Here is a 139,999-nt window from a genome sequence, read left to right on the forward strand (position 1 = left end):
AAGTGCAATGTGCTTGAATTTAGTAGAACTTCAGGCTTGGCAACTTGGTCTTTCTTATTGCTTGCATGAACCTCAGTGCTTCATTGAGTATGACAACATTTTACTGTTGATAATGAGTTATGTTTTGTTATAGCATCCTGGCATAGCTCATCAAACTTCATTTTTTGTTTTTGTTTTCATTTTACAGATGAATGTATGTGCCTAGTGGCTCTGTAAAGCTGGATGTTTAAAGGGAATATAATTTATGCACTTTGAGTGCAGTATCTGTGTCTGGTTTCCAATTTGGAGCCATTTAGAATGGAAAGTATTTGACTTGCTGTAGTTGAAGCAATTTTGAGCAACTACACCAGCAATGTCTAATTACCTAAGGTGCTAACAAATGCTTGTTGAAAAATGACTGCATGGTTTTGCAGATTGGTGCAGCCTTTTCAGAGTACAGTACTTGCACAAATGTATTGAAAGTGTTTCTTTTGTTTTCCTTTCCAAAAATGCACCTTGTCATACATCTGGAATCATGCTAAATTTCACGTTGTGCACAGAGTCACAGCATTTGAGCATCTTTTCTTATGCCTAAACTAAGGATGAAATCCTACCTTAGACTTTACGTGATACAGTCAACGTCTGATTTTGTGGACTTCCTAAAGACTGCAAGAACGTCTGAAAAATCGAGCAGTCTGCAAAAATAAATAAATAAATAAAAAAAGAAAAGCTCTGCACGCTTTTAACTGCCCTCAAGGGCTCAAATTTCCACAGCCATGTCTCAAATAACTTTAAAGACCTGCCAGTACAATTACTAGGCATCTCGGTGCTTGTACTATGATAGGAGATGGCAGGTAAGTGCATGTATAATTAAGGAACACATTTTTGTCCTGTGGCAGTGCTGCAAGTCAGCGCCAGTGCCGACAGAGGTCGTGGCTTCAGTGAATGCCTTTTCGGACCTGCGGTCATAGCAAAAAAATTGGACGGCGAAGGGTTTCAACGTCTGAAATTTAAGATGACCTTATGTATTGGTTCTATGGGATATGTGCGTTGCCGCAAAGGCGTATGAATTATCAGGCATGTCTGAAAAATCGGTCGTTCACTGTATTACATAAGGTATCTTTCTGCATGCTAAACATTGATGGCTGCAGGGCAAATAACACTGCTAGGCTGTGCTGCTTACAGATGGAGCTATGCAGAGGCAGTATATATAAACGAAAAGATCACAGGCGTTCATTTTATAAGGATGTGTGTATGTCGTTGCTGGCTGTGGTTGCTGTACCAGATTTCAAGTCACATTATTGCTGCAACGATGCGTCTCTTAATTTTGTAACTTGTGAGAGCTGGTCTTTATGTTTGTGCAAGTATTTAAAGCTATCAGATGAAGTTTAACACCGTTCCTAGCTTAGATCTATGCTTGGAAAGTTTGCTAAGGGAGGGCAATTAAACAAACTTATAAGGCCCAGTCTTAGGAATCAAACAAGGCATTCGTGAGAACCACACACAACTATTCGTGGAGTATGTATCTCACCCTGAAATAGACCTGCTGATTGGGCCCATTGGACCATGCTCAAATAGAGACATGGATTAAACGTCCTCCAATCAATTGCTTATGCAGAAATATCCATTCGCTGGAACTTCATTCGAAAACCACAAAACCTGGGTGGCTCAGTTTGTGTAGTACTATGTTTCACACCAGTCACACCACCTGGTTTATCTTTGACAACCACGTTGTCTTCAGTGACAACATGATCAAAGCTCTTTGGATACCTGCCTGTGACATTATATATACTCACTGAGAGCTAGATGCAGCTAGACTGTTTCTGGTTGCAGTTTGTTCGAAAGACATTCAATGCAGGCATGAATCTGACCACTAAAAAGTACCGAGTAGATGAGCTTAGTAAAATTCTATGTGCATGCAAGTTGATTTTATTACACTGCTGTAAACAATGCCTTGTCCATGAGCTTGACAGTTCAGTTCACATTTTAGGCCCAATTTGAAGTTTACAGAATAATTTGCAGCCAATATATTTACGAGGTAGAGAGAACAGGTACATGTACGTATTGTGCAGTTGCTTGCGGACGGACATTTTGTGGGCAGTGGGAAATTTGGGGATATTATAAAATTAATATCCTCGTAAAAATTTATTAGTTTACAGAAGTAGTTTTCACAGAACCAGAGAAACCTCGCCATGCGAGTTTAGAAATTTTCACGCTGTGCATAACCTGTGGCACATATTGCTAGCAGAGCGTTTACATGTTGCAGTTTCTAAATATGATGAATAACATTTGAAACTGCTAGCTGCTTTGATCTCATGTAGCTCCTTGGATTTCACGCATGCCTAATATTTAACGGCAATATTGAGCTAAGGCCTGTAACCAACACTAATGGTTTCTCAGACCTGCACATGGGCATTAAGCTACGTTTTTATTATAACACATATAAAAAAAGATGTTGCACTTAATGCTGCTTTATATGTGCTCAGACTTCACAAGAAGATCGATTTTTTTGGGGGGGGCCTCATCATTTAACAAAGTACATGGCATTGTTGCCTACCTGGTTCATGTGGAAAATTGAAAAACCAGCGTGGTATGATAATTCTGTTTCTTCTGGTTTTGAGATCACAATACAATTCTGCGTTATTGAAACATGATTGAAACAATGAAGCTCAGCGCATGAAGTCATTCTACTACATCTACTATTAACTCTGTTTTCTTCACTTGCCAACAGGCAGCATCTGTGTCGATACAGCAGTTTGCCTCTGTTAATACAACGCTGGTTTTTCAATCTTTTTTTCCGCATGAATCAGGCAAGCTACAATTATATGTGCTTTGTTGAACAATGTGGAAAAAAAATGCGATGTTATTGCCCAATTTGGATGCAAACAAAGCAGCAATAAAGACGTCTTTATTTGAAGTTAGAATAACAACATAGTTCACTGTACTATGGTTTTGGTTTAACACAAGTGGGGATGCACAGTCAGCGCAATGTTGTAAAACTTCCACCAAAATGTCACTGTGAAAACTACTTCGAGTGGATTTCTTAGGTCATAGTTTTTGATGCTGTCTGGTTTAATTGAGTGAAGGATTTAAGTTTGTGCGTCTTTTTGGCAGAATGCTGTAGTGCATGGTCAGCTACTCCAGCTTTTGCTGGAGTAGCTACTCCAGCTACTCCAGCTAAGGTTTTGAAAGTCTTCATTGTAATGTGCATACTATAATCAACAGAAAAAAAAAGCTACTCATATGACGGAGGTTAGTGGCAGTCTCAAAGCTGCTGACTCTAAAGCGCCTGCATACTTCTGAACCACTGTGTTAAACAAATATATATATATATCTTAGTAAAACACTCTTGATGCTCAGCACAATGGATGCTTTAAAGAAAGGAGCTTCGGCAGACAGCTGGCATGCTGGTAAAGAGGTGATGTGGTGAGGCATGAAGTATTAACAAATCAAATTGCCCCAACCTCTGCCACTTATGTACAGCAGTCAGTATTGACACGCAGCAACTTCTGTTATAAGTGCAGATCTAGTCACAGAAGTGCAACTCCATAATCGGTGATGTTGATTACTAGTTGGGCGTTTTAGGAGCTGCGATCATTAATGCAGCCAGCGTCTTGCACTTGAGCTGAAATTCTGTCTGAGCAGGAGGGGCTGCTATTGCTCTTTGATAACGTAAAAGTGTTATGTAATGAGTGCAATGTGCCGTGTTGTGGGACAGACGCAAACATGGCTTCATACTATAGTACCTCTTGCATAACTAAGCAGCAGTGGTAGCAATGTAACGGCAGTCACTTAGACATGTTATATATGTATCCAACAAATCTTCTGACGATGCTGATAGTTTCTTTCATCAGTTTTAGCTGCTTCTGAGCCCATTAACCATCTCTCCTCGAGCACCAACAAATAGTTGAACAATCAGTACAGACACTCTCTAAGTGTAGATATCAAGGCAATCACCTTCCTTCCTGGTAGTACAATGCTGGAAATGTTGCTGCATAGCTCTTAAAGCTATAGACAGTTGAAGTGCAATATAGGTATTTGCTGAAGAAAAAAATATATCCATCATAATTTAACGTGCTGAACACAGTTGGTAGACACTATATCCACTTTGAATGACTTTCACGTATCTGCTAGTGTAAATGAGATATTTTTGTGGTTGTTGGCCAACGGGATATCTTGATACTATAAACTCTTTGTTATGATACAGCTACCATAAAATTATTCATTTTTCTGAGGTGTGCAAGAGACAGTAAGGTCTTGTAGAGGGAAAAGCATGAATTCAGACAGTTGGAAGTGAGAGTTTAAGAGCAACGCTCAAAGACATTTGTGGAATTCCCACAAGTCAAAAGAGAGTTGAAAAGAAAGTCTATTTTTCTTCAAGTTGTGTTGGCACCACATCAATATTAATGAGTTAAAAAGTACCCATTAGCAAGAACTGGAAAAGTGGCATTGTATTTCTAATGCATGTAAAACGCTGTTCTGTACACAGTCGTTCTAATGGCCACAGCTTCGAGGTTCGCATGATATGGAAGATGTGCAAAATTACATATTCTTTTTAATGCACTTTTTTTTAATACCCAATATAGACTGAAGCCTTACAGCATAAATTAAAAATGATATTGAGATGATTCTTTTGTCCCTATGGTAAACATGTTGACAAGTGAGCAATAATTATGGAGCAAGATTGCCAGAGATAACCACATATTTTGGAAATAGGAAGCTGTTGACTGTTGGGAGAATAGTGTGTAAATTAATTGCATTGATTAGAGGCTGACCTAGGAGCCACTCTTTCACAAAGCCAACTGCAGTCTTCTTTTCCTTTTTTCAATTCTGTGGACTTGGCTTGTTGTTGAATCAGAAATTGTACTACATACCTTAAGAGTCTAAAATTTTGCAGTTCTGGCTAGTTCTACTGGCTGGCTGCCGATTTGAGCAAAAAGCCAGATCTAGAAATCTGTGTGAAATGGATACGATGGAGCGTCAGCGACAACTGAAAGGGAAAGTGCTTTATGAATGCTGCTTGTCAGGTTGCACTCTCGACGGAACCTCTTCCCCAGGCAAACTACGCCCTCTGCTCACCGTCTTTCCTCGACCTGTTTTGTGGTCGTTCCCAAAGTCTTTCTTGTTCAAAGTTTTTTGATGCATCTTTTCAGCCTCACGACACATGCAAGGACCTACTCCTAAGTCCTAAGCTGTATCTGGTGACACTTGTCAATGTACCAGGGTGGAACGACAGAGTAGTGTCTTTTGTCACTGGATTGGACAGCGTGTTCTGTGGCAGATGTGTTGAAACACGTTTCTCCTTGCACAGAGAATTAGAGCTGGCCTAGTTGGTTTACGTTCATCGTGGCGAAACAGTGCAGACGACGGGATGGGTGAAACAGGCAAGACAAGCGTATTGTCTCGTCTGTTTTACCTGTTTTGCCATGATGGCTCTCCTTGCCTCTATGGAGTTCACGTGCACGCATGGTCTGCTGGTGTTCTGGTATTCTTATAGCATATCCCCTTCTTATAGCATATCCCCTTCAGGCATGGTGTGCACGTTTGTGTGCAATTTGTTTTTGCCAATTCTCTCGAGTGGTGCCTAAGAAAAAAAAGCCACAGGCAATGAGCTTCGGGTGAATAGAACCCCCTGTCTCCATATCACTTTAGTGTGCTGCATATCGCTTCAGATGACCACCTTGCTGAAGACATTACCATGTTTGATTGGACGTTTGATGTGCCGCGTTCCTACAGCAATGGCAAAAGAACTGGTGCATGTACTTTGGTGATTGAATTACTTTTATGCCAAAATGCAACACGACTGACCGAACAGTAAATAAGTGTTTAATTAGAGTGAAATTATGAGGATTTACAAGAAAACGCACAAAGGCAATATCCTATCAACTTGTCTTTCTTGCAATGGAGTGTGTCCAGCGCCTTGAAATAAAATTGTGTAAGTTTGACAGATCTATCGTCATAGTTTGCACGTGAAAGGAATATTCACAGTTTGCCAGTGCATGCCTGCTAGACTGGATTACCATAGAGTGGGAAGAAGCACTATTTCGGGCACCTATGATAGATTTGTGCACTGTCTCGCAGGAGAAAGGCGGGTATGGGAAATGATCTTCCTCAGTAGCCATGAAACATTTGGGTGAAGGTGAGTGGTTTTTTTGCACAACACCTTTACCCAAATGTCGCACGAACCCGTCCAGCAGTTTACTATTCTGGAGACATAAGACACTTACAATTGCGTACATCTTCCCTTGTTTCGCAATGTGGACATGGCTGGGCCCTGTTAGTATTCATCTCGGCTGTAATGATGTGACCAACATTCCAGCAGAAAGCTGCTGTAATTCTGTACTCGTGATAATGTAACTGTGGCAAATCGAAAAATCGTCAAGTAGTGCTCATCGGAAACCTCATTGTGAATGGTATCAAGTCTGCCGTTGACTGCAGGCAGTATACTTGTGAATGGCAAAGACTCTTGGTGCTTAATTACACATTTTGATTCATTAAGCAATCACATCACATCAGCAATCACATCAGCTATCACATCAGCTTTGTTCACATCATTTGTTCACTTGCCGCATTGTTCTGCTTGCTTTAAGGCCACTCCACATCTTTTTAGTGCTTATCATTATTATTATCAAGTTAACTCATTGTACAGAAACTTATAACAAAGGTTTACTGTGTGCCGATTTCTCTTGCGTATAACCTACCCAAAGAATTAAATGTGCGAGAATAAGGGGAACCCAGGGGTTAGATATTTTGTTAATTGCAACCAAATGAGGCAAACAAACAGTAAAGCCAGGGAAAATATAGGAGAAATTAAGTTATCTTTAATTGGAAATGTAGAAATAATGAGGAAAAGAGAAATGAAAGTGGACGACAAGACAACATGCCATGGGTGGGAGCCAAACCCACATCTTGCACATGATGTGTGCGGTGCTTTACCATAAGCTATTATGGGGGCCATCCTCCCATCAACTTTCTGTGTAAAGACTAACCCACCTTGGAGTGTTAGCTGGCACTACTTGTAGCCATGGCAATGGACGTAGGAACTCCTTAAAAAAAAAAAAAATTAAGAGTTCAAGAGTCTCAAAGGTAAAGAATGCATTTCTCTTACATTGCAACCTCCCAACTGCCAGAGGGCTGCTATGTTGACCTAGCAGCAATGATCAGAAATCTAATCAAACTCAACAGCTAAGCAAGGCTCCAAGAATGTTGTACAAAAGAGGAGGACGTCATTCACATGTCCCTAGAGGTTGGCTTCTCCATAATTTTCCACTGATTGAGCTGCAGTACTCAAATATGCATCACCAACTGGCCCAAAATTCCATTCTTCTGGAGCTGCAGTAGGAAGTGCAGGCAAACAGTGCCTGTACTGCCCACTGTGGCCAGCTGCCCTGGGCCCTCGGTTAGTGCAACAGCTTCCTGCAACAACTTGTTGACAAAATCACGTGGAGTTTCATGTATTTCATTGCTGCTTTTGGGAACATGCATCTTAAAAATTAAATTATGGGGTTTTACGTGCCAAAACCAGTTCTGATTATGAGGCACGCCGTAGTGGGGGACTCCGGAAATTTGGACCACTTGGGGTTCTTTAACGTGCACCTAAATCTAAGTACACGGGTGTTTTTGCATTTCGCCCCCATCGAAATGCGGCCGCCGTGGCCGGGATTCGATCCCGCGACCTCGTGCTCAGGGGAACATGCATCTTGAAAGTGGTATTAGGTAGATATGCCTAGAGCAGTGACCAGCTTCAACTTCACACTTACAACATGTGTTCTATGTATATTTATTAATAAGAGGCCAGTGAGTAAAATTTACTTGTCTAATGAGCATCTGGCAAGCAGTTTCTGATACTTTGCTTTGTGACAGGGCTGTCCCTCATGTCATTGTTCTCAAAGTTGTGCTTCCTTGTTTTTGCGAGTACGAACCAGCTAAACATGCAACACATATTGTGGACTCTGTGTATCTCCATTGTGTCAGTGAGCATTTCAAGGATAATCATGAAGTTTCACCACAGACTGAAGGACAAGGCTCCATGAAGCTTCAATAGACCAACTACATGTGCTTAACTAAAGTTCAGAATGTAGCACACTTAAGTCCTGTTATGAGTGCAGTTTTATGGCCTGGATCCTGAACTCAACTGGCAGGTGCCAATTTTGAGTGAACAGGGTTTTAGCATGCTTCCCTTGAGTTACAATGACATTACAAGAAAGCAAAACATCTTTTGATGCTACCTCAGGCTATACATAGCATTCTGCAAAAGGGGGCTTATCTTTAGTCATATCTTTATGCATGAATCCAGCCTAACATGGGAATCAGGTCTATGATGGCTCTGTTCTCCATTTTAGATATTGTTTTTGGTCATGCTAGATGTGTACCTCTGCCACAGAACACAGCTGCCACCAGCGTCAACATATCATGTCTTCCTGTTTGCACGCATGTAAATATTGCTGTATTCTGAGTGTCACGCGTGTACCTCTTGTCAGTAATATGAATACTTGCGTGAAAATTCTAACTTTCTTCTTGAACCGTCTTTTGTCGCGTTAGAGCCAGTATTACTGCGTCTCTTGCGATATCTGAACTGTGCACTGTAGGACATTGCCAGCTTGTGCGGTTTACTCGCTGCATTGTATTTCAAGGCCATTTCAGATCATGTTTGTTGCTATTTCTATATACAGGTTATGTAGGTGACAGTGCTGCTTCAGATCTGCTGAATGGCTTGCAAAGAATTCATTCACGAGAGTGGGCACTTGTCACAGCAGCTTAATTGTCAAGCAGCTTAAAGGAGCACTGCAACACTTTTTGAACATGGTAAATAGTCCTCCTTAGTCACCAGACAATGTTTTCATTAACAGTTCTGTCTAATACTTTTTCTGTAAGTGGGTTACGGAGATGCTACACTTTAGTTCAAAAGACTCCCCGTGCACTTCAAGTGAAATGAAGTTTACTTCAGCATAAAATACAAAGTACAAATGATAGAGACACGCGCAAAAAGTTATGAAGGCTTTATGACATCTGTACCCTGTTATGCACAACTCTTGCAGATTCTTTTTTTTTCCCACCAAAACTTTGCTTTTTCTTTCAATTAATTCCTTGAAATGCCCGCTACCTCTTTATTGTTATGCACCTTAAACAGAATGGCCATTGGCCAGATATCTTTGGATATCAGAACTAATAACCGCTTCCTGCAGAATCAAAAACAGAGGAGTCTGATCACTGATAGGCGAGGACGCCTTATCATAGTGGAGAATGATACCACTATGACGATACATATACGATGATATTGGAGATTGAGCACTGCAACAGAAGATTTTGACATACAATTGTGAGGTCATGCCAATACAAAAGTTTAACATGACGACGAGCAGAGCATCACAGCGCAGCGTCAGGCGAAGTTAAAATGTGAATAGGAGAGGCAAGCTGCAAGGGCATAGGAGAATATGATTTCTGATAACTCTGTTCATGCGAGATGCATTCAAGAACACTTTATTTGAAGAGGTTTGTGAATTATAGCACCAGGCACATTCCACGCCTTTTATAAAAAGCAGTTCTAGGGCTCCTTATCAGTGAATGTGATCTCACGGCATCTCGTACAGTTCCTGTGTTAATTTGGAATATGAAACTTCATCATTCATTCAGTCAGACAATGACTATGACATCTCAAATGAAGATCATGTGAGATATCACTTTTGCATGATGCTTAGTATGGTGTTAACATGTGAATGCGTATGAAACACATTCATCTAATCAGCTAGAAAAATTCAAAAGATTGGTCTTCTCCAATTTACTAGTGATTGCTCCTTGTTTTTTCTCATATATACTTTAAAACTGGTAGTAGCCACTCAGTAGCCACTAAATTTTACTTCTGTGCTGCCTTTTTTTATGTGACAGTCATGAGAATCACATGACGAAACAGATACAGCAGAAACATATGACACTTATAGCTGCAATCGATATGGATAAAGCAGCTCTTCACACTTACTTTTTCTAGCCCCTGCTTGAAATAAGTTGTGCAACGGGTAATGTATGTTTTTGTGTGTTCAGCTTAATGTTTAGAATCTGGCTAGCGTTTTACGAATACAAGGACTAACCCGAAGTTCTGCGTTGACTGCAACCTATGGTTTTGCTGTGCCACTGATTCTGTGGCACGTGTAATTGTAAACTGCGTGTAATTAGCTTCGCTAATTACACACAGTTTCACATGACAGTGCACTGCTGCACTATGTGCATAGTGATGTCATGAGAGTTGCGACGCATGGTTGGTTCTCAGCTGATGCAGTGCTTAAGCGTTGCCATGTTAGGTGGAGCAAACCATTGTTTGAGTATATTGTGCTGTGCCAAGTCCATCTCACTGCTAAATATATCACACGGGCCTACCTGCCTACAGTTCCCTCAAATTTCTGCGAAAGGTTACTGCAATTAGGTTGAGTGTGCTCTTTTTCTTTCACATCGGCACAGCTGAGCAGGCGCTCTGAACGGCTTCTACAAATTAATAGGAAGAAATGACAGTTACTCTAGGTCGCATTAATGCTTGGTGCTTGCAGTCTATTGCGCAGGTTTATTGTCCAAGTGAGTCATAATCATCTTTTTTGTCTCTTGTTAGAAGTTGCAGCCAAATTCTTGTGTGTGTGTGTATGCTTGTGTTTCTGTGCCTGTATGTGCGTGCATGCACGAATGATTTTGCAAGAATGTTGAGTTTTCATGGAGATCATTGCCATCATTTGCGTGTCGCAGGGAGCCCATCATCTTCACACGTGAAACGCTGCGCCATAGGAGTGCAGTCTGGTTCTCTGTATTCCACTTAGGTCGCACACTACTCCAAGCACGAATCAAAGTTCTCCCGCGTTTTCACTCGACCAAGTGCGTGCATTGCACGGTACTATGTCATCATTTCTACAATTTCCTTTTCTAGATGCACTAACAATATAACTGCTTGCATGTGCACCGTGTTAATTGTAGGTGCGTTTGCGATACTTTTCCCACATCCACATGCACCAGTCCTTCGATGTAATGTACAGAGATCCCCGCTGTGCGTCAAGTGTAGTGTTTGGGAGTTTACCTTTTGTCCGCCATTGCAGTGTGGAACACGAAATGAGCTAGGCAGCAAGGGCAAGAGCATTGCATAAGGTTTATGGTGTGATCATGATGACCCCTTGTTACAGGCGGGCCTGAGTGACCGACCGCACAGAAGGCCCCACGGTATCGTCAAATGTATATATTGGAACTTGGCCAACTTCTGAAGGAATGAAAACATGCAGGGCATCAAACAATGCCAGTTCAATACTAGAGACAATTTCCCTTTCCTGAGAATGAACTGTGCAAGTGCTATTCGCAGTTCACTGCATGATAAGTTGTGTCGTGAGCACGTTTAGGGCTAACCATAGAGTGAAACCATACAGTGTTAAAGCAAATGAACCATTAGTAATTTCATGTCATCATAAACAGCTGAGCTGAGCAACCGATAAGGGAGATTAGCAGTTGGATAGTTGCTATGGCCGGTGGAAGATGCTTTGAAGGCAAAACCTGTGTATCGGCTCATCTCCCAACAGATACTGGTGTTACTCAGACGAAACTACAAAAAAAAATGTAACCTAAGATGTACAAGGGCACATGCCAGCATGTGTTCTGAGTACATCTTTTGTGTTGCTACTTTTCACTAGTTTCAACACATTTTTTCCGTCTCTTTACCGTGAGCAAAATTTCCCGGCAATGAAAGATGTCACTGACCCATCTATGGGCACAGCTAGGGCAGCCTGGCAGTAGAGCTGACGAGGATGGTCCTACGGAATAGAGTTCTGCTCACTGGTTTGCCATCCACTTTCAGAATTCAGCACCTGGTTGGAATCAGGTCCCTCAGCGTCACTGACAAGTGATCGATTATGAGGTCAGCCAGTAACATGTGTACCTTCAGCATCTGTCGGAGGTCGATGTGTTTTGCTGCTGGTTTCCCACAGTGGGCTGCACTCGAATTTTGAGAGTTGCTCGGGCTGCACCGTATGCACACTATTCCTTGTCGACGTCTGGTGCTGCTGGAATTGCCGCCAGTCAGTTCACAAGCCCATTGTCCGTGGAGGATGTACAGCTATCTGCCCGGTGACACCTTTTCTAACTGCATGTTGTGTACTTCCCATACAACAGGCATTTCTTGTGGTTTACTGGCAAAAGCCACAACGATGCGCTGTGAAGGCAGGCATAGAGGAGCCAGTGCCACTTGCTGCTTTTGTTTGCTGGGGAGATAGCCATTCAGACCCAGGGAAATTCGCTTGGATGCTGTACCCAGTGTCATCTGTATTGCAGTGTTTCGACACAATTTTAAGCATTCACCTATGATGTGATCGTAAAGACACTTGGGTTCAATACATTGTTGGACATGCGAGTGGAATTTATACACTGATCTGCATTTTTATTTTATGGCATCAAAATTTTTTTCCACGTACTGCTTTGCTCTTGCTGAAATTTCACTACAAAATCAAATTTTTTTGGTCTGCATCATTCAATATAGTACTTCACATCATTGCTTGCCTGGCTTGTTTGCAAAAGCAAAAAAACATTCTCACTTGCGTACGTGAACTACTGCATGGAGGTGCATTAGCGCAAGCTCTTGGGCCAGTTGGTGCATAATGAACTTGAAAACGGGGGTACCAGCGAATACACAAGGATGCGTACACAAGGAAAAGGCGTTAGACACGGACGGACGCTGGGCTTTCAACTGTGCTTTATTGAAAATTACATTGCCGCACAACACTTCCAACGCATGCGCATGTTACTGGCTGACCTCATAATCGATCACTTGTCAGTGACGCTGAGGGACGTGATTCCAACCAGTCTCTCAGGACATGTACATTGCTATCAGCTTAAAAGGAACACTGCTGCACACAGCATCCGACGCATGCGCATCTTCTACTTCTCCCAAGATACGTGAAACAATGACAGTTAGAACTCCTTTTATCTACCCGCTAGGTAGGCATGTTTCTTGTTTGTTAAGCACAAGGATGTATCGCTGACCTAATTATCTTTCTCATTTCCAATGTGAAAAGCTTCTAAGATTTCCCGCTCATATCTAGTCTTTCCCCTCCCTAAAATGGTTAGATGATCAAACATTGGCAAAGCTTTTGCAATCTAATTTTCAATAAAGCACAGTTGAAAGTCCAGCGTCCGTCCGTGTCTAACGCCTTTTCCTTGTGTACGCGTCCTTGTGTATTCTCTGGTACACCCGTTTTCAAGTTCTACTGCATGGACGTGAACTGGCGTTCAGTAACATATTGATCTGGGCTAGCTGAACGTGAAGCGTGGATAACAGCAATGAATTGTAAGGTTTCATGTTCGAGGCTGCACAATGGGCTATGAGGAATGCCATTGTCTCTGGATTAATTTTGACCACCTGGTTTTTTTTAACATATGAACTCAAAGCCTAAGTAAAGAGCGTTTTTTTTTTTTTTGCATTCTGCCTCATTTGAATACAGCCACTACAGCTGGGAATTGGACCTATGACCCTGTACTCAGCAGCAGAATGCATAGAATCACAGATGCATCAGGCTGACTTCACGGAATGGCAGTTCATGTGAAAATTTTGTTTCGTTGCCTCGTTTTGAATTCACAAAAAAGGGGGCACCTTTTGCAATTAAAACACAGAGCAACACAACTCACGAATATGCCTTGCTTTTCGTTAATTCACACGGTGTGTCTTTGAAATGTCATTCCACTGGAGGTGCTGCTCACAACCAGTGAGTGTTGGCATATGAAACCTCTCGGGCAGTCCTGGGCAGACCGGTACAGCATTTCGAAGAGACCGGCTGATTTTTTTGGTGGCGAAAACAGCAAGTCCACAACCATACAACAGCTCATTTACATTCGCACGTGCGACACCTTTCCCTCTCTTTTTCCGGACAAACAAGCCAAGCAACAGTGCAGACCAAAAATGCATTCCTGTAGCGAAAGTTAAACGCAAACAAGGTAGTGGCAAGTGCAAGGTATTTATTCTTTTTTTGAAGTTAAAAAAAAAAATGCAGGTAACTGCACTTGCTGTTCGATAACAGCACATGGGGTCATGCAGTCCCCCGGCATGGAAGGTTACTGGTTGACGAAATTGTGAAAGTTTATCCGGAATTTAAGTCTGGGACACTACGTACAAAGCGCTTGTAACAAGTTGGCGAGATGGTAGAAAAAAATCCAAGAGGATAATGCAGACAGATCATGTACCCTGCCCACACACTCTAGTCTGTATCGTGCTGTACTTTTATCAGGGTATGTCTAACAAGTTATCTAGATATGCATGTTGTTGGACACATTCTGCTCATCAAGGATTGTTCTGATTCCCCGGTGTGGTGAAGCGCGTGCTCCTCTGTGCTGTATTCTCAACTGATTGCTGAACGTGACGTCTACTGTGACACCTTATTAGACGGGCAAGTACCGCTTGCTCAGCCAATCGGTGTGCAATGAAAGTGGATCATGTGCTTGTGGCTGCCACGGCTTGTGCAGGGTGCGCTGAAATCAGTGTGAGGGAGGGTGCAGCGTCAATGCGAAATTTATCACAATGTGAACTTCAAGATTTTATTCTTGCTACGTCAGAAACATGTCTAGATTTGTGCTGCAGCACACTGTTTTTTGCAGGAAATTTGCAGACGCAAGTTGTAATCAGCTAGCGCAAGACAGGGGTAATTGAAGATCACAGGGAGAGGCCTTCGGCCTGCAGTGGACATAAGTATAGGCTGATGATGATGATGACACTGTTTTTTGTTCTCATGTTACAAGCTGAACTTGTGTCTGTAGACAAACTGTTTCCGCCACACTTTAGCAATGTACAAGGGGTGTTTCTACTGCTTACTACTACGTTAAGCATAGTTTGGTAGTAATACTATATACCTGAGATCGATTTATGAAAGTATTGTGTTTGCACCCTGCAGAAAGTACTTGATCTTTTGCTAGACTACTGCTGCGAACCATGTATGCGAGATTATTTAATTCATACTGTTGAAAAGAGCATTTTCTATGTTTCTTTTGTACGTAAGTGTGCGTGCGCATATCACAAGGTGCGTCAAAGGGAGGTACATGTCACTGAACACGGTAGATCTTTACGGACATGTACCGTTACAAATCGACTGTTTGTAAGTAAAGGGTTTTTTTGATTGTGCTCATACATAGTCTTTTTGCACGGTCCTGTTGGTTTCCATTGTAAATTTACCAATTGCTTATAGCCTGCCGTGGTTTTGCGTTAGCTTGTAGCATCAGCGTCTTGTGTTGTTTTGCAATTCCTCCTCACATATAGGCTGACGAAAATGATAAACGTGGGGGGTGATTGCTCCTAATGTCATGCATGCTCTCAGCCTCGATTGCAGACTCCTTCAGGAAAAGGAGACTGAAAAACGTGAACAGTGTTCAAAGCGCGCATGTAATAGGGTGAAAAAAAAAAGATAAACCTTCTTGTTCAAAGTCTTCAGAGAGTTGAAATAAAATAGTCTACAGTTTCGTGTTGGTCACTTCTTTGTCGCTTTGACAGTGCTCTGACGGGGCACTGCACATGGGCTTCAGTTTGAGGTACGACACAAAATTGTACGTCATAACCATGCACATCAAGAATAAAATATGTGAAGCCCATTTCAATGCAGTGTCAGGTGGCTAAGCATGACAATAATGGTGCGGAAACAAATATGAATACTATACTGAAAATTCAAATGAGTAAGAAGCTACACTTAAATCGCGTTATAACGAAGTCGAACGGGCGCCGAATGTTTTTCGTTATAGCCATTACTTCGTTATAGCCACTGACTAATTATTATACGGTTAATTATTGTATGCGAGGGTGTACTCACTACAGGTAAGTGAACAGCACCAGTGATGACTTCCTTGCTGCTGAGCATTGTGAAAGTGTGGTCGGCGCGATGCCGAAGTCCTTGGCCACTTGCATTTTCTTCGTACCTGATGGAACAGCTCTAATTATGGCTACCCTTTGATCCAGAGCGATAACATTTCGTTTTGAGCAGCTGCTACCGTCAGTCATTTTCCTGCAGTGTAACAGGCAACACGGCGTAACAAGCAAACGGGCTGACCGACCTACGCCCGCTTCCGAAAGAAAGCAAACGAGTGCGCATAGCGAGTTAACAGAAGTTAGGCTTGGCCAGCTTGGCTTGGCTAGCTTGGTCAGCTTGGCTTGGCTTGAGGCGTTGTCGGTGCGGCGCCGTTGCGGGAGATTTAAACTGGTACATTAAGAGACCCGCAAAGCGCCGTGCATCTTAATAAATCAGTATTTTGTGTGCAAAGCGGGCAATTAATTGTCATATTGAAACGATAATTTTTCGTTATATCTCTTCATCTGTATAAAAAATTTTCGTTAAAACGAAATTTTAAGCACATGGGTTTCTATGAGGATTTTCAAGGGGAATTAAGATTCTTTCGTTATATCCATTATTTCGTTATAAACCATTTCGCTATAACGAGATTTAAGTGTATTTATTTATTTATTTATTTACGATGCTGTAAACCTGATGCGTCTTCAAAAAAGACGATGACAACTGGCCGCCGGGTCAGACATTATGCTGGATTTTCATATTTTTCTTTAATTCAGTGTTTCCATATTTTCCTGCACCATGTTTTTCTGACTCTCAATTCTCCTCGGATTTCTCTCCTCCCCGGGCTGGCGCGGTGCGCACGGCACGCTGAACCCTCCAGTGGCTCGCTGCAGCCGCATTAGCGTAAATGCGCATGCTTGTTTATTCGGCCTTTTGCAGCGTTGTATGGGAATTTATCCCTTATAAAACTGTCATGATGAAAGTACGCTCTTGATATAGAACGTCGCGACATTTAAGATTTTTTTTAGGACGCTTAGATAAATACAAGCGGATGCACTCCAAAAAAATATCAAGCAGCGGCTGAGCAGTTTGCCTCTGTCGCCACTTGGGCTGTCTGTAACGCGGAGGTGTATTGAGTGCATATAATGTAATCAGCGTAGAATATGCACGAGAATTTGTTTTATAATCGTGGCTCTTAAAAAGCTCAAAGAACGTAACCAAGAAGAAATGGTAGTTTACTTAAAGTGAGTTCGCCGAAAGTAGTGGGCCAAAAGCCTTCCCATGAAACACACAAGCAGCTATTTGATGTCTAAAAGATGTCTTGAACGGATAATTCAAAAGTGTAATAGCTGTCCTGGTCAAGACATTTTCTAGCCATGGACGTCTACAGGTACTTCAGTAAGCCCTGCTAACGTTACGCTAAAAGTTGGCTAATAAACATCTCGACAAGTGCAACTTCAAGATTTGTTTTAAACGTTCCCAGAATTTTGTAATAATGGCTTCGGAAACGTTATGCAGGCTTTTGTAAAACATCTTGACAAGAACAAGTTAAGCATTTTATTAGACATTCCCAGAGTTCTGTTCTAATTAAATTATGATAATTAAATTATAACAGAATTCTGGGGACGTCTTACAAAATTCTTAATTAAGCTATAAAAGCCTGCATATTGTTTCCGAAGCCATAACATATAATGGCTTCAGAAACAATATGCAGGCTTTTATAGCTGTCCTTAAAGCATCATTTATAGATTGTCATCCTACAGTGATGTGGTAAGCAAAATTAATGGCCACTTATTCAGCACATGCATCCGTATGCTAGCTTCATAGTAAATATGTTACTATACAGAACTGAAAAATAAATTGAAGCATTACATTATATTATTTATAACTTGCATAAAATTGTTTAACATATATCAATTGTGCAATACACATCCAAAGTAAATGTGCATAACAACATGCAGAAAAAAATTACCTGACTTTGTGAAAAAGCGGCTTTATTGACAAATAAATTAAAGGACATGCAGAATGATTTTACAAAATTTTTTAATACAGTGGAAAAGGTGGCCACATAAAATAAGACGTAGCTACAGTAACCACAGCAATCCAGATACCTTCCCTATTGGATACCATTGGCTGCCCACAGAAGTTTGCTCTGTAATACAACAGTGAAGAAGAAAAGTGAGTAAGCCACACTTGATTTACAATAAAGATGTGCAATTCGGTATTTCAAATAGCAACATATGTGCCGTTGTTTTACCTCGGTCACATTCACTTTATAAATTTAAGCAATACTTTCAAAATCTTATGCTGTACGATGACGTTCAGAAATATGTTGCAGATATGATATGAAAAGGCTACTGTAGAGTGAAATTAAACTAGCAAATGGTTTGATCCACACGTACACGACTTGCAGTAGGTCATTAGCAGTTTAGATGGTTTGCAAACAAATCTCTTACAAGAGTATGCGACTTTTATTTAAGTAGTGGTGTTGGTGGGTTGTAGCAACAGGTGGGCAACAGGTAGCAACAGGCCGGCAACTGCTCCTTCCGAGTGTCTTACAATATCACTGCGGTATTGTACCACATGTCAATAAAACCATTATCTTCCTGAAGGGGCCCTAAACACTTTTAACTAATCATAGAATGGCCTCACTATTAAAGGACGTCGTCTCACGAATCTCATGCCGCATAAAGTTTTCCAATCCTCCAACTATAAGTGAAGTTACCACACCAATGCAAGACGTTTCCTGCCTGCTAGCGTGCTGGAAGCTACGCAGAGGAAAAGCCAAGAGAGCAAAGCCCCGGTATACTACGCAATGCAGCACGCTGCTGCCATCGCCACACGCAGCTAGAATTTCTGTAATCATTCAACCAATCATTTGAAACTCCAGCTTTACCTCCCAGATCCCAAAAGAACGTTCTGCTACATACCGTGCATGCAAATATATTCGAGTCTAAACTTCGCGCCAGCACTGGCCCGCCAAAACAAAACTGGCGTGCAAGTTGTAGCGGGTAAACGTATACGTACCGTAACTGCACTGTATCTGCAGGCGCTGGACAAGGCTTGAACGTGAGCAAAAGACTTTGGAAGAGAACCATGAGGGCACTGGCGAGCGAACGCTTGCGAGCATGAGCATGTATGTAAGTACACGGCCCTTTGAATCGCTCGCGGAAACTTCAGCGTGCTCCCGTGGTGCGGTCCACGCACGTTTGCGACCGCGCGCGGCCAGATCTGTCGGTGACGATAGCTGGGCCGGTATTTTGTAGCGATGACTTTAAAGTAATAATGTCTTTTCGCGCTTATCGCGCTTTGTCAGTAGTCAGAGCGACGGTCCGCTCGCGTTATCAACGCGGATCAGCCGGCCGTGAGCGGTGGATGATAAGACTATTCCAAAATAAGTCATAAGACATCGCTACAAAATCGCGGCCCTGGTATCGCAATTCCGGCTTCTTCACCGCTTGTTCACGCAAAGGGAAAAGAAGGCACGGTTCTAATAAGGACGCTGAACGGGCGCGCACGTGTGCGCCCGGCCGCTTTCTTTTTCCTTTTTCTAAACTTTGACTGTCGTGACCGACTCATCTAGTGAAAAAATCAGAAAGGAATCAAATAACCCCGCCGGGCTTTTTCTGCTTGTTCACCCAAAGGGGGAAAGCAGCGAAAGGCTATATGATGCGACGTTAACGAATTGCATAAGCTTGTTAAGTCGCACGGAATGTAACGCTGTGCGTCGGGCACGCGCATTTTAAATCTTTTTCACTTTCACGCGCACGCCCAAGCATGTCGCACATTTTCCGACAAAAACATCTAAAAAAGTTCCCGAGTTATACGCTCTCAAGATGTTCACCAAAGTATACTCCAGTGACGCCAGAGGTGGGCTGTTACCACAGCTGAAACACAATAGCATGTTTGATTAACCGTGCTTCCTGCTACATAATGTTTCCAAGAACATCCGTTTAACGTCTTCGCGTAGACCAAGACGTCTATAGCCGTTTGTAGCCGTTCCGAGAAGTTTTCAAGACGTTTTGTGTTTCGTGGGAAATTTGTACCAATGCCACTGTGCAAAATACATGCTGTGTTTGCGAAAGAGCCAATACAGATCTTAACGCACGCTACTGTATTCTGTCACGACGAAACGACGAGAAATTAAAAAAAAAAAAAAAACGTGTGCTCACACGGAAACTTCTAAGACTATGGCACTTGAATATTAACTTGCAGAATTCAAGATGTTACGTTTATAAGAATTCAGGGAGATTATGAAAATCGCGTGGCTTGTACTTTATATGAGCATCCGCGGATAAATACACGCCCGATACGTAACTTCGCTTCCGTGCGTATGGCTATTTACTTCAGGGCTGCTGCCAAGATATCATTAAGCGGTTGCTAATTGACTTTTTACTTTCGCTTAACCAAGTCACGCTCATAAGCCTGTATGCAGGAAAGAGGAAAATTGTTTGGTATATTTCAACAAAATAATTCTTATTCGTACTTTTTCCACGATGAAAATCGCTACCAGTGTTTTATAACTGATGGCACTGAACTACAGAATGATCTAGGCCAGTAGGAGGTCTGAAAAAAAGTGCCACGTTAACTACGGCGTATATGGCAGATAATTAAACTAATATTCTCCGTATTTCAGCGCTGTATGTGTTCTTCGTTAATCTCTGTTCCACATGATGGTCTCATTTCTAACAACCGTGTTATCATTTCTTGCGAACTTTGCACCTCTTTGCCCGGAGGTTTCTTTCCTTTGGCGCCGGCTGATCCGAGAACAAATAAGGATCTGCGTTGGGTTTCGATTTTTTCTTTCCATAGGCTTGCAATAATTTCGGCTAAAAGTGATCGTTCGTAAAATGGAGCTGAAACATGACAGTGATCTCTGAGTATACGCATGGTAAGAAGCAAATTTCTTCCATTTGAACTTGTTTGTACTCTTGAAAAGGAAGACTGCGCAAGCATGCACATTTTTATTATACTTAATTGTAACTAAAAGGAAACGCCACTTATCTATTTATATATTGGGGTTCATGCCTTCGCAAGGGTACGTAAAAAAAAAAAAAAAGGTCGCCGTATTGAAACTCTCTAACGATACATGCAGCACGCAATAAAAGCAAAAGAGTTCCTTGGCTTCACAAGTATCAGGCGCAAGGATCACACACACACACACACACACACACAAACATACACAGACACGTATATACGCGCGCGCGCACACACAATTACAAAATGGGAGTTACACCTAGGCAATAACTTATAAATTACATACATTTGAAAACTAAAGCGCACGCGAAAGCACAAAGAGTCAAGAAAAAAGTTCAGCGACTCACTATATGCACAGTTATAGCTGTGCTCTGTATTGAACTGAACGAAGAGTTCGGCTATGCAAAGAGCAATAAAATCTCCATGCAGCTTCACCCACAAATATAGGGACAGCTGTAAGATTCACTTCACAAAGAACGACGTGCTTAGAAGAGGCGAAATACTTATTCCCGATGTTATGGAGCCACTGCTCTGGCGCACGACATTCAGTTCTCCTCGGGAGAAAGAAACTAATGCTAGCCCTTTCTCTGACCTTCTACTGCATTGAAACGCGCAGCAGTAAGGCATTTCCACGGAGAACGAAGCTGAGATTAAGGCATTTCCACGGAGAACGAAGCTGAGATTCCAACGGAAAGACGGAATACCTTAGGAAACACACGTTCGGCGCGGCAGGGCGACCACCGCTTGGAAGGCGCATGGCGGGCGGGCGGATCTAAATGCGGGCGAAAGAAAGTTTCGAGCCGTTTTCGTGACGTCAGAGTCATCTGACAGCCATTCAGCGTGGCGGATGCGCTGACACCGCGAAAGAGGGGGATAAAAAGTTGTCGCAGTTTCACCCGAAAGGTTATCGAAGCATCAATTGCGATAGCAAATTAGTACAGAGCTATACGGAGTAAGGATAGTAGTTTTATCCGCTGTATAAACTTGGACATGCAGCAGCACCGGCAACACGCAGAACTGTTGTCGACGGCGTCGGCGTTTTGCCCGCGTTCGCATCAAACGCGCGCGGCGTTGGTGACTGTCGCCGGTGCCCCTGGCGCCGTTTTCGACGAGATCAGAACGGGACACTCGTCGAGCAGCGTCGGAAGTCTTTACCACCTTCTCGCCTCACAGCGTTTTCATATAAATAGGCATTTGGTGCCGCAGCTAAACGTCCCCCCCCCCCCCCCCCCCCCGGCCTTTGGCGCGTCGCAAGATGTCGCGTTTGCTCTACATATATGGTGATTGTAAAGGAGGAAAGAGGCGCTTAATTCTTTAGCCCTTCAGGGAGCACGAACGCGCGTTTGTTCTCCGCCGTGCGTTCACTCCCCGTGAAAGCGCTCGTCCCTCGCGCCATTTCACTCGCACATACAGCGTCTGGCGCGCGGCGACGATTTCATCGCCATTGACGTCATACGGAACCTCACGGCGACGACGACGGCAGAAATCAGCTTTGGAGTGTCCATATAATTGCTATCGCAATAAAAAGAGGAGATTGACGGCTCCGGCGAGGGTGTTGCGGCGTAGATCAAAATTGCCGCTACTTTCCAACATCAAGGGGTTTTAAATCCAGGTCGCTCGCTTCGCCCTCGCGCAATGTTTTTTTCACACGCGGCGCCTCAGCGGGAGAGCGCCGTACGTTCGGCCCACTCGACCATTGTCTAGTACATTCTAGTTATACAGTGAAACTAGCCGCCATTACCGCCGAGGAACGAGAAGAAACGTTTTGCCAACAAATTTCTGAGATAATTCAGTGGATCAGCTGCGCAGCGCGATGTAGCACCGCGATAACGGCGCGATTTCCCGCTCCCCACTCTCATGACGTCACGATTGAGATATGACGTCATGACGTCACAGACAACTCCTGGGAGACGAACCCGAAACTGGTTCGCAAAAGCTTTACGACGCTCCGAGGCGTGCCAGTATTTTTTGAATGCCGAAAATCATTCTAAGGCTACGTCGCTCATTTTGCTATTTGTATCGTGTTTCTAGCCTCTTTTCTCCGGCGGTCTGTCCAATAGAAATACAAACTTGTGAAATTTCAGTACTGTTCGGTATCGAACCTTGGGTGCCCGAGCACAGCAAACCGATGCTGTGTACGCTCGGCGACTATCACGGGCTGGGCAACGAGGGACTGATTCTCAGCGTTAGCACGCACCGGCGCGCCCAGTTTAATCTCGGTAGCCACGCAACACGAGGGGGACTTCTCGGGCGCATCGCTAGATGGCGCAGGGTATCCAGAGGCAAGGTTCCAGAGGACACATCTAGCAGGGAAACAATCGTGATGTGGTAAGCTGCCTGTCACCAGCACCGATGGTCCAGCTTGCACGTGGACGTTGCCTGCATGTGCCACACATACACAAACAGGTTCCTGCTGGTGGGTACCGACATCCGTCTCTTCCATCTAAGCGCGAGAGAGAAGCCCGGCTGAAGTACGCGGCTCATGCATAATGCGCGCGTTTCGGCGGTGCCTCTTTTCACGCAATAAAAAACAATGGCGATACGTTATCAAGAAGTGGTATTTATGAACACGCGCCCGCGCGTTCTCTCATCCATCATCCACCCACCTGTGCTTTCCATTACTTCTTTGACGTCACAAACAGCTATACAAGAACGCGTGCTCCGGGTTCCGCTTGACTATCACCTAGCAGCACCTAGCAAGCTGCCCGTCTGTGACCTTCAAGAGACGCCTATCCTCTGAATAAATAATCTCCCACCACCAAACTTGCATGTGCACCACCACTTATACCTTTAAAGAAATTCAGGCAGAACCCATCCTTAGAGGATGTTTATCGTCGTTAGTAGACAGTTTTAGATTAGGGGGACGCAAGCGTTGGGGGCCCCTAATCTAAAACTCTCTAATGAGAGACTAAGTATCCTGCATTTCATTTAACAAGCAGTATTCCTTTATACGCAGGTCATTAGTATTTAAGATTTAGAGCTCTAGGCTAGCGTCTTCCATTTAATGCAAGAAATGGAAAGTCGAAAATGCCATGTCATTATATTCTAACGACGTGGTCATTAACCACTGAAGCTCCCCTGAATGTACCGGAGTATCATGCACGTTTCACTCCTGGTACTCGCTTCTGGTACCTGCATGTAACATCCCCTGTATGTCATATAAGAAGCCAGCAAACATGTTGACACCAAGAACATAGGGGAAATCACAAGTTGCCTTTACCCAAAAAGATCACGTACTCGTGAGGCCTGCGGCAGAAAGGATGTTCCACATCCGCCGCCTAGGTTTGTGAGTGGTGGCGCTGGCTAACACTCCCAGGGTTAATTCTAGTTGTAAAACATAAATACCCCAGAAAGTGGATGGGAAAACGGCGCCGCGGTAGCTCAATGGTAAGAGCATCGCACGCGTAATGCGAAGACGTGGGTTCAGTTCCCCACCTGCGGCCAGTTGTTCTTTCATCCATTTTCACTTTCATTAATTTATCATTTCATTAATTCAATTAGTACAAGTAATTTCCCCTGTGTTGTTCTTGGTGTCACTGTTTGTTGGCTTCTTATGATATGAATAATAAAAATCGGGCCCCACGGTTCCCTTTCTTCTCGTTCATCCCCTGTATGTAACGTACAAGAGATATCGGTGGTTCACTGGGAGGTTTCTGCAACAGGAACGTATGCAATGCCCTATATGTTTTTTTCAGGGATACAAAACGACTGCTATATATATAATTAAAGCTTCTTCTTCGGCAAGTTGGTGCGATTTGAAATATATATATATATATATATATATATATATATATATATATATATATATATATATATATATATATATATATTAGGGCTCTAAAAAGACGCGCAAGGGAGAAAGACACAGACAAACAAAGCACTCTGTCTTTCTCAAACTTGGGCTGTCCAGAGAGCCCACGATGCGGCGGTTAGGCTCGGCCTACCCGTCCCCATGTGGGAGCGGCCCGCAGCTCTGCCCTAGGGCAGGGCTTCTCAGGACCTATTTAATAAAGTTCTTTGTTTGTCTGTCTGTCTTTTCTCTCTTGCGTGCGTCTTTTTAGCGCCTTTAAATGACGTTTTCCGAGCTACCATATATGTTAACTTTATTATTAATTTTTCGCATCATTATTAAGCAACTGCATTATTATCATGCTTTCTTTATTATGTTTATTAAAATTCACTTTGGCATAGTTCAGAGCATCAATATTATACGTTATGAGTTTTCATTAAAATGTACCAATAATATCTCTTCTATATCTTATTTTCCCCCTCTGTTGTTTAAATATTGTTTCTGCTATACCGTGCTATTTCATTGCCGATCACCCCAGACTGAATTGCGCCCTTTCACTGGGACCGACTGCCTGCCTGTCTCGAGAACATATATGGAACTGTACACTGTGAGAGACTGCTGCTGATGCAGTAGAAAGAGAGAGAGAGGAAGAAAAAAAAAGCAATGAGAAGAAAGGAAACAAGCTTTCAATTTTCTACCCTATACTAAAGGCTAGGGAAATGAAAAATAGAGCGGGGGCCCTTCACTAAAGGGGGTGATGGGGTGGTGACCGAGTTCAGCGCCAGAGGGATCGCTGAAGTGTGCAGATTTTTTTTTTCGTGCAGTTTTGTCGCTAGCCGCCCGAGAGTTAAGAAGAAGAAGAAGAAGAGCTCGTGCGTCTGCCTAACGTTGTGCCGTTGAGCTCAGACGGATTTGCTCCGTTCTACTCTACTTTCCCAGAAGGTGAGCGAAAGAAAGCGCAGGGTTTACGCGCCATAGCTGTAGCTTTCAGCAGGGAGTATACTTCCTCTATAAGAAAAGGCCTCCTTTTTGGAGCTGTGAACATGTACCTTGGGTACGTGTCGGCGAGTTACGAGGTAGGCCTAACGGCCTGGACTGTGAGGAAGTTTGTTGCTCTCCATTTTACCTGTAGTGCCCCTTCCTAGTGGTCCGCGCACTGTAAAAGTTCGCTGGCCCACGGAATTGTCTCTAATGCAGCGGTTGGCTAATTGGGACCATTTTTAAGAGTAAGCTTTGCGTAGCTTTGGTAGGCCTAGCGGAGGTAGGCCTAAAGGCCTGAAGCTTTGGGGAATTTCTTTAACCTGCTTTTAATTTGTCATGCTCTTTCTAAATAGTGGTTCATGCACTGGGAAATACTGGTGAAGTGGGACCTTTTTTAAGAGGAAGCTTTACCTAGCCTTGGTAGGCCTAACGCGGGTAGACCTAATGGCCTGAAGGCTTTAGGCAGTTCTCTAACCTGCCTTTAAACTTTAAACTGTCATACTCCTTCCTATAGTGGTTCACGCACTAAGAAATACTGTCAAGTGGGACCCTTTTTAAAGAGCAAGCGTTAACTGCAAGCGTTAATATGATTTCAACGTAGATGTATGTGTGGTTGTCACAAGGTTCGCAAGGTTATATACAGGGTGTTCATTTTTGAGTCTTACGGAATTTTTAGAAATCGCATGTGGCAGGTAGCATAATTCTTATCATTGAGCTGGATTATTCGATGAGGCGGACATTAGTGGCACGAGGAATCGAAACAAATATTCAACTAATTAACAAAAATTCACTAATTAATTTCTTAGGTAATTACTTTACGACATATATATTGCAATTTACGAATGGTAGCCGGTGAGCTTCTCAGGCGTATCCACTTGGAATGAATTTCCAAAATGACACCGACATTGACACCCATATGAGCTAGTTAACGCTTGCTCTTTAAAAAGGGTCCCACTTGACAGTATTTCTTAGTGCGTGAACCACAATAGGAAGGGGCATGGCAGTTTAAAGTGTAAAGGCAGGTTAGAGAACTTCCTAAAGGCTTCAGGCCATTAGGTCTGAAGCCTATATATATATATATATATATATATATATATATATATATATATATATATTTGTATTTGTATTTCTAAACATCTACTTCGTCATTCTGTTACTGCTGCTGCTAATAATTATGTTAACTACTTTAACGTTTACTGCATACAGAAGGTCCCAATTCATTATGTAACTCTGGGACCTCCTTAATTCTGTATTTAACAATCTGTAACAAAAAGTTTTAGTAGCAACAACTTAATTTGGGATTCATCTTGAGTATAACTTCGCGCCTCCTCCTTCGCGCTGCTTCAAGTTATTACTAAATAAAATTTTATTCTGAGCAGATGGACCCTTTAAACGCTAACAATAACTCGAGCTCCGGAATTCTCACAGCATGTGAGGAGGAGCAGCTGTGTATGCGTCGCATGTAGAGCTACTGTATATGCTCCCCAAGGGGAGCATGTATATAGAGGAGGGGGGCATATATATATATATATATATATATATATATATATATATATAATAAAATTCACTAATTCAGCGTTAACTAATTACCTGATGGCCCATATTGCAATTCACAAATTGAAGCCGTGGAGTTCGCAAAGCGGATCCACTTGGAACGAATTCTCAGGATGGCACCAGTTTTGAAATATTAATTCCCGAACTTTGCGGAGAAATGCATGGGCGTTCCAGTTAGTTTCTTAACAAAACGTCGCTTTATGCATTGAAGCACACAATTTTCTCCGCAAAGTTCGGGAATTAATATCTCGAAACTGGCGTCATCACGAGAATTTGTTCCAAGTGGATCCGCTTTGCGAACTCCACGGCTTCAATTTGTAAATTGCAATATGGGCCATCAGGTAATTAGTTAACGCTTAATTAGTGAATTTTTGTTAATTATTCAATTATAGATTTCAATTTCTTATGCAAGTAATGTCCGCCTATTCGAGTAGACCAGCTCATGAACTAGAATGGTGCTATCTGCCCCCAGGCAACCTTTAAGAATTTTTACAAGTGTTCGCTGAAACACCCTGCATATATAGTATATACTCTCTAGGGGAGCATATAATCCCAAGGGCACATACTCCAAAGGGGAGCATACATATATGCAGATTTACTGTATATGCTCCCGTAAACAGCATATACAGTCAATATACTGTTAAATACTTATATACAGTTATATGCTGAATCGAGGACGGCAGAAAACTAGGTGGTGTGATGAAGCTAGGAAATTTGCAGGCGCAAGTTCGCAAGACAATGGTAATTGGAGATCGCAGGGAGAGGCCTTCGTCCTGCAGTGGACATAAATATAGACTGATGATGACGATGATGATGATGATACTTAATTGTGACCTCCTGTACATTAAAGTTAAACGTTAAAGTAGTTAGCATAATTATTAGCAGCAGCAGTTATCAGAACGAAGAAGTAGATGTTTAATATATATATATATATATATATATATATATATGCACACCGCACCTTTAATCCGCAGGAAAGATGTCCGAGCACAGCCGCAAGAGACCCAAGAGTGCGCAAGGCCAGAAAGCGGGGGCGCAAAACGCCGATCCCGCAGCGGCCGAGCCCGTGTCGACCAAGCCCGGAGCGTCGGCTTCGCACGTAAGTGCCCTGCGCAGTGCTTGCAACGACACAATTCTGTACAGCTGGCAACACGTTTCTTTGAGCTATATTAGTCGGCGCGACATTCCAAGTACAGTAAACCCTCGCTATAACGAATTTTCTTTATACAAAATATCACTTTATTCGACTTTTTTTTTTAATGCGTAAGCATTTCTGTGCTTACCCAACGAGGAAACTGTCCGTCAGTTCATCCGTCCTTCCCGTAAGCCGATCGCTTTCAAGATCTGGGACCGCGCGTCTCTCTTCAACGCGGAGCGGCGAAAACAGAGCGCGCGGAGCTATCAGCAGTCGGCACACTCTGTCCGCTTCGCAGATCGCTTTGAAGATACGGTCCGCGCGGCCGAGCACGTTTGACGGGTCTTTGCCACCACCGGAGTCCTTTGATCACGGTTCATAAAGGTTCGACACGGATGGACAAGGCGCGAAAGAACGATAACGGCTCACGATGATCGGAACGTCGTCAGCGCACATGGCGCCGCCACCTGCAGTACTTTGCTTGCGTTATCAGTGCACCTTGCGCCGCCGTCCGCGCCAGTTCGTGTCGCCGCAGCGCTCTCGTTTGTACTGGCCGGATCAAGTGTGCGTCGTCGCCGTCGCCGTGAGGTTCCGTATAGATAAAATCTTCGCCGCGCGCCGTATGCCCCAGCGGAATCGTGCGGGGACGCGCGCTATCACGGAGAGCGAACGCACTCAATCTCCCACGCGCAAGCAAGGAAGCGGAAAGCCAGCAACAACCGCGCTCGTCGCTCGTCCGCACAGTCTCTTATCTCTCCCACGCGCAAGCAAGTAAGCGGTAAGCCAGCGCCGGAGGGAGCGGGGGGGGGGGGGGGGGGGCACTTCTACTCTGCCAACAACCGCGCTCGTCGCTCGACCGCACCGTCTCTTATCTCCACACGGCTCTGACCTTTATGCACTGTGCATTCGCCGCTCAGTTTCTGTTGAAGCGATAGACCGCACGTACCTTCGCCCGCTGCAGCGTATGGGCTTGCTGCCAGCGTTTTGACAGTCGTTGTCTGCAGTCATTCAGTGTGATCTATTCATGTTTGTTTGTGCGCGCTCACACCACGCTTGTTCATTCAGTTAGTAATAGTCGGGCCACATTTTCCAACGCACGCTACACATGTAATGCTGCCCGGATCGGCAGTGCAGCGCTACAGGTGTGTCCCTTCGCACGCGCTGCCCACGGGAAGCGCTTCTCATCAACACCACCGTTTCACACGCGCCTTCTCGTGGTCATCGAGCCTCTCTTCATGTCGGTCTACTTACGCCGCAGCACACCTGCTTACTTAATCAAGCTCATGTTTACTACAATTTATATTGCTACCAAAGCCGCTCACCTTACATCGTATGACATTGCTGTGTTGCTATCGCATTCATTGCTTCGCCCTTAGGGCGAAACTGTGACATTTTTTTTTACATTACCCACAGCGCATTTGTTGGCATTATTGCGGGGGGGGGGGGGGGGCACAAAACTTTATAAAATAAAACCGCAGTCTTGCGGCCAACCTAATCTGGTGGTAACAAGTTCCATTTGGAAATCGTTTTGGGGGAAAAAGGAATTTTTGTAACAGATCGGTCCTGGGGGATATATGGCCGAACTATAAATTTGTGATCCAAAGGGGAGGATTGATAATGCGCCAGTTGTAGATAATCTGAAGCATTCATTCCTGTTTGCTTGTTATAAATTGAATAAAAGAATTTAAGTCTAAGATTACGTCTTCGCTCTTTTAAAGATTGCCACTTAAGGTCTCTTTACATGTCTCTAGAACTTTCATATCGATCATACTTAATTCCCCAGAAAAAAATCTGGCTGCAATAGACTGAATACGCTCAAGTGCATCAATATGTACCCTGTGAAACGGGTCCCACACAGGACAGGCATATTCCAGTATAGGCCTGATATAGGCATGGCATGCGGTCTGTTTAACTTCTTTAGTCACATGTTTAAGGTTTCGTTGTAGAAAGCCAAGGGCTTTTCCTGCCCTGCTAACAACACTGTTGATTTGTTCAGACCAAGTCCCTTCCTCAGAAAACGTAAGGCCCAAATACTTGTATTTGTTCTCCTTCCTAATTACTTGATTGTTTAAGACGTGCTGATTCGTTAACCTATTTGACATCTTTAGTAAAGCTGACGTGAACACTTATTGCTGTTTATTACCATGTCATTATTTTTACACCATGCATCTACGTGATTAAGATCTTCCTGAAGCTGTGTAGAATCCGTTCGGTCAATCAAATTAGTATACAAGATACAATCATCGGCAAACATTCTAATGTTACTCTTGATTACATCCGAAATATCATTTATGAACACAAGGAAGAGAAGTGGGCCTAATACAGAACCCTGCGGTACCCCTGAAGTGACAGAAACTAAACATGAACATGATCTACCTAAAACCACACTCTGTTTTCTTGATGTTAAGTAATTCGTAATCCATCTGCAAACGGCTTTGTCAATGTTTAAATTCTGTAACTTTTGTACTAAAACTGAATGTGATACCGTATCAAACGCATTTTGGAAATCTAAAAATAAACAATCAATCTGTCATCTGTTGTCCAGAGCCGACGCTATATCGTGATAGAATTCAATTAATTGGGTTGCACATGAAAATCCTTTTCGAAAGCCGTGTTGTCTAGAATTAAAAAAATACAACAGAAGTCGGGTGATTCATTAAGGCGGAACACAGAACATGCTCAAGTAGTTTGCAACAAATCGGTGTCAGGGAAATAGGCCTGTAATTGGACACTTCTAATTTAGAGCCACTTTTAAAAACAGGGACAACGTTAGCAACCTTTCAGTGATTAGGAAAGAACTCCCAGAGGAGTTTCTGCGTGATTTATTTAATAATAAATAATGACTTATTTAGATCAATATACAAGACTGTTATACGCGACAACGTCTGGATCCTTAGCCACAGGCTAGTTATGGATCCATGCAGTTATATAAAGAAACATTAACGATTCAGACACGGGCACAGTCATTTTTTGTTTTGGATTAAGAGTCACGAACTTTGTGGGGGAAAAGAAAGAAAAGAAAGAAATGCAACCAAACAAAACTGCCGCAGGAGCGAAAAAGGCCACGCGTTTTAATCCCGCGTTAGCCAACGGCGGCCATTGTTTATACCTTTCTGATCCAGGTATACTCGCAGGAATCGCGCTTTACATGAAGCATTCTGCACGGAGGGGTAAAATATCAGACTTATCGATTCCATCTGGGGCTGAACACGTTTACGTCGAGGTGGTAATGATAACGATTCATTCACCACGCGCCTTGCTGAAGCCCCTTGTGTTTCTCGCAGCGCGGCGCCACCATCTAGAATTGTACTCGGGGGAACGTTCGACGACTGTCGTCTCCGAGATATCGGTGCACACTGCTCAGTATTTTCCCGCCTCCTTGCTTTTACGTAATTAGACATATGACAAACAAGGAGCTTCCGACGCGATCTTACGAACCAGAAAACAGCAAGTAGTAACTTGCCACAGCAAGAAAAAATTCAGTGGCGATTTAGCGGTAAATGCAAGAGTAAATGCGACGTAAAGCTTTAGCATTATACGTCGCACCTCTTCGGGGTCCCGGATTCATGATTTAAACCACGTTGACCACACTGCAAGGTGTTGTTCGGGAGATCACTCGACAGACGTCCTGCCTCTTCGACGAGTGAAGCGCTGATCACAGCAGATCACCGTGAATTGCACTATACAGGGTGTTTCACTTAACTTGGATCTATAACTTCAAAAATGTGCCAATGCTACGTAGCTGGACAAAACCAAAGGTAAATGTGCTTGCTGTCGCTTGGAGATACTCAGATTATTTTTTGCATTCCGCCTAATCACACAATTAGTCTTACTTAATTAATCAACTTCTCAAATATTATAATTAGATGACAAGTATCAATGAGAAAACTGCAGAGGAACATGAACTTCCGATACAGCTTTCTATTGCTCAATACGGGCTACATAAATGTGTTTTTCTGAGCGTGAAAAATGCCCGCGAATGCACGCAAAGTGCCTCGAGCGGCCAGTCGGGCGGCAATTTTGTGCGTGTTCGCAGGCTTTTCATTATTGCGCTAATATGTATCGTGTTGACCGCAAGCAATTGACTAGTCCAGCAACAATCTTTAATGAGCACGACAATACGGCTATTTTGTGGACTACACCTTATCATATACTACCTGTTGCAATGTCGACGACCTAAAATTAAAAAAAAAATTGTATTGTGTAAGTTTTGTATAATTCAATTTACTGACTACATTCGTTGTGCACATTGTGCGCCGTTCTTCGTCCTTGTACTTAGTGTTGTATTTCGTGAGGAAACATATAAGGGAAAGTGTCCACCTAGTGTATACACGTCCATTTCGTCTGCTGCTGAAGCGCTGATTGTCTGTGGCGCCTGGCTCCTCCTGACGCGCGCACCCCAGCCCAGCCAATCAGAACTTCAACAGCAGATGAAATGGACATGTCCACTAGGTGGACACTTACAGAATACCTCCCCTGAACAAAGCAAAGTGAATGTTTTACCAACTATATAGCCCCAACTGGAAGTCTCATTAAACTGTTCACTTACTTTGGACACTTACGACTTCAATTGAATGCTGACGATCATATAGTCGTGCGACCAGTGGGCTCTGGTGTTTTCAATCGTACGCAGCCACAGGCTGGTTCCCTCCCGGGTGCGGAGCGCAGCCCCTTTCGCACTATGAAAAGTCCTGTCTTAAAAGGTCCTGGCTCCAAAGGTCCTGGCTCCAAAGGTCCTGGCTCCAAAGGTCCTGGCTCCAAAGGTCCTAGCGCCAAAGGTCTTGGCGTCGATGTTCCTGGCGTCAATGTTCCTGGCAGCAAGAGCCCCATGTTTTCCGTCACAAGCCACGGCGCCACTAGCGACAAAGGTACGGATACCTGCAGCATTGAACTTACATGCAATTATGATCTTTATGTTTTCTGCAGCAAAAGCCGGGTGTTGCAGGCAATTAGCCACCTCGCCACTGCCTTTTGGAACCGCACCAGCCGAAACAAACGACCCTGCTTTATCTGTACGGGGTGTGATCATATGAAGAAAAAAATTTTCCGGAATTATTAAAAATCGCCTGTCGCAGATAGCATAGTTATAGTCCTCTTGAGATGGATTATTCAGTGAGGCGGACATTACTTGCACGATAAATCTAACCACATAATCAGCTAATTAAAAGTGATAACTAATTCACTTTACGGCACATATTGCAATTTACAAATTGTAGCCGGTGAGTTTGCAAGGTGTATATCCACTTAAACCGAATTTCCAGAGTGACACCATCTGGAGATATGCGCCATCACACTAGCCGTAAAAACGCATTGTAGTGGTAGTTACACTTTTTTACCAGAACGCTCTTTCATTGCATTGAAGCACAAAAGTAACTGGAACGCCCATGTGTTTCGTCCCGCACTTCGGGCAATGGTGTCATCCTGGAGATTCATTTCACGTGGACACGTTTTGCAAGCTCACTGGCTACAATTCGTAAATTACAATATCCCGTATGTGCCGTAAAATAATTAAATAAGAAGTTGATTAGTGAACTTTTGTAAATTAGTCGAGTATGTGTTTCGATTTCTCGTGCTAATAATGTCCGCCTCTTCGAATAATCTAGCTCAAGGACAAGCGAATTATGCTATCTGCCACAGGCGATCTTTTTAATTTTTTAATTCAGGAAAACTTAAAAAAAAGCCGGCAGATACCACGCCCTGTGGGAATGGATGTTACGTGAAGCAATGTGCGGGGAGCCTACCAATTTAACGAAACGACCATGAGAGCACCAAGATGTAGGCGGCTGTTTCATGACCTACATGACACGCATGCCATGACATTCATGTCATGAGTTCCTCAGGAGTCCCTTTAGCTAGGCCTAAGAGACATCAAGGCGAAAGACTTAATTAGTCGTGCTCATGACTATGACTTCTGCCATCATCATTTAGTGTTTCGTTCCCTTAGTACCCACGTCCGAACCCCTTTCAGTTGTTTTTGAGTGTTAATGTTTTTTTCGCTGGGTCATTGTCATTTTTGCTGAGTCATGCTCATGACTATGGCTTCTACCACCATCCTTTAGTGTTTCCTTCACTTGGTACCCACATCCGAACCCATTTCAGTGGTTTTTGAGTGTTAATGTTTTTTTTTCTGAGCCAGTCATTTTTGCTGAGTCATGGTCATGACTATGGCTTATACCATCACCCTTTAGTGTTTCCTTCACTTAGTACCCACGTACAAACCCATTTCGGTTGTTTTTGAGTGTTAATGTTTTTTCGCTGGGTCATTGTCATTTTAGGCGGCTGTTTCATTACCTATATGACACGCATGTCATGGCATTCCTGTCATGACCTATCATTTACGTTCGTCATGCACTGTTGTCATACTATGCCAATTTTGATACCTACCAAGTTAACGAAACGACCATGAGATCACCAGGACGTCGGCGGCTAGATAGATAGATAGATAGATAGATAGATAGATAGATAGATAGATAGATAGATAGATAGATAGATAGATAGATAGATAGATAGATAGTGTCAAAGCGGCAAATGTTCGCCAAGAAATGGTTCGCATTTAAAATGATCACCTCGTATAGGGGCTCCGTTTTGTGCCTTCATATCGCCGCGATTGCAGTTGTATACTAGGGCTGCTTTTCTCCACCGGCAGCCGCCTGGAGTACCGTTGCGGCCTGCGGTACTCTCGCAATCTTGAGTCCATCATTGATGAGCCCGGGGTCCGCGGAAAGTCCAAAAGCACTTATCCAAGAGCCAGCTGTCGACATCCCCGAGATGTAAGTTGCACGCGGAACGAGTTTTCCAGGGGCGCGATCGGAGATCTTTGTTCGTTTCGCGTTCTGTTCAGTTGCTGCGACGTCACAAAGTTGCAGTATGCAACATTTTTTGAGAACGAGAGGGACAAAGCAACCAATCGACAAGCGGTAAACCATTCCGTAGCCGCAGCCGCCGTTTGGATTCAATTCAATCCACCAGACGTGCCGTGAGAAACCGGTCTCGTAGCGAGCGGATGACCGCTCGAACTTCAGATCTCTCGTCGCGTTCTGCTCCTAGCAGACGACGTGCTCGTAATCAAAATGATTGACAGGTGCATGTCGTCATTTTGACGTCACCAAAAACGACGAACTCCCCATCGCTTGCCGATTGGCTGCTCTTTCCCTCCCGTTGTCACAAATTTTGCATACTACCACTTTGTGACGTTGCAGCAACTGAACATAACGCGAAACGAACAAAGATCTCCGATCGCGCCCCAGATCCCCTGACGAGAGGCTCAGTGCTCGACTAGACGAGGTACCGAATGGACAAGACTGTCCGTTCGTCGCAAGCTTCGTTTATATGAATTCGACACGAGAGGGTCGAGTCTAAAGTCGAGATTACTCGACCCAACTCGACTGCGTTTTCATGCGTCTTGCATATAGTTCACTTGTTGCAACTGCAAAATTTAAACCAAGAACTATTTGAGGTTATATCTGCTTAGCAGAAATCCCGAGATTATAGCATCATATTACAGGTGTCCCGTCTCTAAAATGTGCTCAAACATACATTGATGTTGCAGTGTTATTCCGGACTATTATAGAGCGAGGCTTTTAAGGAACTGTTAACTGGTACACCAGTGTATTTCTTTCCACATTTTGGAGCAGACATGATAGCGCTGCTGCTTAATTTTACGATTTCAACACGCATCATAAAGTGAATAATTAAATTGTTTATTGCCGATTGTTTTGAATTAGGGACATGTGGATTGAGATTTGTCGTGTAAGTAATGTCCGCGTCTCTTCAGATACTCTACGTAACCGAAGAGGTTAAATTGCGCTTTCACAGCTGAGTATTTAAAAGACGAGTTAAAAAATCGCACTTTCGCCCTAAAGGCGAAGCATCGATTGTGATAGGAAATTAGTAGACAGCTATACGAACTAAGAATAGTTGTCTTATCGGCCGTATAAACTTGCAAACATAGGCATACTAATTAAATTAACAAACATGATGTCACGCGCGCAAAAGCAAACGCATCTCGCTCGATGACCGCGGAAACTCGCTGTCAAAACGCTGGAGTGAGGAAGCGCGGCGGCAGCAGCGAGCCAATTGACCTTCGTACTGCACCTTTGCAAAGAACCATTATTTCTCGGAATCCCTTGATTACTTAATTATCATAGCTACGCTGCGAACCACAGCGCAGCTGAGGCTTAGTTCTCAATTCCGCTCCTCTACTTCGACGCGGCCAGCGCGGCATGTGCCCACGTGATCCCTCATTGTTACGTCACATCGACGGCAGTGATGTTCCGTACCTTTAAGAAGAATTCCCATTCCTATGCACGAAAATAACCTATTTGCGACACTTTTCCCTGCATTAATTGTTCTAAAGATATCCCCGTAATATTCCCTGCATTGTCATAAAAAATCGGGACCCTCGGTTCCCTTTCTTCTATTTCACACACACACACACACACACACACACACACACACACACACACACACACACACACACACACACACACACACACACACACACACACACACACACACACACACACACACACACACACACACACACACACACACACACACACACACACACACACACACTATATATATATATATATATATATATATATATATATATATATATATATATATGTTCAAAACATTACAGAGTTTCATCAACATAACGGCCGGGCAGCAATATGATAGCTCAATTTCTAATGCGGCACCATCTTATATGTCGCTTCTCGACATATCTTCCACGTAGACAGATCTCTAGTCTCAACTACCACTGGCGGCTTCCAGCTTTTTAACTATTCTAGGCAGGTCAGCATATCGAATATTGAAGCAACAAACTGCAGTTCGTTTGTACCCAACAGCACACCAGCTTTTTAACAACACAGGCTATTAGAACTTGAAGCTGACCGACTCCAAGTTTGGTCCTTCCTAGCACGGACCAAACTTAGAGTTGGTGTGCTGTGGTTTGTCGAAGTGATGGCTCGCTAAAATTTCATCAATATTAACATTCCCTGCAATATCGCAAAGATTCCCTTCTCCCCTTTCGTCCAAAATTGTGGCCGACAATTCCTCGAAAAAGGGAAAATCCTCTGCACGGAACATTACTGATCGGCGGCATCGCTAATATGAACACGATAGCGTTAACGGCCCCGTGAGGCTTATAGCGCGTGAAAAGACAAGGACGAAGGAAGACGTGACACACACAGACGCCGTGTCGCAGAAAATCCGCGGTGTCACCGCCCGGCGCCGACTATCTTGGGAGCGAAAAATCAGTCCGAAACACGCACACCGATCCACGCAGGCCCTCAGCGTGGCGCAGAGGCGTTAGTGAACTCAATTGAATTTGTCAAAGTAAAATGCGTCAGAAAAATCGTAAAGTACGACTTACTGCAACCTACTGACATGATAGCGTAGGATTGTAATTTGAATATGCGAGAGAACATAATTATGTTACGCTGAAACTCAATCACAAACCTCTTTTCCAGCGTTTCTACAATTCATAGAGCGCGCGCGCCCCACTCCGTTCCTTGCAACAACACCATCTAGATGGCGCTCGCCTGCGCGCATCCGCAGCAGCGGCGCGCGGAGGCAAAGGCGAAGAAAAAGAAAAGAAAGCTGCAGTTGCCGGGTAGCTTGACAAGCAGTCAGGGATCTTTGAATGCTATCGCGTTCCACTCTTAAACGCGAAGCTTAAGCGTCCTCCAATTTTTTTTCCCGGGGGGGGGGGGGGGGCTCCATTCTATGGGAAATAGTTCTATGGAAATAGCGAAGGCATGGTTCGAACTGCACGGTTCCATACAGCATTGCGGTGTGGTCACGTGGTGCAGCATGCGTTTTCCGCCGCTGCTGGTGCTGTCACCCGAGGAGCAGGCCCGGCGGGACGAGCGCTGGCGTCGCCGCACCCGGCTCAACCTGGTCTTCTTCGTCCTCGCGTCGGTGGGAGGCCTGGCGGTGCTGGCGGCGCTGTGGATGTGGCTGCCGCAGCTTGTGCTCGTGATCTGGCCGCCTACCAGCAACGCGCCCATGGGCAACTTCAGCCGCTGGGCAGTCGTCACCATCAAGGAGTGCGCCGGCGTGCCAAGGTTATCATTATAAGTGGTGTACCGGGTGTTTCAGCGAGCGCTTTCAATTTTTATTGCGATAGCAATTATATGGACACTCAAAAGCAGATTTCTGCCGTCGGCGTCGCCGTCGCCGTCGCTGTCGCCGTCGCCGTCGCCGTGAGGTTCCGTATGACGTCATTTGGAGAAGAAATCGTCGCCGAACGCTGTATGTGCGAGTGAAAGGGTGCGAGGGGCGCGTCTTTCACGGGGAGTGAACGCACGGCGGAGAACAAACGCGCGTTCTGCGCCGTGCTCGCTTAAGGGCTGCAGAAGTAGGCGTCTCTGTTCTCCTTCACAATCACCATGTATGTAGAGCAAACGCGCCTTCTTCCAACGAGCGAGAGGCCGTGGGGGAGGGGGAGGGAAGGGAGGCGACGTTTAGCTGCGGCACGCAGTGCCTATTTATATCAGAGGCTCCGGCAACAGTCACCAACGCCGCACGCATTTTGAGCGAACGCGGGCAAAACGCCGATGGCGTCGACAACAGTTCTGCGTGTTGTTGCTACCAAAGCCGCTCACCTTACTTCGTATGACATTGCTGTGTTGCTATCGCATTCATTGCTTCGCCCTTAGGGCGAAACTGTGACATTTTTTTTAAACGTTGCCTGTGGCCGATAGCAAAATTCTAGTTCATGAGCTGGTCTACTCGAAGAGGTGGACATTACTTGCACAAAAAATTGATATGCGTAATCGACTAATTAACAATAATTCGCTAATTAAGTTTTTACTAATTACATTATGGCCCATATTGCAATTTACAAATCCTAGCCGTGGAGTTCGCGAGGCGGATCCACTTGGAACGAATTCGCAGGGTGACACAAGTTTAGAGATATTAATTCCCGAACTTTGCGGAGAAATACGTTGGCGTTCCAGTGAACTTTTGTGCTTCAATGCACAGAGCGACGTTTTCTCAAGAAAGTAACTGGAACGCCAATGCATTTCTCCGCAAAGTTCGCGAATTAATATCTCGAAATGTAATATACGCTAATACATTCTGTTGTTGGTTGTGCTGCAAACTTACTCGTAGGACTTTCTTACTACTGCTTGCAAATGTTTAGATTGACGGTTTGATGCTTAGGTATTTTCAGTGGCTGCGTTTATATCGTTAACTGCGTATTCCTCTGTTATCTAAAAGTGAAATGTTAATGTTTGTTGCTTTACACATATGTTTAATCGACTAGTTGCTATTGTAAAGTGTAAATATTATGTGTATACATAAGAAAAAATTTTCTGATGTAGTGATATGTGCTATAACCAATTGTATATAGTCAGTACAGTCGACTCCCGTGAATTCGACTTTTCGCTTAACTCCAAAGCACTGGAAATCCCCAGAGACAAACCATACATTGCTATGGAATGAAAATTTCTTAGTTCGAACTCGAAAGCAAGCCACTTTGGTTAATGGTCAATTAATTCAACCGCTTAAATTTACGATTTCAACAAGCATCATAAAGTGAATAATTAAATTGTTAATTGCATATTATTTTTAATTAGCTACCTATGGTTTGAGATTTGTCGTGTAAGTAATGTCCGCGTCTCTTCAGATAATTGACATACCCGAATAGGTTAAATTGCGCTTTCACAGCTAGGTATTTAAAGGAAGCGTTCTATAAAAAAAATGTCGCAGTTTCGCCCGGAAGGCGATGCATTGATTGCGATAGCAAATTAGTAGACAGCGCTACGAAGTAGGGATAGTAGTTTTATCGGCCGTATAAACTTGTAAACCTTCGCTTACGAACTAAATTAAAAAGCACGGTGTCACGCGCGCACAGGTAAACATGAACACATCTCGCTCGATGACCGCAGAAACTCGCTGTCAAAACGTTGCAGTCAGGAAGCGCTGCAGCAGCAGCGAGCGAATTGACTTTCGTGCATTATCTTGCTTCAACGCAACTAAACGTCGAAAGCACAGCGCACACGAAGCTACCGGCACTGGGCGTACTTAGTCCATATCGCAGATCACTTTGAAGACGAGGCGCGCGCGGGCGCGCACTTTGTGCACGTCTCACATCGCTGTCCAGATACGGCGCCCGCGCCGGCGCGCTTCCGCCCGGCTTTCTCCCTCGCGCGCACTAGATTAAGCCGCGCTCCCTCAAGAGCTGCAGAAGATAGCGCCAACCTTTTCCTTTTCTCATACCGAACCACTTTTCCTTCCACGATCGTCGGCTGACCGTCACAAGTTTTCACTCGCACATACAGCGTACGGCGCGCGGCGACGATGTTATCCCGTTTAGACTTTATACGGAACATCACGGCGACGGCAGAAATGCGCTTGTAATGTCCACACAATTGCTATCGCAATAAAATGAACTGAATTCTCGCAGGCGAGTGTTCGCGCAAAGTGGAACCATAGGCGACGCGGCGGTGGCCCTGACGTTGTGCACCTGCGTCGCCCTGCCCATCCACTGCGGCCTCGGAGGTGGCGTCATGGCGCTCTACTACAACAAGTAAGGGACGCCCGATCTGTACAAGTAAATTATACCTTCTATAGAATATCAATAAATAGCGTATAGCAACCATCGACGACGACTTGTCAGTGTGAGCGAATAGCCGAACCCTTCTATAAAAACCTGTTCGCTTTATTAAAATAAAAAATGTAAAATCATGCGCTCAAAGCCGTTTACCAGCACATCTGTAGCGGTGGAATATATGTGGTTATACATGTATATGTAATTCGATACACCATGTGTGTATGGTCTCCAGCGGTGCGAGCACCGGCGTGGAAGGCGACTCCTCTCCCGTTTCCCTCTCGCGCAACCGCCACAGAAGGAGAGGGCGGCGAGAGAAGAGGGCAGTTCCCGAGACAGCAGATGCCCTTCGCATCGGCGCCTTTGTATCGGCGATGAAAGGCCGGCCACCACCGACCGCCAACCACCATGAAAACTGGCAATCCTCGAGGCTGGTCAGATTAACGCTCACGCTGGCCTCTGTGTTAGTGCACCGTCAGTGCATCTGATGGACAAAGAATTATAACGTTCCTCGCCCTTGGCTGAAGGCCCCCCACTCCTCCCCCCCACCCGACGATTATTTCTGAATGATTTCCGTCAGGCCACTTGCACGTGCCGATGTTGCTGTCACCCACACAAGTTGTCGTTATTGATGTAGTGATGTTTGCTCCTTCGATAGGCGACCTTTTCAAATTTTAAATTTTGTTCACCATACTCGATGTAAGCGCATGCGAAATATGTTCCTGGTGGTCTGTTTCTAGATAAACTTAGTGCAAGTGAAAGTATTTCATGTCCTAGTCTCCTTTTTTTTCCGCAACACTTCTGCGCTCCTTTGCAAAATCATGTCAAACCAACTAGCCCAACAACTTACTATTCTATGGCAAATAAGTATAAGAAACTTGTTCACATTAAAATCCGTACTGCGAGAGGAGGCTATATATATATATATATATATATATATATATATATATATATATATATTTCCGCCGGCAGAGAGCGCAATGCATTGTCGCGCGTCACAACGGCCTAAACAAACACAGCTCTCCTAGCGAAATATTATGCAATCATCGCGATTCCGATAGCAGGCTGGCAAGGAATCGACGTATTGGCAGGCACACGAGCTTGAGAGGACGTGCGCATGCGCAATGTCATGTCTCGACAACAGACGCACAGCTTGCACGCTCTCGCAGATCCCGTACCTTTAGTATCCACCTGTACTTTCGGGAAAGAAGGAATTTGCGACCGGACCGTTATACCGGGTGTTTCAGCGAACACCTTCAAAATTTTTGAAAGGTTGCCTGTGGCAGATAGCACAATGCTAGTTCATGAGCTGGTCTACTCGAAGAGGCGGACATTACTGGCACGAAAAATTGAAATGCATAATCAATTAACACATTCACTAATTAAGTGTAACTAATTATACCTTATGGCCAATATTGCAATTTACAAATTCTAGCCGTGGAGTTCGCAAGGCACTTGGAACGAATTCTCAGGATGACGCCAGTTTCGAGATATTAATTCCCGCACTTTGCGGAGAAATGCATTGTTCCAGTTACTTTCTTAACAAAACGTCGCTTTATGCAGCGAAACGCAAAAGTAACTGGAACGCCAATGCATTTCTCCGCAAAGTTCGAGAATTAATATCTCGAAACTGGTGTCATCCTGAGAATTCATCGTTCCAAGTGGATCCGCCTGGCGAACTCCACGGCTAGAATTTGTAAATTGCAATATGGGTCATAAGGCAATTAGTCATAAACTTGATTAGTGAATCTGTTAATTAGTCGATTATGCTTTTCAATTTTTTGTACATGTCCGCCACTTCGAGTAGACCAGCTCACGAACTAGAATTGTGCTATCTGCCACAGGCAACCTTTAAAAATTTCTGAACGTGTTCGCTGAAACACCCGGTATATCAGGCATAACACATCTACGGGATTCGCGTGTGGCTCAAAACAGAGCTTATACAGCTAAAGTCCTGTGCTTTTATCATAAGACAGCGTATCAGAGAAATATAAAGTTTTGGGAAGGTGGAAGTATGAAAAGAAGTTTCGTCTTACGCGGTATATAGGAGGTCTCGCCGCGATCATCTTGCACAAAACCTCGACGCGGCGGACAGGGGTCAGACGATTCTTGTGGTGAACGGCTCCTTTAGTTTGGCCAAGAACGCCCGAAGCACTCCTTGTAAGATCTAACTTGTCGCCACAATTCTGTTTAGATGATATGACGCAGATTCTTGAAGGGTGACCATGCATGTCAATAGCTGCATAAAATTGCACAAGGTCTGAACTTCAAACTGAGAGACGCCACACGCCTTTCGTGCCGTGAATACCAACTTGCTCGGCTTTCTGTGCTTTGTTTCTGGTACTCAGATCGCATTTTCTTGTTCTACCGCTTATCCGCATAATCTTGCAGCTTCGGTTGTCCTTCATTGCTACAACTGCTGCGCCCTGCCAGAACTTTGTTCTGGATGTGCCCGGGACAGCGTCTCTCAGTTTGAAGTTCAGACCTTGTGCAATTTTATGCAGCTATCGACATGCAAGAACAAAGTTCTGGCAGGGCGCAGCACTTGTAGCAATGAAGGACAACCGAAGCTGCAAGATTGTGCGGATAAGCGGTAGAACAAGAAAATGCGATCTGAGTACCAGAAACAAAGCACAGAAAGCCGAGCAAGTTGGTATTCACGGCACGAAAGGTGTGTGTGCAATGGTTCAGACACAGGAAGAACAAGGTAAATACACCTTGGAAAGAACGAGAAGGACGGCACAAGCGCCGTCTATTCAACATGCACACGCGCACGCACGCACACACGTTTGCGCTGAATTCCCTTTAAGCACGCGCAAACAGGTTCTGTATCTTTCTTTTCCACCTGTGCGACTTTTCAACTGATTGACGGCGTTTGTGTCGCTCTTCTCCTATAAGCACTTCGACTATCAATAAATCTAAAAGTAGCGATGTTCCTTTATCTTGGCCGCCCGAGTCGGCAAGGAGCTAGGTCAGCGCCGCTTGACCAAGAACGCGTGGCTCCTCGACATGAACGCAGAGGTTGGGCGCCACCCGCGATGCGCTGAAAAATCTCTGAAGCGACGTGCTGTGATTTACGTCATATCCGCTAACTGCCAGGTGCACGCGTGCGTCGGCATAGGTGCTACATTTAAAGGCTATTATAGTAAGAAAATTACACAGCTATCAACCGTGCAACTTTGTCAAGACTACTTTAATGATACATACTATACACAATTTAGACAAAGCGAAAGCTGGTTGCAGTTGGCCTTTAACTTATCGATTGGTCAATTAGTGGAAGTTAATTTTTAACTAATCTAAGATTGGAAAAGTGATATTACCAAGTTGAATCGCGACACTGACGCGGCTGGAAGTGTTTTGCATGAGTTGAGAGATGATGCGTTTCCCGCCAGCGCCTCGCGCAAGACGTGGTTCATCGACGGACGCGAGGAGTCGCCTTCCGGAGCGTCAAAGTCTTTCTACGCGACCTCCAGCACCACCGAGTCTGGTGAGCGCTTCTTGGTCTTTCTGCCTAGAATGCCAAGCGCTAGCGGTTTTGCGGCGGCATTACGAAATGTATACGGGGTATGTGTGTTTTAAATGCGTAAGCATTCTATGCTTACCCAACGAGAAAAACCGCCCGTCCTTCAAGATAGCGCCCGTAGCAGCGAGCGAATTCACCTTCGTGCTGCCTCTCCCTTGAACGCGAGCTGCGCGGCGAGAACACAGAGCACACGAAGCTGTTAGCACTCGCCGCACTGAGCCCACATCGCAGATCGATTTCAAGATAGGGCCCGCGCGGCCGCGCCATATACGCAGCCACCGCCTGAGTACGTTCGATCGCGGTTCATAATGGTTCGACGCGGTTGGATAAGGCGCTAAAGAGCGATAACGGCTTATATAATGATCGGAACGTCATCAGCGCACCTGGCGTCGCCACCTGCAGCACTTTCCTTGCGTCACCAATTCACCTCGCGCCGCCGTCGGCAGCAGTTCGTGTCGCCGCAGCGCTGTCGTTTGTACTGGTCGGATCGAGTTTCATAACATTGACAATGACACCGGGCTGCCTGGAGATGAGCAAGTGGCACAATGCTTACGCATGCTTAGACAACTCCCGCGGAGGAGTTTCTGAGTAATTTTTTTTTCTGTTAAGAGCATTTTGAAAAGTAACCCATGGCAATCAGCACAATTCTAGTTCCTGAACTAGACTACTCTCAGAGGCGGACATCATTTGCAAGAGAAATAAAATAAATATTTAACTAATTAAGCTTCGCTAACTAAGTTAAGCAACGAGTACACTCTTAACAGCGCGGAACCCGACAGGGAAATGCGGGAACCGTTGGAAAGCAAGGGCGTCGCGAGGAGATAGACGCAGAACCGGGTGCTATTCTGGGCATTGTCGAATTCGCCATCTTGTCAGCTCTGGTTGGTCCATCTACGTCCTCTCTGACTGGCATAAATGCCGCCATTGCAGAATTTGACAATATGGCGGAATTGTACGACGTCCAGAATATGGTATACCCCCGGTGTGCTTCACTGAGATGCATGTGGAGTAGAGAACATCGTCCAACGACGCGCTGACGCTGCAGGCGTCATGTCAATCGCGGTTCCAGGCCAGATACGTGGTCTGGTCAAGTTGCACGAGCTGACAGGCAACAACTTGGCCTGGAAGCAATTGTTCACAGAGGCCATCGAGTTGGCAAAGGAGGGCTTCCTGGTCAGCCAACGGATGATCGACGACTTGGAGCTGTACAGAAATGACATCGAAAGGGACCGACGGCTCAGGTAACGGGCACATGCTGCGTGATAGCTGGGACACCCTGTATAATGGTGGCGATTCTACCGCGCACATAAAGTCACGAAACCCCAGTCGAAGCGTACAGACACACGCACACATCTGAATCTTAGCGGCTAGTCGCTACCAGAGTCTGACAAGACCTCATTTTCGCTATCTACCGACCACAGAAAGCCATATTCAGTTCCATTTAATGCCTTAGAAATGCTACATTTCTTGAAGGCTAGCGCAGCCATCGTCTGCTGGACGGTATTCCACGCACCATGGACCCACCTTGCGATGTCTCCGAGCGTCGCTTTCTTCAGACGACTCGTTCGATGGCAGTGAGGCTAGCTACCGTGCATTGAATTTTTTTAGTGGCACGAGCTACGAGTGACGCTCTTTGTTTCTTGCGTAGCAACTCCCGGCTATATATATAGGGGCCGACTTCCGGTTTGTCACAGAGGCGGGACGAAATTAAAAATAAATCATATAAAATATTACCGTAGCTTGCACTGGAGGCGCAATGCTAAAAAGACAGCGGAGCTGATGGGCACCTAGCTAGTCCTGGCTTTTGGGCTAGGCTAAGCACTATACCAAGTCATCCCCAGCATTTCCCGGAATTTATTGATTATTGATCGATTAGCTATCGCAAGGTATTGGCCACGTATTTGGGCTAGGCTATATAAGCACTACCAAATCATCCCTAGCATTTCCCGGAATTTAATGATTATTGACAGACTATCTATTATCTATTGATTGCCTATAGATTGGCTATCGCAAGGTATTAGCCATGTATTTGGGCCAGGCTACGCACTACCAAATTATCCCCAGCATTTTCCCAGAATTTATTATTTGTCGAATATCGATTAGCTATTGATTGGCTATCGATAGGCTATTGCAAGGTATTGGCCACGTATTTGGGCTAGGCTAAGCACTACCAAGTCATCCCCAGCATTTTCCCAGAATTTATTAAATATTGATCGATTAGCTGTTGGTTGGCTATCAATTGCCTATCGATGACTGACTAAGCTTAAGTAGTCCCAACCATGCTTAGCACGACTTAGGCTCAGCTTCGCTAGTTCACAGGGGTATGTGCTATTGCGCTTGGACCCTTTCTGCACTGCCGCCAGGATCGCCCTACACTTTTGGATTCAGCAGACGCACTTACGCTCGGCTTAAACAGCTCCGCTGTTCAAATAAAAACAGGTAGATATCGATGGTTTTACTTAAGTTGATGATAGATATAACATCAGATCACAGGTTTAGTACAGTAAAGAGCTAATTAAGTGTCAGGAATAATTAGAAACTAAGGAAAGTCTAATTGCCGTAGACCAAAGCACACAATCGTACACTTTAGATACCCACCGCATCGGTACAGGTTTGGCTCAATGTGTGTGGCGGTTTCCCGCCAGTTCCGTTCGCTCGCTCCTCCTAGTTCGGTTCCCCCCGTTCTGTTCGCCATGGTAGTAGACGACGAGGACGCCGGGCCTAGTGTAGTGTAGTGTAGTTTACATCGTTTACATCAAGAATTCACCAGCATTCTCTGAGTCTGTCGTACTTCACTTTAATACCACAAAGTTAACACAAGGAAAATACAAAGTTAACCCAAACAATGCACCAAGGTACACCAACGCCGAGGTGCGAGTGCCACTAGCGGAGACCTAAGTCAAGGATTAGGGTCGTTTCTCATTTTTTTTTTTTTGTAAGACTCGTTTTCGTTTTTGATTTTGAGTAGAATTAGTTACGATTGTAACGCGCATGGAAATTCGACGCAAGTTTTATTCAAAAAAGGCACGCGTAAGAATCGTGCAAATGGTATTTGACGGGTGTTAATCTCTGGGTCCGGACAAGCCGCCACTGTAAACTTAACCTGCCAACGTTCAACACGCGCACCCTATCGAGTGAGGCTAGCTTAGCAGGGCTATTTGAGGAATTATCAGGCATCGCCTGGCATATTACTGGCCATAGTGAGGTTAGAAGTACTGGTGAGGCTTATACAGTGCTGACTAATGGCCACGTCCTCTGCTGCAGAGGTCTTCCAGATAAGAGAGAATTCGGGGTAGGATTTCTAATCCATAAGGACATAGCGGGCAACATTGATGAATTCTACAGCATTAATGAGAGGGTAACAGTTGTCGTAATAAAGCTGAACAGGAGGTATAGAATGAAGGTAGAACTAGCCTACGCCCCAACCTCCAGTCACGATGATGAAGAAAAAGAACAGTTTTTATGAAGATGTTGAATTAGCAATGAGAAAGGTGCAAACTCGGTATACTGTAGTCATGGGCAACTTCAACGCAAAAGTGGGGGAAAAGCAGGCTGGTGAGCAGGCAATTGGCAACTACGGCATCGATTCTAGGAACACTAGAGGAGAGATGTTGGTAGAATTCGCGGAAAGGAATAGCTCCGAATAATGAATACCTTCTTCAGGAAGCGCAGCAACAGGAAGTGGACTTGGAAAAGCCCTAATGGAGAAACAAGGAATGAAATAGATTTCATACTCTCTGCCGATCCCAGCATAGTGAAGGATGTAGAAGTGTTAGGTAGGGTAAAGTGATGTGACTATAGGTTAGTGACGTGTAGGATTTATCTCAATTTGAAGAGAGAAATAATAAAATTAGTCAAGAAGAAACAGGCCAACCTAGACGTAGTAAGGGTAAAAACAGACCAATTCAAGCTGGTGCTCGCAAACAAATATGCAGCTTCAGAACAGGAAGATGAAGACAACATAGAGGTAATGACTGAAACCGTAACTAGGCTGATCTCAGAAGCAACAACTGAAGTGGGAGGTAAGGCTCCATGTAACAAAGGACCTAATAAAGAATCGACAAAACATGAAAGTGTCAAAATCGACAGCCCAAATAGAATTCATGGAACTGTGAAAACTGATCAACAAGAAGTAAGGGATATCAGTTACTCACAGGGTACCCTGATCATGAGAAAGAAATTTACAGAAGAATAAAATTGGGTTGGAGTGCATACGGCAGGTATTGCCAAATCCTGACTGGGAGCTTACCACTGTCGTTGAAAAGAAAAGTGTACAATCATTGCATTCTACCGGTGCTAACATATGGGGCAGAAACTTGGAGGTTAACAAAAAAGCTCGAGAACAAGTTAAGGACCGCACAAAGAGCGATGGAACGAAAAATGTTTGGCCTAACGTTAAGAGACAGGAAGAGAGCGGTGTGGATCAGAGAGAAAACGGGGATAGCCGATATTCTAGTTGACATTAAGAGGAAAGAATGGAGCTGGGCAGGCCATGTAATGCGTAGGATGGATAACCGGTGGATCATTAGAGTTAGAGAATGGATACCAAGAGAAGGGAAACGCAGTCGAGGTCGGCAGAAAACCAGATGGGGTAATGAAGTTAGGAAATTTGCAGGCGCAAGTTGTAATACGCTAGCGCAAGACAGGGGTAATTGGAGATCGCAGGGAGAGGCCTTCGTCCTGCAGTGGACATATAGGCTGATGATGAACGTAAGAATGCAAAGCGGACACAAACGGTAAATTTAGACACGCAGAAACGCAGCTGCACACCAGCTTGCTTTATATCGCGCTCTTTATTACATTTAGAAATTAATACAATACCAACACGCCCTAGCATCTACTCTTACGAAAACAAAAGTGGCACTCTCTTGAAGCCGACTCGGTGGCTACATAGTATAAAATCGAGACTTATCTCAATGTGCTATAGCCTCGCTCCAAAATAAAGAGAGCGTCACGGGTCTAACGGTCTGCATAAAAAGAAATGATGTAGAGATTTTTTTGTTTTGTTTTGCTTTCTAATGCAACCAGCGTAGCGGAAATGTCACAAGAAGCTGGCACAGCAGGCTTTCGTATAACATTGCCCGCGAGCAGGGTGCTTTTCAAGCTCGATCAGCTGAAGGTGGGCGCGGCGTTCAAGCAGATCGAGATGGCGAAGACCCTTACGAAGCTTGCGTCAGCCGCCCGAAAGGACTACTTCTACCAGAAGGAGTTCGCCACGGAATGGCACAAGGAGCTCGCCGCCATTGGTAAGATTATATATATATATATATATATATATATATATATATATATATATATATATATATATATATATATATATATAGGGTGTTTCAGCGAACACTTTCAAAAATTGTTAAAGGTTGCCTGTGGGAGATAGCCCACTTCTAGTTCATGAGCTGGTCTACTCGAAGAGGTGGACATTACTTAATGCACAAAAAATTGAAATGCATAATCAAATGATTAACAAAATATCACTAATTATATTTTAACTAATTACCTGATGGCCCATATTGCAATTTACAAATTGTAGCCGTGGAGTTATAACAAGGCGGATCCACTTGGAACGAATTCTCGGGATAACACCAGTTTCGAGATTCCCGAACTTTGCGGAGAAATGCATTGGCGTTCCAGTTAGTTTCTTAACAAAACGTCGCTTTCTGCATTGAAGCACAAACTTAACTGGAACGTCAATGCATTTTTCCGCAAAGTTCGGGAATTAATATCTCGAAACTGATGTCAACCTGAGAATTAATTTCAAGTGGATCCGCCTTGCGAACTCCACGGCTACAATTTGTAAATTGCAATATGGACCAATATGGTAATTAGCTAAAAACCTAATTAGTGAATTTTTGTTAATCATTCGATTATGCATTTCAATTTCTTGTGCAAGCAATGTCCGCCTCTTCGAGTAGGCCCGCGCATGAACCAGAATTGGGCTCTCTGCCACAGGCAACCTTGAATAAATTATGAAAGTGTTCGCTGAAACATCCTGTATATATATGCATGTACTAATTATATATGCGGAATTAATGCGAACAAATACTTGAGAGCCTATGGCGAGTGGGTGACGGACATCGGTCTCACCGGGGGTGCGATTGTGACCACACCATGTTGGCGTTTTGAGCTAATCAGAGAGACCGTAGCAGTCCCGAGCCAATAAGAAGTGACGAGATTGTGAATTCGACAATACGGCGGGATTGAATAATAATAATAATAATAATAATAATAATAATAATAATAATAATAATAATAATAATAATAATAATAATAATAATAATAATAGATGATATGATGATGATGATGATGATACGACCTGGGGCACGGGATTGATTGGTCTGTCGGGCTAGTAACGACTGACTGCGACCAAGGAAGCGCTCACCAAGTTTGGCGCGAAAGCCCGCCATAACTCGTCACGACAAAACGAAGACGACCAGTACGGCACAACGGCCAACGATATAATAGTACCTGCAGTAGCACGTTTCGGGAGGACGAAGATAATCGCGATGAGCTGACCACCTCGCAGTCTTCCTCGAAGGTCGTCTTATCCGCACCAGGATCCCTGATCAAGCTGCCGGACATATTGAACTACGAGGCCAGGAGGCTACCCACGCTTAACATCACGCTAGACGACGACCTCATGCTGGTCACGGCTCCTCCGCCCACCACCGGAGCCATCACGGCAGCAATCTGCGGTAAGGGTGCACCCGCCCGCGGAAATGAAGTACTGCGTATAACCTCAACAATCTATTTTGGGTCCCCTATATTTATAATTTTTTATCTAATTGCGATAGCAATTATATGGACACTCCAGGCGCGTTCTGTATAAAGTCCAACAGCGATAACATCGTCGCCGCGCTCCGTATGCTGTATTTGCGAGTGAAAGCGTGCGAGGGTGAGGCGGCGATCGCGGCTCAATCGCGCATGTAAGGGAACGAAGCGGGAAGGCGTAGCGCGCAAAGCTCCTGGGGGAGGGTACACAGGAAGTGGGGGGGGGGGGGGCGTTCTACTTCGGGCGGCCGCGAAAACAGCGCGCGGTGGACTGTGTGTCCCACGCAGATGGCTTTCAAAATACAGCGGCTCACGTGGGCGCGCGCGGCCGCCCGGAGTAGAACGCCCCCCCCCCCTCCCCCTCCCTCCCTATACTCCCCCGGCGCCTTGAGGCCCGGGCGGGCCCGAAGGTCAGTTCGCTTGCCGCCGCGCTTCCTCACTCCAGCGTTTTGACAGCGAGTTTCCGCGGTCATCGAGTGAGATGTGTTCATATTTGCTTGTGTGCGCGTGACGCCAAGCTTTTTCATTGAGTTAGTGTGCCTGTGTTTACCAGTTTATACAGCCGATAAATCTACTATTCTTACTCGATAGGGAAACAGCGCAAAAAAAAAAAAAACACCGACAAGACAAGAAGGGAGACACACACCAGCGCTGGTGTCTCTCTCCCTTCTTGTATTTTTGTCGTGTTTTTTTTTGCGATGTTTCCCTATCGAGTATGTACCGACTAGCCCAAGCCTCTACGGTCTTGCTACTATTCTTACTTAGTATAGCTATCCACTAATTTGCTATCGCAATCGATGCTTCGCCTTTCGGGCGAAACTGATATTTCTTTTTTTGTGTGTGTAAATGATACTGCAAATATACCGCTCACACCTATAATGGTCTTCCTCTCCCCTGTAAAAAGATGCGGATTATCGTGGAATCCGCGTAATTCGCGGATTCCGTGTAAAAGATGCGAATTAAAGAGCGGTGACGATGACGTCCTTGCTTTGAATCCTATATGCTAGCCGGTTTCTTGTCTCCCGGCAGCCGGGAGAAATTCCCCCGGCTGCCGGGAGAATACTCACTCCCCCCAAAAAAGCACCCTACTAGACCACGGCTGTGTCTGTGACCGTTGTGCAGGGATCGTGAAGCAGAAGTACTCCAACCACCCGACCATCGACGACGCGTCCTTCTACCATGTGCTCGCCGAGGCGTTCAAGTTCGGCTTCGGCCGGCGCTCTCTGTTCGGGGACTACAACTTCACTGACCCCGAGGTGACTGCTCGGGGTGAACAGCGCTTGCGACAAGCGAAACGAATGGTCATGCAGGTGTTAAGAGTCACATACGTATAACCTCGTTTGGCACGGATAGCAACGTATATATAGTCTATACTGTGACATACGACGCGCTCTAGCGAGCCGACCTTGGTTGAACCGACCGCGTTTACTTGCCGAAGCTAGTCGGGCAAGGCAAAGAGACGGACGCTGTTCCCTGCCTGTTTTCGTGAACACGACTTCTCATTTAGGAGAAGACATGTTGTTAAATGCGAAGCATTTCTTAGCAAACATTTGCAACTTTGACAGTATCTATCTATCTATCTATCTATCTATCTATCTATCTATCTATCTATCTATCTATCTATCTATCTATCTATCTATCTATCTATCTATCTATCTATCTATCTATCTATCTATCTATCTATCTATCTATCTATCTATCTATCTATCTATCTATCTATCTATCTATCTATCTATCTATCTATCTATCTATCTATCCGCCTACGTCTTTGTGCTCTCATGGTCGTTTCGTTGACCTGGTATGTACCAAATTGGCATACTATGACAAGAGTATATGACGAACATAAATGATATGTAATGTCATGATTGATTGTCATGACATGCGTGTCATGTAGGTCATGAAACAGCCGCCTACGTCTTGGTGCTCTCGTGGTCGTTTCGTTAAATTAGTAGGTACCAAAATTGGCATAGTATGACAGGAGTATATGACAAACATAAGCGATAGCTCATGACATAAATATCATGACATGCGTGTCATGACAATGACCCAGCGAAAAATATTAACACTCAAAAACCACTGAAATGGCTTCGGGCGTGGGTACTAAGGGAAGGAAACACTAAAAGATGATGGTAGAAGTCATAGTCGTGAGCATGACTCAGCAAAAATGACAATGACTCAGCGAAAAGTTAGCAGTGGCTTAGCTCGGCTATGCCAGGATATACGTAGCGCGAGCTAAGTCGGCCACATCGTTCAGAACCGGTTGCATTGGCGGGTAACGATACCCATTAGTAACGCTAAAGAGTGGAATCTTCTGCTTAACGAGAAAATTCTTGCACGTTGTACAAACCCGCGCCACGGTTTCACCCCACTCATGCGGCGCAGCTAAACTCAACGTTTCACGCATGGCACTACTTACCGGCGTCAAGTCTTTCATGTGCGACAGTCTTTCACACACGTCGCACACATATCCAAACAGATTGTTTACGAAGCCCGTCTCGAAGGTCCGAGTCGCACTGGCGCTTTCGCTAAGTTTCACCGTATAGTCAGTCAATGGGCGAGCCTTGACGTCATCGACGGCGTCTTGTTGTTGCTGCTGCTGAGATGGTCGGGCACGTCGCTCAGCCTCCTGGCGACGCCGCTTTGCAAGACGTTCCTCCCTTTGCTCTGATGTCTCCGCAGCAAGTTTAGCCTTCTTCTGTTCGTTCTTCCTACACTCAACCGTTAATTGCCAGTGAACTACTTCGGGATCCGATGAGTTAAGCTTCTCCGCCCTTCTGCGCCGCTGAGCAGCAATTTGGCTCTCCTTCTCCATGGCTATAAAACACTGCAAACGAGAATGGTGAGCGCAACACCGAGCGAAAGAGCCGCCATGAACCTGGATGCCGTAGCCATCTTCGTTTATTTGGACAGCGTGTTGCCAGCACAAGTAACGAATTCCGGAGTTGTCAATAGCTTGGACCACTAGCACTAGGCATGCACTCGCGGTCAGGATGCGGTCGCGGATGTTCCATCGTCGTCGTCCGACTCTCGTCATGCCGTCTTCGTCATTCGATCGTGATTATGCCGCCGTTGTCATGGCATCGTGGTCATAGAGTAAGTAATCGGGATGCCGTCAGGTCGTTTCGTCGTCGCCATCCGATTTTAGCCATAATGTCGTCGTCATACACTCGTCGTCATCCCATGCATTGTCGTCAGTGGTCACGCTGTCGTCCGTGGTCATACCGCCTTCATCGTTCTATCGACAACATTCCTCCTTCGTCATTCCGTCATGGGCGAACCAGGCGAGCGAGTGCCGCAGTAAAATAGGCCGATCCCGGAGTACCAGAGGTTGGATTGCGCGACATTTCGACGGGACACAGAGAAAAGAACCACACACAAAGGAGCTCTACTTGCAACTGTACATTTTTTCCATTGTCAGCGGAATAAATACAGCAAGGTACTCAAAGGGGGAGAGTGACAAAAAAAATATTACAAAGAAAGGCCTTCCACCAACACCAAACCGGCTTTGTCACATGATCATTTTGGCTGCGCTCGGCATCGCACTCTGTTGTGTGTGCACTCTGTTGTGTGTGTTTATCTTCTGTGTGTCCCGTCGAAATGTGGCGCAATCCAACCTCTGGTATCCTATACCAACACGCCCAGTCTTAAACCTTGGCAAGGTCCCGGTGACTGTGTGTCGCATATTAGCCGAAGTAATGGAAACCTCAGCAGGACCACTTCGGATTTTAAATAAAGGAATCTTCAGCAATACAGTGTGTCGCTACATTGATTCAATGCTAATCGCATTAACATCGACGGTGCTATCGTCTTTGCGTTTTTGCCACAAACCAACTAAAAAAAAAAAAAAAAAAAACGTGTTGCTAGCTGTAACGAAATCGTGTAAGCTGCAAATTCACATATAACCTTTGACCGCTTTTAGATGTTATAGCGGATTCAGTTTACACAACTATATATATACGATATCTGTTTTTGGTGCAAAGTTGCGTATTTGTAAATTTCGTGAGCAAATCAGTTTTTTTTTAACTCCCCAATTTTCGACAAATCTTGTAAAAAACGAACATTAGGTCAAAAATTTTCTGCCTACAGTCACTACAATTCAGCGTTCTCTATAATGCAACAAACTCAACACCGATCGGTCTAGAGGTGGTCCGGTCTAGGGTAGGCATTTGTGTTTCACGTGTATTTGAATAGGCGGCATCGGAGTTTGGCGAGCTTAGCATAGCATCATCCATCACCCCGTTTCTATAAGGAGATCTTCATAAAAACCATTCTGATTGAGTGCTGGTTTTCTTTCCCGGTTAATTTACAATGGGGACATCTCTTTTTTCTTTTGTCACAAAGAACAATTACAATGCTGTGTTCACGCACCTGCGAAAGAAATTTGCACGCCCCTTTTGCGTGTATCGTCTATCCAGTTTGCTGCTGCACTCTTCATGCACGCATCATACGACGTGCACGTTTTTCTGCCCATATGTTGAGAATTCTTGAGCTCGACTGAAAGCGTGTAGCGGCAAGTAGAAAAAGTCGCTGTTTTGTCCAAAGCATCGATCGCGATAGCAAATTAGCAGAGATCGAGCCACACGAATTAAGGATAGTACATTTATAGGAGTACATTTATCGGCCGTATCAACTTGTAAGCGTTCACTTGCAAACTAAATTAACAAGCATGGTGTCAGCGCGCACAGCAAACATGAACACATCACACTCAATGACCGCGGACACTCGCTGTCAAAACGCTGGCGTGAGGAAACGCGGCAGTAGCAGCGAGCGAAGTGACCTTCGTGCGGTCTATCGCTTCAACGCAAACTGAGCGCCGAGAACGCTCAGCACCAAGCTACGAACCGCCAACGCACCCCACTGGTAGAGTGTGCCCCCAACGCAGATCGCTCGTTGGATGCCTCGCGAGCGACGGAAGTCACGGAACACGACACACTTCCTGCCCGCTTTCCTTCCTCTCGCGCGGGCGAGATTGAGCCGCGATCGCCGGCTCACGCTCGCACATACAGCATACGGCGCGCGCGACGATTTTATCGCCCTTGGACTTAATACAGAACCTCACGGCAACGGCAGAAATGCCGCCTGGAGTGTCCATATAATTTCTGTCGCAATAAAACTAACCTTGTAGAAGAATTAGTTCGGACGAGGTTCACCTATGGGACCATTTTCTCTGGGACGATTTGTTGTGGGTCAACGGGAACAACGGGCCAGCAGCCGGTGAAGGCATGGCTCGCCGGACAAAAGCGAACGCTCATGGGCAGCGTGGTAAAGCGGGTCTAACGATCTTTCGCGGGCCTTTGGCAGTCATCATAGTATGGTTGTATGACGGGCGCAGGAAAGAAGCAAGTGACTTATTTGAAATGTTCCATCGGAGCAGGAGTCGTCGTCTATCCGACAACCACGAGGATGTTTTCTTGGACTACGATTTGGCACGTGCCGGGCTTCCTTTGTAGACCCTCTTTCGCTAAATGAAGAAAGGAGTGCGGTATTCTAATTATAACCTGCAGAATTCGCCGCCATTTATGTCCTCGCAGAAACTCGCTACGATGACGGACCCGGACTACTTGAAAGAGCTGGCCGATAGAATTGTCGAAGACGGTTCCCTGCCTTCGTACTCCGAATACTACCTCGAACATGACAGAGCGCCGCCGGAAAAGCACTACGCGATCAAAAGTGCTAGCGGAGGTGCCGTGCCCATTATCATCTGGGCGCCCAACGGAGACGTCGTCGCGCTGGTAACCTCCTTGAACTCCGTGTGAGTGCAGAAAAAAAAAAAAAGACTTCGTGCTTACCACGCTTCTCCGTTATTGATCAAATTACGCAGCAATATCGCATTTTATGGTCCGGGTCGTGTAATATAACACTTAACACTGTTACTTCCTTGGTTTGTTAAGAAGAAAAGTACGAATTTTCCGTCGTCTAGGCCTGTTATATCGCCCCCACAGCTATTGATGGGCGCCAATCTGAAGGCCATGCTTTGTCGTACTGCAGACACATGGAAGCGACATAGCCGCCATGCTTTAAACATTACTCAGTGTGAGGGGCGCAAACGAAAGCAAATTAGTTTTTTTTTCTTAACAGAACAGGGGCTCCGAATATAGGCATAGCAATGTAGCAAACTCGCGAACACTTCAAGTGCATAACATCGATCGCGTACAACTCTGAAGCCGAGACACTGTTCTCGATGTAAAGATATGGTCACACACGGGCAGCTCGCAGTGTCACTGCAACATAACGTTGGGGCCATTTGACACCACTATGCCAAAACGCGCCGCGCGGTGACAGGTGGCGCCAACATTCGGTTGCAGTGAAATCGCCATCTTTTGAGCCGTGTCACCGCAGAAGACGCGCACAATTGCCATTGCCTTGGATTGGCGTTACTTCAAGCAGCAACGCTTGGACGCGTCAAATGGGTTTTATAAATATTTCACGACTCTTTAACGAATCCTACATTCGTGAGCTTCTGGTGGCTTAACTTCATTTTATGTTTTCAGTGACGTGTGTGACAAACCTGCATGCCTGTCAGAAGCGATGGCTGCATAAAAGCTTCTGCGATAGCCTACATTGGTTCTAAAATCAAATAGTCCTAATTTTATTCTAATGATTAAAAAAAAAAAACTCCCAGGTCTCCTTAGCTATTGCCTGAGACGCGAAGGCGAAAGCCTTGTAAAGCATACTGTAATTCACCTTAATCCACCCTAATCCACCTTAATTCTCCCTAATGCACCTTATACCACCCTAATCCTCATTAATCCACTTTAATCCAATCCCTAATCAATAGTTCATTAACTTTGCTAATCATTAATCATCTCTCACACACGGCTGGACATGCGTTGGTTCGCTTCTGGCCTTCCTTGGGTCACGTGACTTTCTGTACCACACAACGCGACCTTGAAACAGAAAATCTCCGCCTTAAAAATACATGTCTCTGTATCTGGGCTCTTCTGATCACGCATGTCGCGGGCAGTAAGATGCCAGAACGCACGTGACTAAGGTGATTCCGTCCGTGTGCAGACTCGGGTCACAGATCATATCCGAGAAGCTGGGCATCATCTACAACAACCTGATGAACGACTTCGACCTGGCACAGCATACCAACGTGTGGGGCTTTCCAGGATCGCTTTCGTCGAACATCCTGGCACCCAGCCACAGACCCGTCAGTTCGCTGGCGCCCGCGTTTGTCTTCCACAAGGGGGAGCTGGTGGCCGTCGCGGCCGGTGTCGGCGGCGGCTTCGCCATCACTGGCGTAGCACAGGTCTGATGATTTATTTTAACAGCGAAGCTGTTTAAGCCAGCCGTAATTTGTGGTGCGTATCAGGAAACTACCAAGAGAGAAAATAAAATAAACTTTCTTGCCGATGCGGGATTCGAACCCCGGTCCCAAAGCGAGCGTCGTAACCACTAAGCAGTGGCGCACCGACGGGGGAGGGGGGAAGTTAAGGGTTGTAACCTAGAGCACTGCACGGGCCTGATTTTTCGGCCCGAGCCCGGCCCGGGCTCGCTTTACGAGGCCCGGGCCCGGCCCGGGCGTTCATTACTAAGCTTAGCTAGGGCCCGTGTGTGCATGACCAGGTACGGCCTGTAAGAAAAAAAATTCTTTTTTACTTACAGATTGTACCGTATCTGTCAGCCTCACCTTCATGATCTAGGTTTATTCAGCTGCAGTATATAAGCAATAAAAGACCGAAATCTGTTTCTCCCACGGGAACATCAGTAATCCGGCCATTTCCTGTGCTGCTATTTTTCCGCTGGTGCGCATGCACTTACATTGATTTGTACGATATGGTTCTGTGATGCCATTTAGCATGCGAATATACAGGGTGTTTCATTTTAGCTGAACCAAATTTTAAAGATTGCCTGTGGCAGATAGCACAATTATAATTCTTGATCTAAACTACTCGATGAGGCGGCCATTACTTCCACGAGAAATCAAAATGCCTAATTGAAGAATTACCATAATTACGGTAAATAACTTTTAATTAATTATTTGACGGCACATCTTTCAATCTACGAATTATAGCCGCTGAGTTCGCAAGGCGTATCCACTTGGAACTAATTCTCAGGACTGAACCAGTTTTGAGATATTAATTTTCAAAGTGTCCGACGAAATGCATGGGCGTTCCAGTTAACTTTTTGAGTAAAACGCTGTTTTATGAATTGAAGCACAAACTGGCCTTAGCGCTAAAAGAATGCAATAGTATCGACATTGGTAATAGTGCAATCGCAAAAGCGGTAACATGGAAATGGTTTGAGGAGTGGTTCTTTGTATAATTTATTTTTCCTTACGTGGAAACAATGTTCGTTTTTGCGGAAAAAAAAATTAGCGTAGCTTGCACTGGCGGCGCAATGCTAAAGAGATAGCCGAGCTGATGGGCACCTAGCTAGTCCTGGCTTTTGGGCTAGGCTAAGCACTACAAGTCATCCCCAGGATTTCTCGGAATTTATTTATTACTGAATTATTGTTGATTAGCTATTGATTGGCTATCGATTGTCTATCGCAAGATATTGGCCACGTATTTGGGCTAGGTTAAGTACTACCAAGTTATCCGAGTTTATTGATCAATTCTCGATTAGCTATTGATTGGCTATCGTAAGGTATTGGCCACGTATTTGGGCTCGACTAAGCACTACCAAGTCATCCCCAGCATTTTCGTGAATTTATTGATTATTGATCTATTATCGACAAGCTATTGATTGGCTATCAACTGCCTGTCGATGACTGACTAAGTTTAAGTAGTCCCCACCCTTCTTGACTAGGCTTACTCAGGCTCAGCTTCGCTAGTTCACAGGTGCATGTGCCATTGCGCGAGGACGCTTTCTGCACTGCTGCCAGGATTGGCCCACGTTTTTGGATTCAGCAGACGCATTACGCCTGGCTGAAACAGCTCCGCTGTTAAAAATGAGAACTTCATCTGTTTAATATTTTCTTTCATAAGATATACAGTATCTGATAAGATATACAGTAAAGAGAGCGGTGTGGATCAGAGAACAAACGGGGATAACCGATATTCTAGTTGACATTAAGCGGAAAAAATGGAGCTGGGCAGGCCATGTAATGCGTAGGACGGGTAACCGATGGACCATTAGAGCTACAGAATGGATACCAAGAGAAGGGAAGCGCAGTCGAGGACGGCAGAAAGCTAGGTGGGGTGATGAAGTTAGGAAATTCGCAGGCGCAAACTGGAATCAGCTAGCGCAAGACGGGGTTAATTGGAGATCGCAGGGAGAGGCGTTCGTCCTGCCGTGGACTTAAATATAACAGTCATCTTGCACGTCTCACTTCAGTTTGGCACAGAATGCATTGAACCATGCAATGCATAACGGTCGCGTGTGCTCGAAGGCCTACTTGGGCCCTTCAATGAGCGGGCCCGAGTCTGGCCCGGGCCCGTGGCTTCAAGTCCCGAGTCCGGCACGGTCCCGCGGCCTCAAGCCAGAGCCCGGCCCGGGCCTCAAGCCCGGCCCGGGCCCGCGGCTTTAAGCCCGGGCCCGGCCCGAGCCCGCCCACAAACACTTCGCCGGGCCCAGGCTTTTGGGTCGGCCCGGGCCCGTGCAGTGCTCTATTGTAACCCCCTCCCCCCGCCCCCCCTCCGAGGCCAATGTAACCCCTCCTTTTGTTTAACCCCTTTTCTTTCCCTGCGCCTTTGAGTATTGCAACTAAGATGTAAGACGCGCAATCGTCTGCACACTCGCAAACTTGCGCAAAAAGCGCATTTTTTGACAATTTCCCGTGAATAAATTGAAATTAGTGCTGTTTAGATGGTATTGACAAACTAAAGCAAACTGTCAACCCCTCCCCCCTCTGGCAGAGATCCTGGGTGCGCTACTGCCACTAGGCTATACAGCCACGCTTGCAGAACATCCATTTATGCGAACCATATGATTGCGTTCGAGCGTCGTCGTCTTCGTCCACAGCTGGCGCGTTCCTACGCTCGTGCTCTGCGAGGTGAAGAGGTTTTGCGCGCTATGAGAGAGAGAGAGAAAGAGAGACGCATTCACGGAGGGGGTCTCCTGGAACGCGGTGTCGGTGCTGCAAGCTGCGCTATGCAAAGCGCAGTGACGGCCGTAAGTCCGAGACGCGCGAAAAGAAATTATCATCATCGTGAGTAATAAGCTGAAAAGTTCGCGAAAATGCTGGGCTATGATCGCCCAGCTTCGCTGTTTAATGCGTTGCGCGGCCGAGTGCAAGGTTAAGCGTTTTTTTTTTTTTTCCTTCTTTTTTCATAGGCTTGCAGGCCTTACACGAAAGGGGCGTTGGGAGGATGCAAACACGTGTAAAATCACGGTTACCTAGAACCACAAAACACACACCGCTATCATTTGGTACCAACTTAAAACCAGCGAAGAAAGAACTTGCAGATTAAAGACACATCGCGGCATTCAGAAGCGAAAAGTGCACTAGGCGGAAGGGTCGACAAAGGTAGATTATTGATAGTGATTTGTATCTGAATCCCAAGGTTCATGGATTGTCTATTAGAGTGCACAAGAATGGGTGCCAAAAGAAGAGAAGCGTAGTCGGGGACAGCAGGGAACTGAGTCGGACTGTAAGACGGAGCTCCACATCCGTATCAGAGAATGCACGCGCCATCCGAACGGTGGGTCACTTTCCGGAGCAGTGAGAGGGAAGGAAGCGAGGGGAACTGAACGGCCGCCGTATGACGCAACAGCGTAGCATTACGGCGAGCGACAGCCCAAGCCTGAGAAAAAATGGTCAGCTACGAGAAGGACCGCTACAGTGACCGTCGCTTGCAAGACATTCCTACGCCAGAATATAAACTTTTCAGCACTATCATAAGATGTTTCCACTGCCTGCCTCTCGATTCAGAAGTAGAACTGAACGTGTCGTTAACAAATGCATACATTGACGCGTCACCCACATCGACGTGGGCTACACAAAGCAGAATTACGAAACCATCTGAACGGCTGGACCGACACCGGTGAAAGCACGCTGACGGCTCGTGCATAGGGCTCGCGCGACCGGAAACCGACCGGATGGCGTCGTGGATGAGAGCATTTCTGGGCGCTCCAAGTCGTATTTCATCGATATAAGCGAATGTAGTCGGAGCGCCCTTTTTCGACCACCCGAGCAAGATGACCATATATCAATGGACCGCTCTAAAACGACCACCCGAAGTCACCATCAGAAAAGTTTGCACTCTTATAGGCAGTGAAGTAATCAAGTGATCGAATTCTGCTTCCTCGACAGCAGCTTTAAAGAATCGTCAATGTGCGCAGGTGCTATTGCGGAATCTGATGTTCAGCCGGTCGCCGAAGGAGGCGATCGATTGGTACCGCATCCACCACCAGCTAATGCCCAACACGCTCTTCGTCGAGGACAGAATGGACACGGTGAGCGCGGCCAACTTACGTTACTGGTATGCGCTGGCAATCTTATGGGGTGGGAGTGGTACGCGGTAAACATTTTCGCACTCTTACTCCTGTAAGTTCCCAACGTGCGTATCATATACACTGTGTGCAACGCTGTTTTGTTACCTAAATTTTTTTATTTGGGCAGGGGAGCTTAAAGGGTCCCTGACACGGTTCGGACAAATTTTGTAGACGCGTAGGGTACAGCTGCATTAAAATATTAGCGCCACAATTTAAGTGAAGCGTCTCATATTAAGAGATCTCGAGCTACAGACGATTACAAGTTACCCTTCTCCTTAGCCATGCCTTTTCCCCTCAACTCGTTCGCCGAGTGATCGGGGCTAAGCTCCGCCTTCACTGGTTGAGTCACTGGTTGAGTCATAAGACGTCGTGTCGTCTACTTCCGGTTGTTTTGGAGCCAGCGCGCGAAGCCTCTCCAACCTCTTTACTGTTGTGTAAGTTGCATAAGATTACGGTTGCATGAGCTGCAGTTGCCCGGAAGCGGCAATTGTAACATACGAACCAGGGAGGGACGTAACTACACTTTCACGTGTAAAAGAAGAACCCGCCTATAGCAATTGATTTCATTTGTGTTGCGACAGCGCTATGGAAAGGCGACGCATAGTCAGGACTTCCGAAGAGCAGTGTGAACAGGATGAGCGGTGACAGGAACAGCAAAGTCAATGTGCACAACGGCGTCGTTCTCCGGCTAGGCAGGAAGCAGCGTTTCCTGCCCAAATAAGCCACGCACAGTTAAGACGCCTGAAGAGCTGCGCGAATACAATGAGCAACGAAAAGAACAGTTACGTCAATATGCCCAACGGCGTCGTGCTCATGTTCGGCAGGACCCAATTCAAGGCTACGTCACATTGGTCTATCGGATCAGGTGATATCACAGCTTCGCTGGCCATACCACATTCACATCGTGGATTGGAGCCCATTTTTTTTTTTTTTGTAGAAAGAAATTACCAACATTCCAACTATTACGAACAACATTCGTTCACCATAAAGTTGGAAAAATTATCGATGACGCGACCTGGGGAGCCAATCGGACTAGCTCACCTAGCTGACGTCAATTGGGTTAACTACGTCAACTGGGAGGAGGCGGCTGAAAACATAGGGGAGCGGCGCCGGTGCGAATGGTAGCAATGCACATTTTTAAAACCTTATAATAAATTACACGATTTACGCGGAGCGCTTAAATGCGTCACTTAATGATCATAAGGACTTACCCTACCGACTCAGCACGTTTGTACAAAATCGCCAAAAATAGTTTCAGGGTCTCTTTAATGCATTCTGATACGCTGGAGCGAGTTTTCAGTTGTGGGTACCTACCTTAGCCAATCAATTGCTATTACTATACTGATTTGGTTATAACTTAAAGAACATTTCATTCTTTTTTTTCTTTTTTTGTAGAAATGTATATACTCTCCACGGCCAGATATAAAGGTGAACAAGTTATAATTTGCCTTCAATCGGAAATGTGTTGGTGCTGGTTTGTCCCATACAAGGCCAACACACATTTAAAGGTACCCTAAACAACTGAGCTGAAAATTTTATATAGTGGCAACTGTGTACCAGTCTACAATGAACATACAGCCGCAAGAGTTTTTCGAAACGATGCCGTAATAGCAACGTTACAGGCGCCTGATGAACGCGGCCGCCGCGGCTTTTCGTTCCCCTCCCCACAGGAACACTCTCCTCCTCGCCACGTACTCCTACCAACTCCGAGCAGTGCAGCAAAAGCTAAGGCCCCGCATGAACAAAACGCAGAAGGCGTCCGCCACTAATTGCCCTCCACGCGAATGAATGGAGTGATAAAAAGAAGGAAATGACGCTTAATTCTGCGGAAGCTTCATAAAATTTCCAGGTGGTTTTAGCTGTCGCCTAAGAGATGCGAAGGCGAGAGCGTCGTAAAGCCTACTGTAATTCCCGTTAATCCTCTTTCATCCACCTTAATCCACCCTAATCCAATCACTAATCAATCATTAACTTTGCGAATCATTAGTCATCTCATATACACGGCTGGACATGCTTTGGTTCGCCTCTGGCCTTCCTTGGGTCACGTGACTTTCTGTACCTCACAACGCGACTTCGAAACAGAGATCTAAGGCTTTCGCCTTAAAAGGATTCGCAAGATAGAGAGAATGGATGAAAGAGGAAAGCCATGCAGGGCCGCGCTAGCGCGCGTCTGACACCTATTAAAAAAATACATCGTTCGGCAGTATGTGGGGAAATAAGAGAGCTCTGAGCTGATAGTTCTGTTGGCATAAGCAGCACGGCGAAGTTCGAACGCTAAACCCGCTTTGTAAAAACGCGGAAAGTGACAATTAGTCCCCCCCTCCCTCCAAATTCTTTAATCTCAGGATAGTCAACCAGCTCTCGTCACAATGGCGCTATCGTCCCTCGTCGGCTCGAAGGGTGCATAACAGTTTCTTACTGTCGGCAGACCAATCGAGTTTTTACCCCTGTGCAGGGCTTCAAGTGTCCCTTCAGTAAAAGAGAGGGGGGGGGGGGGGGGCTCACAGGGTGGCGACCAGCATTGGGGTCGAGGAGTTACGGAGTCGCCATTTGTCGGAAGCGCCTAGCTTGCGTAGTATGAGGGATAACGCGGCGCGCTCCTCGTAGGTTTGGCTGTCGGCGCTCAATAAAAACACCACGCGGGAGCCCTCCTGGTCATTTCTATAAGTACTCTCCGAGCGAGGGAAGTTTCTTACTGTCAAAATAATATCCTTGGGCCAACAGAAAGCGCAAAACAGTTTACAGGCGCTCTCTCTTCATCGAATACGTACGGTGAACGCCCATTGCGCGCGGTCGACGCGATGGAGTACCCGGAACCAGCTTCTTGCGTGAATGATAGGCAATCGCTGAGAGCAGACTACGTGAAATGTGGCTGTCTGTATAACCAAACAGAGCATAACAGAATGAAGCCTCAATGCAGCGATCGCACGGGTTCGCAGCGACCGACTGCTCGTCTGCATGCATGTCTGCGCACAATGTTTCGCTGTCGCTGCCGAGCGCGTTTTCGCACCGTGCCGTGAGCTTTAGGCTGCAGCATATGAACATTTGACAGTACACTCGCTACTCGCCGAACATCGCAGCCCCAACGCCGTAGCAGAAATATCTCTCGCGGAAGTGCTTGCTACACTCCCGAGTTGTAGCCGATGGCTGCTTGCCGGTTTCGCAGTCCAAGGTACACACAGCATCTTGGCCTGCGGATACGTGTGAAGGCTAACACCGGGCTCCGTTGCGTACGTCCGGCGCTGCGGCACCGAGCAGTAGCCTACCATTTTGAACTCCTTCAAAGGCAGCCACTACCTATTACAGTGCTTTCAAGTGTTTTCAAGCAGACACCCGAGGCGTGAAAACATCCCCACTTAATCAGAACCGGAGGGCAGGTGGGTCTTTAACTTTCGTTTTAAGCTCGCTTCGGCGCTTCCGAAGCAGACGATGTGGCCGCTGTGGCTCCGTGATCCCTCATACACGTCACGCCGACGGTGGCGCCAGCTTTTCCAGTGGTGGAGCTCGCCCCCAATAGTACGCACACACTCACATATATATCAACCGATTAATCGCAATTGAAGCATTATTCGAAATACTGGGGAACCTGAATTACCCCGCGAAAGGCACTACTGGTAATAAAATAACTTCCAACACTTGTCGAATGGGCGCCACAGTTGACCTGCCAAGAGGGGGCCGAGCCCCTCCTTAAAAAATAGGAGGAGGGCCGCCCTCCCTCGCCCCCTCCCTCGACTTTAAGCACTGCCACGGTGACATCACGCCAAGGCGGCGTAGTTGAATACCGTGTACCTCGTCTGGCGCGAAATATCTTACAGGAGAGTTCGACAGTGATGGCGATGCACTTTTCGTGTCTTTATACTTGCCACAAAATGTCGCGAAAGCTTCATCAACGAGAAACTTACAGAACTGGAAAATCGGAGTGGCGCCACGTGTTGTGGACTATGGTACCTCTCACGTGACGTCAGCACTGGCTAATTCAGAGAGCGGCATAGAGGATCACTGGCAGATAACGAAAACTGGTCCGTTTTGGCGCGGACAGTTCGAATTAGGAAGCAGCAGGGGGACCTTCGGTGGCAATATTTTACGCAACAAATTGATATACTGGCTCACATAAAACGATGATAGACCCCAAGACGAAATCTATCGATATTATTTTCCTTTAATGTACCATTAAGGCACATGAATATTAACGTGAGTGCCGTGCCCCTGCAGACATTAGATCACTGATACACAATGTGCCACTGCACGGCAAATGGTCTGTGCGGCGCAGGGCCAGCAGGCGTACCTGCGCTTCCGGTCTCATGACGTGAAGTCGCTGCAGCACTGGACCGGCACCGTGGTGGCCATGACACGGCAGGAGGGGCGCATCTACGCCACGTACGACTTCCGCGACAACTCGCTGTCCAACACCATCGTCGGCGAGTGGTGCGTCTGCCCTTTTCGGACGAGGTTAAAGGGTTAACGGAACACTTGATAACGGATAGCGGACATGCTACACTCGCGGACAACGTTCCGTGGCAATGAAGGGAAAGCGAGGGGGCGGAGCTTTTATTGCACTGCGTTACTGCGCCAAGTAGTTCGGCAAGAATTTGACCACGCTTTCGGTTTAGAGCAGATACTGAATAAGCGTAGCTTCCACGTGCGATGGTTTCGCGTTTGCCCAAACGCGCAAGAAAGAAAGCAGAATAGGTGAAATTTTACGCTCAGTGGTGTATTTTGCATTATTGCGATATCAATTATAGGGACACTCCAGGCACATTTTTGCCGTCGGAGTCGCTGTGATGTTCCGTATAAAGTCCAAGGCCGATAACACTGTCGCCGCATGCTGTATGCATGAGTGAAAGCACGCGAGGGGACCCGACGACCGCGGCTCAATCTGACGCGCGCGAGGGAGAAAAACGGGAGAGCAAACGCGCCATCTTCCGTCGCGCGAAAGGTAGTGGGGGCATGGGAGGGAGGGAGGTGGCGTTATGCTCCGGCAACAACTGCGTATATCCCGGCCGCGGCGGCCGCATTTCGATGGAGGCGAAATGCAAGAACGCCCGTGTGCTTGCGTTGTAGTGCACGTTAAAGAACCTCAGGTGGGCAAAAATAATCCGGAGCACTCCACTACGGCGTGCCTCATAATCAGAACTGGTTTTAGCACGTAAAACCCCAGAAAGAAACAACTGCGTATTTCGCGACCGGCCGCAAGGGGGAACTGACGATCGCGGCTCAATCTCGCGCGTGAAAGCGGGGAGGGAGGGCTTTTACTCCGCCAGCACTCTACTGCGCGGCCGCGCGCGCCGTATCTTGAAAGCGATCTGCAGACGACTCATACCTTTGTGCGTGCTATGTTCTCGCCGCTCAATTTGCGTTGAAGCGACAGCGCGATGGTCACTTCGCTCGCTGCTACTGCTGCGCTTGCTCACGCCAGCGTTTTGACAGCGAGTGTCCGCGATCATCGAGTGCGATGTGTTCAGTTTGCCTGTGCGCGCTGACACCATTTTTGTTAATTAAGTTAGTCAGCAAATGTTTCCATGTTACGGCCGATGAAATATCCTTACTTCATATAGCTGTCTAATTTGCTATCGCAATCGATGCTTCGCCTTTCAGGCACTGCGATTTTTTGTTGCAAGATGTTTTTTCTTCCACACAGTAAGTTAACGCAGATGGGAATGTGGGTGTTTTCAAGAGCGCTCTTGCCCGTGTTCACTCTGTAGCTTTTACTTCATTGCAACGGAAAGTTGCCCGCGACTATAACTAGGATGAACCAAAAAACGAAGAGCACCAGAGATGGCGGTACGAGTCTGAGGTCCGCCATTTTGTTACCACTGCTACTCGGGCTAGTTTATACTTTCTACAGCGGAACAAGCGCGAAACCAGGTAAAGAAATAACCGCACCCTGTCATTTCTTTACATGGTCTCGCGTTTTTCCAACCATAAGTCCGCCATTTGGTTAGCCCAGGCGACATATGTAAGGAAGCGGACTTACGCAATTTTAATTTCTACATAACCCGTATTGCTTGCCGTGCATCCTGAGCGTGCCTGAAGCATTAAGAGTCAATAGGCTACATGAGGATTGAGTCACGGGTCAGCCAAGAGCATTTCTTTAATACTTTCAAGCAAATCACAATTTGCATAAATAAAATAATAAATTATCTTTATATAGAGGAAGCTAGGAAACCAAAACCAGTGAAGAGAAGCAATGGTGGTTCGCTATGGACAAACATTGACCCGAAAGGCATTAAACTTTTTACTATCTATAGCCATTCGTTCAATGGAAAAATGTTTATATTACTGGAAAAATGCTCAGCAAGAAGCTATCTTGCACACAAACCTCCACAATATGATGCAGACATGAACAGCAGAGATGGTGGCGTCACCTTGTGACGGCGAGTTAAACCAGAGCATGCAGAACCATTATTTTTGTGATGGTCAATCTGCGACGTAGCTTCTGGCTCAAAGGAGGCATGGGAGCAGCAACATAATCAAATAAATAGTGGCATCTTTGGATGATAACAGTAAAGGTGTTTTCTTTTATTCTAAAGAAGCAAAAAAAAAGCTTTTTTTCCCCGGATGCTACGGCAAAATATCCAAAAGTATTTTTACCATAGCTAAGAAAGAAGTCACGAGAGTTCATGCCAATTAATGTTTCTAACGATTATGGCAAGATGGTGATATATTGTATAACAATTTTTTATTCGCTGTTATTCTTGGTGTGTTTTATAACAATCATCGATAGATCATGGAAGCTGCTCGTTGGCTATTTTAGGGAAGAGACGGCTAGAACACTATTTGTACACTTGCTGCAGTTGAGCTTTTGGGAGCAGTTTTTGCTGGCATCAGTGTTTTACGTGGTCATTGCAATGTGGTGGGTTCACCATGGTGAACGCGAGATCATGTCTGGGCGCCGAAACTGTGGCAACGGGACAGGCACAAAAAGATTACATTGTGTTGCCCGCTTGTGGTTCTAAAATTAAGATGCAAAGATTGTTCGCCTGACATCTACTGTAAATACAATGACTTGTTTGAAGCATCTTGAGAATCTTGCTCTGGTAGTTCACCAATTTGACTTGGAGTTAATGGAAGCAAGGAAGCTTTAGCCATCCCTTGTATGATGTGACTGAAAGCCGAATTCCCTTTAGAGGTAGTGGATTTTATATTGAAAACTAAGATTAGGGGCCATATTTTGTAAGAAAGTTTTCACATTTTTTATTCTATTTACTTTTCGTCGCTGGTGTGCATGAATCCATGCTTCCATCATCAGCCATGTGCTGGGACGGCTGATAAAACATGAACAGATTCGTAGGAACAGAATCCTTACATAATACAGCCCTGGGAGAGCATGCTAGCATGATGCCAAGAGAGACAAATCGTGGAGCTATTAAATGCTGCGCAGGGTTTCTCTTGGATGATGTGTGCATTTGGTGAAGGCTGAAACGTCTATGGAGAAGCGTCATCGGCTTTCACAGCCAGGGGTGCTAGTCTGGAAATCGTTGAATTTCACCCAATTGTAGAATTCTGTAATTGTGGCACTTTGAGCCAATCAGAGATGCTGTCGCAGCCTGTTTGTACACTTTCATGCCTCAACAGCTTTTGATTTGATGATCTCTTCATATTTTACAGACCAATGCCAGGCTACCTTAGTGGTGGTCGTCAACAGCACTTGGATGGGACAGCATTCGCCTACTAGCAAAGCCTACATTGAGCTTTAACACTGATTAATCACTGCAAATGGTTTGCGTGGACATATTTTGAATCTTTCTAGTGAAATCTGCATCCAGATTTTCTTTTTGACAGTTCTGTTCACAGGGACGTATTTCTTTGACATTTAATATATAGCTTGTATGATATCAATTTGCTGCATGTACGTTATTCCTGCTTATTGTCTTCATAAACAGCACTTTTACTGTGTGAACATGCTTCATATTTTTCTCCCCAAAGATAATCATCATCAAACTTGTGTGCATTCCTTTTCTTTCAAACAAATCCGCCCAAACCATGATGACTATATCTATTCAGACTTCAGCAGAGCTGGATGGATTTTATTGCAACCAAAGCTTGCTCTTATGGAGTGTTACAAAGGCAATTGACTGGACGACACAATTTATGCAACAATTATACATTGATGCACCAGGTTCTCTGAAAAAGAAAGAGAAAGGGTAACTTATCACGCTGACCACAATAAAAACAGTTTGCTGAAGGTTTCATGGACACTGTGCACCAACATCATCATCAACCTATTTATGTACACTGCAAGACTCTCCCAGTGATCTACCGCTGTCTTGCAGCAGCTGCCCCCATCCATGTGCCTGCAAGTTTCCTAATTTGATCACACCACTGAATTCTTTGCTGTCCTTGACAACACATCCCTTCTCTTGGCACTCCTCCTGTAAATTCCAACCAATTCGGTGTTCCAAAGCGCCACAGGCTGAGAGGGGTAGTGCGTCTTAGAGAACTGAGGATACTACTATGCCCAACACCATCTTGCAGCTCATGTAAGTGCTTTGAAACTTTTGACAAACACTACACATGCAGCAGGCAATCGCAATGCAGACTGTTCAAGCACAAAGTGCACGTAGTTAATAACCACTTATTGATTCGTTCGTCACACTGCCACTTTCAAGTGCACATAGAAACACCAGGGATGATTTAATGATGCTATTTTTAATGATTTAATGACCACTTGTTGTTGGTCTCATCATCACTTTGCCTACACTATCACTAGGATTGGCCAATCATGAGTGGTGGTTGATAGGAAAGGAATAGAAAATAGTGTGAAAGGAATCACATTTTTCATCAAATACTCCCGTTCCTCCAATGTCAGGTCCATAAAAGTTGCTGACCTATAGACACCTGATAAAACAACATGCTGCCTCCCAACTATAACTGGGGTTGGCCAGTCAGCGCAATTTGTCATAAGAAATGAGCCAGAGGAAAAAGAATCCATGATGTGTGCTTGTACCAATGAAAGTGAGAGTAATCAGCAATGACAAGGAACTCCTTGTTGTAATAAGGTGATGCGACAAATGCTCAATAAATGGTGCAACCACTTTCAAGTCTGCCACTGAATGTTTACTATGAGTGCATTTTCTGCAATTCTACTCTAAAAGTAACTGGTCTGTTCTACTTAGTAAAATATCTGTCTGCGATGTCCTCAAGATGTTATGCCCCCTGCTCTTCTGCTTTCAAGTCTGCTATCAAGTGTTTGATACACTTAAACAAAAGTTTACATCTTATGCAGTGTATCTTGTTCCCAAACAAATATTGTCATCTGTCATGATTGCGTTTCCATGTGATGCTCTGTGTTCAGAGAAGCAACAATTGATGACCAGGCTTATACTGTGTGGAGTACAAACAAATGCAGAGTGCAGAAAATAAATTGGTGGACAAAACTGCAGCTGGGGTTTCCCTGTAGAGCTTGTGTAGACAGTGCTCCTGGCACTGTTAGGAGAGAGGAAAAAGGTGGGATATGATGCTAATTTAGTTATTCTAGGGGCACATAGCTCTTTTGTGCCACCTAGTGGTGGTTTCACAACGAGCAGAGCAACCCTTCAGGACCATCACAAACTGAAAGAAACAAAACCCACTGCAAAGAATTGACAAAAGTTGAGCAACGGGCTGGGTTCCCTGCCCATGCAAAAAGGGTTAAATAAAGGAATGCAATGTCAAAAGGCAGTGCACTTGAGCATACCTGATTCACAGCTGTAAGTCTTCGAGGTCATTCTGATGTGCAAAAAGCTTCAGTGTTAGAGCACTGAGAAAAGCTGGGATGCTGTCGTACTTCTCGAGGTAAGTGCTTGCCAGTCCCTGAAGTTGGCGCAGATAATCCGTCTCCAGGACATTCATCTTCTGCTGGGCACTCTAGAAATAGTTCAACAAAGCAGCTTTCCTACGCTGCACTGTGTACCCAAAGAGTTTTCTAAATTTGAATACGGCAATCACCAGAGTTACCCGGTATGACGGATCAATCAGTGACGTGGCTCTCTTGACAACTGGCTTCAAGCATCCTTGGGGCTTCTTACTCTAACCTTATCGAAGATAAGCTGCGATATATTTGTTTTAAGGCAGTGATCACTTTGATGAGCTTCAGAGTTTTTTTTTTTTATTCCTGAGTGCTACCATACAACTGCTTTTAGATCTTCCCACAGAACAACTTGTCTTGCACAATGGATACAATGAGTTTTATCAATGCAAGTGCTGCTACTGAAATGTGCAGCCAGACTTAATGACATGCAAAAGTAAAGAATAGGCAGAAGGAAGCTCTGGTGCTAAAGAGAGGCTCAAAATTTGGTTAAGCAACACGCGAAAATGCCAACAAGTCATTGCAGACGAGGGATGCATAGGGAAATCTGGGTGTTCTACTCCAAACAGGGCTGCCAATCATCGCAGACGTTGTTGGCCTGTCCAAAAGTTTATCACAAAGGCCAAAGTACTGTACTAGCTTTGTTGAGATGGCCATTTGTTGCAAACAGGATTTAAGTGGACGTTAAATATGCATGGAAAAGATTATGGCAGAGCTTAATGTTGAGACAAAACTGCAGCTAATAGTATGCGATGACATACTAAAAAAAAAAGCACTAGGTATTTCAGGTTGCAACCACCTTGAAGAACTAAGAGTTGTTAAAAATCAAATGAATATATCAAATGAATATATCAAATTCATGCCTAGTCTCAATTTACTGCACAGGAGAGTTGCAAAGTTGTCAAAGTGCAGTTCATAATAATACCAGGTTGCATTATTGATTCTAAAACACTGTATATTGGCCGATATATCAGTGCACTGAATTGTATTACGTACTTTACAGTGACCTCACTGCCATGGTTTTTAAAATGCTGAGTTGCCTGAAAAAGAAATGGCATGAAAACTGCAGATGACCTGCAGTACTCCCTACAATTCTGGATAAAGCTTGGGATTTGCCATAAAATTACGTGGCAGCATCATAAAATCTGCAATCCCTTGCATGTCTGTACAGAGTTTATGCAATGATGCCCATTCTGCGAGTTATCACAGAATGGGCATCATCAGTGACACTGAAGTGACATCTCATTTTCAGGCAGGGTGTGCACACAGGGTGTGCGCACATGCAAAGAAGGTGTGGTCTGGCTGTCTCCCAGCAAGCAGCATTCCTCACACAAGAAATACACACACTGTAATGCTGCTTAGATTTTAAAATATTTAAAATTTTGAATAAGAATTTAATAGCCATTGCTATTCAATTAGAGAATTCCTCATTCAATATTGTCATTTGTTTCAATTTAGGCAAATTGTTTAACCTGTGCCACCATAGTTGCACCTGTTTAAAACAATTTGTGATGTTGCAGGTTCACAATTCCCTCCTTCAATGAACACATCCCTCTACACGCATCTGCTGACATTCTGATCCCTTGTTTTATCACTGTATCTGCACTAGAAAACTGAAAACAGCTGTATCTCATCTACAAGCTCCTCAGGTGACAGTGATCAATAGTGCTAGAAAAAGGAATGTCGCTGAATTCAACGCTTCGACAAGGGGACTTGACTACACGTGCATTACATGCATCAAATAAATGAATAAGCCTCTCTTTTATCACCGAATGAACTTCACACAAGCCTTCTATTTCACTTTGTTTAGGAATGAGAAAATATTCAATGCGATCAGATTAGATTAGAAAATTTCCCTATTCACTGCTTACCTGGAAAAGCAGGTAGTCGTCGGGAGAGTCTGCATACATGTGTGTAAGCTTGTAGTGACCCTGACTCAGCACATCAATACGGTAGCCAGTCAATGCGTAGCAGCCATGCCGAAAGTCTTGACTGGTTCGGCGAAACGCATCCACAAGCCGTCTGTTCTTGGCCTCGGCGGATGCCAGCTGCTCTTGAAGGCCTGTTTGAGGCAAACCGTTCTAGATCTGCACTTTTTTGTAGCTGTTTTCACAAGGCATGCAGGTATTTCAAGCAAGAACAGCACACACTAACAAGATGAAGAAGTAAGATAGACAATGGTAGCAGACACCCTTTTCTTTCGCGATTTTGCTAAAATAAGTGCGAGTACAAAAAGAAAAAAAAAAGATCTTTACATTTTTTATTATTTCTTTTTTTTTATCACATAGGAGGCACTATCTTAACTGGTAACATGGCAACAAAAATCACCAGCCCTTCCCCTGTCGAGAAAATGGGAGTAAGCGAAGCTTGGCCATGTATCTGACCTTCGTGATGATTTTCTTTCTTTCTCTCTCTATTTATCGTTCTCTCTATTTCCCCCCCTCTCTCTTTTTATTCCTATCTCTCTCTTTTTATTCCTATCTCTTTCTTTTTTCCTTTCTCTCTTTCCTTTTTGTCCCTGGTATGTGCCATTGAGCTTGGACCCTTTCTGCACTATCATCAGGATCCGCGCACTTTTCAGCGTGACACCACCACCACCGCCGACATTTGTGAGCCTATAAAGCTTCGCTTAAAAAGTGTTGAATTGGGCTAGTTGGTTGAACATCGACATACTGAACAAACAGTAAAGACAACAGGACTACGAGAAGACGTGTTGCACCCGTGCTGTCGTCTTCTCGTAGTTCTGTTTGCGCTGTTTGTTCAGTATGTCAATATCTTAATAGGTAACTTCATTATTTTTTTTTCATTTCACAATCTTTTTGTTAACACCATGAAGAGTAAAAAAAAATTTCTGTTTGGCAGAAATTTTGTTAATAACTATACAGTGCAGCTCAACCCTGATTAATTCAAGATATTTTCAGATCGTACAAAACATTGAGAAGTGAGTAAACTCATTAAGTGTGAGTGCAAACAAAAACAAGTGACATTGATTTTGAGTGGATGCGAGTACGAGTATGAGTCTGCGCTGGTAAGTATGAATGAACGCGACCAGGAATGCGGCTGAATGTTAGCGATTATGAGACAGTGCGAGTAGGAAAGTGAGTGAGCGCCCACGAGTGTGAGTGAGTACATAGCCCACAAAAATATTGCCGAGTGAGTATATGCTTATGTATTCTGCCGACCCATGTACACACCTTTATACACAATGGCATCTGGCGTTATTTATACCTCGTACAATAATTACAGAGTCGGCAGCTATCCGAGAAGAAGAAGAAGAAAAAAAAAAAAAACCCTATGAGACAAAGCCATTGTGTCAGTACTGCTGTAAACAGCCCGAGGAACTTCCCAACAAGAGGAAATCGGAGTGGCTCACTTTTTCGATCAGGAAGTGCACCATCCTGGTCCAGTTTGAGCTGCACCTGAGCAGTGACGTCCTGAACACAGCCAAACTCCTCCAGGACCTGCCAATGTAGACAGTGTGCCAACTGAGAGAACGCCACTACTCATTTTGATGCAGGAACTGTCAATTGTGCATCAAGGAGCTTTAATTTTTGCACTTGTGTGGAAAGGGGTCGGGGAGGAGGTCCTGCCCCAGGAGTCTTACGTGGTCAGCTCCACCGAAAGCTTGTGCGATGTGCGCCGTTTGGCAAAAAGAATCGGTGCAACTTGAGCTCGCTCTGTTTATGGATGATAACATAATAACTAACATAATACCATAATACCTTTGCACTGACCATCGCTCTGTTTGCCCACAGATTTGATAACATGATCACATTTCTTGGTCTGCACTGTTCATTAAAGCACTTGGTATCGTTGCTTGCTTTGCTTGAAAAAAAATTTGAAAAAAGAAAAATCATGCCAATCCCTTGCTCTGTGGGAATCAGTTTAAGTGAAGCTTTTTTAAACTGGAAAGGCAAATTGGTGCGTTACAATAAACTACGCGCAATGCCCTTTGGCAACAAAGGTGCCTCGCAACCATCAGACAAGATAGCAAATATACATCACACAGCAGCCCCACTGACCACAGCATCTAAACCTTCTGATGCCACAAAGTCCTCGCACAACAGCATGTGCGTCTGATGGAAACTGGCGTTACAGTACACGCTAAGCAGGGTAACCGCAGCTCTGATAGACTGCTGTGGATGCACAGTTAGGAAGTTCATGACTTCGTGTCCTGCTCTTATGTTCCCGGCGATCACTCGGCTTATCGGCAGTTCGTAAGGGCGCAGAAAGACAGCTGCAAACCTGATTTCGAACAAAGCTATTTGCTGGATGCCAGCATAAATAAATAGATTTTTTTTTTTGCTGTATAGAAGCATCCACTAGCGTGCAAAGATGACTGGGAAGCAACAAGCACATTTCGCTAGCTAACGCTCCCAGGGCTAGACCTAGTACACTAATACCCAATAAGTGCACAGGAAGATAGCTGCTGCCCAGGCGCAATGCCGAAGATGTTATTTCTAAATTTCAATTATACAGAACAGTTATTTTTCCACTATGCATTCCCTCACTTCATTGTCTGTTAGCTTCAAATGGTCGTAACTGATAGTAAATCAAGACTCTCAGTTGCCCTTATTTTTCTCATAAATTGCCACTGGCCAAAAAATATGTTTTTTGGCTAGACTTGTTGGTAGGACAGCATAATATGGCAAACAGCGCAAGAATGAAAGAAAAGATTCAAGATCGCAGAAGAAAAGAAGAAGAAAAGACCAGGATCGGCACCAGGACCCGGGCCTCCGGAGTGCAAGACGAACATGCTTCCCTGATGTCACGGTGGCTCCACGGTTCTGTCTGACTGAAAGTCTGCCTAGTGCGTGCTTTCATGACCTTACGAGGTCGACAAATGGTATAATGCTTTCGTATTCCCACGTGTAAGCAGTCTTAAGTGTCTCTGCGAAAGTTTTTTTGGAACTGCCGATCTTTCAAACGTTTTCGCGGCCTCTAGAGAGTTCGAAAAATCGGACGTTGGCTGTACCAGTTCCGCATGCTTATATATCTCAAAAGACATCCGACTTCATCTTCCACAGCTTGGCTATAGTACTCAGTATTGATGAGGACAAAAACAAGCACTTGAAAGGGAAGTGCAAGAATGGATGTGTCAAGGCATCGCACTGAGTTGTCTGCCAACATGTCACCTGCCAACAACCTTGGAGGCACAGGATAACTCACACTGCATCGAACGTGTTTTCCAACATTTTCGACACTTAAAATTAAAGAAAGTATAACCATTGACCGACAAGTTCACAACGAACCAGATCGCAAGCTGGTTTATTAATATTTAATTTCTCCAAACCAGAACTAAGCTGGTACAAAATTGGAGCACATTGAATGTGAACACAAATCGAACCAGTATTATTTTTCTTTCTTGGTTCAAGATTCTGGTGTCACATGATTGGCACGAAGCAACTGTGCCCCTTAACTTTTCGGGTCAACCCATGCACTCTATCAGTGGCCAAGCTATTTATTTTCTATGTGGGTGCTTATCTTTAAGCAGCATGTAAAGTTGCCTGTGCACATAAAGGCTGACCACAGGCACAGTGCCCTCTCACTTTAATTCTTATGAATTAAATCAATGACTGCACCTTATCGAATGTTGCATAAATATTAGTGCCAAGGATATTTATGTCCTGCAGTGGACATAAATATAGGCTGATGATGAGGATACTTGACTCTCCTAGCTTAATTTGCCTTGTTTATGCACAGACATGGCATTTTGCAGTTTAATGCCTCTTTTTGACACTTTTACTTGCCTCTTTCACCCAGAATGAGTGAATGCATGCGTCTTCTATGACGACACCAGACAAAATTGAGAATTTATGGGAATGGTACAGTGGTGCCACCTTTTACTGCAACAGTGAAACAATGTGCGTGTCCCGTTCTGCCATAACAATGGAAATGCCAGCAGTAGGTAGCCACAAGAGTCATGTATACCTTGTATTCTATATACAGCGCTCAGTACTATAACCAAATCAATAAAAAAGAGAATGCATTGTGTCACAGTTACCTTGACCCTTGCACGTAGCCGCTCGTTCTCCTCTTCCAATTTGTTCACGTTCTCCATGCGTTGCCGGAAAGCCATCTCCAAAGGATTCTCTGCTAAATGCACCACACGGTAGTTTGGATCCTCCTAGAATACGACACTCTCCATGTCACAAAAGCATGTTTGCATGTTTTAGTTTCTTATGCAAAAGTAAGCAAAGAAGTGCAACGAGCATAATGCACTACATGATAAGTGGGGGACGCTAATAATGCTACCTGCCAATTTACAGGCACAGTAAATGTACAGCAGCAATGATATTCCTCCTTGCTGCCTTATTTTTGTAGCATTAAAGGAAATAAGAAACCTATGCAGCCCTGACTTTAAGCATTACAGTGATAAGACTACTGGTAATCCACTTTGCCACCATGTTGCCTCTGTAGCATCATAAATTATAGGAAAAAAAAAGAAGACTGCTAAAGTACATTTTTAAGGCAGAATAAACAAATAATTGTGTGCCAATAGCTAGAAGAGCAAAGTAGGCCGACAGCAGAAGGAGTGCTAAAAAAATCGGCTATGTTCTGCTTATGTCCTTCAGGTGCTCTGTGTACAGTTGTGCACGCAAATATAGTGCATCAAAAGCAAAATCACTGATGAAAGTAATGATTCTTAAAATGTGTCTCACACATCTTGAAATACTTCTGATTAGACGTGTGCTGCAAGTTTGAATAATATGTGTAAAGTGTTTTAGTAAAGCAAGTTGGATGGCACACTACTGCTTCCATGCAGTCAGGTCATAACAGCCTCATTCCGTGCATTCCAAGGGTGGTTGTTATTGATCTGTGACACTTTTTAATTAATAACTACATCATACATTACAAACACAACTTGCAGACTTAAGGCTAGGTCAAATCACTTGTTTGTGCAACTTGGTGCTTCCGGTAAGCGACATACTGTGTTATGGCCACAAGTGCAAGTGGTGCGCTGTCGCTGCTAGTTACAGAAACGTGCTAATCCACTAGTTTGGTGGTAAATTGATTCAGGACTCGAATGCCTTCAATGTAATAATTATGTCATATTTTGCAACATAAGAGTATAAGATTTAATTTTGCATCAAATTAAATACACATACCTATGTATTGTTTTCATGTGTGACACACTATTTCTTGTTTGTGAATGCGACCACTGAGAGGAATCTCTGTCACCTTCATAGTGGTCGCCTGGTATGTATGAAATTGTACAGCTACTGTGTTGTGAAAGGAAAAATATACATCCACTCACCGGCTTAGCATCGGCAAATCTGTTGTGGGGAACAAAGGAGCCAATAAAGGTCCAGGTTAGAACACTTGCACATGCAGGCGCAAAATTGTGGCCACGTCAAGAATGAAAAAAAAAAAGACAAGCGCTCACTGAATGTCGTCTGTCTGCACCTGAACGCTGGCTGTAGTACAATCCGACATCCTCTGACATCGCAGCTCCTGTAACTCTTTGTCCACCTGAAAAACAGCCAACAACATGATTTCTCACAAAGAATGTTGCAACGTTCTTTGCATTGAGTTTGCATTGAGAAAAGAGGAAGGAAAACTTGAAACTTGATTCTATAACACAACCTCTGACCAGCAAGATATGCTGACATGAAAGTGTCACATAGCCTCGAAAACATCCTTAGCTGTGTTTAATACTTTAAAACATCCTAGCAGCGTACTTAAAAAAAAGAACACACAGCTATTAGAAGGTGGTGACTTTACAAATGATGACGTCACACTTCTTTCCTGATTGCAGTCGCTATGCAGTGGTGTTCCGCAAGGAAATACGTTAGACCCCTTACTATGTATTCAACATGTACATAAATGACGTAACAAACACTGACAGCAATACTGCATGTTTATAAACTACTATGCGGACAACACTAGTTTGTTATTCAAAATACCGCTAACAACATTCTTATGTTGTGGTTGCTGCTCTTGCTCTGGTGCTCCGCTGCGACCCCTCGGTTCCGGACAGTAGGAATAACAGACATAGATAGGCCCGCAGTTAGCCCCCAGAAAGCGCATGAAGTATCCTAAGAATGCTAATTGCATTAAAAGAAAAAGCAATAGAATCTTTAATGCCTCTACCTCCTTCATGCGTACCTGTCAAAGCAGAATAAAAGCGCACGCCCACCTGTTCCAGGGAGTGGCGATAGTCTGTGAGTACATTCTCCAGAAATTGGATCTGCTTGGCAGCTGCAGCCGGCCAATCAGGGCCAGCTTCTTTCTGGTAGCTCTCTATCATGGCCCGGTAAGCTTCCCTCTCCTGACGAAAAAAACAGAAGCAAGTTTGTTTGTAAAAAACAGGGAAGTCATATCATATATGTACTACCAGTGACACAGGCAATTTCAATCACTGTAGAGCCCAAATGGGATTGAATTTTTAGATAGCGACTGGTTCCTTTGTGCAAGCTTATGGAAGGAAGCTAATTGAAATGGAGGAATTCGATCCCAATCGGGCTTGAACACATTCAAAAGTGCCGATGTGACAGCTGTATAGGACAGGCTCAGTTTTCAAACCGCAAACAGTTCTCTGTACAAAAAAAAAAAAAAAAAAAGAAAAAGAAAAGAAAAGCTGCTGTTTTCTGTACAAAAGAAAATAAATAAACAATGGCCACTACAAAGTCAATGAGAAAAACCAAGAGGGAAAGGAACAAAGCTTCTCTTGTAAGAATACAGTTGACTGATTTTTTGGATAAGCACGATAATTCAAATGCCTTCGCGGCACTGTCACGTACATTATAGAGCCAATGTATAAGGACATCTGTACTTTCTGACACTGACATCCTTTGCTGTCTGATCAAAACAGCATTAATCGAAGCCACCACCGCTCTCGCACACTGCTCCGCTGGTAGCCATAGCCCTGCTCACACTGCTCCGCTGGTAGCCACTGCAGCAATGCTAGGCCTAGCTGCTTCGACGTTCGCTACCAAACTTCCTGCTGTTCATTTAGGAAAATTATAACTGCGCTAAAACGAGACACGAGAACGAAGTGGACAGGACGAACGAAGTGGACAGTCCTGTCCACTTCGTTCTCGTGTCTCGTTTTAGCGCAGTTATAATTTTCCTAAATGTCTTACCAACTAGCCCCCCATCAAACGCTTCTCGAGTTCCTGCTGTTCAGTACCCTGTTTTTTATTGAAAGAATTCCTTGCAGTCAGCAATGGTGCCTACTCCGCTTTTGTCATCTTTGCCAATGGATTCGAAGTGCAGAAAGCACTGCAAGGGTCAAGCGTTGCATAATGCAGGTTCTCAAAACTCAGCGGTGTCATGCGGTGAAGCATACGCAATGCATTGTGGTGAAGCATACTAAGTGTGGAAAGGGCCGCTTTTACGGGACGCAGTATGTATTACACGCGTGCACCCGCTGTCTCCTGTTACCGTTTGAGCATTGATATGCCTAATAAGTGTACTAGCAGGCCTTCAGAGCTTCTGGCAGTAGTATTCTCACACCAGAAATACACAAGCACAAAGTAAAAAAGGAAGGAAGAAAGAAAGAAACACGGACAGCACCTTCCCCAAGAGAAGCAGGCGTCTCTGCATTCTGCGCAGCAATGCTGTCTGCTCATCAAACTGCGACTGGACTTTCACAAGCTTGGCATTTGTTCGTCGAAGTTCCTGGCTGTTGGTCTCCGCCTTGCTCCGCAGTGTCTCATTTCTGAACAAGAGAAAGCAAGTATGTACAAATAATTGCTTAACTAAATAACTAATAAAGTAAAAGCTCGTTAACTTGAATTCCGCGGGGATGCTACGAAAATTCAAATTATACAAAATTCGAACTAATGAAAGTCGGAAAGAATCGCTCAGATAACTCTTTCCCTACCCCGGGGAAAATAGGCTTTTTTTTTTTTTGCAGGTTACGCCATATTTCTTTTTCTAAAGGAGCTACTGCACTAAATATTTTATGTAATACATAAACAAAAAGCAGAATGAATGCATTTTTCATGCATAAAAGTTTTGGTAACAAGATGTATGGTCATGAAAAAGATATAAATTGTCAAAATCAAGATTGTGGGATAAAATTGAACAAAGTTTGTAAAGACACGCTTGTATCTACTAGGAAAAAAAATGTAACGAAAATTATGAGATATACAAAATATATTGCCATTTAATAGGCACTACCTCCAAAAAAATCTAAACTTTTCATTGAACAGGTATTCTGCTACAAAAATTTAACTGCAAGCACTACAGTTGGGCGTGCCGGGCTGCGGCCAGACATTCTTACGTTCTGCTTTGACAATAGCGAAACTTCAGAGGGCGTTTAAAAATCACCGCCAAGAAGGACGAATGTGAACTGCTCAGAAAACAAAAATACAGTGCTCCTCCTTCACGTCCGATGGCGCAGAGTGTCCGTGAGCGACGCGGAAGGTCTCGAAAGTGACGTTTCAAACCATCGATAGCGGAATAACGATGCTCAATGGGCACGGTACGGAAAGAGTTAAGGCCCAATCGCATGCATGCGACATTCAAGCAACAGCGACAAGCGGCGTGACAGCACACTTTGTTGCGCTGTCGTGTCACGGCGTGGAGCATGGAGCAACCCCATGAATGCAACATCGCGAAAAAGAGTAGCGATGAATATACATTGTTGTGGGAATAAATGCTATCATGTGTGCGTAAAGAAATCTCAAATGTATCAAGAGGTCAACGTTTTATCTAGATATAGCTTTAATATGCTATCATCCCCAGTGGAAATCTGTCCCATGTTGCCAGCGTAAAATACCGTGGCACCATCTGGTGGGCAAAACTTAAAACAATTTCGCGGCTCTCGGTGGCGTCTCAGGCCTAACAGCGTCAACACAAACAACTGATCTCGATAATAATCCATTGTAAGGATCGTAACAGCGCAAACAAGACACGGACAAAAGGAAGGAAAAATGACAACACGGCGCTGACTCTCAACTGATATTTTATTGAAGGATACCTGAATGTGCTTATAAGTACCATCGCATGTACCATCGCATACACTAGTTGTAAGGGGGATACAATAACGATGGGTGCAGCAGGTTACTGTACCTATACTTTGTTAAGGAATAGTGAAAAGTCACCGGAGCGGTGTCCTGCACTCCTAATAACAAGGTCAAATTCCACACTCTTGGGGCTCACAATCCATGCAATGTGATGTCATTGGTCATGGTAATGTAGCATGATAATGATTGGCAATGAAGATGGCACCACACTAGCGTACCTGTGCTCTGTAAATCTACTCTGCATCGACTGGCTTCCTTTTCATGCCAATTAAAATGCATTACAGAAAACAACAACGCTAAGCTGATAGTCGTACTACAACGAATACCGTACGACAAATAATGCTCCAACAAGGGCAGTTTTGCTGAGGTGCAGATGAGTACTATATGTACTTACTCTGCTAATAACTTTGACTGTCGTTCTGTCAGAGCTAGCTCAGAGTGCCGCAGGTCAGCCAGGCACTGCAGAACTGCTCTCGGACTCCTGGAAGGAAAGAGAAGCAGAGAAAGAAAATTTATAAAAGGTTAACATCGGCTTCTCAAAAACAGAACACAAAAAACTGCCTCGCATTAAACGTTTGTTTAAATTCCTTAAGCACTCCGTTTCCTGCAGGAAACAAAATACTGCACCAATTTTGCCTTCATTTCACTCTGCCAGAGGAAAGAAAGGTTGCCTGAAACAGCTCCAAACAGATTAGGCATAAGATTTGAGAAAACAAAATGGAAGATGAGACTCAACGGGGTGCAGTCTGTGTCATCCGCACATGAGATACTTACGTGAGACCATGTGGTTCAGCAGCCAACTCCTTCCACTGTTCCAGTTGTTCTTGAAGCTGCTCCACGTTCACCTGTAGCTGACTGTTGAGTGTCTGCAGTTCTTTCACCTTGGCTGAGTTGTGCTGTGCTGCCAACAGGCGTTCCTGTATTAGGTGCACATTCATGCGCGCCCGCCTGTGAGGAAGGCAAAATGTTCTACAAGAAACACCATGGCAACATACGCATTATATCTTAGCACTCTATTGCAACATGCAGAATTACTGTGTATGCTCCTGCAGAAACAGAGTTCCACGTTCGTTTTTCATTTGCTTGCACTTCAATTTGCTGAGCATGGTCGCGTGGTTCAAGAAGCAACCGTGAAGCAACATGAAACCCTAACTAAAGAGAGGCAAAAAAACTTGGCAATGGCAGCGCCACCGCATCACCCCAGTTTGGCGCCTTTTTTAATAACCAATTCCCTAGCAACTGCATTCGAAATTGGTCTACAGTATCTTGCTTTTATTTCTTTCAGAGCAAATATTTCACGATAAACCCTTTTTTTTTAGTACCCTGTGATCGTTAAAAATTGCTCATTGGCATGCGTTTCGACAGATGGCACCACCGCCCTGTGCTCAGTGAACGATCCTGTGCTAGACATCCTCAGTATATGCAAGGGGTGATAATTCTATTTGTCCAGAAAAAATCGAACAACTACAATAGATCAGTTGTGTTGAGTTTGTAATAGAGTGGTCTCCGGGTGTCCCAAATAAAACTGGCTGACCACGCAGGTTCTCCACGATCCCTGGTGTTGCGACGAGCTTTGGCTCCACCGAATGTGACATGTGGCTTTCCCTGAAGAGAATAGTTCGTTTTGTGTGCACAATGACGGACCTACGCATAACTCTGCTCTCTGTGGGAGCATACACAGTAACTCTAGCAACAGATGTGGCTGCCACCTAGTGTGAGAGCAGTAGCGCACCCAGGATCTCTGCCAGGGGGGGGAGGTTGACAGTTTGCCTCAGTTTGCCAATACCATCTAAACAGCACTAATTTCAATTTATTCACGGGAAATTGTTAAAAATGCGTTTCTTGCACAAGTTTGCAAGTGATTACACGTCTTACATCTTAGTTGCAGTACCCAAAGGCGCAAAGAAAGAAAAGGCGTTAAACAAAAGGGGGGGGGGGGGTAAACTCGGCCTCAAGGGGGTGTTACAACCTCCCCCCCCCCCCCGTTGGTGCGCCACTGCGTGATAGAGCTTCATAGCAATGCAGATAGAACAGCTACTGCAATACATGTTGTGAAAGGAAAAACATTCTTTCACAGTCTCTTTTTGTCCCGAGCCATAAAAAAAGTGGTGGAATTTTCATGACGAGGTGAGCTTGTAGTGAGCCAAACAGTGGCAATCGCTCGTGAGAAGCCGAGGTTGTCAAGAGCCTTAAAGGAGTTACTAGTTCTTGAACCTCTTTCCCCCCAAATTCTGGGTACTCAACATTTTGAACGAGGTGTAACAACTCTATTCGATGACTGAATGTAGAATCACAGCAACTAACCGGTGTTGCTCAACTTCTTCCTGAAGCTTTGCCAGCTCTTTTTCTACAAGTGGTAGTCGTTTCAGCTCATCCTTCATTATGCGTGAGAGTTTCTCTGTTTCCTTCAGGTCTTCGAGGCGTCGTTGGAGTTCCTAGAACAGGAGACAGCCGCAATGATAACCTCAGCACATAAATTGTCCAAGTTTCAAGGAATACAAGCAGCATGAAATATCCCAACCACAAACGTATTTGCCGCGTGAGATCCGAGATATAATTTTTTTTTTTTTTTTGTAGCCACTGCACCTGTTTCCGAAGGTGCAGTGGATACTTACGAATACCACCACCACATTGTTCAGCTAAATTTCAGGCTGTGTGGAAAAGTTGTAAGGAAATGTAACTTTTTCGCGAATTTCATGCCCTGAAAACTTGTGTGGTCAGCTGTGCTATTTCAGAGGGCACCTGTGTCACTCTGGTAACGTTCACATCAAGACAGAGTAACCAGCAGCACACAACAGTTGAAGGGGTACTGAAACAACTCTCGGGCTTGAAGAAAAAACACAGTCTGCGGATAGCATACGCTGCTGTGAACATGTCAGCCGAATTTTGGAGTTGTGCGCGGCGTGTGGAGCATACAAGGGAAGCGCTAAGTCACCTTTACTTTAAACACTCTTTTTTTGACAGAAGCCTCCTTCTCACTCTTTTCTGGCTGACATATTTCCTCATGTAGCAGATTCCAATACATGGCTCCTATTGGCCAATAGCTGACATTGATCAAGAAGGGCGTTTGGATCAGTCTGCTTTTTCCTACTGTTACCATGTATTGATGCAGTTTAATAAACGGACTGAAGTAAGCGAAAATATGCTTTTGAATTTTGATAAGAATGACATACTTCTGGAAGAAGTCAACTATCGTCTGCTCACGTTCGGCTGTGGCTGTCCGTGTAGGAATTAAAATTTGGCCACCCTTCTTATCGGTGTCATAGCCATTGGGTCTCGCTAATTTTGACTACTTCTGAACACAAAGTTTTGACGTGCCCACTAGGCGCAAATTGTTGTGACATGAGATGCCAATGCGCTTCAAGTTGGTGGGGCCAAGCGACCCGAGTTGCACATTGTCGTTTTCGTAGTGTTTAGTGTTTTAAGATGGTGATTAGAAACCGAAATGAAATCGAGCTAGTGGGGAACGCCAGAATACGATACCTACGATGCTGCCAGAACGAAACATGACGCTCACTTCGTGCCACCTGCAGCAGGGAACTACGGGCGTGTTTGGGTTATCGCCCATTAAAAGTGTGCACTACGCCCCACGTGCTGTGAAACAGATATGTGAAGATGCTTATTGCAACAGGGTTGACGGCAACAGCGGACGACCCGAGAAGAGATTTGCTGGTACCGGAATAGGTAACTGAATGCGCGCCGGCGTTTACACAGGAGACAGGTGGGCGAATATAGCGGGGAAGCTGCCGCGGCAGGTGTCTACTGTTCTTGATCATGTGCGCCTTTTCTTGCTTACATAGGATCTAGCAGTCGGGAAACACATTGTACGATTGCTGTTTGGCCACATATGTACTGAACATTGGTACCAAAAGATTGTGTTTTCTGGGAACACATTAGCCAGTAAAAATGAAGCGTAAGCATATTGGGCCATTTTTTGTGTTCCCAGTTGTGAACGTTGGCGCTGGGAAATCGTACGTAATGGGATCGTATGAACAAAGTTCTATGTACATCTGCAAAGCTTCGCATTCTTAACAGATATTTCTGTACATAATAGGTGGTACTTCGGTGCCCAAATAAAAAGATAGGTAAGACATTAGGGCAAAATAAGAAAATGAGCTTGATGACCGTACACTGCCCACTGTTTGTTGGCGCCTTATTGGCACAACCCACTGCCCTGTTTCAAAGGGGACGCTCATAGCAGCCATTCACCATTGAATGTTTTGCGACAAGTGAGTTTGCTCACAAAAACATTTTGAACTTCCAGTTGCCAGTACACGTGAATCAACTTTTAATACTCTTAATGCATAAACATTCCCAATTATGTCGATGTTATAGTAAGTATTGTACCTAATTACAGGGGAAGGAATTAGGCTAGCGAAAAGTGAAGCAGAACCTTACCCTGCCTCTGACTCAACTAGCGATAACCAACAGAAAGAAAAAAACACTTACCTTAGCCTTGGTTTCCGCCTTTCGAACCTCAGAATTTTCACTTTGTAAATGGGAGATAAGGAGCTCCTTCTCACGGATATGTCTGCATCAGAGACAAGAAATACAGTCACACACAAGGCAGCGCCATAAGCAGCAACACAGGTATCTCGCAACATGGGCCACTGGTTGTGTTAATGAGCTAAGTATTAAAAAATGAAAATTGTTAGTTACGGAATGAACTTATTCAGATGGCTATCCCATCGACTAAAAAATTTCGCCAGGCAGAGCTGGAATATTATGACATGCATGAAAGTCAACTGAAGTATGCATATCTTGTTTAATACATAGCCGGCAACACTACCAAACCTCGAGTACTGGAAGCACAAAGGTGTGCAAATAGCACATGATTTGGCTAACCTTATCTATACAAGCTCTAGTTATAATACATGAAGTCGTTCATAGAAAGTGTCGCAAAAAAAAAAACAAAGCAGTGTTGCAATACGTGCAAGTGTGAGACGGCTGACCATACTACCTGAGTAACTTAAATATACGCAATATATGAACAGAATCAACATAGGGTATCAGCAGAATAGATGGAAATCTGCCTGCTACCTACATTCATTCATTACGTCGCATATTGGTTAAAAAGAATAACACATAGCTCTTGCCCACTTTAGTGTGATCAAGAAACTCGTACGGGTTCCGAAATGCCTCTGTGTTTTTTCATCTTGACTTGGCCAGTGACCGCAATTTCTTCTTCACCAGTATGCAGGAAAATAGTTTGTTCAACAGCCAGAGAGAGATTCAAGGTAACATTGTTGAACAAGAAAAAAAAATGCTGCCTTGAAACCAGCTCACCGAGCCCAGTGCAGTGTTGAATCACTTTTCAGGCTCATGCCACCAGAATTTGCAGCCCCCTGACATGAATTTAAAAAAAAATGTGAGAAGTCATAGAGAAATTGAGCACAACAGAAGTGTTACTAGCCTTTTGAGTACTTCAACTTGATCCTTGGCTTCTTCAAGAGAGGTGCGCAGCATCAATTGACTTGCTGAAAGCCTTAGAAATGAAAAAATCGGACACATAATGCACTACACTCACTGCTTGCACCAAGAAGCATGCCACAGTGGCTTGATTAAGAGATTGATGAGAAGCCACCCAGAGGTGGCAAACTAGCAAGCACATTTGCTTGAATCCATGCACGTAGCACACTGTTGCTCAAATGCATGCATTTTCAGGCAACACCACACACAGGACCATCCGATCCAATTTAAAGAGGCCCTGAAGCGCTTTTCTAACTAATGATAAAATAGCCTCACTATTAAAGGACGACATCGCAGGAATCTCATGGCAGAAAAATTTTCAAATTCTTCAACTATAAGTGGAGTTATCGCACCGATACTTGGCCTTCCCTCTCTTTTCTTCTCCGCTAGCACGCTGGAAGCTACACAGCAGAGAAGCCAACCGAGCAAATTCCCAGCCAAAAGTTGAGCATTGTGGCAACCTGTGGCGGCCGTGGTTGACTATGCTACACAGCACGCCGCTGCCATTTCGGTGGCCACACGCAGCTTACTCAGCTACGTGGAGTACAAAGATTAAATGACTTTGCTGTCTTTTTGAGATCGCAGACTTAGATATTATGAATTTATTTAACACAAAATTAGCATTATGTATTACTGAGAATGCTCTTGCGATCATGAAGTTAGCCAATAGTGTTGGTGGGACAGTTGCTTTGATGCGACGCCCATTGCGTAAGCGAAAGCAAGCAATTTTTCGCTGTGTTTGACAGGAGATTGTAAATTCCCTGCTGCATGCAGTGTAATAATATTTGGCTCACATGTTCACAGCAGCCTCTACGACAAATCAGCAATGTTTTCTTTCTACGCTCAAAAAGTGTTTCAGGGCCCCTTTAGGCCAGAAACGTTGCCTTTCAATTTTATTTCAATCAAGGGATTTGCATAGGCACTAAATTTATCCTTTATTATTTCTCTATTCTGGTAACTTGTTTTAATTTTCCATGTGATCTATTAAGTTCAATTTAGTTTACAGTTTTACATATTGAAAGAGTAGCTATCTCAATTAGTAGAAGCAACTAGTAGAAGCCTTTGTCGATTGCTTTGACCCAGAGTAGCTCATAAACTGACAGTAGAAAAATTACCATGACAGCCTACACACACTGCCCAGCTTTTAAGCGAGAAAAAATAAAAATAAATACACATTGCTATTAGAAAGTTTGTTAATTTCACACACATGGTGATAGCACTAATTACTAAAAGCACCACTCAATCACCTCTATCCAATCACTGACAGAAAAACCTCCAGCCTATGTTTGCACAATTTATTTGGTGCATAAGTGTTAAACAACAAATCAGACATCGCACGCACCCAGATACTTCAAGAAATGGTCCAGTGTGCAGTTAGTGAATTTGTTAACCAGATGACTACCTTTGGACCTCTTCTTCCAGTGCAAATGTGGCTTCCTGGGCACTCTCTCTTGTCTGCCAGAGAAAGAGATAAAATAGGTCTTCCTTTATACAAGCTCATTGGTTTTCTTTTGAATTTTAACCGCACAATTAATACAACGGAGGCTTTGCTGATATTTGCCTTTTCAAGCAGTCAATGCAGAATAATTGCATTGGTGCACAGTGCCTGACAACAATTTGTATTTTAACCACCATATTCAGATATAATGCTGCAAAGTATTTTAAGCTGCGAAAATAACTCTCAGCATTATGCCTCCCTTGCAGTTAAAGAAAAAAAAAAAAAAGTTGCACAGTGAGCTGAAACTAAAACACAGTTGTTACTGTGGGTGATCCAGTTGCATTCGAGACAGAACTGTGGATGATCAATGAAGCAGTCAAAATATCACTTTTTGCAACATATTGAGTGTTTCACAGAATGTGCACGAAATGACTTAAAAATAGGGAACATATAATAATTAAGCGATTTCTTTAGGATTGCTTTTATCACAGGGGCATACATTATAGTATCACTCAATAGAAATTGCACAAATGGGCAAACTAGACTAATTAAATTTTTATTCAGAAGATCCCTACGACTGATTTTGATGGAAGGCTTGAAACATGCCATCCGAGGAATTTACAAACAGTTGCAGAAATCCAAAAGGTTGACGCTTAGAATTTCGAACAATTTCACACAGGAAAGTGGAACTGAACTGTTGAAGAGTGTAACTGTCACGCCCTTAGTAGACAGCCCATGGGCGATGTGACTGCTTGTGTCTCACCGTCGGGTAAGACTGAAGCGAGCCAGATCGCGGCTTGATAAGGACGCCCACTTGATGCTATCTCATTTGCTTCATGCTCGTGAGCACACATAATGAGAACCAACTTGAAAAACGGTTATGTCCATGAGCTGTGGTACAATGAAGATATTATATTTGTAATCTATTTAAAAAGGCATAACATGGCCAACATGCAGCAATGATAACATGCTGCAGCACCACCTAGCATGTTTTCAATCTAGACTGTGCTGTTGTCTCTAATCTCATACTTCTTTCAGGTGCCAGTTAGTTCTGTCCTCTGAAAATTTTTGTTTCATCCCATTCTCGCATCTTCAAAATTATGAAAAGCATATAGCTGCAGAACAGACTTAACGGATTATAAGTTTTCAATTATTCAGTGAGGTTTGTCATTTTTACAGAACCTGAACTCCATGCGAGAACTCTACTACAGGAACGTCAGATATGGAAACAAACTATGTCATGGCTATAGAATACTTGGGAAGCTCCCATCCAGGCACTTAACAAATTCCGTATTTACTCGCATAATGAACGCACTCGTGTAATGAACCCCCCCCCCCCTTTCCAATCAAGAAGTGCGTTTTTTCATTTTCTAGGTGCCGCGGCAGCTTATACCTTTGAGCGTGCTCTGTTCTTGCCTCTCAGTTTGTGTTGAAGCGATACACAGCACGAAGGTCACTTTGCTCACTGTTGCACTTGCTCACGCCAGCATTTTGACAGCGAGTGTCCGCGATCATCGAGTGTGATGTGTTCATGCTTGCCTGTGCGCGCTGCCACCATGCTTGTTAATTTACATAGTTAGCGAATGTTTGCAAGTTTATACGGCTGATAAAACTACTATCCTTACTTCATATAGCTGTCTAGGCATTTTATATTGCAATCGATGATTCATCTTTTGGGTGACACTGCGACTTTTTAGAAGTGGCCGCGGAAAAAAAAAAGCTCAAAATTTTACCCCGCATAATGAACCCCCAACTTTACGCTTAATTTTCAGAAAAAAAGTGCGTTCATTATGCAAGTATGCATGATGTTCAAACATTGCGAAAAATAATGACAGAAGTAAACTTGGTACATGACAACATACACACTCGAAGAGCATACATCCAACTGTCTACCTTACAATTCGTTTTGCTAAGACACTTAACGCATATTGTATTCAAACTTGCAGCACAGGTCCAGCAAGAAGCATTTTAAGTTGTATGTGACATAATTTAAATATTTTTTTCAACAGCACCTTTGATGCACTTTCTTGGCATGTGCAGAGTGCCTGCAGGTAATATCGTCATTTTGTGACGGTGAAGAAGACACTGCCAAAAGTGCGAGTTAAGAAGCTAGCTCTTTAATGGCTGAACTTGGGCCCAGAAAAAAGAATGACACTTGGAGCACCACAATAATGCTGAGCAAGATAGTTGGTCCCCGAGGTCTGATCTAGGGGTCAAGTATGTTGGCTATATATACGTGACTCGTTGTGCATTCCAGGGTAATTGCTGGTTCTTGCTCACATTCCAGAATGTACACTATTCAAAATGCACAGTCAATGCACAATGCACAGTCAATTGACAAGATCCTTTCACTATATAAACAGCAACAACATTGAGGAACGTTCCCACACATGTAGGTGCTTCTTGAGCCAAGTGATAAGTTAGCCAGTGAAAAAAGGTCACCGGAGCAGGATAAACAATGCAAGTGTGTCAATATGCATCCACAACGTGACACACACCCACATATAGAGAAATAAAGAGCTATGCGACACATCCCGACTGCCTACCTGGTCCAGCTGCTGTTGAAGTTCGAGGCTTAGTGCTTGGGAACGTTGCAATCGCTCCTCCAGTTCTGACACTCGGTTCTTCGTCTGCTGTCGCAGCTGCGAGATTTCTGCCCTATTCTCGGCATCTTTCTCCAGAGCCTTGATCACTTGCTGCTTCAGCTCGGCATTTATGTCTCGTTCTTTCTGCAGAAACAAGCCATTTACGTATATCTGCACTTCACAGAAAAGTGAACTGCCATCTTTGACAAAAAAGAAAAACAAAACAAAACAGCGACAAGTACCTAGGAAAATGGCCTCGCTCTAAAGTTGAGGAGCAAAAGCTCTTGCCATAATGTGGAGAGCATTAAACCGTACGGCATGTCACCAGGAGGCCTTTAATCTTATGCCATTAAGAGGTAGCTTACCTTGGGGCCAACTCTGGTTTCCCCTATTCAAATATGCATGAAACACAGAAATTCTATCATATCACAATCCCTGAACCAATTTAAATTGACAACTTGAAGCACAGGGAAACCGAGTATGGCTCTACGATCTATTAGTCTCCTGGTTAGCGCAGATGGTAGAGCAACCACCCCAGAAAGGCGTTTGTTCCAGCTTCAATTCCTGAATCAGGTTGAGCTTTTCATCTACTGCCATCCTGGATCAGGTCAAACTTTTCATTAACTCCTTGTCTTTCTTTCTAAGAAAATCATAAGAGTTTCCTTTGTAGCTTCGTACTACAGTGCAGTGGTTGACCATTTTCCCTTTCAAGCTTGCAACATTAAGCCTGTGGAGAATGAGCCTACATATCAAGCAAACAATGCCAGATGGAACACTTCCAAGGCAAGGCTGGCGCAACTCCCCGAGACAGGCAACCACAGATGTCTCAAACACAAATCTGTAAACACTTGACTAAAAGTACAATATGTGCTGTAAGGACAGACGTCCAAGAGATGACGAAGATCACTGACATAGGATGCATGGGAGGTTAACGGGTTGTTGCACTCAACTTTGTAGTACTCAACAACATGTGAACAAAGATTTCACGTCAAATGGGACCATGACTTCGATGGAGATGTCCTTCAGGTTCTTCACGTGTGCTCCAGTGATTGAAGCACTTCAAGAGATGGCCAGTACAAAGAAAGGCTGCTGTAGTCCACTATGGAACGAAGCAGCACTCCTCACTTGTATAGCTTCAGTAGCCCATTTATGGCTGGGGCACAACAACTATCATCATCATCTGCCCATTTTTATGTCCACTGCAGCTCGATGGCCTCTCCCAACCATCTCAAATTAGCCCTGTCTTTTTATTACAACTTGTGCCTGCAAATTTCCTAATTTCACCACCCCCCCAATTTTCTGCCATCCCCGACTGTGCTTCCCTTCTTTTGGCACCCAATCTGTAACTCTGATGGTCCAACGGTTATCTGCCCTACACATTACATAGCCTGCCCAGATCCATTTTTTTTTCTCTTAATGTCAACTAGATTATCAGCTATCCCTGTTTGCACTCTGACCCACACCGTTAGCTTCCTGTATCTTAACATTACGGCCAACATTTTTTCGTTCCACTGCTCCTTGCAAAGCGCTTAACTTGTTCTCAGTCAAGCTTTTTTGTTAACCTCCAAATTTCTGTCCCATATGCTAGCACCAGTACAATGCAATGATTGTACACTTTTCTTTTCAATGACAGTGGTAAACTCCCATTCAGGATTTGGTAATGCCTGGATATGCACTCAAACACATTTCTGTTCTATAAAATTCCTTCTTATAATCAGGGTCCCCTGTGAGTAACTGATCTAGATAAACATACTCCTGCACACTCTAGAGGCTGACTGACGATCATAAATTCTTTTCTTGCCAAGTTATTGAACATTACCTTTGTCTTCTGCATATTAATCTTAAGCCCTTCTCTTACGCTTTCTGGTTAAGTCCGTCAATCACTTGTTGCAATTCGTCTCTATTGATGTTGAACAAGAAAATGTCATCTGCAAACTGAAGGTTGTGGAGATATCCGCCGTTGATCCTCACTTTTAAGCCTCTCCAGTCTATTAGCTTGAATATTGATTCTATTGGAAATTATTTAGTTGAATATTTTATACAATACTGAAAGCAAGCTAATGGGCCTCTAATTCTTCAATATCTCCCTTCTTAGAATTAGTCTCCCTTCTTAGAATTCTTCCAGCTCTCTGGTATAACTGAAGTCATGAGGCATTGCTTATACGTACAGGGCCGCAAGCTTTTAAAGCATAATATTTCCTCCACCTTTGATGGAGGAGATATTAGGCAACCATAGTGTGTTGTGACTCATGCTTCTTAATACAGTATGCCAGAAATGTTTTTGACGGTAAGGTACTGGCAAATCCAGTCACTAACTACATGTAAACTACTTTTGTGAATGTTAGCAGTCTATCTGGCTACTGAAAATAGAAATGAATAAGGCTTATTGTGGCCACAATTTGCATCACTGAGTACTTATCCACTCATAAGAAAAGCAAACAGCTTTTAAAGCCTACAGTGGCGTCCTCACCATCTAAACTGCCCAGGAGAACCACCCATGACATAACACAATATGATTTATTACAATGGGAACTGTGGCACCAACCTGTAAGTGCTCCTGAAGTGTGTCCAGTTCTCGGGTGTAACTAATAACAAGTGTCTTTCGTGCGGGCTCCTCCTCATTCTTTTGCAGGGTGAGTCGACTGATCTCTGCTCTGCAGTGAATCAACTCTGCCTTTAGTGCTCGAATTTCAGCATCAGCTGGAAACAGAAGAGTAAGTAAGCGGTCACCTAATGGTGAATGCCCAGTTGACAAGTGTCTTTGCTACGAACAACCCTACAGAAATCGCAGCCGTGCAACATCCCGCAGTATGAAAAACTAGCTGCAGCTTCCAAATGAGTGGATGTAGAGGTGTAAGTGGCTACTTCTTATTTATTTATTCATTACCTACATTTCCCCCTGAGGGCATTACAGCAGGAGGGTTACAACAACATTCAGTCTGCACCAATGCACAGTGCATTGCATTGACGGGGTACAGATATTCTTAATGGAAGGTTATACACAGTTTGAATATTGCAAATCATTGTGAGAAAAATATGATGCATAACATACATAGCACAATAGAAAAACTTATTGCAGATAATTTTTTTGAGTGTGGATGTGCAGGATACCTGAAAACCAGCAAAAATAAAAAGTAAACAACTAATCTGCTATGCAAGTAACTGCAAATGGCAGTTCTGTGAATAAAAAAAAAAAAAAAATCCGAGTCGCATGAAGTTTGTACTGACTTCCACTGGGAGTTGATGACATTAACCCTTTCAGTGTCGTTTTTTTTTTTCTTTTTCGGAGGCGATGCACCTCCAGCGTTGGAGTCTTTTTCTCGGATATTATAAAATGAACAAAACAGTTTATTTTTAGTTATGCAGAAGGGCAAAAGTGAAATGGATAATGGCAAATACTCTCTTAGTATGGTCTTCTGGTCTTCACATTCCTATCTGATGTCAGTGACATCACACAAAAGAAACACAAAAACACACTGGTATGTCAGTGACACTGAAAGGGTTAACTTATTGTGTGCAGAAAAAAATTTCGTACAGAGACGTTCGTGCCGCTATTTCTATTCTCTTTAGCTAAATGTTGTCAAGAATGCCTAAATACCAACTGCAATGAAGTTTCACTTTCGCTAAATTGGTTATACATGAGTAGTACATATTAATGAAACGACTGAAACTGCTAAAGGCAAGCTCTATGACTCGCGAGAAGCAAAAAATTCTCAAAATTTACGTTGAGTGGATAGAATTGTGTGCAATTGCAAGTGGTGCTTGCGTCTGAGTGACAAAACGAGTACTCAAAATTATGCCTCCAATCTCTGTAAATAAAGTGGAACACTCATCCAGCTGCATATCATTTAATGGAAGAGAGGCAGGTTAAGAGCACAGGCTTGTGTGTGTGTGTGTGTTTTTTTTTACCATTTCCTTCAATGCAAGAGGATAAAACATGGCTTTCAGTGACAAAAACAGGCTCAACATCTTAGCGACAATAAAACAACACCGCTTCGTGTTGTCTCTTTCTTTGTCCCAGGTGTTTTTTGTGGTAACTTCCCTAATCATGAATCACCAATTGGCCTACGCCCACATTCTTATAAAAAAAATATTTGAATGTATTCACAAATTTACACATTGTCCTGTATATCCCAGCTCTATTCCTCATTAATGACTTATGGTATGTGCCCATTACTGATTCTGTAATACCTTCCTGGCTTGTAAAATTTGGTGCCACACAAGGCTCCTCTAATTCTAAGCTATATTAACCATCGGCTCAACAGTATTACTCTATCAAATTGTGCAAATGACTGAGTCATATTTTGTGACGTAAAAATCTTCATGATAGTGTTATAGTCCAATAGAACCTCAACACTATTTCTAGCTGGTGTAAATGGGTGATAACTCTAATACTAGGTAATGGAACATCATGACAATTTCAGACCCGTCTAATCACCCCAGAACGTCTGACTACAAAATCATTCCCTCAGCATATAAATCTTTTACGTCATGAGTAATGCAGGGCTACACCATTGAACATGCATGTAGAGAGTGCGTTATGGGGCTTCAGTTAACACTGTACCAGACACTAATTTGACCGAAGCTGAAATATAGCCCTGCGACATTGCCCCCCCCCCCCCCCCCCGCTTTTTTTTTTTTTTCATTTTGATGCATATATATTTGTTTTCCTAATAACTATTGCGCCCACCCCTCTGTATATAAGTTTGTTTCTAGAGTTTGTCAGTCGGTCGATCATATTTGCCTTCGCTATGTCATTGCTACATTTTGCTATTTCGACTTTGTCGATTTGAAGCAAGATATGAAGCTTGTGTTGCAGTCGTTTTCACACATATTTCGCGTTCTATCTGTACAAACGACTTGCTATGACGCATCTCAGTTTCTCGTGCTTGCCTTTACGTTCAAACGTTATTCGCGATGCAATCGATGCATTGAGTTGTTTGGACGATTTGAAGCAACTACACCACAAGCAGCCGCTTTTGATACGCAGACACCCGCAGTATTTCGCCGGCAGGCACTTACCTGACTTTGCTTCTGAGCTGTTACTAGAGTCATTCCGAGTTTCCGAGATGCTTTCACCAAATGAGAGCCGACGCGCAATGGTGTCATCGGCAGCACTGGAATCCGCTTCACGGGAACCGAACATGTTTTCTAATTCACGCAATGCGCGCAACACGCGACTGTTATCGCGTCTGGCTGACATGGCTAAACCACGCTACACCATGCACGATGTCATGCGAATATAAATAAAATACCTCGATAACCACACAGCATCACATGCCACAGCACCGCTGAAACAGGCGCTGCGTCTGCGTTACCGTACCGGCGCCAAACAATGAATGATGATGATATCTTCATCAACTTTTTGTTCAAAACATGGCGGCCATGACGTACTTATGCTGTTGCTTATCACGAAAGCAGGGCCTCGGAGATTTGCATGTATAACTCCGAGAGCGCAGTCACTCACTGTGCAATTTCAGTTACCTATGGCGCTAACCCGCTTACAAGGTGGTATTAGACTCATGCTAGAGTGTATGAATAATTAAACAAAAATCAGACCCCAGTGAGCACGGGCAGCGGAGGCGATGCTCTAGGTCGCAGCTCGTTATGTATTTTTTTTTTTTTTTTTGATAGCTGGACTACTCTTGATTAGTCGCGCTTTTCCTGACCTTATAACTGTTCGGAAAGCGAACGTTCGCTTTCTATCGCGTGGTTGGTTAGAATCCCGCCTTCGTCAGCAAAAGCGCGATTCATGCAAACGGATCCCACCGATAGAGGCCACTCTACCCATGATGCCCGGCATAATTTGAACAATGGTTTGAACGTTCGATTACGGCTAGCAAGATGGTGCGATGCAACTAGATTTCTTCTCCCTGAGCATTCTTTAACATTCAGATAGAGTGATGGAAATCGAGAGCTCACAGAAAGTTTGATATGAAACCGAAGAGGTTTTTGCACACTCGGAGGTTCTGCCGTGGTAACCTACCACTGATCTCCACCAGGCATCAGTGTAACCTGCATGCTCTGTACAACGTCAGGCCGAGAAAAAGGCGCCAGCCTTCACAAGTTTCCCAAAAACTTGCGAAGTTTAGATGTAGATGTAGATGCAGAGCCAGTAGTGCACCCAGGATCTCTGCCAGGAGGGGAGGGGGGTTGACAGTTCGCCTTAGTTTGCCAATACCATCTAAACAGCACTAATTTCAATTTCTTCACCGGAAATTGTCAAAAAATGTGCTTTTTGGGCAAGTTTGCGAGTGTACAGACGATTGCGCGTCTTACATCTTAGTTGCAGTATTCAAAGGCGCAAGGAAAGAAAAGGGGTTTAAAAAAAAAGTGGTGGTTAACTCAGCCTCAGGGGGGGGGGGGGGGGGGGGGTTACAACCCCCCCCGTCGGTGCGCCACTGTGCAGAGCCTAGATGTAATTGGCACATACCCACTCTGGGAGATTGGCCAAGAACCGGGTAGTTCATTATAACAAGAAAAAATAATGATAAAATAATGTAAACAAAATGTGTGAATAGGTATATGAGAAATAATACATATATTCTAGCTTACGATTTTTAATCGAATGAAGAATAAATGAAAACAAAAATACAGCTAATCTAATTCATCTTGTAGAATGTAACGAAACTTTAGGTTCTGACTTTATAGTCGAAATCTTTCTGACCCAGCAATAAAATCCTCGATGGCATCGCCAGCCTTCCTGTCACTGTTTCCAAGGGTCAAGGTCCCTAAAGATAGTGAATTTTGAACAGTTAAGTCTAATCTAAGATGGCGGAAAGGTGTTTCTAATGTTCTTTTCGCAATTCAGAATATATTTGACAATCACAATCAATGAGAATGTGATCTATTGTTTCATGTTGCCCGCAAGACGGACAGTTCGGTGAGGGAGAAACGAAACTTAAATACAGAGGGGTGGGCGCAGTAGTTATTAGAAAACCAAATATATATGCATAAAAATGAAAAAAAAAGGGGTTGGGTAGAAGTACGTGGCGTGTAGAAATGGAATTCGGCAGCGTAGTCTAGCTAGTGATTGCGACTTCGCGTGCTCGCGTTTGACAGTTTACTGTTCCAATAATGCGACAAGTGCTGAAAACCTGAGGAGATTGCTAAAGAAGAGGCGTGCCTCCCGGTTCTCCTTCTTCTTGTTCTTCGTCTGTCATAAAAAAAATATAATGTCATGACATGTCTTGGAAAATATCACTTTTCAATTATTTTTGCTGCATTAGAAAATTGGTAATACTTACCGTTAAGTCAGCCGGAGGAAAGTCAGAGCCTATATTGTTTCTATTACGACCTTTGGCCAAACACCCCTCGGGTACGTGCCACACGTGTAAAGGGCAACAGCGAAAACAGCAGCAACAATCGCAGGCGAGGAAGAGAAAGTGGTGCCGCTGCTGCGGGCCGCTTGCGCCATGGCTCCGCAGCCGTACCCGGACGTGTTCGGCGAGAGCCGCTACTACATCACCAGCGAGCACATGAAGGCTTTCCGGGCGCGGCTGTTCAGCGAGTCGCGCAGCAGGGAAGCGGCCGCCTACCACCCGAGCGACCGGCGGCGCATCATGGACAGCGACGAGTACTGCTGGCGCTTCATCGTCCACAACCGCCTCGACCTGGAGCGCGCCGTGCGAATGGCCGACGCGGCGCTCAAGTGGCGCGCCCAGGCCCGGCTGCACGAGCTGACCGAGTCCAGCCTGCCGAGGGCGTGCCTGCAGGCCGGCTTCGCGCACCCCTTCAACGTGGACCGCTACGGGAACCACGTGCTTCTGCTGCGACCCGCCAACATACGCAACCTTCCGATGACCGACGTCCGTCGCGTGCTCGTGTTCTTCGTGGAGACCCTGCTGCGGCGGCAGAACGCCTCCCGCATCACGCTGCTCGTGGACTGTGTTGGCGGCGACCGGCACCAGGTTAAGTCTCGCCCAAGGTGCTCGCCTCAGGCTGGCAGAAAGTACCTCCGGCATAAATTGAAACGCGAACAGGAAATTACTGATAAATTACGGCGCAATCATATGGAAGTGCGACGTGTAATCTCTCTGTAGCTGGTTTCTAAGCATAGAGTATAGTCCCAAGTGTATGTTTTGTAGTCTCAATTAAGCCACTGTTACCAATCATTTATAGTGTATAGTTTCGAAATTGTTCGCGTTTGAATGCATGGTGATGATTTGTTGTTCGGGTCACGTTGACCAACGCGTTTACCGCGATAATGTCAGATTTCGGGCTCGTTGGCGGATAATCTTGTATTCTGATTAGCGCAATACTGAAGAACAGAAAAAGACCCGCACAGCGCTCTGCGTATTTCTCACGTTGTTATCTATTGCGCTGTTCAAAGCTCAAGATTTTTATTGTGTGTAAGCGCCGAAACAGCATAGAATCAACGATTCCTCCATATTACGTAAATATAAGTTAGAGCGATACATGTTACGTACAGTGGGCGTCAAAAGTTTGCTTTAGAATGATGGGAAGCTTGTTTGAACCAGCAACACAGCAGCAGTAACGGCTGACAAGAGCAAAACTTCGTCGTTAGCTGTCTGTGTTGCGAGGGAGAAGGCGACGTATGACTCTTGTCGAGTGATGAATGTTGATGAAAGGTATCGGCGCAAAGAAGACGACACAGAGCAAATTTAATGAGAAATATGTATCTAAATACATTTAAGGGTCCTAGCGTCGAAGTGGTACAGCCAAGAATGGGCACGTAGACAGTTGCGCATACCCAGTGGCCTAAGTTTTGCAACCCTGCAAGTTCAACATAGGTGTAAAGTCGATTTTTATTCAACGGAAAGAGGGTACGCGTTTTCTGTTACTATCGCTGAAGAAACGAACAGCAGGGCGCTCTTGAACAGCACATACAGTACACGACACAGGCGTGAGTTTCGTTTGTTACTTTCTTCACCCAAGTAAATGCGCAACCAGCATGAATTAGTACTCGGTTGACATACTTTTCAACTGTATTGCACGCACTCCGCGCGAGGCTTAACGTCGTAAATAGAGTGCAACTACAGGGGGCGCTAATGATCAACCTTTTTAATTTTTTTTTGGTCTTTACCAGCTGGACCTGGGCCGGTACCTGATGGCCTTGTTCCGCTGCTATTACCCTCGGTCGCTGGGCTTCGTCCTGCTGTGGCAGCCCCCACGTTTGCTCCAGGGCATCTGGAAGCTCTGCAAGGGCCTGATGCCCGTCGAAGCCCTGGAGAGAATACGCTTCGTCACGATCAGGGACATTGGCCGCTACGTGGACCGCGACAAGCTGCCAGTGCGCATGGGAGGCACCGACAACTACCACTACGTGTACGCGCCCGGCAAGCCTCTGGGAGACCGGTGTCCCCGGCTCGCCCCTCTGGACCCGGTCAGCTGCCCGACGGCGAGCCTCCACGTCTACGGCATGTTCACGGCCTGACGAGTTGGCGAGAATGTGTGGCGCTCTGATCAGTTCTCGGTGGAAAAGTGCCGCGCAAGTGTCGTCGCGTTTAGATCAAGTCTAACACACGGGATCTTGGTTTTGGAGCAGTGTTTTTTTTTTTCTGCTTCTTCAACGTGCCCCGAAGGAAGTGTGGCTAGGGACAGGCACAGGTGCCGTCTTTGGCTGCATAAGTGGAGGAGAAAGTTGTCTAAACCACTTTGTTGGGCCCATTCAGTACTCGGCCGAAAGCTTCGCGCCCCTGCATCTCGATTCAAAGTGACTAAACAGAGGAATACTGTTGATACCCATATTATTTGTTAATGGCTTGCAGAGATTTTTATCAGTTCTCTCGAAGGTGCTGCACAAGGAACAAAGCCTTGATGACGAAGGAAGAAGATGCCGTCACGTGCGCTTAAATTTTTTACTTAGAAATTCTACAACCTTCAGGACCACAAAGTTTAAAATATGAAAAGTGAAGAATGAAAACTTCTGTGACCATTGTTTTCCTCTTTCGCTTGTTAAATTGTGATAAAAACTTGGCGCAGTGGAGCGACGTGAGAGCGTGAAAGTAGCCGATTTCGCTACTTAAGAATGAAATCTCCAATCGAAATCCTGATATAACGTCGTGTTCACTTAAGTCTGCTTGTTGATGGAGCACGGCCGAAGGGCGAGTGTTATGTCAACTCATTTCCCTGTTCAAATACATGTAAAACGCATAAATGCTTTCATCAGACAACAGCTCGACCGATTTGAATTAGATTTGTTGCATTTGAGAGAGAAAGTTAAATTACAGCAACTCGAGCAAGCAGAATTTTGACTTGGGACATCAGATATTTTACATGAATTGCCGAAACTTAGCGAGCTCCAATGAAACAAACACGTACGAAGTTCACAAATACGTAACTTTGCACCGAAAACAGATGCTACAGTTCTGTAAACTGCATCTGTAGGAGCAGCTTAAGCAGACATAGGTGATGTATGATTTCACAGCTTCGATCGTGAAACTGTACAACGTTCACGAGGGTATTGCCCCTTTTCTGTCCTTTTCTGGGAAAGGGGTGCTAATCGAGCGCGCAGTTGTTAGTTCGATGTCCCACGAGCGTCTTCGATGGTTGCTTTTGCCTTTTGTTGAGCAGGACATTGTGTTCTCTACCAGTTATGCTTCACTCATTCATTCAGCATTGGTCAAAATAATGCAGCCGTTTTCTTGAAATGGGATGCTTTAAACAGGATGTATAAGTCCTAGAATCTCTACTCAGATTATCCATGTTTGGTAGCGAGTTTTAATGCCTATCCTTGAAAGCACAATGCAAGATTTTTCTAAACGTTATTTTTCATTTATAGGAAGGGTCATTGCGTCTATCTTAAGCGTCTTTGTGTTAACGATAGTTCGTGGAAGAAATCGACGCATTTATGACTGCGTGACACTCAACAACTTGTGAATTTTCTTGTGCAAATAGAAAAAAAAAAACTTAATATAGTTTACTTGCACCATATTCCATTGCAGAGCCTGGGACGTGGATGCATGTAGTTCAAAACAAGCTGTAGGCAAAATGCACATTGCATTACAGCCTAGCGCATGACAGTGTACAATTGCGATGAGCGAGTATTGAATAAATGATGAATGTGATATGGTGGCAGCTCATTTTTCGTTGAAAGTTCTTGACATGTCCACAGGAGAGAGTGGATGATGTGTGTGGGGAAGGGGGAGGGGGCACAATATATTTTGGCCCATCTAATGAAAAGTTCGGTCAATCCGCCTGCAAAAGGTGGGTTGACTTGACCCACTCGCTTGGCGAACTGCATGTAAATGTTGTCGGGTCGGATTGGGTGAACTCGACTTCTTGCGACCCACTTATGAGCCACCCACACACGCAGACACGAAGCAGCAATACGACTTCGCGCCTACCCGCACGCACGCACGCACGCACGCTAATCTTCTTCTGCTTTCATGTGAACATAATTCATCTGGGAGCATGAAGTTGATGACAGCAAGTTCCTCTTCAGCATCCTAAAGAGGAAGGACACACCGTTCAACCTAAATCTTTATTGAAACATTCTATATACTGGACAGATTATAATAAACCTTATGACAAGATAGTCCCAGAAAATATACTCCATATACTCCATAATATCTAGACAATGAAAGGAATATCAATGCTGACGCATGCAGCTATCTACCTTTTCGAACAATCAAGAAAAATAGCCATACGCAGTTCCTGAAATTATTTATGATGTGGTATTACCACAATCGGAACACGTAGAACCAAACCAAACTATCTGCTCTTTGGTTTATGTACCAAGTCTCTCTGTGACATTTTCTGATTTTGCTACAATTTCCTTCGCCATCCATACCTAAGTGGTAGAGTCAGGGTGAAGAAAGTGATTAATATAACAAGGTAATTTAACGAATCAAGCAATGAAGCACTGGATAGATAAGCAACCATAGAAATACAATCAGGGACGTCCCTTTCCTATCCTGCGTTGCGCCGTTGGACGAACGCGCTTCTATGGAGGCCATATCTACAATTCATCGCCGGCATTGACAGAGGGAAGAACTCGTCCTTGTGCTCGTCTTTGTTCTCTTTGGCATTCTTGCGCTCTTTTAGACGATCACACATGTAACCCTTGCTGTATACACCTTTTCACTGTAGCCTTCCTGGACGCCGCCATAGCGCCAGATAGCTCACCGCTAGCGACATCTTGCGGCGGACCCATCTTGGGCTGTTTGCTCTCCGGTCTTTCCGTCGATACGCGTACATTCGTCTCATCGTACGTCCTCAAGTTCTCGTGTTCGTTTTGTGTAAGCTTTGCGGAGACGTTAGTTCGGTTTGTTTGTGAATCTCTGAGCTTACCTCACTAACAGGACGGTCGGCATCGAGTGCTTTGCAATTTGTGGTGTCTGTGCATGAGTGGTGCGCGCTCCACGGCCGCGGTTACGTTCCGATGCCCGGTGTTTCGTCTAAGGAGCCCGTGGACTTGGGAGGTAAGTTCACTCAACATGTTTCTGATTTAATTCACCGCGTTAATGTTCACAACAACGCTATAGTGACAATTCTCACAGCGAGCACGATGAAGTAGCACTTTTTGCTCGTCAAATGCCACTACAACGCTGCCGTGCCGCTGTCGGAAAATTGTTCACCTAGCTGCAGTAAATGTGGCACCGCACTAGCGCTGCACTTGAAAGCTATCGCTCGCAGTTTCTTCGTGCCAGCATTTCGCTGTAGCTGTACTGCATTGACGTCGTGCTTGTCCTGCTTTTCAACGTGGTAAAAGTCGGTGGTCCGTTGAAGCTAATCGAGAAACCTCGCTATTGACTCGTCGCGATATGCTGTCGCATGAGGCCGATATGCGCCTACATATTTTTTGTTGACATCAAAAATTATTAATTGCGTGGGCGCCAACAATCTGGGTCGAACTACTTAAGCTCAGTCATCACCACCTAGACTTTCCTGGGTGGTGTTGGCTCGGTGCCTAGGGAAGGCATGCGACTGCCTGCAGTCTCGATTGACGGATCGTGAATGCATAGATCCGGATGGAGCAAAATCGCTGTCGGTGTGTCCGTGCGAGAATTATGCAGTAATTGATGGCATATTGTGGACTTATCGTTGTGAGCAGCCGTAGTATCTTAGAAGGCTTAGAAGGTAGGCTGTCGCGCTGCTGAGATCGTACACGCGGGTTCAATTATCGGCCACGCCTACCGCAAGTTGAAGTGGGCGAAATGCGAGAGCACACGCGTATCCACAGTGTGGTGGTTAAAATTAATCTGGTGTTCCCCACTAGGTTGTGCCACATATCATGGTTTTCTCGAATACAATCTCATAATTACATCAGGTGTCGTTGCTCTCCTTGACTTAATTATTTTCCACTTTCGGTAAAAAATAATTTATTCACGCTAATTGTTACCCATCCGAGGAAACCAATAACCCTTTTGCTAACTTTTTTTTTTTAGGCGGCCGCAGTTATGACCATCCTTGCATGGTGAAGAGATGGCTGGACGACATGCGAGAGTGGCCTGCTGTGAGAGCCCCCGACATAATTTTTTACTTGTTGAATTCCAAGGCATGCGACCTGCAGGCTGCGAAGAATTACAGGTCGCTGGAATCCTACAACTATCTCCAGAGCGGTTGGGTCGGCAAGTTGTTGGTCCACCGCATTGACCAGGCGAATCATCGGCACGGGGTTTAGATCGGTGCGCTTGCCGTCAACAAAATGCGCAGAACATACACGTGATGAAGGCAACGGCACAAAATCTTTTCTGTTGACTGCGGCGACCCACTGTCTTTTCAAATAGGCGTCAGCGAGAAACCGATGCAGCAAATACACGTTGCATCCGCACTCCTCTTGCAACACGTTGTGCGTGCCGCAGAGCTCTTTTCTTGCAGCGTTCCTCTTCTTCTGGTTATAACTGCAGCCGTAAACAACGCAGTGATGCCCTGTTGATAGACTGTTCTTGAACGACATTTCAATGTTTCACAAAAACAGCAAAACAGCGCACGCATTGAAGAGCCACCACATAACGTGAACGGGGAACACGCTCCAACAACAGCCCAGAGGAAGGAGGCGTTGCCCACAAGCCTGCTACTCTCGTCACCAGGCGGCAAAAATCGGCTTGCGGCTCGCTGGTTCGAGAGTGCCGCTGGAAAAGTGTATAGGTAAGGCAGAAAGTGTCGCATGTAGGGTGGTTGGTAACGGTACGCTGATGCGCTTTAAACGCACGGAAAGGCCGAACCATACTGACAGCTGGTGATCACTAAATAGGTCACGGAATATGGCGATGGTTGATCGATGTCAATTGTCTCATTATAAATAAATTAAAAAAGACAAACATAAGAAGGCTGCACTCAAAGAAAAATTCAGCATTGCGACTTTTGCACTCATTTCTTGAAAGACCCAAACCCTTGCATAGACCGCGATCCCCACGCGTGAAGATTTCGTCAGTGCCGTGGAGGAAGAGATATACTTTCTATGCCAAAATAACGAACGATATTCAAGTGCATCTAAACATGCAGACATTCGACTGAAGGCAACAGAAAGTCGACAGAAACACAACAGAACTTCTACAGTCAAACACGGATATATCGAACCCACATATAACGAATTAATGTGTATAACAAAAAACAGTAAAATCCCCTTGAAAACTTTTGTATGAAAGTTTTATTTTATATATCGAATTACCTATACATCGAACTTTATTGTGACCCCCTTCAGAGTCGATATATCCGGGTTCAACTGTATAATGGGTTTTGTAACAATTTGACAGGGGCCGGGATGTGCAGTGGCTGCTAGGCTAAGTTCTCGTCCAGGTAGCGCTGGAGGCCGTCTCGCAGGGGATCCGCCATGAGCGCCCTCACTTGGTCCGGGAAGCTCTTGAGCAGTAGGTTGGCCGCTGCCGACATGAGCGCCGCGAACGGCCATGGCCCGCTCACCGTGACGTCAGCGCCAATCAGCTCGGTGATGCGCACTGCCGTCACGCGGATGGGTGACAAAGCACCGGCCACCTTGCGCGGCAGCAGCACCCCCGCCTTGAGAGACATGTGCCGCGCGAACACTGACGCCGTCCCCCGAGAGCTGCGAGAAAATCGCGCCCCCATTTTTATTTTCCCCCGCTCTACACTTACAAGAACACGTACGCAAGAACAACGCATACAGTGCACATGCCTGAGACATTTTCCAGAGGGCGACCAGGGGGGGTATTCTGTAAGAGTGCACCCAGTGGACTGTCCATTTCGGCTGTCGCTGACTGGCTGCAGCTGCACGAGCGAGAAGGAGACTAACTGGGGGCACCTGTATCCTCCTCACTCGTGCAGCTCCAGCCAATTAGCAGCAACCAAAATGGACAGTCCACTAGGTGGACTCTTCAGAATCCCCCTTAGGATAACTGTCGACTCCACCACCGAGGTTGGCGCGAGTCGTCGCGACAGCATTCTTATTGATAACTTCCGAATGCTGGGGTTGAGTTTTGACCTTGTCGGTACATCTTTTCTAGCGGTTAGCGCGGGAACACGGGACAAAAAAAGGGAAGCGCTTTCGTGCGTCTCGACTTCTGTCCGTTTTGTCCCAAGTTTCTGCGCTAAACACTCAAAAAGATTCCGAATGTTTCTGTTGGCCCACTGGAGAGCGCCTAACGCGCATGAAAGTGTCGAGACAGTGGCCGTGAAGGCCAAGTGCATCGTAACTGTGGACCGCGTAAAAAGCCTGGTTTCAGGTAACGTAGATATAGAGCAGACTCCGTGCAAAATTCGGCGTTCGAAATACGAGTGGATGCGTCCCGAAAGACTCGCATACGTAGATGTTTTTCATCACGTTTTTCACCAAAACTGAAAAAAAAAAAAAAAAGAAACTCCGCTACTATCCGTTCACCTCGGAACTTGCGGTTCCTCAGCATGACTTTCGAGGTGGCACCGGTTTCGAGATATGCGCCGTCAAACTTGGGTTAAAAATACACTGTTGTTCTACTTCTTAAAGAGAACGCTGTTCATGCATTAAAGCAGAAAGGTAACTGGAACGCCAATGAATTTCATCGGACACTTTGAAAATAATATCTCGAAACTGGCGTAGTTCTGAGAATTCGTTCTAAGTCGTTATACCTTGCAAACTCACTAGCTATAATTTGTAGATTGAAATATGCGCCGTAAAGTAAGTAATTAAACAGACAATTAGTGCAATTATGTTAATTATTCCCTTAAGCACCTGTATTTCTCGTAGAAATAATGGTCACCTCATCGAGTAATTTATTTCAAGGGTTAGAAGTGTGCTATCTGCCACAGGCAACTTTTAAAAAATTGGTGCACCTAAAAAACAAACATCCTGTATGGATTCTAAAAGATACAAAGACTGAAGTTAGAAAGTTTCAAGGAGCTTTCACGCAGCCAGTCACCAAAATGCAAAACCAAAATCGTGGCGTAAAACAGACCTATACCGGCGTTACGGTATCGAAGCGTAATTGGAAAAAAAAGGAGGGGGCATTGATCTAAATTTTCTCTTCTAATACTTGACAAACTACCGCGTAATAACGAAGATAGGCTTTAGACTGTAGACTAATTTACTGTTTCTCTTTAGTATCCATTTAAATTTCAACATCATGCATCATCTAAACAAAAAAAAAAAAAAAAGGGGGGGGGGAGGAGGGGAATGACAAAGAAAAAAAAAAAAAGCCCAGCTGTTTGTATTCGAATGGAATCGTTTATTTTTGCGAGGTGCTTCTACAGTATACTTGTGGGTCCCTTCGCTACACAGTAAACATTTTAACCACCTTAGAGTGCTAAAATAGTGTTTTGTTGTGTTTATACACCATCCGTAACAACAGCGTGGGCGAGAACATCGCCGCACAAAGGGGTGTGCGATGAGTAATTTTTGAGACCAATCGAATACGAATTGAATAGGGCCAGAAGTGGATGGAATCGAAAATCGAATACTTTTCGAATAATGAACATCAGTTTTCACCATTATTACAAAACAATGTTCACATCTTAATATTAATTACGTTAGCAAGTTTCTGTCATTCCATTGCAAATTATGAAGTCTTGCTAATTAAAAGAAGAAATGGAACATTAGGAACAAATATAAAGTTCGTTCGCGTACTCAGGGCTCTTCGGGGAGTGCAAATGGTCGTGGTTTAGCCAGTAAAATATGGCTCCCTGAGCGACATATGCGGCCTGCTCGATTTGGTAACTTCTCTTGTTATGTCTTCTGTATATTATGGCCATGGGGATAAAAGTTATCGTACTTTTGTTCCAAGTTAAGTTTGATTAAGCAATGTTGAGCATTCTGTAATATATGAAAACCACTCCAAAGATAGTTGTGTTTACGAACAGCGAGTATTCGATTCGAAGACCGAATCGGATAGGACAATATTCTATTCGTTATTAGAAAGTGTCGGATGTTCGCACACCCTTACCACGCAATAATAAAACGAACATTCGTAAGAGTTCGTGATTCGTAAGTGATTCTGTAAGAAGGGTGTTCTTATACCCACAAGCGTGCATGCTCGCTATACTGTTAAAGCTTAAGTGTGTTAAGGACAATGAACTTGCTTTAAGCGCTAACAGACACGGACGCACGAGGCACACGACACACTAACTGCATTCTTCCAAGACGCCCTGACTGAATTTGTTTCTATTACAACAGGCTCTGCCGCGTGTATTCCTGTAAGTTCTTAGCGCTTCGCGCGTCCTGCACCACTTCTTGTGTCCGTGTATATCCACTAGAAATAACCAACTCACCCAAATCTCCAACCTGATTGCTAAGGACAGGTTCCAAGCGTAAAGAACGTTTTTGCTGAGACGCAGGATGCGATCTGATGCAAGATGTATTATGAAATGATGCAACTTGACGGTAGCAAAACCTTTCTTTTAAGAATGACTGGACATCAAAAGTTATAAGCTCACCTCGCGTGAGGGGAGAGGAGGAGCATCGAACTGATTAAATTTTTGGACTACGCAATCTTCTGGATCGGCGCATATTTTTAGACTGCACTGTATTTGAAATCGGCCCACATTTTGACGTATGGTGACGTGTTAATTAATTTTAAATAATTTCTCGGGCTTTAACTGCCAAAACTACGATCTGAATATAATTAAGGCACACCATAATGGGAGAAAAGCGTCCGTGGCTTAATTATTACAGTTTCAGGCATCTGTGCTAGAGGTCCTCAGTTCGAATACGGTGGTTGAACAATTTTGTTTATTTAAATATATCATCATCGTCACGATAATGATGATGATCTCATGACGATGATCCAGGACATCACGACGACCAATGGTCCCAGGTGCACATATCGGCCTATACATGTTTAGACTACACTCTCTTCGTGATCGGCCGACGAATAAGGCTATAAACATACCCGATACGGATAAGTGGTGGCAACTGGCTGAGAAAGAATTGTTTTCATATAACCATCATCTGTCTTGCTTGTGTTTCTCTTCTCGAAAGCTCTGCGCTCGCTACGTCATGAATGCTACGTTACGCTGATAACGTACTACATGCCGTTCGTGACATGGAAGTTTCGGCGCGCGGCGTTAAAGAAACGAAAGGCACGTGAGACAGATGACAATTATTGTTGTCGTACAAACATACGCGCAAAGGAGTGTAACTGAACTGATTGAATGTTTAAAGACATTTTAATGTTTAAAGACATGTTTAATGCGAAAGCATTATATGTCCCATGAGGCAGAAAAGCTGGCGTTGTCCCCAACGAGCGCTACCAAAAAATCATCATCAGCGTGGATTAAGGTTGGTACACATTAGAGCAAGGTGGAGTGAGGTGGATTAAGGTTGGTAAAAATTAGAGCAAGGTGGATTAAGGTAGAGTTGTGAAAGACACGTGACGATGAATGACGTCACGCATCATGGACGTAACCAATTAATTGTGGAAGTCATAATGCTTCCGCATTCAAATCACGTACGCACAAGGATACTTAAGCGACTGTCGACGTCACAGTGTACAGCAATCGGTGCCCTTGAGAGCGCCGAAATGAGCGGCGAATAACTCACCCGAGGAGCGTGTTGGTGTCCGCCTCCCAGTCGTAGGCGAGCTGGCTGTTGTTGAGCGCCACGTGCACGGCGACGGCCACGCGCAGCGGGTCGCAGCGAAGCAGCAGGGGCTCTCGCATGTGCACCGTGGCGGCGCCCCACAGCTGTCCCCGCCGCAGCCGCACGCCGCCGTACTCGGGCCCGTCGCCCAGCAGCAGCGGCTCGGTGGCCGAGAGCAGCGGCCGGGACTCGTCCATCAGGGTGCGCACCACCGCGTTCACGAACCGCTCGCTGCCGCACAGGGCGTCCACGGTCCTGCGCACGCGCCGCTCTGCCCGCAGCGACACCCCCACGTCAGACGAGTGACACATGAGTACTGACGGGAAAGCGATCTTTAGGCGAATATAACACAGACGGTGTATTTCGCACGCTCAGATCAAAGGAGTACTGCGGGAAAGTTTAGGCAGATAACACAGACGGTGTATTTCGCACGCGCAGGTCAGACGAGTAATATTTTCACACCCTGAAAGGAGTATTGAGGGAAACTTTAACGCAACTTAAGCGAATAACACAAACGGTGAATTGTAGGTATAGTCGTCCCAAATTACTCAAAATATTGTTCTTTGAGGTGCGATTAGGTACAGATAATGATTTACGTACAATTATGCTAACTCTTAAATATGCTTTTTTTTTTTTTCGCCATAAGCTGTAGCCAGAGTGTTCGGTGCGCGCTAAGAAACGTATGCGCAAACATCAGAAGTCGTTTTCGAGATGTTGTTTCCTGCGTGTTTCTCTTTCTTCCGGTGCCCAAAGAAAGATCGCGAAATATGAAAAACCGAAAAAAAAAGAAGAAAAAGGTTGCGTCACTTCGCGCTCTGCGAATCTGGATTGCACGGCACTCATCTGTAGACTTGTTTCCAAAGAACGAAGCATACCATGCCCGTCGAAAAAAAAAGAAAAAGAAAAAAAAAGGCGACTGCTTACGCCGTTTAGCATAAACCAGGCAGCCACGTCAGCACCGCCCGTATGCAGATGGAAATCGCCACGGTCCTAAATGATAAACCACGTGCCAGTGCTTGATGTATAGATCAAAACACTCGTCAGTGCACTCTCAATCTCATTCCTTGCATGGACGTCCCACTCAATTAGTTGGTTAGTCCAACTAATTAAGTTGTTATTTAGGTTGTTAAAAACGAGATTACTGTGTTCCACTTAGTGAAACTTATGTGGAACAATATTTATATACATTCTTCTTTCTTTGGAAACACGAATGCGAGTGCAGCAAACTATAGACGCCAGAGAGAGTAGTGACGTGATTTCCCCCCCCATACTTCACGGTCTTTCCTTAGAGCCCTACCACGCAAAATGTAACGTCTTACATATAACTTCGCTAGATATTCCTCAACGCACCCTACAACGTTCGAAATAGACCTTATGCATAAAAGGAATCTTAAGGAATTTGCATGATTAAACTGCAGCTTACATATCCCACTTAATTTTTTTCTAGCTCAAACAACTATACCAACAATATGGTAATGGTCTCGCTTCGCAAGGTGTACGCGACCTCTTTTTTTTTTTTTTTTTCGACACTCGGCGTTTGTATGTAGCTGGTGCACATACTGTAAAGCCCTATAATTTCGCTGCTCCAATTGTTCGCGAATCGACCCTTTGGGCATATTTGGCGCTACTAAACTTTGCAATGTCGAGCTTGTGCCATATATAGGCTCTCGCGGCCCGCAAAAGCTCCTTTGCGTTTCTTCTTTAATAATTTCTGCGTTGCTACTGTGACACAATCATGACGCAACCGAAGCAAGGCAAAGGTGACGCAGTGCCTCTTGCGGCCTCCCTGATGAAGCCACTGCACGCCGTGTGGCAAAGTACGGCGAAGTCGGAGATAGCATTTGGGAGTGGCGGCATATATCGCAAGCTTGCACAGAAAAGTAATTCAAATGCGCCTTAATTGTTTTAGGCGTTTAGATTCTAGGCGTTCAGGTAATTTTTAGGTTACAGCACAGAGAGAGATAAATGAGATGCGAAAGGCATAGCGTGTATATTTCTTCCGTGAAAAAAAAAAAAAAAGAAATTATGTGCCCTTTAAATTTCCCGACATTTTCCAGTTGCGAAATTCGCGTAAATTAAGGGTGCACGAAAATAAAGTGTTTCACACTAAAGCACATAGGCGAGAAAGATAAATGTAACTGAGGGGCTTGATTTTTTTTTCTTTATTACAGCCATATAGAGCCAGAGGAAGCATGGGGACGTTAAAGACCAACTTCAGCAAAATTTTGGATCACCTAGAAAGCCTAGTTTAATAGAGCGTATATACGTATTGAGGATGCCTCATGCAAAATTTGACGTTCGCCAAAAATATCCTGTTTTTGATACCAAAACTGAAAAAAAAAAAAAAAAAAAAAACGTTGTCGTTACCGTTCACCAAGTGACGCGTCACCTAGAGTGCGCGGCTTACTCGGTGTGGCCTCCGAGATGCGGGCCGGGACTTCGGGGCCGCGACTTCCCCACAGGTTTTAAAAAGCGGTACAGGGGCTCCTATCTAAATACATGGCAACAGAGAAATCGTTTTTCTCGGCAGCCACTAATCCGAATTTGATTAGCTTTGTTGTTTTTGAAAGAGAAGTTAAAATGTAATGACTGTTGGAAGCGAAATTTTGATTTAGGCTGGCGAGTGTTTTATAAAAATTGTTGAAAATTGCAAGTTTTCAGGAAACGAAACTATCAAGTTTGCAGCTCTAACTCAGCAATGAAAATCGATATCACAAATCTATAAGCTGCATCTCATATTGGAGCTAAAGCGGACAAAATTGATGTAATATACATAGATCTCATATACCCCACTTTTGTGAGTAGGAATGTTGTGAAACCCTTGTAAACATTCTAACGAATTCACGTAAGATATCAATTAATATACAAAATTTTCGCTTTAAATGTCCTAACGGATGCAGTTTACTGAACTACGATAAATGCTTTTTCATGCAGAGGTCATCATCACCATCAGTAGCGGCATGATCTTCTTCTTAATCATCCTATATTTTATGTCCACTGCAGGACGATGGCCTTTCCCTGCGATCTACAATTACCCCTATCTTGCGCGAGCTGATTCCCCTAACTTGTACCTGCAAATTTCCTAATTTCATCACGCCACCTAATTTTCGGCCGTCCTCGACTGCGCTTTCCTTTCCTTGGCAACCATTCTGTAACTCTAATGGTCCACCGGTTATCTATCCTAGAGCACTGCACGGGCTCGGGCTTACCCGAAAGCCCGGGCCCGGCCCGGCCCGGCCCACGGGCCGGGCCGGGTAGAGCAGTTTTTTCACGGGCTCGGGCCGGGCTCGGGCATGGCGTGTGCTTTTTGACCCGGGCCCGGGCCGGGCTCGGGTTTTTTGACGCGGGCCCGGGCCGGGCTCGGGCTTTCTGCGAGTTATTCTCGGGCTTCTCAACTCTGAAAAACATGTATTTTTTGGTCTCGGGCCGGGTTCGGGCCGGTTTCGAGCCGGGCTCGGGCCGGGCTCGGGCTTAAGGTAAAGGGGTGGTGGGCCGGGCCGGGCGGGTAACGTAGATTATTTCCGGGCCCGGGCCGGGCCCGGGTCTCGCCATAAAAGTTTTGATCGGGCTCGGGCGGGCTGCCCAATGTAAAAACGGGCCCGGGCCGCAAAAGTCGGACCCGTGCAGTGCTCTAATCTATCCTACGCATTTCATGGCCTGCCCAGCTCCATTTATTCTCTTTTTCTCTTAATGTCAACTAGAATATCGGCTATCCCCGTTTTCTCTCTGATTCACATGCACCGCTCTCTTCCTGTCTCTTAACAGAAGAGGAAACTCTCTGTCCCTAACATTTTTCGTTCCGTCGCTCTTTGCGTGGTCCTTAACTTGTTCTCCAGCTTCTTTGTCAACCTCCAAATTTTCTACCTGATATGTTAGCGCCGGTAGAATGCAATGATTGTACAAATTTGTAAACTTTGGGCTCCCATTTTTTAAATCTTACGCGTTAAAAAAGTTATTGTAAAATGTTCCAGGCTCTAAGTCAAAATTAAGCTTCCACAGTCACTAGAATTTAACTTTCTTAAATTCAACAAATGTCATTCAAATCGGTCCAGAAGTTGCCTCATAAAAGCATTTCTGTGTTTTACATGTATTTGAATAGGCGGAGTCGGAGTTGGATTCGACCTAAATGTTCCTTTTTATTGAAAATGCCTGCGGATAACCGCAGCTACCCCATCTTTAATATAACTCTCTGTAGTGCTATACGCGTCGTAGATTCTCGCGTCGTATACTAGTTCTACGTGATAACATGAGTGCTGATTGCAGCTGGTCAAAAAATGTTAATCGACGTCCGGCCCTAATATTTCATAGAGACCTAGTGAACTGTCCTGCAACAGTCCTTCGAATCTGATAAATTCCGAGTTAGTTTATCGTTAATAGCGTTGTAAGTGCAAGTCTGTGACCAAGAGTTTAACCTTATAAACGTTTACGACTTGGTCGCTCGAGTGAGCAAGTAAATCTATGTGCGGATATTTTACCCGAATTGGTCTATTTGGTTTTCTTGCAGAGTTTCTGTAGTCAGGAATTAACTACAGTTTGCCAAATTTTCGATGACTAAGAAGAGATAACGTCTGCTTAGTGTAGAGATCAAGCTCAAGTGCGGCGTCGAGTTTTTTTTTTTGTTTATTTATTTTTTATATATTTGCAAAGGGGAAGGATGACTTATGAAGTCAATGAGAACAGCCACACCCTTGTATCTGCGCACTCAATGATTGCATAAGTCGTCCTTTCACTTTAAGCAAATAAATAAATAAATAAATAAATAAATAAATAAATAAATAAATAAATAAATAAATAAATAAATAAATAAATAAATAAATAAATAAATAAATAAATAAATAAATAGTCTGACTAATTCGCCGGCAGCTGACAGTATCATTAGAAAAATGAAATGTGCAGGTAGTTCACCGAAATTCTCTGGCTTGCGCGTGCGGATTCCGACAACAAAGTGAATCATTATTAAGTATACTCGGGCGGCGCCTGCAGGACACCAAAGGGGAAGCGGGGACGCCACAGCTGGTACCCGGAGTGGTCCGTGGGTAGGGGCCCAGGGCTTGCCGATGATCGAGCGTGTCGGGGGAGGGGGTGATATAGGCCCGACCTTGTATACGAATAATCCCGGCACGCCTCGGCGGCTCCAACCCATGGACCAGTCCGGGTTGATCCCCCCCCCTTATTTTTTTCTTACACCTTGGGTGATCTGGACATTCTGCGCCACCTGCTTTAATATAATCTCATCTACCCCCGTTTGCAGGCATTATTTTTGTTTTCGCACGCTAAATGATCTCACCGGACCAATGTCACACTAGGAACAAGGCAGTTCGTTTCGACCGAGGGGCACTACAGGACAAGCAAGGCGGTATGCATGCTCAGCCCTGCCCGACTGCCGGAAGAATAACCGCTTCTTAGATTAAACAGAAGTTTACGAAAAACAGAGATTGCAATCGTGGAGAAGGGAATACAGCGTCGGGTAGTAGAGGCGAAAGTAAAGACACATTCCAGGGTGCATAGGCATTATAATTAAACTAGCAACAAATAACAAAATATGAATTCCTGAAGAGAAAAATAATTTTCTTCATGTGCAGGATATGACAGTAATTGTAATCTTTAGCAGTTTATAATTATCCCTACTCGGCAGCGCACTGTAACGCACAAAGTTCTAGTGAGTGGTGTGCTGTAAACGAAAGAAAAAAAAGAAAGGAAAAGGAAAACAGAATGAAACGTGCATTCAGATTTTATATTTGTCAACCGCTCTTTCGGAAGACCGAAGGGAACTCGGCGCAATGCAATCCAACACAGAAGCGAAATAACTCGGCAGGGTAACTACAGAACTGCCATCAGAACTGCGGCCCTCTGCACAACTGACTGTTGCAGTCAATCATTTAAGTCACTTGACTATAGAATGAGAGTTATTCGCCTCTCGCGACCTAGTATAAATGTGCAGTCCCACCTGGCATCCTCTGTAGTCCATAGCTTTCTGTAGCCGTGACGACGGCCGCCAGGAATGAAATCAGTGTCACCAGTGGGACCATTGCGGTGTCGAAGGCGTGCGGCGTGTCAATGGTGAGACTTGAAGAGGGTACTCGAACTATGCAGTGCCACCCTCAGCAATCGCGTCGCCGGTCGGGGAGCTCCGCAGCGCCATCAGGAGTCGGGCAGACGCGCACCTGACTGCGCGTTTTCGCAAGAAAATCCACCAAGGGCACCGACGTAAGGCGTGGTCCTGCTGACGGCGCCCGACGGCTGGGCATTCCAAACTTGTGACACACGAATTTGCAAGCCACACGTGCAAAGCTGGCAGTGGAGAACGCAGCAAACAAAACTACGCCTAGCGCGAACTCGCGCAGGGACCGTGCTTTCTTTATGGAGGATATATGTCTCGAGCACAGCATTGCTTGGCAAAGACTTCGGCGGCACCCTATCAGGTCGGTGAAAACGGAGTACGGCCTTTCATCGTTCCTCACATCAGCGAGCGTTGTTGTCTGCCTGTGCACGGGGACAGCAAGCGAGCGCATTGTCGGACTCGGCGTAGTCGGAATCGCCGTTTTCAGGTGTGTCGGGCGCCGTCGATCCCTTTTTTGTCCCGGCCGACCTCAACTCCCCAACCGAAGCCTGTGTTCTCTTAAAGATCGCGATGGCGATGATCCCTGGTTATTCGCTCTAGAACGAGGGACGGCTACACAGTGACCAAACCTGCTAAGAAAAAAAAAAAAAAACCTGAGGGGTACAAAACGGAACAAAGTCGGTCACGCACAGGCCATAGCTGCAGCTGCTAGTACATAGTACTTCGCTATGTGCATGTGTTGGTCCACCACTGCTGGAAGTCCTTGGTTCGTGATCGACACCGCGTCGGATTCCGAGCGGTCTTCGCTTGCTTACCTGTTGGCGCTGATCCGTGCTCCTCCTATAGATGGCATGGATAATATGATCACCCACTTTGAGACGGGGTGTTGGCGGATGTTACCAAGCTCGTTAATTTATCATTTCTTCTGCGCTTATATTCGGCCCTTATGACCCATGGTTGGTGTGAGCAAACCATCTTATCTGATCGAAGTTTGTTAAAATATAATGTCTTCTCATTTTGCGTGTCCCCTTCCTTTACGCCACCAATATACTAAAGCCGCGTATTTTATTATTCTCCACGGCAGATTCAGTAAACCTTCCTCTCTTATGGAGATTTAGCTTCCCCTAGAAGCCCCACATCCCACGCCCCACTTACGTTTTTTTGTACTATTTTTTGCATTCTTTTGAACGCTCAACTTTATTGGCATCCCCTTTGAAACGAGACGGTGGCAGATAGTCACCTAGCCGGCTTGAGGTAATCAAGTATGGCCTTCATTCTAGCATTTTAGTACACATCTCCTCAATATTTTTCTCCTCCAAACGGGACAAGCGGTACGTCTACTCCCCGCTACCCTCATCGTGCGAGCTTTGTGACCACGACTGCTCGCGGTGATCGAGTGAACTCTGCTGATGTGTGTCTATGGGCGCGTGACATGACGCATGCTAATTAATATGTAAGCAAATGTTTGCTACAATTATACTGCCCACACTACTAAGAGCCTTACTTCGTATGATATTGTCACGTATAGTAGAGACGTTGAAGAAAACAGTCGCAAAACTGTGAATGACGAAACGAACTTTTTTATTGGGCGAACCTGTGCCCACAAAAGCAAGTTGCACTCTCGAAGCACGATAGCGGCGAACACAGACGGCGATCGTCGAAATCTGATCAGCGGCGAAACGCGTCGGCTTTTATACATGAGTTATCGAAGGTTCCAGAATAATCCCTGGTACCCGCGTGTCTTGCAGAAAGTTCTAGACAATTCGCGTCGCTCATACAATCAGATTACATGAGCGTCGGTGACAAGAGACAACGGATAGAAGCATCGATAACGTTCGAGAAACTTCCGATACATGCAGGCGCGTCCTGCGCCTAGCGAAACATCATCAGGCGCTATCAGCAAGATGGTTACCGTACCCACCAGCCCATCAATATGCCCGCCGATTAATCTTCCTTGTGAGAATACCACTAGCTCTCGGCCTAATTCTAATATTTATTTCGAGCGAAAGAGCAAATGGAAGTTGATAGATTTTTCTCTGCGTGCGCTAACCGCGCTTCTCTACACGATCATGTGAGTGTGGCATCTTTCTGTGGACAGCCGCCGCTTTCGCTTATAGCAAAACTGACGCCACCGCCGCAATAATTTGATGCGAAAGGTTCAAATGGTTCATCGAGGGAAAAAGCCTCGCGTCTGTCGTCGGTAGCAGTGAAAGGGCACCAAAGCTGCCATTGCCATTGGCTGCGACGCCTCGTCACGAGGGTGCCTCGACGAAGCAGATCGGGCAAAAGGGTGCATATGCGGCCGCGCTAGCGTATCGGGTGTTGTGTGAGGGGAGAGGGCATCACTGCGACGCCCTCACTCTCGGAAGCCTGTGCTATCCGCGCGTTCCTAGACCACGAAATCTCTCGCCTGCGTTCTGATTGCGCCTAGCGACGGCTGCATCAAAACTCGCCGGGCGTCTCAACGCGCTCGTTTGCCCGAGAGGAGTGCATCGCTCGAAGGACCGCTCAGCGGCGTTCAATTGGACATTAATGCTTCCGCATTCACAACTCATACAGAGGGCTTAGGTGCATGCCCTCGCATTTTTTATTGCGATAGCATTATATACGGGTCATTGAAAGGCGTTGAGGGTTGTCATGGAAAACAGTTGCGAAAGAAGGCGAGGCGCGTATCCAGAGGCAAAAAAATAATAATAATAATAATTCATGGGGTAAGAAAGAGGCGCACGGAGGCGATTTCGTCATCGTCACTTGACAGCGGGGCATCATCGCTGAGGACTTAAGGGAACAAACTGCGGGGCGGAACGCTGAGTCACGCAGCAATACAAGTCTTGGCGAAGCCACCTTCTTCACCTTTTATCTCTCTGAAGTAGTCGGCCGAATACTTGTCTATTCACCCGGTGGAGACAGCTCCTGCAGAATCATACAGTTTACTAACTATAGAGGGAAAATATTCCAAATATTAGGAAAGAACAAGCATTTACACATTGCACGTACGTAGGGAGAATGTGTAGAACTACTTCGGTGTATTTTTGAGGAGTATTAGATGGCCATTTGTAAAACGTCGATGTAAATCTTACGCTGCGTGAAAGGATGCGTTTGCCGGCAACTGAACTAGATGGCGCCACCGTACTGAGGGAAGCTCAGGATCGCGGTGATTGCGCGTCTCGTCTGAATCGCATCTCCTTCCGCCATGGCGCGCTTGCTCAGGGTAGCAACATGGCGACGCCCTTGCGGTTACCGATATCCATGCATAGGTGCTATAAGCAGTTTTTGCTCTAGAGTTGATGATAAACACCATGTGCAGATTGCTCCGGGCTCTCGGAAGGTTTTAATCGACTTAATATTATTATTTTACAGCGAAGCTGTATATGCCTACGCTGAAACACTCGTGGTCCGACCGCAGAAATCCTCCGGGGGAAATAAACCTATAGAAAACCTATCGAAAACTCGCGTCTCGTTCATTTGGTATGTGCCAAAATTGGCATAGAATTGCACGAATGTATGGCTAACATGTCTGACAGGTCATGACATCAATAACGTCACATGGTCGTCAGATACGCCACGATTAACGATAATAAAATCACGTGTGGCGCATACCCTCAGTGGGTTTGAGCCCGGGGCATGCGGGTATGAGCCAGGGACAAGAAAGAGAGAAGGAAGGAATAAAAAGAAGGAAGGAAGGAAAGAAAGAAATCACCTGTGGCTCGATCATACCGGGCAGCACATTTCATGTTCACTGGATTACGGTCTGTATGCACGGGGATATATTTTTCGTTTATGCGTTTTGGTTGTCATGCGGCATAGCGTCCTAATGAAGTCAAATATAAGCATGCGGGCCTGTTTCATAGAGATACTGCAACAATGACTTATAAAATGTGTTGTCGATAATCCATCTTTCATATTTTCTTTTTAATCGATTTGTTCGGTGACTTTTGCCTACCACTGAGTGTTCATTTTCTGCCGGTATGCTCACCCAACTTCGGTCATTAATTACAACCTTATTGTTGGTCATTAAACATAGCTGCAAAAAAAAAGGAAAGGCTAGATTGGTGCCTCAAAAAGACGAAGTTGCAATTGCATGTGGTTCAAGATGTTGAAACTTGCAATGGTCTACAGATTCTTGGAGTTAAGAGATGCACTGATTGCATCATGTATGCCTCGCACATTCTGAATGATGGAAAATAGGCTGGATGTTTCTACATTAAAGCCATTGGAAGAAGTCGCAATCATTGCTGGTGTCGATTCATGTCCAACAATATCGACTCTGGTACTTGCGGACAACTTTCTGTTACAATGAAGGGAAGCTACGAGGCAAGGCATGCAGAAGCAAGAGCGCTCCTGAAGAAAACGTCACATTCAAAGTGCTTGTTGTACAGCAGAACCCGGATATATCAAACGTACATATAACGAATTATTGTGCATATGGAACAGCTGTAAAATTCCCTTGAAAATTTTTGTATGAATTCAATATATCCGGGTTTGACTGTATTAAGCTGGGGAAAAGAAAACTTTAACATGTTTTGTTTTTATCTTTCACGTGAGGGCTAATGCGAAACTATTGCCGATTCAGTATATGTTAAAAAATGGCTGTCAGACTCTGCCGGTTTAGTATTGGCACCGTAGCTCCGCCCCCAGTAACTTTCCCTTCATTGCCACAGAAAGTAAACCCTGGGTATACTGTGCGTCTACACAACTTACTGTGTTCGTTCTTCCGACCACTGACTACCGAACATCCTGGGTCTCAGTATAATCTTACCTTGCACTGCGATTTCCTTCCACGTCAGCACTGTGGAAGGACATTGATGCTCGCTGCGAAATTGAAATTTGCGTACCGCTAACTGTTATGCCTGCTGCAATTCATGCAAGTGTCACCAGCAGCAGTACCTGCTTTTCCATTGTGCCATTGTCCACAGCAGCACTTGACAACTTACAATAACTAGCAGTTTCCTCTTCGTAATAGCGGCTGGTATGATAACAGACAGAAAATACGCATTCAAACCAGCTTAAGCTGCAATGTTGGGATGGGTATCATGGTCTCCAAATTTCGGCATGCTGCAGGTACGCTGAAAATATCTAGAGGCATTTCAAATGCAGAATTTTGCAGAGGCTGCACTATATACTCTGGATCTATGTCCAAAATTTCATTGCATCTGGCGCGTAACACCAGTGAGCGGCGAAGTGATTCACTACAAAGGCTTCACAGGCTAAATTTCAATTTTCAAAACTGCACACTCCAAGCAACTGGGCAAAGAATTTATTGTGGAAGAGGTAGTTCTGACAATCTTTTTCACATAGGGGAAAACAGTGCAAGAAAGGTACGATGAAAAAACATCCTTGCTATTTTATTCGGTTCCAGGGAATATCAGTGAGCAAATGCATGTCATAGAAATCTCCAGTAGATAAACACAGGCAGGTAAATTTACACAGGGCAGTGAACTCATGTAGGACAAAAGGAACTGTGGCAAAGCAGTCTTTAACACAGCAGACATGTATGGTAGTGTCTGAAGAGCGATCCAGAACCTGCCTTGAGGGTCGTACATTGCTTTATTATCAGCGTCATTAATGACAGAAGACAGGTAAAAAAATGTAAGAGCTTGGTGCAATGCCGGCACCAGATTTCAAAGGATATGCTCATAATAAGATAGAATGCCTTTAATTCACACCATGTGCTTTTTGTTATGGTACATTGATGCTGTTTTACATTGTCCATGATGAGTCACTTGAAAGACCAAGAATATGGGAATAAGAAAAAAGATACCAACAGATATTCCTTGGAATACCAAAACCAAAGTTCCACAACTAAATATACGAGTTGGTGAGTTGTACAGCGAAAATATTGCAAGAGTTTCCAAAACAATTCGCAATCATCATTGCTAAGCATTCGACGAGCTTACTGAAGGAAGTCACCAATTGCAAGAAACCAGTCAAACAATTCGTGGATGAACTGGAAATGCACCTCAGCCGGAATGATGTTAACTAGCAGATGAAATGCGCGCGCGCGCCCACACCCACGCGCACACACACACAATGAGCGCGCGTGCCCACACACACACACACACACACACACACACACACACCACACACACACACACACACACACACCACACACACACACCCACACACACACACACACACACACACACAAATGCGCGCGCGGCCACCACACACACACACACACCACACAAATGCGCGCGCGTGCCCACACACACACACAAAGCGAGAGCATCCCACACACACACAAATGCGCGCGCGCCCACACACACACACACACAAATGCGCGCGCGTGCCCACACACACACACACACACAAATGCGCGCGCGTGCCCACACACACACACACACACACACACACACACACACACACACACACATGCCGCGTGCGTGCCCCCCCCCCACACACACACAAATGCGTGCGCGTGCCCAAACCCCACACAAAACACACACACACACACACACACACACACACACACACACACACACACACAAATGCGCGCGCGTGCCCCCCCCCCCACACACACCAATGCGCGCGCGTGCCCACACACACACACACACACACACACACAAATGCGCGCGCGTGCACACACACACACACACACACATGCGCGCGCGCCCACACACAATTCGGAAACGCAAAGCAGCATCGTTGTACCATTACAAAAGCACAGAATGCCAATGAACGTAAGAAGCAAGAATCCACTACATCAACCCAACGCTGGAGTCTGAGCAGTGTGTCACTACGATGAGCTAGAACAGCATGTTACCTAGGATTTTTTGGTACCTACGTCATATTGTCAAAGGTACTAAATAACATACGACTTCATCAAGTGGCCGTCATCTTCTATAGGGTGGAACGAACAACTCCAACTGGGATGCTATAGATGAGCATTCATGCCACGCGACGTCGTGCTGTTTCTTGGGACTTCATAGCTGTGTGGCCTCGTCGAGGCAGCGAAGACGTTCCTGTAGCACGATGTACAAGCAGGCATCTTGTTAATTACCTGTCAGCACACAGTCGCAGTACGAATCGGAACAATTGGATATACTTACGCGCACTGGACGTTCTGCAGGGCGTGGATTGCAGGCATCTTCATTCAGCAGGACACCAATAGCAGTGAGGCAGGAACAGAAGTGAAGTCCCGATCAGCTGCTGGACGACAGGCGGGTGCTGAACGTGATCCGTGCGAGACAGGGCCGGGTGTAGGAAAATCCGTCGCGTGCGTCTGGCACCAAATGATGTGGACTGAAATGACAAACAGGCATCTTATTAATAACCTGTGAGGACACCGTTACAGCATGGGCTGGAAGAACTTGATATACTTACGTGCAGTGAACGTTCTGTAGGGCGTGGATTGCAGGCATCTTCATTCAGCAGGACACCAATAGCAGTGAGGCAGGAACAGAAGTCCCGATCAACTGCTGGACGACAGGCGGGTGCTGAACGTGATCTGTGCGAGACACGGCCGGGTGTAGGAAAATCCGTCGCGTGCGTCTGGCACCAAAGGATGTGGACTGAAATGACAAACAGGCATCTTATTAATAACCTGTGAGGACACCGTTACAGCATGGGCTGGAAGAACTTGATATACTTACGTGCAGTGAACGTTCTGCAGGGCGTGGATTGCAGGCATCTTCATTCAGCAGGACACCAATAGCAGTGAGGCAGGAACAGAAGTCCCCATCAACTGCTGGACGACAGGCGGGTGCTGAACGTGATCTGTGCGAGACACGGCCGGGTGTCGGAAAATCCGTCGCGTGCGTCTGGCACCAAATGATGTGGACTGAAATGACAAACAGGCATCTTATTAATAACCTGCGAGGACACCGTCACATCATGGGCTGGAAGAACTCGATATACTTACGTGCAGTGAACGTTCTGTAGGGCGGGTATTGCAGGCATCTTCATTCACCAGGACACCAATAGCAGTGAGGCAGGAACAGAAGTGACGCGATGAGCCGTGGGAGGACAGGTGCTGAACATAATCTGTGCGAGACACGGCCGGGTGCAGGAACATGTACCAGGGGCCAAGGCACAGGTTGCAGATATGAAACCTAAAAAAAAAAGTGGGGGGAGGGGGACTTGTTAAATGACGAAAGTAACCAGAAAGCACGTACTCACCAAGCGTCATCGCGCTGGAGTGGTCGATGGGACCAGTCCACGATGGTTGGCTTGTCGAGCGACGAAAACACGGGGTGACACAGCAATGGGGACGAGAACATACGGAGAAAAAAAAAATGCGGCCACCCACCACCGTCTTCGCCGCAGCGCACCGCGCTGCAGACCGTAGGCAACGTCCGTTCTTCTTCTGTTTTGCTGGAAGAAACCTGGCACTAATTAATTCCGGGTGCAATTTACTTCCACATTTCGCGTGCGCCGACACGCGAAATTATGACCGGGAAGCAATAGCACTCGGAATGGGCCGATGTCCGTGTCGCAAACGAGAGAGGACCCCTGCCAGCTGGAGCCTGCGCAGCGTGAGCTACCCTTCTTAGTGTTAGCTAAGCCTAAAGCTACAATCGCCCCGCCCAGTCCTCTCCGCTTCCGTCACGACGACGACCCAATGTGGCAGCGGCCTTCTCTTGCCAATCAGTGTAAAACAGTTAACATTGCCAATTAGTTGATTTATTAGCCGCGCCACCCTCGCAAGCTAGAATCGCACCTGGTGAATATAACTGCCGAAGATCAAACGTAGCGACGATGGTTGGTCCGTTGTCCCTCGGAGAAGTGCCATGGTCACATGGTTGCGTTGTTCCCCGGAGTAGTGACACGGTCACTTGGTTGCACGGGATTCACCTACTGGTTAGGAAGACGAAAAAAAAAAAAATGAATGTCAACGGCAAGAGAGACGAGAAACGTACCGTATTTGCACGTAAATACCGCGAGGGGGGGGGGGGGGGGGGGTTGTCTGGGACAGTATGAACTGCCGCCGCAGAATAAAGCAAAAGGACGGGCTCTGGCACTGTCGGCGAGAACGGCGTCGTCCATTGTGACACACACTGAGGTTATCGGACAAACAGCGACTCAGTAATGCCCGCGACACAATCGAACACCAGGCCTTTCACGGATCGCGCGGCGACCCACCGTGCGATATTGAAGACGTGCACAACCGCGTCTATCGTCTTGCTCAGAGTTGCAAGTTGCACCACATTGATGCGGCACCAACAGCGCTCTTTATCAGGAGAAGACTGCGCAAAATACACGATCAGTTAATAGCTTGATGGTGAGCAGGCGAAATGAAAGTAAAAAAAGCGAACGTTATATTCGTGTGACGAACCCAAATATAAGGTGACGCGCGTTCCGGGGTGAGAAATGTCGAGGGAAAAAAAAAAAACGCGTTATATGCGTGCAAATACGGTAATTACGCAGCAACATCTAAACTAGGAAGTGGCCATCGTGTAGACAGAACAGCAAGAAATGGATATAGCCACGTCACCCTAAGATATATATACGTATATGGGCCCACCTTGTAGGTTAGCTGGGAGGCACGTGGCGACGACAGTTGCTTCGTTGTCCTCCGGTTGAATGGCGCAGTCAGTTCATTATCCAGGCGCACACAAACAAAAGAAAACTTGATTGCAAGCGTGACTTAAAACAGCAAGGGATGCTTTTGCGTCAAGCGTGACAGCTCATGCGTGAGAAGGGATGAAATGGCCGCCGGGCGTAGCATATGCATTCCAGGAGCACCAATGGGTCGTGCGAGCCTGGTAACCGCGCTTGCAGAAGTTGAGGTCATAACTGGAGTAGCCGCGACGCAAAGCTTCGAGCACGCGTCACAGCTTAGAACCCGGCGGTGAAGTGGTATAGATATGGCTCAATATGGTCAATCGCTGGTTCAGCTGACACGGGCGACGTATAGCAGGTATGGCGTCAAATTCGGAATGACGGGCGGGCCTCCCGGCGGCCGCTTCTTATATGTATATTTCACTGACGATTATCAGCTGTTCGCGCATGCGCTACTGCGCCCAGGCGTCTTTCCTTTGTGCGCCGTACACGTTATCGCCGAGATGAACTCGGCGCAATCGCGACGGTGCAAGAAAATATACGAAGAACCGAAGGAAAAATGACGGTGGCAAAAAAAGAAAAAAAAAAAAAAAATCACGCCTTCCGTAAGCCTCTGGTTTGGGAATATTCCAGAAGCGTCTACTCTGTTCGACAGAAAAAAAAAATCGAAGCATCAGTTGCGATAGCAAATTAGCAGAGAGCTATTCGGAGTAGGGATAGTCTCGGCATTCCCGCTTCCCAAAAGCAGTTTCCCTTCTGCAAGATTCTACAATAAATTTGATGAACTGGTTCGCCAATAATGTGATTAATGTAAACGTCTCTAAAACACAGCTCATTGTTTCCATAATCCACTAATAAAAGTTAGTTTAAGCGTCCCATTGCTGGCTCACTGTTCATCTTGTTCTCCGTGTTCTTGTACACCTGTTCCATATGTTTCATCTGTTAAATACCTTGGTGTACTTCTGACAGTGACTTCACCTGGAATTCTCACCTGGCGTATGTTTGTTCAAGGCTCTGGGCAGTGTCTCGTACATTATACACTATCAGATACTATACGGCACTATCAGTTCGCAAAATGATACTGCAAGCCTTAGGTTATAGAAGAAAGTATTGAAGGACCCTGGTTATAGTGTTCTTCGGTATGGTATTACGACGTTCGGTCACTGCGCGAATCGTTGGAAAAATAGAATAAACTCTATCCTTCTCTCTATTTTGAAAGTGATTAGTTATGATTTAAGACTGCCCTCAGGCACAGACCCTTTTTAGATCATTACGATGCTCTAACTTTGATGCCCTTCTGAATGAGACGGCTGTCCTGAGGCATTTTTGGTCTAACAAGTATAAAGTTCCTTACGTCCCTACACGCTGCCTTCGACCTAAAAACCGTTTTCGGGTGATTCGCTGCTCCACCAGATATGGTCAGCGCACTCGTAGCTACTTTATACCGTCTTGCTTTAATCAACTACCCCCGAGTGTCTTCGTGCAAAAAAACAAAATTCAAGCTGAAGCAACTGCTTCGTCGCATTCACCTCTAACTCTTCCGTGATATCTGTACTTTCCTTCGTTAAATGCCGCTGCGGTATCAAAAAACCTTAAGGTAACTATGTATTTCAGGCTGCACATAGCTGTTGATGTATTAAAGGCATTAGAAATTTTTTCTCTTCCTCGAAAATATGATGGTGATCTATTATTGTATTTTTGCCATTGCATGTACGAATGGTCAACTCATGTAAGGCTGGGTGACGTTATATGTATTACCATCAGTTTTTCTTCTTCTTCATGCACTGCTGTACACGCGCGTCAAATGTTTGCATGTATGCGCGAAAGGAAAAAAAAATGTATCTGCACTAGAGTGGTCCTAGGTAAATGAATTCCTGTTGTCTGCTGTCTGTCGGCTCTGCCCTTCAAGCCCAATGAGGCTTTGGCAGGCCAATTTTGTATTTGTTTCTGTACCAAATGTCAAGAAAGTATTATTATTATTATTATTATTATTAATATTATTATTATTATTATTTATCGGCTGCATAAACTTGGACACATTCGCTTACTAACTGAACTGACAAGCGTGGTGTCATCGCGCACAAGTAACATGAATAGATCACACTGAATGACCGCAGACAACGACTGTCAAAACGCTGGCAGCAAGGGCAGCCGCCGCCGGTTCGTGCGGTCTATCGCTTCGACGGAAACTGAGCGGCGAATGCACAGCGCATACAGAGGTCAGAGCCGCGTGGAGAAAGAGACGGTGCGGGCGACAGCCACCACAGCCAGTGTAAGCGTAGTTGTTGGCAGAGTAGAAGCTGTGTAGAAGGTGTTACGTAGAATCTGTTAATTGAACGGCGCGGCTCACATTTGTGCGCTTATCATGGGTCATCTGCCACGTGCTACACTACATGCCATCCCGATGAGCTGTCTTAGTTCGACGTCCTACCACGTGGGGCGCATGCTTCGAAGGCTGTCAATGACCTCAGCTATCCATACACACAAGGATGGAAAAGGCAGTGCCCATGGTACGGTGGCTAGATGGGTAGGTGTGCCGACCGAGCGTAGTTCAGCACTTCTCCGCATCATGACGCAAAATTGACGCTGCGGACAGTAGAACGGTTCAGCGGCGCGCAACGGCGGCTGCGCTGGTAGACGCGTGTCTGATAGTATCGCTTGCCTCTGATTGTATCTTTGAAGTGCGCGTTATAATACCGTTCTGAGCAGTGTAGGCCAAGCCTGAATGAGGAACTTGTTGTTGTCGCTGAGTCAGAAAAAACGAAATACTGAAGTAAATTTTCTAGCTTGGCATCGGTCACATTTATTGATATAAACGCGGCGCTCCAGCCCATTGCATTAAAGACGTAAATGCATTTTTCCATGCATAAAACAATACTGCAATGGTTTTATACGGTATGTGGAACAATGTTTACATGATATTTAGCGAGTCCTAATGTTTCAATTTCGAGAAATCCAGCTATTGTTTTATTGCTGCGTCAGTTACGGTATCTAAATTGGTGCGAGAAGAATTGTGTTGGTAAGTGCATATGGTTCCACTGTTTCATTGTAATAAAATAAAGGCAATATGCCTTGGACTAGATTCGTGAATATATTTAAAATACAAGAAAAGCTCTCGTAACTTGAGTCAAGCAAACGCACCAACATAAATTAGCTTAGCGCCAGCAAGGCCGCAACGTTGGTCCACCACATCATAGCATTGTTCACAGCACACGCCTCATCTTCAGGTGCTTCCTCTTCTCCCTGTTGCTTTCCGCGCCGCTATGTTATTGCCCTTGACAAGAACAGTAAGGGCGTGTAATTGAATAGAACTTCACAACATCGTTTGTGAGCTCTTTCTTGTGCCGCTTACAGCCGATCAAATTCGGGGATGTCAGCTGCAGAAAGGATGCAAAGTCGCGATACACTGTTCCTTCGTAACTCATTTAAACTGAAGCACAGCTTGAAGGCGTCTTCGAGCGATGCTACCAGTTTTTTTAGTGCTTCAGAAGGGAGTAACAGCCCTGACCTACTCATTCTGTTGAATTCAGTAATGTCCCTGAGCAATCGGAGCACTTGGCTTCTTTGCAGGAACTTCCTTGCTACATAGCCTGCTATATAGAATATCAGCCTAGAATCACTTTTCTTTCCCTGTAGCAGCGCAGCGGTGCTCGATGTCGCAGGCGCTGAGCACCTCAGTGGCGGCTTGCAAATTTCCAATGTCGAGGAGCTCATGGACGTACGCTTTTCGGTGTACCGCTTGCTCATTAACGTCGCCGATACAATCTAGCCACCGTACCGATACTGAGCAAGCTACTGAGCAGCTCGGGAGCGAACATTTCCGCTGTCAGACAGCGGAACAATTCCGCTGTCTTTCTCACAAATTTAGAGCCCGACTTGCAGTTTGGAGCGAAGCAGTAGGTCTCCTTGGTGGTCTTCTTTGTGGAGCAACGCCGCGCTAATCTCGCCGGTCATTTTTCCTACCTGGAACATTCCATATCGCTTAGGAACTTACAAACAGTACTAGAGATGTGGAGCTCTTCACCTTTGAAACTGACACGAACAGACGACATACAACTATTCCAATACGGGCTTTATTTTTTTTTTATTTTTTTTATTTTATTTTTTTTTGCTCGCCGCCAGTCCGCCAGCCCCCTGTAGCAGACGACGCGCGCTGCGGAACCGTTCTACTCACCGCAGCGCCCAATTTTGCGTCATGACGCGGAGAAGCGGTGAACTACGCTCCAGAGGCGCCGGTCGGCACACCTACCCATCTAGCCACCGTACTTTCGCTGCGGGCCCCCGAGGCCGATTGCGCATAGTACGCTCTTAAATAGTGCTTTATTTCAACTGTAAATGTATGTTTACACCATTTTGCCAAAGATATATATTGAGGCACGGATTATACAACGCGACGTCTTCAATTTTGCTGTCGTTGTCAAGCGCGTCGTCTTCTAGCGAGCGCGCGTTCGCTACGCGGACGCTGGCGGACGCCCAGTTTTTCTCGCAGAAACCTCTTGCAGCACATTTTTTTAAATGTTTTAGTTGCTTCGGTGTGCCCATGACTTGACGGCCGGTCCCAAATGTAGTTTTAGCCAGGTGAACTGCTGTTTTTACCACTGTCCTCTAAAAGTAACTGGTATCCGCACCATGAAGGCTACGTTGAAATCTTTATTATTGATACCGTGTCATTTTACGCGCGCTTCTTGTTGCTGGATATTTATCAGGGACAATGATTGAAGAAAACAATATTAGAGTGAAATAAACCAGGTTTATTAACTACGTGGCGCGAAGATGACCAATGTGTTTCTAGGTATTAAATCAAAGGGTACATAGACATATATATTCAGGATATATAGTGTAAGAGAAAAAATAACAATCTTCTAAGTGCAAAAATTGAAAAAGTGAGTACTCCTGACCGGAATAAGCGCACGTGTTTGCAGTAACAAACACATTTACTAGTGAATACTGCAAATAAACCTCGCATTCGCTGAAATAATATTCATGGCATGCAAAACCATCTTATATATATATATATATATATATATATTATATATGTGTGGTGTGTGTGTGTGTGGTGTGTGTGGTGTGTGTGTGTGTGTGTGTGCGTGCGTGCGTGCGTGCGTGCGTGCGTGCGTGCGTGCGTGCGTGCGTGCGTGCGTGTGTGTGTGTGTGTGTGTGTGTGTGTGTGTGGGTGTGTGTGTGGTGTGTGTGTGTGTGTGTGTGTGTGTGTGTGTGGTGGTGTTGGGTGTGTGTGTGTGTGTTGTGTGTGTGTGTGTGTGTGTGTGTGTGTACGACACCGTATAGTTCGTTCCCGTTCAAATGTAACGCATAACAGCACTATTGAAGTCTCAAAGGTGAGTGACTGCATGCAAGTGAGGACTGTTATTCCGAATGATTGTGCTGCCGGAGAGTCGTGGCTGTTGCGCAGAGGCGCAGTTCCTGAGAGAATTAACGGACGGGTGGTAATAAGTCCTGCTTAACAAGTTCCTAGCTCTCGATCATATAACGCCCCGTTTTAGGGCAGCCTGTAAATCTGCTAACTTGATTCAGACAAGGTTTTTTGACAGTCTCACCATGTTTTCAACCCATTAAAACTGAGTGCCCCGTGTGGTGCCAAACTTATCTTCTTCAACGAACGCAACAGATCTGCACATATCTCTACGTGTATGTGAGACATGCCGTTCCTTTAATTGTTTCATTATGGTCGTTATGATAGTGCACCGAATAACTGAAAGCAGCCGTTTATAACACACAAGCTGCTGAGTTAAGCGGTCATACATTTGGGAACGGCATTACATTTATGCATGAAATGTAGGATAAGCGTAACATGTTTTCTAGGAAATGAGACTCGAGAATAATTTATGTTGTTGACACCCCCAAAATAAGCCAAAGAACGCAGCCACCTGCTTTTTTTTTTTTTTTTTTTAATATAGCAAATTCTTCGCTTTTACGTGGCAAAACCACGATATGATTAAGGCACCCGGTTATATAGTTTTTGCCACCTGGGGTTCTTTACGTGCACCTAAATATAAGTACACGAGTCTTTTTCCATTTCGTTCCCATCGAATTCCGCGACCTGGATTGAACCCGCGAGCTCAATACCGTATCCACTATACTATATAATCACTAATTAGGCTACCGCGCAGGCTTTCTTTTCTTTTCCTTTTTTGAAGTATCGACTGGAAAAAAATTCCACGTACGGTGTACGGCCAAAGATTAGCATATAGAATGGCTGCTTTAGGCTATGGGACCAAATATCTTTGTACGCATTTTTTATATTATTGTCTAATAAAATTCCCCTTTGATTTGATTTAATTAACTAAAACCGTTTTCGGCGCCCGAGGCCCGACTGCAATAAATGACCCGCACCAATTACTCCGCATTCTGTTACGCGAGAAAGGCAGAATTGGAATGAATGTTGCGCTGCAGCTTTTTTTTTTTTCTATAACATACTTCCCGTAAATCGGACGACAAGGCTCCGGATGGGGCCGTTATGTTTTATTTGTTTGAAGCGGCAAGCAGGAAGGTAGCATATGTTTCTCCTTCTGCGTTTCGCAGGACCTACTGATGAAAAACTTATGCGCAACAATACATACGAGAGATACATGCTGCTTGAAGAACGAGAAAAATATTTTTTCTCCGAAGGGAACCGTGCAATAACATAGTGGAATGAAAGCCGACACTGCGGCCGCAATGCACGCGCAATGACCGAGCAGTATTAAAGAATAATAAAAAAATAAATAAGAAGAGAAAGAAAGTAAATTATTCTTAAGGCATAAATACATGTCATATGCAATTATGAACCCCATTTGAGCGGTCTCAACGCAAATACCAGCGCGCGAAGTAGTACGAATGACCCTGAGCAGTATCGCCAGCAGTTTTAAACGGCGCGACCTTGATGTGGCCCAATCCACTTCCAGCGCGCGCCCCAGTATTTTTCCACGTCGGGCGCCTCACTGCAAAGCATGCGCCGCCCAGCCGCTCGTCCCACTCGACCATATTCTAGTACACGGGAGCGCCGCGAAAAGGTCAATATCAAGCTTTAAGTTGACAACTTGACGCATCACTTCATATTCTTCAGGATAGGTAGGTTATCTTTATGTTTGCTTGGATTGTTACACATTTTTGATGGCAAGCGCCATGAACACTTCCCAATTTGCGAGAACTTTCATTTTCCAACTTCTATTTCATCAGTGACTCCACCACACCTACCGGTGTGATAGTTTTCTTTACATACAAGGAGTACGTTATACTTTCACAAAGCATCATCCAAATGTGGTTCACGTTTAAGGCATTCACCAGACATGGTAAAGCAACATTTGGCGGCAGTTGCAGCAAATAGAACAATGCACAGTCAGAAAAGCAACCATCTGCGTTGTACAGCAAAATCCCATTTTTGCAGCTACTCTGACGCCATTGCTGTAATATAATATGTTGAAAACGACAGCCTACGCTAATGATCAAAGAACCGCTCAGTGACAACAAAATTCAGACATGTGATCAAACAACCGCTCAGTGATCCACAGATCCAGACGTGATGCTGCAGCAACCTGTGGAATTCCTTTCACGTGTTTTCACAGTACACCCATGTGCACAAGAATCTAACACTATAGGGTATACCATTTGGGCAGCTGCTTTGGTGCTGCTACTACTGCCAAAGTCCTGCACCCCTCAGTCAGTCAATGGGCACTGAAAGTACTGGATTTGCATGTAAGTAACACGACCACAAATATGATGCAACGCGGCTTTTGGTCTCTCCTAAAGAAAAATTATTGTGATTATATGTGTCACGAACCCGAATAATGCGAGGCGCGTCCTGAGGCTAGAAATTTCAAGGAAAAAAAAAAAGGCAATATCCGTGAAAGTGAGCCATCAGGTATAGGGTGTGTCCTTCTACATTGAGCTTATTCCAATGGCAAAATTCAGTGAGGCACTTGACACAGCCACCAACTCCACACCCCCTCACCACACATTCGTGCTGAGCCCCAACCACACGATGGACTCCAATGTCTCATGTGAGCAGTGAGTGATAATCTTAACAACATACAGCTTGTTTGAAAGCAGAAACAAACATAAGGTTTCTGCAAACGCCACATTCGAGTTGAGGCTATATTCACAGCATAGCTGCAGTGCACGCTTGCTTGCTGTAGATACTACCATCATAATAACATGCACGGCATTGTTGACATTGTAGCATCGTCTCAGCGGGTTAAGATACGATTTGTTGCCCTTTTTTGCACAAAAGCACGCGTCTCAATTGTGCGAAATTAGGGCACCACAGCTGCACCACTCGTTTCAAGCACAGTACTGAAACCACACATTCAGCGCTGAAGCGTGGGCGGTCGACGCAGTCACATTTTTGTGACTTGTAGAGAGCAGCACATCCCTCGACGTCCGTTATGCAAAGGCGGACACGGCGACGCCACTTCGACATTTCAATCGTCACTACCTCCGCATTGTCAAGGAACACGGATCACATAACGCAGGTTCTGTATTGCCAGGGCTCACCGAGGCCAAAGCCGCACTGCCACACAAGCACTACTCACGGCTTTCCGCCAAGTAACACAGAAACTACAACCAATACACAAGCAACGCAAGCACCCTCACACACGCATTGTTGAACAACGCGCGGTCGGCGCGGGCCAGAGAACGATCACGCCGAGAACGAACACGCCATCCCATGCCGTCGTCGCTTGGCGGCGTTGGCGCCACCATCGCGCCTTCTCAAAAGTCCCTAAATAATCATGTCCCTAGGTGCCTAGGATCGAGTCACGTGAGGGATTTTTGTACGACATTTAGACGCACGCCTCTAGACACGGTTAAAACCCCTTGATGTTAGAAAGTAGCGACACGCTTTGATCTACGCCGCAACACCCTCGCTGGCGCGGTCAACCTCCTCTTTTAACACGAAAGTGTTTTATGCCGGGGTCCACCAAGACTTCACTGACGTATTTCCGTGACGTATTTCCGTCACGGAAATACGTCATAGAACATAATACAAAGAAAGAAACCAGAAGAAAAAGTTCCACAAACATGCAAAATTTGGGAATCGAACCCACGACCTCTCGGTCCGCGACGATAGATCGCCGAGCGTTTAACCCATTGCGCCACAAACGCATTTGCAGAGAGCTACACAGACGCGCCTTATATATCTAACACTCCTCCGTGTACCCGCGCTCTTGTTCGGGCGGTGCCGCCGCCTACGAGCAGAAAAGAGAAGTACTGCATTATGACACTAACGCGCACCGACAGTGAACGCTTCGGTGGTCTCACCACTACGACGCCTCGATGCCAGCATTCGAAGGGACGCTGGCATCAAGAAGCACTACCAACGCCACCTAGGTGGCGTTGCTAGGTGCGTGGTAGTGGCGTTCACCGTACTCAGCACAGCGGAGCGTGGCCTCCGCAATTAGCTCTGAAAATGTTTCTGAAGTTGATCGCGGAGGCTGCAATTACGACGCGCTGTACGCGCTGATTTGACTCGGTGCCGATTCAGTTACGTGCTTTGTCTTGCGCGTTGTATTAGTGTGTCAGTTACGTGCTTCGTCTTTCGCGTTGTGCTAGCGTGTGCAGCGTAGTGCAGCTTCCATATGCACGACGGTTGCTCATGGTCATCGACGTTGGTAGTCGTGATGGAGGAGACGTGCCACCAGGCGTCAGCGTGGGTGCATCAACGCCTAAGGCGCTTTAGCCACAAACACCAATAGACATTATATATCAATGTGCAATAAACATTACACTACTTCTGTGAAGACACGTTTCACTTTCGTGTTCTATACCGATTCCTATATAAGAGGGATCAACCACATTTTTTTCTCCCCCTCTTTCGCGGAGGCAGCGCATCCGCCACGCTGAATGGCATGGATTGGCGCTGAGCCGTGCTCCCAACGTGATGATAAGTGGTTCTTGAGGGAAAGGGAAAGGTTGGCGCTATCTTCTGCAGCCCTTGAGGGAGCACGGCTCAGCGCCAACCGTGCTCCCTCAAGGGCTGCAGAAGATAGCGCCAACCTTTCCCTTTCCCTCAAGAACCACTTATCATCACGCTGAATGGCTGCGGCGCGCGAGACTACCCCGTCAGGTGACACTGACGTCACGAAAACGACGCGAAACTTGCTTCGCGCGCCTTTAGTTTCTCCCGCCCGTCATGCGCAGTCCAAGTGGTGGTCGCCCTGCCGCTCCGAACGTGTGTTTCCCAAGTTTTTCCATCCTTTCGTAGGAATCTGAGATTCGTTCTCCGTGAAAATGCCTTGCTACTGCGCGTTTCAATGCAGCAGCAGGCCAGAGAAAGGGCAAGCCTTATTTATATCCCCTGAGGTGAACGGAATGTCGTGCGTCGGAAGCAGTGGCTCCATTACATCGGGAGAAGGGATTTCGCCTTCTAAGCACGCCGTTCTTTGCGAAGTGAATGTTGCAGCTTTCCTCATATTTGTGGATGAAGTTGCATGGAGATTTTAATGCTCTTCGCATAGCCAGACTCTTCGTTCAGTTCAATACAGAGCGCCGATAACTATGCATATAGTCTTTTTTTTTTTTAACACGAAAGTGTTTTATGCCGGGGTCCACCAAGACTTCACTGACGTATTTCCGTCACGGAAATACGTCATAGAACATAATACAAAGAAAGAAACCAGAAGAAAAAGTTCCCAAACATGCAAATTTGGGAATCGAACCCACGACCTCTCGGTCCGCGACGATAGATCGCCGAGCGTTTAACCCATTGCGCCACAAACGCATTTGCAGAGAGCTACACAGACGCGCCTTATATATCTAACACTCCTCCGTGTACCCGCGCTCTTGTTCGGGGCGGTGCCGCCGCCTACGAGCAGAAAAGAGAAGTACTGCATTATGACACTAACGCGCACCGACAGTGAACGCTTCGGTGGTCTCACACTACGACGCCTCGATGCCAGCATTCGAAGGGACGCTGGCATCAAGAAGCACTACCAACGCCACCTAGGTGGCGTTGCTAGGTGGCGTTGTAGTGGCGTTCACCGTACTCAGCACAGCGGAGCGTGGCCTCCGCAATTAGCTCTGAAAATGTTTCTGAAGTTGATCGCGGAGGCTGCAATTACGACGCGCTGTACGCGCTGATTTGACTCGGTGACGATTCAGTTACGTGCTTTGTCTTGCGCGTTGTATTAGTGTGTCAGTTACGTGCTTCGTCTTTCGCATTGTGCTAGCGTGTGCAGCGTAGTGCAGCTTCCATATGCACGACGGTTGCTCATGGTCATCGACGTTGGTAGTCGTGATGGAGGAGACGTGCCACCAGGCGTCAGCGTGGGTGCATCAACGCCTAAGGGCGCTTTAGCCACAAAACACCAATAGACATTATATATCAATGTGCAATAAACATTACACTACTTCTGTGAAGACACGTTTCACTTTCGTGTTCTATACCGATTCCTATATAAGAGGGATCAACCACATTTTTTTTTAAGTGAGTCGGCTGACATTTTCGTTCACTCTTCGAGCCGTGACAAAGCTTTTTGTGTTTTCGCGCGTGCGTTAGTTTTCAAATGTATGTAATTTGTGAGTTAATGCCTGTAACTCATATTTTGTAGTTGTGTGCGTGTGTGTGTGTGTATGTGCATGCGTGTGTGCGTGTATGTGTGTGCATGTATGTGTGTGCGCGCGTGTGCGTGTGATCCTTGCGCCTGATACTTGTGAAGCCAAGGAACTATTTTGCTCTTATTGCGTGCTTATTGTATCTTTGAAAAGTTTCAATACTGCGAGCATTTTTTCTTTGCGTACCTTATGTTGCGAAGGCATGAACCGCAATATATAGGTAGGTAAGTGGTATTATGTATTATTCGCGCACGCTCATTAGGTACAAGCCACGCGCTTCTGATAAGCTCCCTCAATTCGGATAAACTTGACATCTTGAAGTCTGTAAGTTAATTATCAAGTGCCAGTCATAGCAGTTTCCGTGTAAGCAATCAGCTTTTTTTTTTTTTTTTTTTTGAGAGAGAGAGACTTAGGTTACTCCCAGGGGTGATGGAATGTAATTTCTCGTCGTTTCATAGTGACGGAATAGAGGCGCGTGTGTAAAGTTCTATGTAGGCTGTTTCGCAAACGCAGCACGTATTTGCACAGTGGCATTGGTACAAAGGCTTTTGGCCCACTGATTTTGGCGAATTCACTTTAGTAAATTATCACATTTCTTCGTGGTTACTTTCTCTGAGCCTTTAACAGCGAAGATTGTGAACCAAATTCTCATTTATAATCTACGCTGCTTATATTGTTGCACCCAATACACCTCCGCGTTACGGACAACCCAAGTGGCGACGTAGAGGTAAACAGCTCAGCCACTGCTTGGTACTCATTTTTTTCGGTGGTGGTGGTGGTAAAAAGCATTTATTGAGTGTAAAGAGAGGTGTGGCCCCCCTGTGGGGCCCTGCATACTGGGTGGGATCCCTAGTCCGGGGCCCCATTAGTCGAAGCCGCCAGCCTGGCTCTCTGGACCAAGGCCTTTTGGGCCTGGAGGTCTGAGCAACAAGCAGGGCTGCCTCCCAGTCCTCTTCGGGTAGGGTTGGGGTTGGGGGTAAGGGCTGGGTTACTTTGGCAGGCCCGGACCATGTGGAAAGTGTCTGCCACCTCCCCACAGTATGGCACGTGCCGGTGACCATTGGGTCAAAATGTTTGAGGATTGCTGGGCAGAGCATCGTGTTTGTGAAAAGCCGATAAAGAATGCGTTCGTTGGCCTTCCCCAGGCCCTTGGCGGGCGCTGGGTGCATGCGATGTTTATCTTATAATATTATTACGATTACCATCTGAGATGCTAAGAGACGAGCCGCCGCGAGAAAGACGATGTAATTGTGGTCTTGGCTTTTGGCTCC

General features: G+C 45.1%; 5 protein-coding genes across 7 annotated transcripts in view; 3 read left to right on the forward strand and 2 right to left on the reverse strand.

Moving 5' to 3' along the window:
• Nucleotides 1-25,390: 25,390 nt before the first annotated feature.
• Nucleotides 25,391-41,245, forward strand: LOC125945441 (uncharacterized). Its single transcript, XM_049667193.1, has 7 exons — nucleotides 25,391-25,467; nucleotides 28,035-28,159; nucleotides 32,829-33,063; nucleotides 34,842-34,965; nucleotides 38,014-38,268; nucleotides 40,614-40,736; nucleotides 40,993-41,245. The coding sequence occupies exons 2-7, from the start codon at nucleotides 28,040-28,042 to the stop codon at nucleotides 41,243-41,245; spliced, it is 1,110 nt and encodes a 369-aa protein (XP_049523150.1). The 5' UTR covers nucleotides 25,391-25,467; nucleotides 28,035-28,039.
• A 4,085-nt stretch (nucleotides 41,246-45,330) lies between these two features.
• LOC119452795 (glutathione hydrolase 1 proenzyme-like) lies at nucleotides 45,331-58,306 on the forward strand. The gene is made up of 6 exons (XM_049667195.1): nucleotides 45,331-45,521; nucleotides 49,372-49,526; nucleotides 50,835-50,972; nucleotides 52,171-52,304; nucleotides 56,580-56,800; nucleotides 58,060-58,306. Exons 1-6 carry the CDS (start codon nucleotides 45,331-45,333, stop codon nucleotides 58,304-58,306), a joined length of 1,086 nt encoding a protein of 361 aa, XP_049523152.1.
• Nucleotides 58,307-70,442: 12,136 nt separating this feature from the next.
• Nucleotides 70,443-98,007, reverse strand: LOC119452961 (mitotic spindle assembly checkpoint protein MAD1). Its single transcript, XM_037714922.2, has 18 exons — nucleotides 97,708-98,007; nucleotides 95,231-95,385; nucleotides 92,647-92,829; nucleotides 90,065-90,117; nucleotides 88,607-88,678; nucleotides 87,643-87,724; nucleotides 85,498-85,628; nucleotides 83,968-84,141; nucleotides 83,588-83,674; nucleotides 81,737-81,881; nucleotides 80,358-80,489; nucleotides 79,605-79,690; nucleotides 79,476-79,494; nucleotides 78,222-78,344; nucleotides 75,591-75,678; nucleotides 74,089-74,279; nucleotides 72,107-72,276; nucleotides 70,443-70,554 (listed from the first exon to the last, which is right to left on the reverse strand). The coding sequence occupies exons 1-17, from the start codon at nucleotides 97,886-97,888 to the stop codon at nucleotides 72,112-72,114; spliced, it is 2,067 nt and encodes a 688-aa protein (XP_037570850.1). The 5' UTR covers nucleotides 97,889-98,007; the 3' UTR covers nucleotides 70,443-70,554; nucleotides 72,107-72,111.
• A 2,057-nt stretch (nucleotides 98,008-100,064) lies between these two features.
• LOC119453967 (uncharacterized) lies at nucleotides 100,065-102,571 on the forward strand. Its single transcript, XM_037715992.2, has 2 exons — nucleotides 100,065-100,595; nucleotides 101,735-102,571. Exons 1-2 carry the CDS (start codon nucleotides 100,101-100,103, stop codon nucleotides 102,080-102,082), a joined length of 843 nt encoding a protein of 280 aa, XP_037571920.1. The 5' UTR covers nucleotides 100,065-100,100; the 3' UTR covers nucleotides 102,083-102,571.
• A 4,168-nt stretch (nucleotides 102,572-106,739) lies between these two features.
• Nucleotides 106,740-139,999, reverse strand: part of LOC119453968 (uncharacterized) — a 51,846-nt gene continuing 18,586 nt past the window's right edge. The window contains exons 1-3 of one of the 3 annotated variants that reach the window (XM_049667441.1): nucleotides 117,567-117,862; nucleotides 111,581-111,890; nucleotides 106,740-107,656 (exon numbers count right to left, since the gene is read on the reverse strand). In XM_049667441.1, coding sequence (XP_049523398.1) covers nucleotides 107,371-107,656; nucleotides 111,581-111,890; nucleotides 117,567-117,648 — 678 coding nt within the window. In that variant the 5' untranslated portion in view covers nucleotides 117,649-117,862 and the 3' untranslated portion in view covers nucleotides 106,740-107,370. Of the gene's footprint in view, nucleotides 107,657-111,580; nucleotides 111,891-117,566; nucleotides 117,863-139,999 lie in introns of those variants that run through there. The other 2 variants (XM_037715993.2, XM_049667440.1) reach the window with 2 other exon arrangements.

This window comes from Dermacentor silvarum, chromosome 5 (assembly GCF_013339745.2).
Source record: "Dermacentor silvarum isolate Dsil-2018 chromosome 5, BIME_Dsil_1.4, whole genome shotgun sequence".
Taxonomy (NCBI): Eukaryota; Metazoa; Arthropoda; class Arachnida; order Ixodida; family Ixodidae; genus Dermacentor; species Dermacentor silvarum.

Bases quoted from the DNA above. Each gene is read 5' to 3' on its own strand.
- LOC125945441 (XM_049667193.1), top strand. From the start codon at position 28,040: ATGTCCGAGCACAGCCGCAAGAGACCCAAGAGTGCGCAAGGCCAGAAA. The intron at 28,160-32,828 runs GTAAGTGCCCTG...AATCGTACGCAG, and splicing joins CCGGAGCGTCGGCTTCGCAC to CCACAGGCTGGTTCCCTCCC. The intron at 40,737-40,992 runs GTAAGGGACGCC...TATGGTCTCCAG, and splicing joins ATGGCGCTCTACTACAACAA to CGGTGCGAGCACCGGCGTGG.
- LOC119452795 (XM_049667195.1), top strand. From the start codon at position 45,331: ATGTCAATCGCGGTTCCAGGCCAGATACGTGGTCTGGTCAAGTTGCAC. The intron at 49,527-50,834 runs GTAAGATTATAT...TATCCGCACCAG, and splicing joins CAAGGAGCTCGCCGCCATTG to GATCCCTGATCAAGCTGCCG. The intron at 50,973-52,170 runs GTAAGGGTGCAC...ACCGTTGTGCAG, and splicing joins CATCACGGCAGCAATCTGCG to GGATCGTGAAGCAGAAGTAC.
- LOC119452961 (XM_037714922.2), bottom strand. From the start codon at position 97,888: ATGTCAGCCAGACGCGATAACAGTCGCGTGTTGCGCGCATTGCGTGAA. The intron at 95,386-97,707 runs GTAAGTGCCTGC...TTCTGTTTCCAG, and splicing joins CAGCTCAGAAGCAAAGTCAG to CTGATGCTGAAATTCGAGCA. The intron at 80,490-81,736 runs GTGCTGTCCGTG...TTTTTTCGTCAG, and splicing joins GCCTGCTTCTCTTGGGGAAG to GAGAGGGAAGCTTACCGGGC.
- LOC119453967 (XM_037715992.2), top strand. From the start codon at position 100,101: ATGGCTCCGCAGCCGTACCCGGACGTGTTCGGCGAGAGCCGCTACTAC. The intron at 100,596-101,734 runs GTTAAGTCTCGC...GGTCTTTACCAG, and splicing joins TTGGCGGCGACCGGCACCAG to CTGGACCTGGGCCGGTACCT.